Source organism: Balaenoptera ricei, chromosome 10, assembly GCF_028023285.1.
Source record: "Balaenoptera ricei isolate mBalRic1 chromosome 10, mBalRic1.hap2, whole genome shotgun sequence".
Lineage (NCBI taxonomy): Eukaryota > Metazoa > Chordata > Mammalia > Artiodactyla > Balaenopteridae > Balaenoptera > Balaenoptera ricei.
In genome coordinates, this window is record NC_082648.1 from 96972139 (window position 1) to 97086718 (window position 114580).

The 114580-nt window shown below is 48.1% G+C and overlaps 5 protein-coding genes across 14 annotated transcripts; 3 read left to right on the forward strand and 2 right to left on the reverse strand.

Moving 5' to 3' along the window:
- Positions 1 to 24158: 24158 nt before the first annotated feature.
- Positions 24159 to 39956, forward strand: CBY1 (chibby 1, beta catenin antagonist). Of its 5 annotated transcripts, none has more exons than XM_059936977.1 (7): positions 24159 to 24294; positions 27946 to 28064; positions 33817 to 33866; positions 36344 to 36459; positions 37711 to 37816; positions 37901 to 38019; positions 39291 to 39956. In XM_059936977.1, the coding sequence occupies exons 4-7, from the start codon at positions 36382 to 36384 to the stop codon at positions 39369 to 39371; spliced, it is 384 nt and encodes a 127-aa protein (XP_059792960.1). In that variant the 5' UTR covers positions 24159 to 24294; positions 27946 to 28064; positions 33817 to 33866; positions 36344 to 36381; the 3' UTR covers positions 39372 to 39956. The 5 variants fall into 5 exon arrangements, with proteins under 5 accessions (XP_059792960.1, XP_059792962.1, XP_059792961.1 ...); XM_059936979.1 differs by having other exon boundaries at positions 27949 to 28064; XM_059936978.1 differs by lacking the exon at positions 33817 to 33866.
- Positions 39957 to 45980: 6024 nt separating this feature from the next.
- On the forward strand, positions 45981 to 48040 carry TOMM22 (translocase of outer mitochondrial membrane 22). The gene is made up of 4 exons (XM_059934855.1): positions 45981 to 46117; positions 46364 to 46482; positions 46952 to 47069; positions 47308 to 48040. The coding sequence occupies exons 1-4, from the start codon at positions 45992 to 45994 to the stop codon at positions 47380 to 47382; spliced, it is 438 nt and encodes a 145-aa protein (XP_059790838.1). The 5' UTR covers positions 45981 to 45991; the 3' UTR covers positions 47383 to 48040.
- A 1350-nt stretch (positions 48041 to 49390) lies between these two features.
- JOSD1 (Josephin domain containing 1) lies at positions 49391 to 61811 on the reverse strand. Of its 2 annotated transcripts, XM_059936982.1 has the most exons (5): positions 61357 to 61683; positions 60134 to 60953; positions 52472 to 52600; positions 52149 to 52343; positions 49391 to 51502 (listed from the first exon to the last, which is right to left on the reverse strand). In XM_059936982.1, exons 2-5 carry the CDS (start codon positions 60316 to 60318, stop codon positions 51403 to 51405), a joined length of 609 nt encoding a protein of 202 aa, XP_059792965.1. In that variant the 5' UTR covers positions 60319 to 60953; positions 61357 to 61683; the 3' UTR covers positions 49391 to 51402. The 2 variants fall into 2 exon arrangements, with proteins under 2 accessions (XP_059792965.1, XP_059792964.1); XM_059936981.1 differs by lacking the exons at positions 49391 to 51502; positions 52149 to 52343; positions 52472 to 52600 and having other exon boundaries at positions 60314 to 60953; positions 61284 to 61811.
- Positions 61812 to 65143: 3332 nt separating this feature from the next.
- GTPBP1 (GTP binding protein 1) lies at positions 65144 to 94136 on the forward strand. 4 transcript variants are annotated; one of them, XM_059936985.1, is made up of 13 exons: positions 65144 to 65364; positions 68032 to 68143; positions 74048 to 74228; positions 74825 to 75173; positions 78755 to 78878; positions 79740 to 79854; positions 83606 to 83750; positions 83866 to 84048; positions 85182 to 85317; positions 85956 to 86134; positions 87425 to 87625; positions 88534 to 91056; positions 91810 to 94136. In XM_059936985.1, the coding sequence occupies exons 1-12, from the start codon at positions 65173 to 65175 to the stop codon at positions 88624 to 88626; spliced, it is 2010 nt and encodes a 669-aa protein (XP_059792968.1). In that variant the 5' UTR covers positions 65144 to 65172; the 3' UTR covers positions 88627 to 91056; positions 91810 to 94136. The 4 variants fall into 4 exon arrangements, with proteins under 4 accessions (XP_059792968.1, XP_059792969.1, XP_059792971.1 ...); XM_059936986.1 differs by having other exon boundaries at positions 88534 to 90373; XM_059936988.1 differs by lacking the exons at positions 65144 to 65364; positions 91810 to 94136 and adding an exon at positions 68227 to 68284 and having other exon boundaries at positions 68095 to 68143; positions 88534 to 90151.
- Positions 92400 to 110588, reverse strand: SUN2 (Sad1 and UNC84 domain containing 2). 2 transcript variants are annotated; one of them, XM_059936984.1, is made up of 18 exons: positions 110347 to 110588; positions 107308 to 107464; positions 106131 to 106333; positions 105614 to 105751; positions 104831 to 104926; positions 104385 to 104478; positions 103263 to 103333; positions 101092 to 101219; positions 99178 to 99432; positions 98650 to 98727; positions 98125 to 98168; positions 97377 to 97542; positions 96811 to 97032; positions 96380 to 96464; positions 95878 to 95993; positions 95579 to 95746; positions 95106 to 95198; positions 92400 to 94133 (listed from the first exon to the last, which is right to left on the reverse strand). In XM_059936984.1, the coding sequence occupies exons 2-18, from the start codon at positions 107427 to 107429 to the stop codon at positions 94020 to 94022; spliced, it is 2193 nt and encodes a 730-aa protein (XP_059792967.1). In that variant the 5' UTR covers positions 107430 to 107464; positions 110347 to 110588; the 3' UTR covers positions 92400 to 94019. The 2 variants fall into 2 exon arrangements, with proteins under 2 accessions (XP_059792967.1, XP_059792966.1); XM_059936983.1 differs by lacking the exon at positions 110347 to 110588 and adding an exon at positions 109905 to 109976.
- Positions 110589 to 114580: the final 3992 nt, after the last annotated feature.

Below are 114580 nucleotides of genomic sequence, written 5' to 3' on the forward strand. Positions count from 1 at the left end.
GGGAGTAGGCTGTGTAAAAGGCCTGGAGCAAAGATCGTGGCAGGGCCTTGCTGTCTCCCACTAGGTGGTAGGGCCTTGGTGGCCGTCTGTGTCACTGACCTCATCTCCCTGAGTGTCACCACCGATATGTCCCCCACCCCCACGCTCTCTCACCTGCCCCTCCTCCTGGCTACGCTCCTGAGGAGTACAGGATTGGGAACAGGGTTCCGATCATGGCTCCACGGGTTACAAGCTATTGTTTGACCTCTGTAAAGGGGGATAATAATACCTGCCTCCCAGTGCTCTTATAAAGATGAGATATAAAGAATTTAATATGCTTTAAAACACTAGCACAGAGGCTTTCAGATAGAAGCTGCTCAATAAAGGGTAACTATTATTATTATTAATCATCATACCCCTGACCTCTCAAGAGATTTCTCTTGATCTCTGACTCCTCTTCCCCCCAGCCCTGCCAAAAAGGGAGGAAAGGAAAATGAAGGTCAGTGACCCAGCAAGTTGTACTGATTGTCAACCAGCCCAGCGTTGAGCTTGGGTAACAAAGTTAAAGTATGATTATGTCTTCACCACTCTCAAGGAATTTACAGTCTATTCAGAGAACCAAATCAACATACGTGGAAGAATTAAGTCCTAAACTGCTATGTTTAGGATTCAAAGGAGTAAGATCGGTATGGGCTGGAGCAGTCACAGAGGACTGGCCAGAAGTGGCGGGGCACGAGTGTTGGGAATACGAGGGATGCGGCATCTCTCCTTAGCTTGATCAACCGTGAAATGCCCCTCCAGCCTTCCCCCGCCTTTCTCCTGAGCTGGCAGCCCCGGCCTGCACGATGAGCTAAAGGTACTGGAATGTGCGCAGGTGTGTGTGCGTGTCAGGGAAGGGGTCACACTGCTAAGCCTAGGCATCAACACTATCACTCCAATTAAGTACACCGAGAAGGCATGATGGATGAATGAATCGGATGGGTGTGTGTCAATACGGCCATGTCTTTGATACCTGCCAGGATGTCACTGTAGCTGATATTGTCAGGGCCCGGAAGGATGGACAAGATTTGCACGGAGAAAGAACAGAAAAGATAGTTGAAAGCTGGAGGAAAAGCAAGTTTTAGGGCAAGAATGATGAGACCTGAGTTTGCATTTGAGACAACAGAAGGACCTACAGGTGGGGCTGTTCCCTGGGAAGGCAGCTCCCAAACCTGGCTGATGACCGGCCTTGCTGCGGAAGTATTCAGATATACAGATTCATTAGAATCTGGAATAAACACCCAATCCAAGGAATAAACATCATTCCTTATCGGGTTCTGAATTGTTTATTTATTGTGGCCCCCGAGTTGTTCTCTATTTAAATTTAAAAAACCATAAATATTTTACATGGTACAAAATCAAGTACGGTAAAAAGTCTCCTCCCTACTGCTCACCCAAGACCCTTAGTTTCTTGCACAGCTTTCTAGAGGTATTCTGTACCTATTCAGATGAGAGCATACACGGCACACAGGCCTGTGCCTGGCTCTTTTCACTTTTAGTTTTTAAAAAGCTCCCAGGGGAGTCTGATGAGCAGCTAGGTTTAGGTATCACTGCTCTAGGTAGCCGGGAATATGAGACTGAAATACAGGTGAGAAGCTAGAATTTGCAAACATATCATTCATTCCACGAATCTTCTCTGAGCACCTACTAAAAGCCAGGTGCCGGGCCGGTGTCCAAGAGAAGATGCAGCCATGAGCAGTGAAGCCCGTCTCTGCCCTCCGAGGGCTCAGAGACTAGCAGGCAGAAGCCGGTGATTACGAGGTGATCGGTGCTGCTGTGGGGAGAGACAGGATGCCAGGAGGGTGCCCCGAAGGGGCACCTACACTGGTCTTGGGGTGAGGGTGCAGGGAAGGCCTTTCCAGAGGCAGTGGCCTATCGGGAGAGGAAGGAACACGCCTACTGCTGGAGTGAGTGGTGAAGCTGTGACGGTGGGTGAACAAGCTCGCAAAGGAAGGAGACTGGAAAGAAGAGCTAGGCAAGTTCACAGCCAAAGTCTGGGGGGGAACCCACATTTAGGGCATGGGAGAAGGAATAGAAATAGGACATGGCTGTGGGGGAAATCAGCAGGGGGGTGTCTGGGTCTCAGAAGGAGGCGGCTCACTCATTTGCTAGTACAGCTATTAAACACTCCTTATGCACCAGGAACGTGCTAGGCGCCATCTGGTAGGGCAGCGTGGAGCCTGGTGCCGACGTGGGAGAAGCAGCCATGAAGTCAAGGCCTGATGGATAAAGGGCAGGGCACACCGCAGCCAGCAGAGGTTGGGCAGGGTAGCCCAGGGGTGGGCTCTGGTGGCAACAGGCAGTCAGCATCTGCCAGATCTGACCAGCTGCCTGCGCAGAGGAGCAGGAGGGATGCTTCCTCCAGGTCACGTGAGGGTCCACGATTGCTCCTGCCAGCCCTGTTCTGGTTCCGAGTGGCAATGAAGAACACCGAGGAGCTGTGCCGATGCTGGACAGCCTTGAAAAGCCACCAGATCCTGCTACTGGGAGGATAATCTCATTCATTTTCCTGGTTCTAAAGTTATCATTAAAAAACCCACAGAACTGACATATAAATACATTCTTGTTGTAAAATACCCAAACGTTACAGAAGTAGTCAGAGTAAAAACAGTTTACCTCCTTCCATCCCACTCCCTTTCCAGAACTGACTCCATCTGATATACATCCTTCCAGACTTCTCCCCTACACATTTATACATATATAATGTCCTTCTTGTGGGCCAGGCACTGATCTAAGGGTTTACAGGAGTCTTAACTCGTCCAGTTCTTTCAGAGATAATACATCTATGAGGTAGATATATTATTAATGTTATCACTATTTTACAGGAAACTGAGACTCATAAAGGTTAAATAGTTTACCTAATGTCACAATGTGAGAAAACAGTAAAGCAGCAGGAATTTAAACTCTGACAGTCTTATTTTGTGCCTCTGGTGCTATACCCTCGTGCACACATACAGAGATATAAGGATTTTTACATGGAATCATTCCAAATAGTGTGTGTGTCTATTTTGCTTTTATTTACAAGTCAATTCTAGAATGTGTTTGACAGTGGGGTAGGGGAAACAGAAGCTCATGGTGTCCTTTCCACCTCAGTGAAGAATGCCTTTACTTCTGTGAAAAGTAACTTGACTGTATTTACCAAAATTTTAAATTTCACTTCTAGGGCTCTAGCTTGCAGAAATGTTTGCAAATGAGTCCCAAGATACATATACAAAAATATTCACATGTTCACTATGATGAAAATACCACTGAAATACTCATCGATAGGGAAGAGTTAAATTAATTATGCCATATCCAACTTTTCGAATATTATGCAGCTACGAAAAGAATGGGATCAGTCAACAGCACTGACTTTGAAAAATCTCCAAGAGGTATTTATGCTAAAAATAAATAAATAAATGAATGAATAAATAAGGAAAAACAAAAGCAGCTTCCAAAACAATATTTATGGTATGAGCCTGATTACATTAAAAAAGAAAACAATAACCCTAAATGTCTATACTGTATATTTCTAATGTATTTTTTAAAAGTTCTGTAAGGATACACACCACATAACTTGCAATGGTTACTTCTAGGGAGGGATCTAGGGCTGGGAGGGAAAGTGACTTTCACTGTTTACTTACATATTTGTAGATACTTGAATACTGTAGAATAAGCATGCATTACCTTGCTATTTAAATTTTTTTTAATAAAAGAAAAAAATTGTTGACTCAAGAGCTAAACTGGCCCAAAAATCAGTACTGGAAAAGCCGAGGTGAGGGTAAAGTTAAAAACTGTGGAGGCAAATCACCAGGTTCAGGACCCTGGGCCAGAGGAACTTGGTGGAGAGCAAGACGCCAGGTAGGAAGGGGTGCGGAAGTTTAGGTGGAGTGAACTGGCAGGAAGTAAAGGAGCAGGGTTAAGACAGACCGAAGAAGCAGAGAGAAGGGATGGGAGAGAAGGAGGGCCAGGGAGCATAGTGGACTGAAGATCAGGCCAAGTGAGAACCCACAGAGAAGGTCCTCCCAATCTACAGAACTGCACTGCCAACAAATGACTTGGGTCCTCATCTAGTCTGAGTCTCTCTCATTGTGTTTGGAGACATAGTCAGTAACATAAATGAGTGAAGCTGGCTGAGCGTAAGACCATGTGGCAACCAACACTTTGCCTCCATATCAGGAGTGGCAGAGAGCAGTGGGGACTGTGGCGACCTGGAGACCTCACACTCTGATAAAGAGAGCCACTGCTGTTCTGCTCCAGCTGATGACCCCACGTGGAAGTGCAGAGGAAACGTAACCATTCTTAAATATCCCATATAGCATTTTGTCTTCCCTCAGGAGACAATAATTTACCAGAGCCTAACCCACCTGGGGGAGGGGAAATACCCAATCCTAGCACCATTTAGCTATCTTGTCCCACCCAAGCGGGGGGAAAAAACTGAGAAGCAATGGTGAAGTCCACAGTCCAGAGGTACCGAAGGTTCATCAAAAGACTGAGACCCAACCATAGGACTACAGAACACTCCCCCCCCACCCTCACACCCACCACCTCATCACTGAAGGCCTATTTACTGCAGTTCCTTTTACCCAGTACATCATATCTACCTTTCAACAAAAAATTACAAGGCATACTAAAAGGCAAAAGGCACAGTTTGAAGAGCGTAAACAAGCATCAGAACCAGAGTCAGACATGGCAGAAATGTTGGACTTATCAGACCAGGAATTTTTTTACATTATGATTAATATTCTAAGGGCTTTCACAGAAAAAGCAGAAAACATACAAGAACAGAAGGATAACGTAAACAGAGAGATGAACATTCTAAGAAAGGGTCCAAAACAAATGCTAGAGGGGATTTCCCTGGTGGTCCAGTGGTTAAGACTTTGCCTTTCAATGCAGGGGGTGTGGGTTCCATCCCTGGTTGGGGAGCTAAGATCCCACATGCCTCGCGGCCAAAAAAACAAAAACATAAAACAGAAGCAATATTGTAGCACATTCAATAAAGACTTTAAAAATGGTCCACATCAAAAAAATCTTTAAAAAAAAATGCTAGAGATCAAAAACACTGTAACAAAAAGGAAGGATGCCTTTGACGGCCTCATTAGTTGACTAGACACGGCTGAGGAAAGAATCTCTGAGTTTGAAGAAATGACAATAGAAACTTCCAAAACAGAAAAGCAAAGAGAAAAAAAAAAACCCCAAAACAGAACAGAATATCCAAGAACTATGGGACAACTATTAAAATTAAAAAGTGTAACATATGCATAATAGGAATACCAGAAGGAGAAGAAAGAGAGAAAAGAACAGAAGGAATATTTGAAGCAAAAAACGACTGGAAAATTTCCCCGATTAATGTCAGACATCAAAACACAGATCCAGGAAACTCAGATAACACGAAGTAGGATATATGCAAAAAACAAAAACAAAAACAAAACCCATAAAACTACACCTAGGCATTTCATATTCAAACTTTAGAAAATCAAAGATAAAAATCTTTAGGGACCTTCCTGGTTGTCCAGTGGGTAAGACTCTGTGCTCCCAATGCAGGGGGCCCGGGTTCAATCCCTGGTCGGGGAACTAGATCCCGCATACATGCTGCAACTAAGAAGTCCGCATGCTGAAACTAAAAGATCCCGCATACCACAACTAAAGATCCCACATGCGGCAACGATGATCCCACATGCTGCAACTACGGGCTGGCGCAGCCTAAATAAATATTTAAACAGAGACAAAAAAAAAAAAGAAACAAAAATCTTGAAAGAAGCCAGAGGGGGGAAAAATACCTTACCTATAAAAGAGCAAAGATAAGAATTACATCCGACTTCTCAGAAACGGTGCAAGCAAGAGGAAAATGAAGTGAAATATTTAAAGTGTTAAGGAAAAAAACCCTGCCAACCTGGAATCCTGTACTCCACAAAATTATCCCTCAAAAGTGAAGGAGAAATGAAGGCTTTCTCAGACAAACGAAAACTGAGGGAATTTGTTGCCAGTACATCTGCCATGAAAGAAATGCTAAAAGAAGTTCTTTAGAGGGAAGGAAAATGATACAGGTCAGAAACTTGGATCTACATAAAGAAAGGAAGCACATCAAAGAATGAATCAGTGAAAGTAAAATAAAAAATTTTGTTTTTTTATTCTTAATTGATCTAACAGATAGCAGTTTGTTCAAAATAATAGTAGCAATGTGTGTGTATATACATATACACACATACACAAGTGAAATCAAATGAATGATGGCAATGATACAAAAGACAGGAGGATGGAATTAGGAATATTTTATTATTATAAAGTATTTGCATTACCCGTGAAGTGGTATAGTAATATTTGAAAGTGGACTTAGATTAGTTGTAAATGTATATTTTAAACTCCAGGGCAACCACTAAAAAAAGTACAAAAAGTACAAAAAGAAGTATGATTGATATGCTAAGAAAGGAGAGAGAATAAAACCACATAAAATGCTCAATTAAAACCACAGAAGGCAGAAAAAGTTTGGAAGACAAAAATAGGAAAAAAGGGGACTTCCCTGGTGGTCCAGTGATTAAGAATCCGCCTTCCAGTGCAGGGGACGTGGGTTCGATCCCTGGTCAGGGAACTAGGATCCCACACGTCACAGGGCAACTAAGCCCATGCACCGCAACCACTGAGCCCATGCACCACAACTAGAGAGAAGCCCACGTGCCACAACAAAGAGCCCGCGTGCTGCAACTAAGATCTGACACAGCCAAAAAATAAAAATAAATTAAAAATAAATAAATATTTAAAAAATAGGAACAAAGAACAAGCCAACAAATAGAAAACAGAACAAATATAGTAGATATTAATCCAACTATATCAATAATCACTTTAAACATGAAAGGTCTAAATATGCCAATTAAAAGACAGAGATTGTCAGAGTAAATCCAAAAACAAGATCCAAAATACTTTGTCTATAAGAAACCCATTTTAAATATAAATAAATATATAGATTAGAAGTAAAGGGATGAAGAAAGATATACCATACTAACACCAATAAAAAAAAAAAGTATATTTCACTTAGAGCAGACTTCAGATCCAGGAAAGTTATCAGGGATAAAGAGGGGCATTATATAATGATAAAGGGGTCAATACACCAAGAAGACTTAACAATCTTAATGTGTATGTGCCTAACAACAGAGCATCAAAATACATGAGGCAAAAAAAGAATTGCATGGACAATGAATCCATTGATGAATCTACTATAATAGTTAGAGACGTTAGTACTCCTCTGTTAAAAAGGGACAGATCCTGCAGACAGAAAATTAGTAAGAAAATAGCTGAACTCAACAGCATCATCAATCAACTGGATATGTGCCCTTTCCTATAACCAACAAAGAACAAGTGGAATTTGAAATTAAAAACACAATACCATTTACATTAACAAAAAAATGAAATAGGTATAAATCTAATAAACTATGTACAAGATAAAAATAAGAAAAACTACAAAACCGATGAAAGAAATTAAACAACTAAATAAATGGAGATATTCCATGTTCACAGATGGAAAGACTCAATATTGTCAAGACGTCAGTTCTTCCCAACTTGATCAATGCAATCCCAATCAAAATCCCAGCAACTTATTTGTCGATATTGACAAACTAACTCTAAACTTTATATGGAGAAGTAAAAGACCCAGAATAGCAAACCCAGTACTGAAGGAGAATTGACACTACTTGACTTCAAGACTTACTTACTATAAAACTACAGTAATCAAGACAGCATGGCATTGGCCAAAAAAACAGACAAATAGATCAATGGAACAGAACAGAGAGTCCAGAAATAGACCCACATAAACAAGGTCAATTGATCTTTGACAAAGAGGCAAAGGCAATACAATGGAGCAAAGACAGACTTTTCAACAAATGGTGCTTGAACAACTGAACATCCAAATGCAAAATAACGAACCTAGACACAGATCTTACATCTTTCACAAAAATTAAGTCAAAATGGATAACAGACCTAAATATAAAACTCCTAGAAGATAACCTAGATGAGAAAACCTAGATGACCTTGGGTTTCACAATGACTTTTTAGATACAACATCAGAGGCATGATCCATGAAAGAAATAACTGATAAGCTGGACTTCATTAAAATTTAAAACTTCTGCTCTGCAAAGGACAATGCCAAGAGAAAAAGAAGACCAGCCACAGACTGGAGAGAATATTTGCAAAAGATACATTTGATAAAGGACTGTTATCCAAAATATATAAAGAAATCTTAAAACCCAACAATAAGAAAACAAACAACTCAATTAAAAAATGGGGCATGGGCTTCCCTGGTGGCGTAGTGGTTGAGAGTCTGCCTGCCAATGCAGGGGACACGGGTTCGAGCCCTGGTCTGGGAAGATCCCACATGCCACGCAGCAACTAGGCCCGTGAGCCACAACTACTGAGCCTGCGCGTCTGGAGCCTGTGCTCTGCAACGAGAGGGGCCACGATAGTGAGAGGCCGGTGCACTGCGATGAAGAGTGGCCCCCGCTTGCCATAACTGCAGAAAGCCCTCGCACAGAAACGAAGACCCAACACAGCAATCAATCAATCAATCAATCAATCAATAAATAGATTATCACTTAAAAAAAAAAATGGGGCAAACACCTCAACAGACACCTCACCAAACAAGATATACAGATGGCAAGTAAGCATATAAAAAGATGTTTAATATCACGTTATGAGAGAACTGCAAATTAAAACAACAAGGTATCACAGTATACTGGTTAGGATGGCCAAAATCCCAAACACTCACCACACCAAATGCTGATGAGGATGTGGAGCAATAGGAACTCTCATTCATTGCTGGTGGGAATGCAAAAGGGCACAGCCACTTTGGCAGACAATTTGGCAGTTTCTTACTATACTAAACATACTCTTAGCATATGGTCCAGGATTCATGTTCCTTGGTATTTACCCAAATGAACTGAAAATATATGTCTACACAAAACCCTGCATACGAATGTTTACAGCAGCTTTATTCAAAATTGCCAAAACTCAGAAGCAACCAACATGCCCCTCAGTAGGTTGACAGATAAATAAACTGTGGACATCCAAACAACAGAATACTATTCAGTGCAAAAAAGTAATGAGCTATCAAGCCATGAAAAGACATGGAGAAACCTTAAGGACATATTACTAAGTAAAAGAAACCAATCTGAAAAGGTTACATACTTTATGATTCCAACTCTATGACATTCTGGAAAAGGTAAAACTAAGGAGATAGCAAAAGATCAGTGGTTGCCAAGGACTCGGGGGGAGAGACGGATGAACAGCAGCACAGAGGATTTTTAGGGCAGTGAAACTATTCCGTGTAATACTATAAGGGTGGATAAATATCATTATACATTTGTCCAAACTCAGAATGCACAGCACAAAGAGAGAAACCTAGTGTAAACATGGGCTTTGGGTGAAAGTGATGTGTCAATTTAGGTTCATCAATTATAATAAATGTTCCACTCTGGTGATGGGGAGGTTGTGCACGTGTGGGGACAGGGAGGGGTATGTGGGAACTCTGTACTTTCAGCTCAATTTTGCTATGAACCTAGAACTTCTCTAAGAATAAAGTTTATTAATTTAAAAAATATATCTTTGAGACTTCTACTGTGCAAATGTGCTTTCAAATAAGCAGAGGGGCCTCTAGGGCCCTTCCTTCCTGGAAGCCTTGCCTCAGCACTCATAACTTACCAGGCTGTGCACCAACGGGTTGGGACTCAGGTCCGTGTCAGCAATCCCTTGGTTCACCTGCTGTATGGAGCGAGTGCACCAGGCTGGGAGGTGAGTCTGTTAAGGAAACGTTCTGGGTGATGACTACACACAAATAGAACAGGATGGAGAGAGCCTGGAAAGAACAGCAGCTCACTGCCTTTCAGTGCTGTCTTTCCGCCCCCCCCCCACCCCCGACAGTTCACTTATTTATTTATTTATTTAATTTTTGACTTTTATTTTTTTTATACAGCAGGTTATTAGTCATCAGTTTTATACACATCAGTGTATACATGTCAATCCCAATCGCCCAATTCATCACACCACCACCCCCACCCCCACCCCCGCTGCTTTCCCCCCTTGGTGTCCATACGTTTGTTCTCTACGTGTGTCTCAATTTCTGCCCTGCAAACTGGTTCATCTGTACCATTTTTCTAGGTTCCACATATATGCGTTAATATACGATATTTGTTTTTCTCTCTCTGACTTACTTCACTCTGTATGACAGTCTCTAGATCCATCCACGTCTCAACAAATGACCCAATTTCATTCCTTTTTATGGCTGAGTAATATTCCATTGTATATATGTACCACCTCTTCTTTATCCATTCATCTGTCGATGGGCACTTAGGTTGCTTCCATGACCTAGCTATTGTAAATAGTGCTGCAATGAACATTGGGGTGCATGTTGTCTTTTTGAATTATGGTTTTCTCTGGGTATATGCCCGGTAGTGGGATTGCTGGATCATATGGTAATTTTATTTTTACTTTTTTAGGGAACCTTGATACTGTTCTCCATAGTGGCTGTAGCAATTTACATTCCCACCAACAGTGCAAGAGGGTTCCCTTTTCTCCACACCCTCTCCAGCATTTGTTGTTTGTAGATTTTCTGATGATGCCCGTTCTAACTGGTGTGAGGTGGTACCTCATTGTAGTTTTGATTTGCATTTCTCTAATAATTAGTGATGTTGAGCAGCTTTTCATGTGCTTCTTGGCCATCTGTATGACTTCTTTGGAGAAATGTCTATTTAGGTCTTCTGCCCATTTTTGGATTGGGTTGTTTGTTTTTTTTAATACTGAGCTGCATGAGCTGTTTATATATTTTGGAGATTAATCCTTTTTCCATTGATTCGTTTGCAAATATTTTCTCCCATTCTGAGGGTTGTCTTTTCGTCTTGTTTATGGTTTCCTTTGCTGTGCAAAAGCTTTGAAGTTTCATTAGTTCTCATATGTTTATTTTTGTTTTTATTTCCATTACTCTAGGAAGTGGATCAAAAAAGATCTTGCTGTGATTTATGTCAAAGAGTGTTGTTCCTATATTTTCCTCTGAGACTTTTATAGTGTCCGGTCTTACATTTAGGTCTCGAATCCATTTTGAGTTTATTTTTGTGTATGGTGTTAGGGAGTGTTCTGATTGCATTCTTTTACATGTAGCTGTCCAGTTTTCCCAGCACCGCTTACTGAAGAGACAGTCTTTTCTCCATTGTATATCCTTGCCTCCTTTGTCATAGATTAGTTGACCACAGGTGCGTGGGTTTATCTCTGGGATTTCTATCTTGTTCCATTGATCTATGTTTCTGTTTTTGTGCCAGTACAATATTGTCTTGATTACTGTAGCTTTGTAGTATAGTCTGAAGTCAGGGAGTCTGATTCCTCCAGCTCCGTTTTTTCCCCTCAAGACTGCTTTGGCTATTCGGGGTCTTTTGTGTCTCCATACAAATTTTAACATTTTTTGTTCTAGTTCTGTAAAAACGCCATTGGTAAGTTAATAGGGATTGCATTGAATCTGTAGATTGCTTTGGGTATTATAGTCATTTTCACAATATTGATTCTTCCAATCCAAGAACATGGTATTCTCTCCATCTATTGGTATCATCTTTAACTTCTTTCATCAGTGTCTTATAGTTTTCTGCATACAGGTCTTTTGTCTCCCTAGGTAGGTTTATTCCTAGGTATTTTATTCTTTTTGTTGCAATGGTAAATGGGAGTGTTTCCTTAATTTCTCTTTCAGATTTTTCATCACTATTGTATATGGGAATGCAAGAGGCTTCTGTGCATTAATTTTGTAAACTGCAACTTTACCAAATTCATTGATTAGCTCTAGTAGTTTTCTGGTGGCATTTTTAGGATTCTGTATGTATAGTATCATGTCCTCTGCAAACAGTGACAGTTTTACTTCTTTTCCAATTTGTATTCCTTTTTTTTTTTAACATCTTTATTGGAGTATAATTGCTTTACAATGGTGTGTTAGTTTCTACTCTATAACAAAGTGAATCAGTTATACATATACATACGTTTCCATATCTCTTCCCTCTTGCATCTCCCTCCCTCCCACCCTCCCTATCCCACCCCTCTAGGTGGTCACAAAGCACCAAGCTGATCTCCCTGTGCTATGCGGTTGCTTCCCACTAGCTATCTATTTTACGTTTGGTAGTGTATATATGTCCATGCCACTCTCTCACTTTGCCACAGCGTACCCTTCCCCCTCCCCATATCCTCAAGTCCATTCTCTAGTAGGTCTGTGTCTTTATTCCCGTCTTGCCACTAGGTTCTTCATGACCATTTTTTTTTTCCTTAGATTCCATATATATGTGTTAGCATACTATATTTTTCTCTTTCTGACTTACTTCACTCTGTATGACAGACTCTAACTCCATCCACCTCACTACAAATAACTCCATTTCGTTTCTTTTTATGGCTGAGTAATATTCCATTGTATATATGTGCCACATCTTCTTTATCCATTCATCCGGTGATGGACACTTAGGTTGCTTCCATGTCCTGGCTATTGTAAATAGAGTTGCAATGAACATTTTGGTACATGACTCTTTTTGAATTATGGTTTTCTCAGGGTATATGCCCAGTAGTGGGATTGCTGGGTCATATGGTAGTTCTATTTTTAGTTTTTTAAGGAACCTCCATACTGTTCTCCATAGTGGCTGTATCAATTTACATTCCCACCAGCAGTGCAAGAGTGTTCCCTTTTCTCCACACCCTCTCCAGCATTTATTGTTTCTAGATTTTTTGATGATGGCCATTCAGACTGGTGTGAGATGATATCTCAGTGTAGTTTTGATTTGCATTTCTCTAATGATTAATGATGTTGAGCATTCTTTCATGTGTTTGTTGGCAATCTGTATAACTTCTTTGGAGAAATGTCTATTTAGGTCTTCTGCCCATTTTTGGATTGGGTTGTTTGTTTTTTTGTTGTTGAGCTGCATGAGCTGCCTGTAAATTTTGGAGATTAATCCTTTGTCAGTTGCTTCATTTGCAAATATTTTCTCCCATTCTGAGGGTTGTCTTTTGGTCTTGTTTATGGTTTCCTTTGCTGTGCAAAAGCTTTTAAGTTTCATTAGGTCCCATTTGTTTATTTTTGTTTTTATTTCCATTTCTCTAGGAGCTGGGTCAAAAAGGATCTTGCTATGATTTATGTCATAGAGTGTTCTGCCTATGTTTTCCTCTAAGAGTTTTATAGTGTCTGGACTTACGTTTAGGTCTTTAATCCATTTTGAGTTTATTTTTGTGTATGGTGTTAGGGAGTGTTCCAATTCCATACTTTTACATGTACCTGTCCAGTTTTCCCAGCACCACTTATTGAAGAGACGGTCTTTTCTCCACTGTATGTGCTTGCCTCCTTTATCAAAGATAAGGCGACCATATGTGCGTGGGTTTATCTCTGGGCTTTCTATCCTGTTCCATTGATCTATATTTCTTTTTTTGTGCCAGTACCATACTGTCTTGATTACTGTAGCTTTGTAGTATAGTCTGAAGTCAGGGAGCCTGATTCCTCCAGCTCCATTTTTCGTTCTCAAGATTGTTTTGGCTATATGGGGTCTTTTGTGTTTCCATACAAATAGTGAATTTTTTTGTTCTAGTTCTGTGAAAAATCCCAGTGGTAGTTTGATATGGATTGCATTGAATCTGTAGATTGCTTTGGGTAGTAGAGTCATTTTCACAATGTTGATTCTTCCAATCCAAGAACATGGTATATCTCTCCATCTATTTGTATCATCTTTAATTTCTTTCATCAGTGTCTTATAATTTTCTGCATACAGGTCTTTTGTCTCCTTAGGTAGGTTTATTCCTAGATATTTTATTCTTTTTGTTGCAATGGTAAATGGAAGTGTTTTCTTAATTTCACTTTCAGATTTTTCATCATTAGTGTATAGGAATGCAAGAGATTTCTGTGCATTAATTTTGTATCCTGCTATTTTACCAAATTCATTGATTAGCTCTAGTAGTTTTCTGGTAGCATCTTTAGGATTCTCTATGTATAGTATCATGTCATCTGCAAACAGTGACAGTTTTACTTCTCCTTTTCCAATTTGTATTCCTTTTATTTCTTTTTCTTCTCTGATTGCTGTGGCTAGGACTTCCAAAACTATGTTGAATAATAGTGGTGAGAGTGGACATCCTTGTCTTGTTCCTGACCTTAGAGGAAATGCTTTCAGTTTTTCACCATTGAGAATGATGTTTGCTGTGGGTTTGTCGTATATGGCCTTTATTATGTTGAGGTAGGTTCCCTCTATGCCCACTTTCTGGAGAGTTTTTATCATAAATGGGTGTTGAATTTTGTCAAAAGCTTTTTCTTCATCTGTTGAGATGATCATATGGTTTTTATTCTTCAATTTGTTAATATGGTGTATCACATTGATTGATTTGCAAATATTGAAGAATCCTTGCATCCCTGGGATAAATCCCACTTGATCATGGTGTATGATCCTTTTAATATGTTGTTGGATTCTGTTTGCTAGTATTTTGTTGAGGATTTTTGCATCTATATTCATCAGTGATATTGGTCTGTAATTTTCTTTTTTTTGTAGTATCTTTGTCTGATTTTGGTATCAGGGTGATGGTGGCCTCATAGGATGAGTTTGGGAGTGTTCCTTCCTCTGCAATTTTTTGGAAGAGTTTGAGAAGGATGGGTGTTAGCTCTTCTCTAAATGTTTGATAGAATTCACCTGTGAAGCCACCTGGTCCTGGACTTCTGTTTGTTGGAAGATTTTTAATCACAGTTTCAACTTCATTACTTGTGGTTGGTCTGTTCATATTTTCTATTTCTTCCTGGTTCAGTCTTGGGAGGTTATACCTTTCTAAGAATTTGTCCATTTCTTCCAGGTGGTCCATTTTATTGGCATAGAGTTGCTTGTAGTAGTCTCTTAGGATGCTTTGTATTTCTGCGGTGTCTGTTGTAACTTCTGCTTTCTCATTTCTAAGTTTATTGATTTGAGTCCTCTCCTTTTTCTTGATGAGTCTGGCTAATGGTTTATCAATTTTGTTTACCTTCTCAAAGAACCAGCTTTTAGTTTTATTGAGCTTTGCTATTGTTTTCTTTGTTTCTATTTCATTTATTTCTGCTCTGATCTTTATGATTTCTTTCCTTCTGCTAACTTTGGGTTTTGTTTGCTCTTCTTTCTCTAGTTCCTTTAGGTGTAAGGTTAGATTGTTCATTTGAGATTTTTCTTGTTTCTTGAGGTAGGCTTGTATAGCTATAAACTTCCCTCTTAGAACTGCTTTTGCTGCATCCCATAGGTTTTGGATCATCGTGTTTTCATTGTCATTTGCGTCTAGGTATTTTTGATTTCCTCTTTGATTTCGTCAGTGATCTCTTGGTTATTTAGTAACGTATTGTTTAGCCTCCATGTGTTTGTGTTTTTTACGTTTCTTTCCCTGTAATTCATTTCTAATCTCATAGCGTTGTGGTCAGAAAAGATGCTTGATATGATTTCAATGTTCTTAAATTTACTGAGGCTTGATTTGTGACCCATGATGTGATCTATCCTGGAGAATGTTTCGTGTGCACTTGAGAAGAAAGTGTAATCTGCTGTTTTTAGATGGAATGTCCTATAAATATCAATTAAATCTATCTGGTCTATTGTGTCATTTAAAGCTTCTGTTTCCTTATTTATTTTCATTTTGGATGATCTGTCCATTGGGGTAGGTGAGGTGTTAAAGTCCCCCACTATTATTGTGTTACTGTCAATTTCCTCTTTTATAGCTGTTAGCAGTTGCCTTATGTATTGAGGTGCTCCTATGTTGGGTGCATATATATTTATAATTGCTTTATCTTCTTCTTGGATTGATCCTTTGATCACTATGTAGTGTCCTTCCTTGTCTCTTGTAACATTCTTTATATTAAAGTCTATTTTATCTGATATGAGTACTGCTACTCCAGCTGTCTTCTGATTTCCATTTGCATGGAATATCTTTTTCTATCCCCTCACTTTCAGTCTGTATGTGTCCCTAGGTCTGAAGTGGGTCTCCTGTAGACAGCATATATATGGATCTTGTTTTTGTACCCATTCAGCAAGCCTGTGTCTTTTGGTTGGAGCATTTAATCCATTCATGTTTAAGATAATTATCGATATGTATCTTCCTATGACCATTTTCTTAATTGTTTTGGGTTTGTTTTTGTAGATCCTTTTCTTCCCTTGTGTTTCCCACTTAGAGAAGTTCCTTTAGCATTTGTTGTACAGCTGGTTTGGTGGTGCTGAATTCTCTTAGCTTTTGCTTGGCTGTAAAGCTTTTGATTTCTCCATCGAATCTGAATGAGATCCTTGCCGGGTACAGTGATCTTGGTTGTAGGTTCTTCCCTTTCATCACTTTAAGTATATCATGCCACTCCTTTCTGGCTTGTAGAGTTTCTGCTGAGAAATCAGCTGTTAACCTTATGGGAGTTCCCTTGTATGTTATTTGTTGTTTTTCCCTTGCTGCTTTCAGTAAGGTTTTCTTTGTCTTTAATTTTTGCCAATTTGATTACTATGTGTCTCGGCGTGTTTCTCCTTGGGTTTATCCTGTATGGGACTCTCTGTGCTTCCTGGACTTGGGTGGCTATTTCCTTTCCCATGTTAGGGAAGTTTTCGACTATGATCTCTTCAAATATTTTCTCTGGTCCTTTCTCTCTCTCTTCTCCTTCTGGGACCCCTATAATGCGAATGTTGTTGCGTTTAATGTTGTCCCAGAGGTCTCTTAGGCTGTCTTCATTTCTTTTCATTCTTTATTCTCTTCCGCAGCAGTGAATTCCACCATCGTGTCTTCCAGGTCACTTATCCGTTCTTCTGCCTCAGTTATTCTGCTATTGATTCCTTGTAGTATAGTTTTCATTTCAGTTATTGTATTGTTCATCTCTGTTTGTTTGTTCTTTAATTCTTCTAGGTCTTTGTTAAACATTTCTTTCATCTTCTTGATCTTTGCCTCCATTCTTTTTCCAAGGTCCTGGATCATCTTCACTATCATTATTCTGAATTCTTTTTCTGGAAGGTTGCCTATCTCCACTTCATTTAGTTGTTTTTCTGGGGTTTTATCTTGTTCCTTCATCTGGTACATAGAGCCCTCTGCCTTTCCATCTTGTCTATCTATCTGTGAATATGGTTTTTGTTCCACAGGCTGCAGGATTGTAGTTCTTCTTGCTTCTGCTGTCTGCCCTTATCTGGTGGATGAGGCTAAAAGGCTTGTGCAAGTTTCCTGATGGGAGGGACTGGTGGTGGATAGAGCTGACTGTTGCTCTGGTGGGCAGAGCTCAGCAAAACTTTAATCTGCTTGACTGCTGATGGGTGGGGCTGGGTTCCCTCCCTGTTGGTTGTTTGGTCCGAGGCAACCCAACACTGGAGCCTACCTGGGCTCTTTGGTGGGGCTAATGGTGGACTCTGGGAGGGCTCATGCCAAGGAGTACTTCCCAGAACTTCTGCTGCCAGTGTCCTTGTCCCCACGGTGAGCCACAGCCACCCCCCACCTCTGCAGGAGACCCTCCAACACTAGCAGGTAGGTCTGGTTCAGTCTCCCCTGGGGTCACTGCTCCTTCCCCTGGGTCCCGATGCACACACTACTTTGTGTGTGCCCTCCAAGAGTGGAGTCTCTGTTCCCCCAGTCCTGTCAAAGTTCTGCAATCAAATTCCACTAGCCTTCAAAGTCTGATTCTCTAGGAATTCCTCCTCCCGTTGCCGGACCCCCAGGTTGGGAAGCCTGACGTGGGGCTCAGAACCTTCACTCCAGTGGGTGGACTTCTGTGGTATAAGTGTTCGCCAGTCTGTGAGTCACCCACCCAGCAGTTATGGGATTTGATTTTACTGTGATTGCGCCCCTCCTACCGTCTCACTGTGGCTTCTCCTTTGTCTTTGGATGTGGGGTATCTTTTTTGGTGAGTTCCAGTGTTTTCCTGTCGATGATTGTCCAGCAGCTAGTTGTGATTTTGGTGTTCTCACAAGAGGGAGTGAGAGTACGTCCTTCTACTCCACCATCTTGGTTCAGGGCCCTCTGTGCTGTCTTTTCACTTAGTTATTTTCTCTGCAAACATTCACACTTCTTTTATTTTGTGTTAAATGAGTTGCTTTATAAATTATAAACAAAAATTAACCATATTCTAGATACCTTGGAAAATATAAAAAGAATCACCCATTACGCTACCACCCTAACAACTTGTTAGGTTTTGGGGAGACTTCCTTCTAGCATTATTACATACACACTTTTTTTACATAATTATAATATCATTGGATGCCTACTTTACTACTCTGACTTCTCTCCTACTGATTATGACAATTATTTTCCATAAAGCTAAATAATCTTCATAATATTTTAAATGGCAAAATACAAATCCATTTAGAGAATGCATCTTAATAGACTTAACTGTCCCTTGGCTATTGAATATTTAAGTTTTTTATAATTTTTTTTACAACTACAGATAACGCTGTGATGCACACAGTCACACAGAGAGCTGTTTCCTTCAGGTGAAGGATGCCTGGGTCCAAGGGCATCTTGACCTTGTTTATCACTGTTGAAATCGCTGCTCAGTTCAATGGACCCTCTTACTACCCTCTCTACGTTTGCATTTCTTTCTGTCTTAGCCTCAATTGGTCTAGGATATATCCTTTGTAAAAGCCCCATAATCCTACCACTCCTCACTGCCTTCAGTATAGCAAGGTTCACTGTTACTTCCATTACCCTCAAGTGTTCTTACAAATCGGAGGATACTTGGCGAATGAAGATGCCAAGGAGGGACACGACAAATCATAGGAAGTGAAATGGATTACTTAGGTTGAGATAAGTGTAGGATTAAGAAGAAAGAGCGTACATTAGAAAAAGGCCCAGGAAAGTGAGACCCTGAAATAGATCCTGATGGGATCATTTGTGCTCATCTTGAGAAGGGTTTCTGAGAGGCATGGAAAGTAAGCTGATGCAGTTTGGTTGGCAGGAGCATGACTTGAAGGTAAATGAGCTCTATATAAGATGGAAAGACAGGGTTATTTATAACCTGAGAGGGTCTTTATTTGCTGGATGAGTTCTATGGTCCCCCAGAGACGGGATTCTGTGGGTCCCTGAGATACAAGGTTCAGGGTCAGAAGTGAGATCAATAAAGGCAGAGTCAGAGAAGAAAGATGCTGGTAGAGCCTGGATGATGTCAGAAGGGGCAAAGTCTGGGCCCAGGTAGAGGTGCTGGCAGTGGCAGGTGAGAAGAGGAAAGGTAAAAGGGAGTTAAAAAAAAAAAAAAAAGAAAGAAAAGAAAGAAAAAAAGGGAATTCCTTGGTGGTCCAGTGGTTAGGACTCTGCACTTTCACTGCCGAGGGCCTGGGTTCAATCCCTGATCAGGGAACTAAGATCCTGCAAGCTGCGGTGCAGCGTGGCCACAAAAAAAAAAAGAAAAAATTTTTTTTAAAAGTTGGGTACTCAGCTAACTAGTCTGAGGGCAGAGGGTTGGACTACAACTTAGTTTCTATCTATAAGTTTAATTCTTTGGAAGGCAGAAGGGAAAGAAAGAGACAATGGGGGAAAAAGACCATTTTTTTCTCTTCTTCCCCATTCTTTCAACGAATATTTCCAGTATGTCTTCCTTTAGGGCTCTTTCTGATTATCTTAGTAAAACAAACTCAGACAAACAATCCTTCACAGCCTCCTATTCTTTTAAAGGACAGGTAGGGCTTAAGTCATTGAAAAAAATTAACAAACATATAAGAAACGAGCTAGTAAGTGGTGTGTGTTATAGACTCGAGCCCAGGTTACACCTCTGCACGGGTGTGTTTGGTCTCCGTTGCGGATGGCACCACAGAAGGATACAGGGTGGACTGTCCTCCAGATTCTTCCTCATGGCATCCTTCATTGCTTTCCGTGGGGTGAATGAGACAGCCGGGTGCTCATCTACTGGCACCATTGGCAAGGCAGTGAAATTGATGACATCCATCTTCCTGAAATCAGCCATTGTCCAGTTTCTTGTAAGCTGACAAACAGTAAGTTTCCACTTTTAAGAGCCTCTCATTCCTCACTACAATCTTGTTTCCTGTTCCACCAGCCTCCTGGGAATCACAGATAGCATACAACCATCTTAGAAAGCACAACCATGCTCATCTCGTAAGCAGGGCTGATAGCGAGGCACATGCTGCATGTTAATGGGGAATAAAGGCTTTTGTCTGAGAAGCCCATTGTTTTGTTTTGTTTTTAATTTTTATTGGAGTATAGCTGATTTTTTTTTTTTTACACAATGTTGTGTTAGTTTCTGCTGTACAGCAGAAAGGCTTTTGTCTGAGAAGCCCATTGTTTTGTTTTGTTTTGTTTAATTTTTATTGGAGTATAGGTGATTTTTTTTTAACACAATGTTGTGTTAGTTTCTGCTGTACAGCAAAGTGAATCCGTTATACATATACATATACATATATCCATTCTTTTTAGATTCTTTTCCCATATAGGTCATTACAGAGTATTGAGTAGAGTTCCCTGTGCTATATAGTAGGTCCTTATTAGTTATCTATTTTACATATAGTACTGTGTATATGTCACTCCCAATCTCCCAATTTATCCCTCCCCTGCCCCTTTCCCCCTTGGTAACCATAAGTTTGTTTTCTACATCTGTGACTCTATCTCTGTTTTGTAAATAGTTCATTTGTACCATATTTTTAGATTCCACATATAAGTGATATCATATGGTATTTGTTTTTCCCTTGTCTGACTTACTTCACTCAATATGACAATCTCTAGGTCCTCCCATGTTGCTGCAGATGGCGTTATTTCGTTCTTTTTTATGGCTGGGTAATGTTCCATTGTATATATGTACCACACGAGAAGCCCACATGTGTACATTGTATATATGTACCACATTCTTAACAGAGAACTTCAAAGCATATATACTTTTGCTTTCTACCTGCTGATCCCCACCACCCCCTGATGAGAATTATTCTGGTTTTAAAAATAAGGCGAGTAGGGAATTCCTGGTGGTTCAGTGGTTAGGACTCGGCGCTCTCACTGCCAGGGGCCCGGGTTCCATCCCTGGTTGGGGAACTAAGATCCCGTAAGCCACACGGCACAGCCAAGTAAGTAAATAAGTAAAAATAAGAAGACTAGACTGCTGAAAAGACGGGGCTCCAGACCATCCAGCAAGCCAGTTTCCAAATTAGAAATGCAGTCAAATCTCTTTGGCTCTCTGAGCCTCACCTGTAAAGTCAGAGATTTGGATTAGGGCCCTAAGCCCCTTTTCAGCTCTCAGATGTTGGGCTTCTATGATACTGGGTCCACCTCCTCAGCATGAGGCTCCTAATCTAGCTGAGGCTTTCTGCTCCCTTTCAGGAAACTGGCCCCACACTACTTTTCCTCGTGGATTTGGAATATTCTGGCCACGGTGCTCTCCTGGGTCCTTGCTTATTGGCCAGGAGGAGTTCATCACTACCATCTGTGGGTCCTCCCTGTCCGGAGCCTGGTGGTATAGGCCTGGTTATAATGAAGTAAAAGACTCAGACCTGCCCTCAAGAAGCTCAGGCATAATGGAAAGAGAGAGAAAAGGTATAGTTTGATGGAAAACTTAATCAAGGTGCCCTTTCACCACAGTCTCCTTTCTTCTCCTTTGGTTCATGCCTTCTGCTCTGCTCTCTTCTCCCCAGCCATCCATCCTACATGCCTGCCCCACCGAACTTCTTCCTGGTCCCTGCCATGCTGTGCGCTTTGTGCCTCTATGCCTTTGTACATGCAGTTCCCTCCATTCAATCAGTCCAGGTGATATGTCTTTTTGGAAAACCTTCCTGAATTACTCCAGGCCATTAGTACCACCCCTTTTCTGTGAAGTCCAGGATTCTGCTTTCAACTCTCCATTACAGCACTTACAATACAGAACCAGAATTATTTGCTTCTACATCTTTCTCCATTAGGCAAATTACTCTCTAGGAATTAGGTTCACTCAATATTTGATTCCATTTTTAGCTCGCTCACCACACTTCTTTCTGGTCCAAAGAGGCTATCCATTTTGGGCTGTCCTAAGCTATCCATTTTGGGCTGTCAGTTGGATTGTAGGAAAGGTTGGCCCAGGCTCAGGTCAGTACTATTATTTCCTGCCTCCTGCCCCTAGTCTTTAGCCATACAGGCAAGGGGGTGAGGGTAAAGAGGAGGCAGGTGCATTTTAGGGCTTCTCACTTTTCTTCCACCCACCCACCCCCGCCAGCATGACTGGAAAACTCCATGTTCTCTGAAAAGCCAAGCTTAGGGGGGCCCTGTTAAGAAGCCTCTTGCTTTAGCTTAACATTATTACCCATGCCTAATGGGAGAATTGAATATTATGCTTGTTAAAAGACACATTTAAAATACTCTGTTCCCTTCTGAAATTTTCATCATATCATTTTAGGATAAGTATTCTCTGAAGCATGATAAGTTTTTACTGTCACTATTTGGGGAGAATAAATGGGTGGGGGAGCAAACTAACTTTATTGAATATCCACCCCGTGCCCAGCACTGTGCTGTATATTAGGGGCAGGTGAGTGGAAGAATAAAAAACGTTCTGCCCTCATGGAGCACATATTCTGGCAGCTGAGATTTGAAAGTCCCTTGTTTAAAGTTAACACATTTTAACTTAAACACGTTAAACAAGTTAAAACAATGCTGACTTTGGAGTCAGACAGACTTTTGTTCCGTTTAAACTTCAGTCATTAAATGACTACTTACTGACTGCCCAACACAGCCAGCGATGTGTCCCTACTTGCGGACAGGATGGTGAGCTAAACCAGACTTTATCCCTGCCTTAATGGAGCTTATGTCTACTAGGGGTGACAAGTGATAATTAATTATATACATAACCATGAATTATAACTGACCACTGCTTCAAAGGGAGGGACACAGTGCTGTGAGAGACGACATAGTAGTGGATAACGACCTAGTCAAGGGAGTCAAGACTTGAAGGAAGAGCAGGAGTTAATCAGATAAGTGGGGAGGGGAAATACCACCCAAGCAGAGGGACACACAGTAGAAAGACAGGAAAAGACTAGACCGGTGCATCACAGTAGCCACTAGCCACATGCAACAATTGAGCCCTTGGAATTTGGTTAGTGTGACCGAAACACTAAAATCTTAATTTTAGCTAATTAAAATTTAAAAACTGAAGCAGAATAAACTTTAAAATATTGATTGTATGTTGAAATGATCATATTTGGGACATATGAGTTAAAACATTATTCATATTAACATCACCTGATTTTTTTTTTAATTTTTAAAAAATATGGCTACTAGAAAATTCTAAATTATATATGTGGCCCACATTATGTTTCCTTTGGACTGTGCTGGGTTAGACCATGTGGTTTGGTTCTAGGACACGGAACTCTCCCCTTTTCAATGAAGTAACGTGTAGTTGGAAGAAAACTGCACTTGGAGCCAGAGACCTATGGGTCCTGCCCCTCACTGGATGGATGACCTGGTGCACTCACTAAGCAGCCAGTAAATATCCCTTGAATGACCCGGAGTTTCTTCATTTGTCAAATGGAACCAGTAATACACACAGTTAGGATTTTAGGAGATCTAGAGTTGATTCTCGAGCAGTTCTCTGCCCCTTGCTCACTGTGCGACCTTGAAGCGGCCCCTGACCTCAGGTTCCCCTGCCCGTCAAAGCCGATGAGAGGCCCGGCGTGGGGAGGCTGGCAGGCAGGGTCACTGTCTGTCTGTTCATCTTACCTGAAGACATAGGCGGAATCCGACGAACTCGGGGCCGATTCCGCCACGGCTCCCTCAGGGGACCCTGTAAAGTTCTGGATGGGACACCCGACACCCGTTGTGCCCACAACCACCAGGAAGGGGTGCCCTTTGTTTTGTGGTCTGGGAGGAGGAAGAGGAGGAGGGACGTCGGGGAGAGGCCCATTTTGCGTTTGTAAGTCCTGACGTTCTCCAGGCAACGCGGGCCGCAGCCACCACGCGCACCTTTCCCACGACAACGGAGGCGTGGCGAGCCTCCACCTCGTCCACGAGACGCCGTTACCACGGCGACGGCCCCGGTAGGCGGGGGAGACCAGACCCAGGGGTTTGTGGGTAGGGTGAGTGTGGTTCCTCGTCCTAGCCCATAGCACGGGGCATGGAAGTGACTGCAGAAGACACTGCCTTTGTGGAGTCTATTAAATATATCGGGGGTAGTCCTCAAGAGTTTCTGGTGCTTCGCGTAGGCTCGCGTTGGGGACCGTGCCGTGCCGGGCACCCCCACCTCCCTCGGTGGTAGAGCCCAGCGTGGCTGCGTGTGCGCGTGCGCGCGGCCGGCGGAGAGGAGGTGCCAGTGGTCGAGGTCGTGGCGGGGGACGCGGCCTCTGCTGGGTACCTAGCGGGAGGTCGGGGGGTTCTCTTGGAACTTCAGCTTCCGGGGCACGTCAGGTACGTCTCCGAGCCCGGCGTCGCCCGAGGGCCCGAGGAGGGTTGGGACACCCGGGCGTTCCCCAGGGTACCCAGGGCCTCCCCGCAGCTGGGGCAGCCGGAGGGCGCGGAGCAGGGGGCGGGGGCCGGGTTTACCGCAGGCCCGTCACCTCCTTTATCCAAGTGTGTTTCCTCGTTTGTAAATTGGGGTGGTAATTCTTCTCGTAAGTCAGCTGTGAAGGTGATTAACCAGAGCATGCGAATGAACGTGTGTTTGCTACCGTTAGTTAACAGCCCTGGGTGGGCGTGTACCTGCGTGGCTTATACTTGGTTGGCTCTGAACTCTTTGAGAGTCCGATGAAAGCGAGAGACTGCTTCCTCACCTTCTTGTTAGATTAAAATAAGATAATGTATTTTATGGCCCATTTGCAAACTGTAAAGCGTTGCACAGTGTTGAAGTGATTATTATCATCAGCGCAGAGGAGTAGACCTTATTTGAAGCCCAATTCCACCGCCTTCCCACGGCGTGATTGGGAGCAAGTTACTTAACTTCTCTAAGCCTCAGTTTTCTGATCTGTAGACGGGAACAAACTACTTGATCTACTTCTGCTAGGGTTGTTGTGAGCATCAAATGCCACCGTTTTTTAAAAACACTGAAGCACAAAACAGTCTGTGAGTGGGTACTATTGTTACCCTCGGGGCCCAGGGAAGGTAAGTTGCAGGGTCCCACTGGGGTTGAGAAGCAGAGCAATGGTTGGAACCTAGAAGCTCTCCTTTGTGCTGAGCCCTTTCTCTCCAGCGAGTTTCACTGGAAAGAAGGCTTCCTTGGGCCAAGGGTACAGCTGGGACCTCTTGGTCCACACTAATATTCTAGGATCCCAGGATCTCAGCCAGAGTTGTTTGTAGATGAGTGGATCTGACTTAAAAGCTAGTCCAGACCCTTCCTTTTCCTCATCTGTAATATATTGGTGACGGTGCTTGGCTTAAGTGTTGTGAGAATGAGTGAGGTCATGCGTGAAGTGCCCTTGTTAAAACCTGGAGAAATAAAGTTACTTGGCCAGGGTTTAGCAGGCAACTGAGGGGCAGATCCAGGCCTAGAACTTGGTCTGTTGTGTCCAGGTGATATGCTCAGGCTTAGTGCTCTTAGCACCATTGTGGGCTTTGCAAGAACAACTTGGCTTATTTTTCCTTCTTCAAATATCTCCAGATCTTGGAGGGGCAGGGACTGCTTTTCATCTGGTTTTTTGTTCATTTGTTTGGTTTGTTTTTTCATAAGTAATATATGGATATATTATCATTGTAATAATTTATTAAATCCAGAAATATGGTTCTTTAATCTAACTTTATATTGTAACATGAAATTGCCATTATTAGGCTTTTTTTTTTTTTTTTTTAACCTTTAAAATGGCAAATTCAGGGAATTCCCTGATGGTCCAGTGGTTAGGACTCGGTGCTCTCACTGCCAGGGACCCAGGTTCCATCCCTAGTTGGGGAGTTAAGATCCTGCAAGCTGCGCGACTCGGCCAAAAAAAATTAGAATTAAAATTAAAAGTTTTTAAAAATGGCAAATTCAGTCGAGTCAGCCATCCTACTTTCTTTCCCAGATTTAACCACTGTGTGCAGTTTATCCCTCCAAATCTTTTTTATTTAGCGACCTATATTCTCGCTTTTAATTTTCTTTTTGTCTTGTCATGTGAGATTATAGTCTACACATTGTTCTGTTGCTTGCTTTTTTTTTTTTTAATTAATTAATTAATTTATTTTTGGCTGCGTTTGGTCTTCGTTGCTGTGGGCGGGCTTTCTCTGGTTGCAGCGAGCGGAGGCTACTCTTCGTTGCGGTGCGCAGACTTCTCGTTGCGGTGGCTTCTCGTTGTGGAGCACGGGCTCTAGGCATGTGGGCTCAGTAGTTGTGGTTCTCGGGCTCTAGAGCGCAGCCTCAGCAGTTGTGGTGCACGGGCTTAGTTGCTCCGCGGCATGTGGGATCTTCCTGGAACAGGGCTCGAACCCATGTGCCCTGCGTTGGCAGGCAGGTTCTTAACCACTGCGCCACCAAGGAAGTCCCTCGCTTGCTTTTTTAATGTTAGAGTGGTCCATGTACAGCTGTCTCTCTGTCTTTACTTGCCGGCTAGTACTCCCTTATAAGAATGTGCCACGATGTATTTGGCTACACCAACCATTGGTAGGCATTTTGGATTGTTTCTTATTTTGCACTGTTATCAACAGTAAAGAATATTTGTGTGAACATGTCCAATTCTTTCTGGAGGAGAGTTTTTAGAAGCAGATTTGCTGCCCAAAAAGTATGCACATGAAAAACTTTGCTAGGTTTTGCCTAATTGAAAAAAATGATAGCATTTTATATGTTTCCACGAAGAGTAAATGAAAGTATCTTTTTCTCCATACCCTCACCAGCATTGGATATTATTGAGCTCTTAAATTTTGCCAGTGTGATGGATGAAAATGCTTCCTTTTATGATGTACCCCATAAGTTTTTTTTAATTTTTAATTTATCTTTTGATTTTTTAAATTTAAAAATTTTTAATTAAATTTTTTTTTTAATTTTTAAAAATTTAAAAAAATTTTTAAATTTTATTAATTAATTAATTAATTAATTAATTTATGGCTGCGTTGGGTCTTCATTGCTGCACGTGGGCTTTCTCTAGTTGCGGCAAGTGGGGGCTGCTCTTTGTTGCGGTGTGCAGGCTTCTCATTGCGGTGGCTTCTCTTGTTGCGGAGCACGGGCTCTAGGCACACGGGCTTCAGTAGTTGCAGCACGCAGGCTCAGTAGTTGTGGCTTGTGGGCTCTAGAGTGCAGGCTCAGTAGTGGTGGTGCACGGGCATAGTTGCTCCGCAGCATGTGGGATCTTCCCAGACCAGGGATCGAACCCATGTGCCCTACACTGGCAGGAGGATTCTTAACCAATGTGCCACCAGGGAAGTCCCCCCCACAAGTTATTAATACGAGGATAATTTGATACACATCTTTAGCCAGCTGACCATGGCTGTGGACCTTGGGAAAATTGGATAACTTCTCCGAGCCCTAGTTTTCTCATCTCTGATATGGACAGGAAAATTACCTTATGGGGTTACTACAAGGAATAAAAGAAAATTATGAAGTGTGCCCAGCATTGTGTCCAAACCCTAGTGGATACGTAGGAAGTGATATTAGTTAGTTTTTGTTGTGACCTTTTCTTTTTTGAGTTAAAAATCTTTCTTCCTGGGGCTTCCGTGGTGGTGCAGTGGTTAAGAATCTGCCTGCCAATGCAAAGGACACAGGTTCGAGCCCTGGCCCGGGAAGATCCCACATGCCGCGGAGCAACTAAGCCTGTGTGCCACAACTACTGAGCCTGAGGTCTAGGTCTAGAGCCCGCAAGCCACAACTACTGAGCCCACATGCCACAACTACTGAAGCCTGCGCACCTAGAGCCCGTGCTCCGCAACAAGAGAAGCCATGACAATGAGAACCCTGCACACCGCAACAAAGAGTAGCCCCCGCTCACCGCAACTAGAGAAAGCCCACGCACAGCAATGAAGACCCAACACAGCTAAAAATTAATTAATTAATTAATTTAAAAAAAATCTTTCTTCCTAGATATTCCCATTTCATTCCTGTTCCGCCCTCTGTAGACATAAGATTAATTGTCTTCCCTCTTCCACCCTTTTTCTTTTTTCCAGCAGAAACAATGCCAGGAGCTTCCACTGTGCTTAGGATGACATGGTAGCACAGCTTCAAATTCCCTCATCATCTTAGTCCTCAGTGCTGTCCCGTCCACCACCAAGCTGGAATCATTCTGGTTTGTCCAAGTCCTAAAGTGTTGTGCCCCAGCCCAAATGCCGTCTTCCAGGTCGTGGGTCTACCGCTATTTGTTTGTGGGTTTTTTTGGAATTTTATTTAATTTATTTTTTTATACAGCAGGTTCTTATTAGTCATCAGTTTTATACACATCAGTGTATACATGTCAATCCCAATCGCCCAATTCATCACACCACCACCCCCACCACCCCCGCCGCTTTCCCCCCTTGGTGTCCATACGTTTGTTCTCTACATGTGTCTCAATTTCTGCCCTGCAGACTGGTTCATCTGTACCATTTTTCTAGGTTCCACATATATGCATTAATATATGATATTTGTTTTTCTCTCTCTGACTTTCTTCACTCTGTATGACAGTCTCTAGATCCATCCATGTCTCAACAAATGACCCAATTTCGTTCCTTTTTATGGCTGAGTAATGTTCTATTGTATATATGTACCACATCTTCTTTATCCATTCGTCTGTCGATGGACATTTAGGTTGCTTCCATAGCCTGGCTACTGTAAATAGTGCTGCAATGAACATTGGGGTGCATGTTGTCTTTTTGAATTATGGTTTTCTCTGGGTATATGCCCAGTAGTGGGATTGCTGGATCATATGGTAATTTTATTTTTAGTTTTTTAAGGAACCTTGATACTGTTCTCCATAGTGGCTGTAGCAATTTACATTCCCACCAACAGTGCAAAGGGTTCCCTTTTCTCCACACCCTCTCCAGCATTTGTTGTTTGTAGATTTTCTGATGACGCCCATTCTAACTGGTGTGAGGTGGTACCTCATTGTAGTTTTGATTTGCATTTCTCTAATAATTAGTGATGTTGAGCAGCTTTTCATGTGCTTCTTGGCCATCTGTATGACTTCTTTGGAGAAATGTCTATTTAGGTCTTCTGCCCATTTTTGGATTGGGTTGTTTGTTTTTTTTAATACTGAGCTTCATGAGCTGTTTATATATTTTGGAGATTAATCCTTTGTCCATTGACTCGTTTGCAAATATTTTCTCCCATTCTGAGGGGTGTCTTTTCGTCTTGTTTATGCAAAAGCTTTGAAGTTTCATTAGGTCCCAATTGTTTATTTTTGTTTTTATTTCCATTACTCTAGGAGGTGGATCAAAAAAGACCTTGCTGTGATTTATGTCAAAGAGTGTTCTTCCTACGTTTTCCTCTAAGAGTGTTACAGTGTCTGGTCTTACATTTAGGTCTCTAATCCATTTTGAGTTTATTTTTGTGTATGGTGTTAGGGAGTGTTCTAATTTCATTCTTTTACATGTAGCTGTCCAGTTTTCCCAGCACCACTTATTGAAGAGACGGTCTTCTCTCCATTGTATATCCTTGCCTCCTTTGTGATAGATTAGTTGACCATAGGTGCGTGGGTTTATCTCTGGGATTTCTATCTTGTTCCATTGATCTATGTTTCTGTTTTTGTGCCAGTACCATATTGTCTTGATTACTGTAGCTTTGTAGTATAGTCTGAAGTCGTCCAGCTCTGTTTTTTTCCCTCAAGACTGCTTTGGCTATTCGGGGTCTTTTGTGTCTCCATACAAATTTTAAGAATTTTTGTTCTAGTTCCGTAAAAAAATGCCATTGGTAATTTGATAGGGATTGCATTGAATCTGTAGATTGCTTTGGGTGGTATAGTCATTTTCACAATATTGATTCTTCCAATCCAAGAACATGGTATATCTCTCCATCTGTTGGTATCATCTTTAATTTCTTTCATCAGTGTCTTACAGTTTTCTGCATACAGGTCTTTTGTCTCCCTAGGTAGGTTTATTCCTAGGTATTTTATTCTTTTTGTTGCAATGGTAAATGGGAGTGTTTCCTTAATTTCTCTTTTAGATTTTTCATCATTAGTGTACATAGGAATGCAAAAGATTTCTGTGCATTAATTTTGTAAACTGCAACTTTACCAAATTCAATGATTAGATCTAGTAGTTTTCTGGTGGCATTTTTGGGATTCTGTATGTATAGTATCATGTCATCTGCAAACAGTGACAGTTTTACTTCTTCTTTTGCAATTTGTATTCCTTTTGTTTCTTTTTCTTCTCTGATTGCCATGGCTAGGACTTCCAAAACTATGTTGAATAATAGTGGTGAGAGTGGACATCCTTGTCTTGTTCCTAATCTTAGAGGAAATGCTTTCAGTTTTTCACCATTGAGAATGATGTTTGCTGTGGGTTTGTTGTATATGGCCTTTATTATGTTGAGGTAGGTTCCCTCTATGCCCACTTTCTGGAGAGTTTTTAGCATAAATGGGTGTTGAATTTTGTCAAAAGCTTTTTCTGCATCTATTGAGATGATCATATGGTTTTTCTTCTTCAATTTGTTAATATGGTGTATCACATTGATTGATTTGCATGTATTGAAGAATCCTTCCATCCCTGGGATAAATCCCACTTGATTATGGTGTATGATCCTTTTAATGTGTTGTTGGATTCTGTTTGCTAGTGTTTTGTTGAGGATTTTTGCATCTATATTCATCAGTGATATTGGTCTGTAATTTTCTTTTTTTGTAGTATCTTTCTCTGATTTTGGTATCAGCGTGATAGTGGCCTCATAGGATGAGTTTGGGAGTGTTCCTTCCTCTGCAATTTTTTGGAAGAGTTTGAGAAGGATGAGTGTTAGCTTTTCTCTAAATGTTTAATAGAATTCACCCATGAAGCCATCTGGTCCTGGACTTTTGTTTGTTGGAAGATTTTTTTTTTTTTTTAAGGAATTCCTTTATTTTTATTTTTTATTTATTTATTTATTTATTTTTGTTTCTGTTGGGTCTTCATTTCTGTGCAAGGGCCTTCTCTAGTTGTGGCAAGTGGGGGCCACTCTTCATCGCAGAGCGCGGGCCTCTCACTATGGCGGCCTCTCTTGTTGCAGAGCACAAGCTCCAGACGCACAGGCTCAGTAGTTGTGGCTCACGGGCCTAGTTGCTCTGTGGCATGTGGGATCCTCCCAGACCAGGGTACGAACCTGTGTCCCCTGCATTGGCAGGCAGACTCTCAACCACTGCGCCACCAGGGAAGCCCTGTTGGAAGATTTTTAATCACAGTTTCAATTTCATTACTTGTGATTGGTCTGTTCATATTTTCTATTTCTTCCTGGTTCAGTCTTGGAAGGTTATACCTTTCTAAGAATTTGTCCATTTCTTCCAGGTGGTCCATTTTATTGACATAGAGTTGCTTGTAGTAGTCTCTTAGGATGCTTTGTATTTCTGCGGTGTCTGTTGTAACTTCTCCTTTTTCATTTCTAAGTTTATTGATTCGAGTCCTCTCCCTCTTTTTCTTGATGAGTCTGGCTAATGGTTTATCAATTTTGTTTACCTTCTCAAAGAACCAGCTTTTAGTTTTATTGATCTTGGCTATTGTTTTCTTTGTTTCTATTTCATTTATTTCTGCTCTGATCTTTATGATTTCTTTCCTTCTGCTAACTTTGGGCTTTGTTTGTTCTTCTTTCTCTAGTTCCTTTAGGTGTAAGTTTAGATTGTTTATTTGAGATTTTTCTTGTTTCTTGAGGTAGGATTGTATAGCTATAAACTTCCCTCTTAGAACTGCTTTTGCTGCATCCCATAGGTTTTGGATCGTTGTGTTTTCATTGTCATTTGTCTCTAGGTATTTTCTGATTTCCCTTTGATTTCTTCAGTGATCTCTTGGTTATTTAGTAACGTATTGTTTAGCCTCCATGTGTTTGTGTTCTTTACGTTTTTTTCCCTGTAATTCATTTCTATTCTCATAATGTTGTGGTCAGAAAAGATGCTTGATATGATTTCAATTTTCTTAAATTTACTGGGGCTTGATTTGTGACCCAAGATGTGATATATCCTAGAGAATGTTCCGTGCGCACTTGAGAAGAAAGTGTAATCTGCTGTTTTTAGATGGAATGTCTTATAAATATCAGTTAAATCTATCTGGTCTATTGTGTCATTTAAAGCTTCTGTTTCCTTATTTATTTTCATTTTGGATGATCTGTCCATTGGGGTAAGTGAGGTGTTAAAGTCCCCCACTATTATTGTGTTACTGTCAATTTCCTCTTTTATAGCTGTTAGCAGTTGCCTTATGTATTGAGGTGCTCCTATGTTGGGTGCATATATATTTATAATTGTTTTATGTTCTTCTTGGATTGATCCTTTGATCATTATGTAGTGTCCTTCCTTGTCTCTTGTAACATTCTTTATTTTAAAATCTATTTTATCGGATATGAGTATAGCTACTCCAGCTTTCTTCTGATTTCCATTTGCATGGAATATCTTTTTCCATCCCCTCACTTTCAGTCTGTATGTGTCCCCAGGTCTGAAATGGGTCTCTTGTAGACAGCATATATATGGGTCTTGTTTTTGTATCCATTCAGCAAGCCTGTGTCTTTTGGTTGGAGTATTTAATCCATTCACGTTTAAGGTAATTATCGATATGTATCTTCCTGTGACCATTTTCTTAATTGTTTTGGGTTTGTTTTTGTAGGTCCTTTTCTTCTCTGGTGTTTCCCACTTAGAGAAGTTCCTTTAGCATTTGTTGTACAGTTGGTTTGGTGGTGCTGAATTCTCTTAGCTTTTGCTTGTCTGTAAAGCTTTTGATTTCTCCATCAAATCTGAATGAGATCCTTGCCGGGTACAGTGATCTTGGTTGTAGGTTCTTCCCTTTCATCACTTTAAGTATATCATGCCACTCCCTTCTGGCTTGTAGAGTTTCTGCTGAGAAATCAGCTGTTAACCTTATGGGAGTTCCCTTGTATGTTGTCATTTTTCCCTTGCTGCTTTCAATAAGTTTTTCTTTGTCTTTAATTTTTGCCAATTTGATTACTATGTGTCTCGGTGTGTTTCTCCTTGGGTTTATCCTGTATGGGACTCTCTGTGCTTCCTGGACTTGGGTGGCTATTTCCTTTCCCATGTTAAGGAAGTTTTCGACTAATCTCTTCAAATATTTTCTCTGGTCCTTTCTCTCTCTCTTCTCCTTCTGGGACCCCTATAATGCAAATGTTGTTGCGTTTAATGTTGTCCCAGAGGTCTCTTAGGCTGTCTTCATTTCTTTTCATTCTTTTTTCTTTATTCTCTTCTGCAGCAGTGAATTCCACCATTCTGTCTTCCAGGTCACCTGTCCATTCTTCTGCCTCAGTTATTCTGCTATTGATTCCTTCTAGTATAGTTTTCATTTCGGGTATTGTATCGTTCATCTCTGTTTGTTTGTTCTTTAATTCTTCTAGGTCTTTGTTAAACATTTCTTGCATCTTCTCGATCTTTGCTTCCATTCTTTTTCCAAGGTCCTGGATCATCTTCACTATCATTATTCTGAATTCTTTTTCTGGAAGGTTGCCTATCTCCACTTCATTTAGTTGTTTTTCTGGGGTTTTATCTTGTTCCTTCATCTGGTACATAGCCCTTTGCCTTTTCATCTTGTCTATCTTTCTGTGAATGTGGTTTTTGTTCCACAGGCTGCAGGATTGTAGTTCTTCTTGCTTCTGCTGTCTGCCCTCATCTGGTGGATGAGGCTAAGAGGCTTGTGCAAGTTTCGTGATGGGAGGGACTGGTGGTGGGTAGAGCTGACTGTTGCTCTGGTGGGCAGAGCTCAGCAAAACTTTAATCTGCTTGGCTGCTGATGGGTGGGCCAGCGTTCCCTCCCTGTTGGTTGTTTGGCCCGAGGCAACCCAACACTGGAGGCTACCTGGGCTCTTTGGTGGGGCTAATGGAGGACTCTGGGAGGGCTCATGCCAAGGAGTACTCCCCAGAACTTCTGCTGCCAGTGTCCTTGTCCCCACAGTGAGCCACAGCCACCCCCCGCCTCTGCAGGAGACCCTCCAACACTAGCAGGTAGGTCTGGTTCAGTCTCCCCTGGGGTCACTGCTCCTTCCCCCGGGTCCCAATGTGCACACTACTTTGTGTGTCCCTTCCAAGAGTGGGGTCTCTGTTTCCCCCAGTCCTGTCGAAGTCCTGCAATCAAATCCCACTAGCCTTCAAAGTCTGATTCTCTAGGAATTCCTCCTCCTGTTGCCGGACCCCCAGACTGGGAAGCCTGTCATGGGGCTCAGAACCTTCACTCCAGTGGGTGGACTTCTGTGGTATAAGTGTTCTCCAATCTGTGAGTCACCCACCCAGCAGTTATGGGATTTGATTTTACTGTGATTGCGCCCCTCCTACCATCTCACTGTGGCTTCTCCTTTGTCTTTGGATGTGGGGTATCTTTTTTGGTGAGTTCCAGTGTCTTCCTGTCGATGATTGTCCAGCAGCTAGTTCTGATTCTGGTGTTCTCGCAAGAGGGAGTGAGAGCACGTCCTTCTACTCTGCCATCTTGGTTCAGGGCTCTCTACCACTGTTTGTTTGTTTGTTTCTTTCTTTATTTTTGGCTGTGTTGGGTCTTCGTTTCTGTGCCTGGGCTTTCTCTAGTTGCGGCAAGAGGGGGCCAGGCTTCATCGCGGTGCGTGGGCCTCTCACTGTTGCAGCCTCTCTTGTTGCGGAGCACAGGCTCCAGACGCGCAGGCTCAGTAGTTGTGGCTCACGGGCCTAGTTGCTCCACGGCATGTGGGATCTTCCCAGACCAGGGCTCGAACCCGTGTCCCCTGCATTGGAAGGCTAATTCTCAACCACTGCGCCACCAGGGACGCCCTCTACCACTGTTTTTAATCACAAACACAGGCCAGTAAAACTCTCATGAGCACATACCTCTAAATGTCTTATTTATTTATTTATAAGTCATATATGCATGTATTTCTGTACAGTGTATATATGTATTGTAAAGCTTCCAAAGAACCTTCTAAACTTTTATCATTAATTTTAGTGATGTTAATTTCTGCATCACTGAAAACGGCACAGAATTTCTTCTTCATTTTCTCATTTAATATGTATCTTGCTAATTGTGATTAATTCCTACCATGAGTTATCTTTTAATGATAGTTGACATAAAACCTTGTTGCAGATAGTCTTGAGAGATTCCCTCTCTTTTTGGCCAACTTCCTATCAGATATGATAAACTCATTACTATTTCTATCTCATAATGTGGTGAAGGAAGATTTTTATACCTGGGAGTAGGAAAAGGGAGAGCTCTGGTACTTTCTTTTTGCTCACCTGTGCTTTCATTATTGTTATCATCGGTCTACAATTTCTTAGAGGGAATCTTTTTAAGCTATTTTTGTATTACACATTAAAATTGTGTAATACATGGGAAGAAATGAACTGTGACCCTGCCCCACACCACATACAAAAGTTAATTGCAGATGAGTCATAGTCCTAAATGTGAAAGCCGAAAGAGAAAATTTCCAAAAGTTAATATATGAAAATATCATGACCTTACAGTAGGCAAAAATTTCTTAAATAGGACACAAAAACACTAATCATTAAAAACATTTTTTGATAAGTTAGATCCCATTAAAATTAAGAACTTCTTTAATCAAAAAGGAACCAATAGTACTTCCCTGGTGGTGCAGTGGTTAAGAATCTGCCTGCTAATGCGGGGGCACAGGTTCGAGCCCTGGTCCGGGAAGATCCTACATGCCGCAGAGCAACTAAGCCCGTGCGCCACAACTACTGAGCCTGCTTTCTAGAGCCCGTGAGCCACAGCTGCTGAGCCCTCGTGCCACAGCTACTAAAGCCCATGCGCCTAGAGCCCGTGCTCCGCAACAAGAGAAGCCACTGCAATGAGAAGCCCGTGCACCACAACGAAGAGTAGCCCCCGCTCGCTGCAACTAGAGAAAGCCCGCGCGCAGCAACGAAGACCCAATGCAGCCAAAAAAAATAAATAAAATTTTAAGAAAAACGAAGAAAACTTTAAAAGAAACCTATAAAAAAGCAAAAAGGCAAGTCCCAGAAAAGGCTTCATTTCTTGAAAATGGAGTATATGTAGAAGCTGTTACCCTAGCTGTGAGTCTTACCAGTGTTCATGAATAAGTAGGATCACATGCCTTGCCCTAGAGTGTAAATCTGGTGATGCCAATTTGTGACAAAACTTAAGACAGGCCAGTTAGGCACTTGCCTGTGGTTAACGTGAACTGTAGAGCCACACAGACCTGCGTTCTAATACTCGCTCACACTTAGGACCTTAGTCTTTCTAAACCTCATCTGTCAAATAGGTATAGGAAAAGGAACTAAACAGAGAGTGGTTGTGAGGCCTGAGATATTGCCAAGGTTTTGGCACTATGCCTAGCACATAGTGAGCACTCAGCACATGGGAGCTGAGGATTGTTACCCAGGATTGTTAATGGCCGCATGATAAGATGTGTGTTTTCATGATTCCAGGACAGGGGCGCAAGGTCACTGACCCAACTCTTTGTATCCCTGACTTTTTCTGACCCTAGGAGAAGGGAGCATTGACCTTTCCTTCATCAGGCCAAAGATGCCTCTCTTTGGGAGTACATTCAGTCCGAAGAAGACGCCCCCTCGGAAGTCTGCGTCTCTCTCCAACCTGCATAATGTGAGTGTCAGCACGGGGCTCAACCTGGTGTGCAGCGTGACTGGAGCATTGAGCCTCGTTTCTTATGGAAAGTGTGGTCCTCCAGAGGTATCCTCGTGGGAGGGCATCCTTTTAATTCATATTATTGCTATTGCTGAAAACATTTTTTAACTCCTTTTTGGGAATTATTGTCAGAGCTTGTTGAAGAACCTTAAAAGATAGTCGTCCTCATTATGATTTGGGGGACCAAATGATGTTATCCAATTTGACTTCACTTTACTCCAAAGACTTGTCCAGGAATCAGTTCTAGTCATGTCTAAGAATCAAATTTATTCTCAAAGGATGATGTTTTGCTATCATTAAGAGCGTTCAAAAGGATATATCAGGGCTTTCCTTGTGGCGCAGTGGTTGAGAATCTGCCTGCCAATGCAGGGGACACGGGTTCGAGCCCTGGTCTGGGAAGATCCCACATGCTGCAGAGCGACTAGGCCCGTGAGCCACAATTGCTGAGCCTGTGCGTCTGGAGCCTGTGCTCTGCAACAAGAGAGGCCGCGATAGTGAGAGGCCCGCGCACCGCGATGAAGAGTGACCCCCACTTGCCGCAACTAGAGGAAGCCCTCGCACAGAAACGAAGACCCAACACAGCCATAAACAAACAAACAAACAAATAAATAAATAAAAATTTTTTTAAAAAAGCATATATCACAGCTCCAAAGACAGTTTCTGAGCTCCTTGAGGGCAGAGGGGTTGCATTCATTTCTGTATATCCAGTACCAGTCCTGGTGCAGGGCGGGCGCTCAGTGAGCTGTAGAAACACTGAAAAACACATTAAAGAACAGCTACTACTACTCATTGGGCCTTAGCATTTTATGCCTTTTCCAGGACATACGTAGCTCCATAAGAAACAAATGATAGCTCGGGCATATTACATTTAAAAAGAATTTTTCACTTTATTAAAAATTTACAGTAGGATTTCTTAAACTGGTAAGTGCCCTGTAGATACGAAATAATTCAGTTTGCAAATTTCAGCATATATAGCTTTTCCAGAAAATATCTATGGTATAAAGCTGTACGTTTCTTCTCTCTTATAGTTTAAAAGTTTTGGGGATACCTTATTTAATTTTCTGACTTTAAAAAAATTACTAAATGTGCTGGGTAAGGATTATAGAGAAGAAATGAGTTGTTGGGACCATACCGTTAGCAGGAGAGGTGCTGGGCCTAGAGCCCCTGTGCTCCGGCCTCCCGAAGCCAGCATGCGCGTCTCCCCCACAGTTGGATCGGTCGACCCGGGAGGTGGAGCTGGGCCTTGACTATGGAATGCCCACCATGAACCTGGCTGGGCAGAGCCTGAAGTTTGAAAACGGCCAGTGGATAGCAGGTGGGCTGCATTTCCTACCATTTTGCCCAGCAAGATGGTGGAAGGAAACCGCCCTTGTGACTGCTGCTTGTGTCCTTCCACCAGAGACAGGGATTAGCGGAGGCGTGGACCGGAGGGAGGCCCAGCGCCTCCGGAGGCGGAACCAGCAGCTGGAGGAAGAGAACAATCTCTTGCGGCTGAAGGTGGACATCCTGCTGGACATGGTGAGGAGGGTGGGGGGGAGGGAAGCCTTGGCTCTCCTTGGGCAGGTCCACTGCGAGTCCTTTCAGCCAGCCCACACCTCTCGAGTGCCAGTTTGCTCAGGTACATTGCTGTGAATCCAAAGATGCAAAACCAAATCAGACGCAGTCCCCACCCTCCAGGGCTCCCAGTCTAGTGGGGAGATAGACAGTAAACACAGTGACAGTGCCTCATGGTAAGGGCAGTGATCAGAGTCTGTCCGGGGCCTGGCACCCACACATGGGGGAGAGAGATTCCTTCTGTCCAGTCAGGAGGATGTTGCAGGGGAAGGGATATTTGAGCTGAATGTGGAAAGATAAAGGTGGGAATGGAGGCTGGGATGAAGGCATTCAGGAAGAAGGACAGCCTGCTCCTGGCTGGACAAGGTCCTGCACCACGCAGCCATTAGTCAGTGCCCCGCGCAGACCTGCCGAGGGGCACTCTCTGCGTTGGCATCGGTTTCCTGTGGCTTTTAAAAACCCAGTAACCTGTTGAGCCTAGGGGTGTGTGTGACGGTTGGTTGAGAGGCAGGAGAGCACACACTGCAGTGGTTAAGAGCATGTGTCTAGAGCTAAACTGCCCAGGTCCCTGGCCCAGCTCCACCACTGGCTGTGTGACTTCAGGCAAGTTACTTAGCTGCTCTGTATCTGTAAGAAACGTAGTATCTTCAGCAATAAAATGGGCACGATAGTAGGATCTGCCTCATTAGTGAGTTAATAATATAAGCAAAGCTCTTGGAATAGTGTCTTGCTCAGGAAGTGCAGCTCTTCTGTTTCACAGTAAGCTGACCTCTGGAGTTTGTATCTCTCCATCCCTGCCTGGAGTGTCTTCCACCCTCTCCTCTAAAGGCCACTGAAGGATTCTGATGCGGGAAGTGGCATGCTTTTTTAAACATTTTTACGTGAGCCACGACTCAAAAGCAACTTAGACCTTAGTCCTTTAACCTTAAAATCACCAGTATTTGCCTTTTTCCTCCCCTGAAACCTGGTGTCCTTCGCGCAGTGAGTGGCACGCAATCCTAGGTGATCAAAAATGTTGATAGAATGGATGGTGAATGTTCTTCAAGTGCTTGAGGCCCTGGGTCATCAGGAGGTTACTTTCTGCCCAGTTACCAAGGGGTTCCCGTCGTGGAGGCTGCCGGCAGCGTTAAGGGAAATGCCGTGGGGCTTCTCCCAGCGCGCAGGGCTGGCCTTGCCAACCTGAAACGTAGCCCAGAAACGTCCTCCTTTATAACGGTTTGCTGCTCTACTTCCAGCTCTCTGAGACCACCGCCGAATCCCACTTAATGGAGAAGGAGCTGGATGAACTGAAGAGTGTCAGCCGGCGGAGAAAATGAAGACCCCAAAGACACCCGTTAGGAGCACAGGGGGAAACCCATTCATCAGAAGAGGAGGATGTGGCTGAGGGAATTTTTAACCAAACTAGTGGATTAGGTCCTGGGAGAGTATCATATAATGGGGCCAAAGGCACTGGCCCCCTTAGGTCGACAGTAGGAAGGTGACAGCGTAGTGGATTCCAGGCCAGTCCTGTGCTTCACAGCATAAGGAGGCCTCCTCAGGGAGGTCTGGGGTGACGGAGGCCTTTGGGTGTTCTCCAGTCACTTAACACACAAATGCCCGCAGCCCAGGCTCACCCTCATCGGACGGAGTTCGTCGTATCATCCCCTCACACTGTTGTGTGTGGTGCGGCATCAGGTGTACAGAGCCTTGTTGTTAGGGGTCTCAGATAAGGAGCCCTCCTGGTTCTCTGCCCTTCAGGCCACTCTCTCCCTCCTTTAAAGAACACGCGTTCCCCAAATCCACAGCCTCCTCTGGCTTCAGCTTCTCAGCAGCAAGCACCGACCTCCCACGGCAACACTATATTTTTGTGCTACTTTCCTGTTTACCGTACTTTTTTAAATTAAATGATGTTCTGTAATCTCTCTCTGGCCGAAGTGACTGAAAAAAGAAACATCAGTTCTTGAAGAAGTAAATAATGGAGGCTGGGTTCTAAGCTTCCGACGCTCCATCCAAAGACAGAACTTTTAGGTTGTGGGGGAAGGTCACCGCGGCAGGAGAAGCATTCCAGCTTCCTGGGCGTTGGCAGAGGCTGATCTGGAACAGAGCGGTCTCTCTGCTCAGATTCCCCTGCCTTCCTCTTTCGGGGTGTTGGAACTAGCCTGGACCGGGCAGGGACCGAGTGGTTGGGATGGGGGGCTGCTCTCCCGGAGTGGGAATCTGTGTCTTCCAGTGAGCTGGGCTTCTCTGGCTGGGGGAGGGAGCCAGACAAAGGCAGTAAGAGGGAGTCGAGCTTCCAAAGTCAAGGGGGGAGGCACTGAGGGTGGGGACACAGAGCCCCAGGCTCTAGACCAGGGATGGCTACTAAGGTCAGAACACCTGTCACCCACCTGGATGGGGCTCAGGATGGTGCTCACACTCTCATTTCCTCCTCCGCTCAGCCCTGTGGAGCAGGGCCTGTCAGGCAGCATGCCTACTGGCAGATAAGGAACCAAACCGCAGGAGGTTCAGAAACTGGTCTAGGATCGGACAGCAGAAATGTGGGAGCCTGCTGATTCCCAGCCCACAGTGAAAGAGGGGAGCTGGGTGGGGGGCTGCCTCAAATGGAGGCTGCTGTGCGTAGACCATCCTCAGGGCCAGCTCCGTGGCGGATGGATAGAGAAGAACGATCTGTAGCCCCAGCCCATAACCTTCCTTCCTGATAATAGGCGAGACTAATTCAGAAGACATTGGAAAAGGATGTTATATGAGGGTGTAAATCTTCAGATGCAGTTGATAGGCGCAATTGAGAGTTTGCCTATTCCTAGACCAGTATCATTAGCAACCATTTACCCTGCACCCTGGATACCAGACATCTGTAGACAGTCCCCCTGACTTATGATGGTTCAACTTACAATTTTTCGACTTTGGTGGTACAAAAGTGATACGCATTTAGTATAAACTGTACTTCGAATTTTGAATTTTGATAGTTTTCCGGGCTAGCGAAATGCAATACGATGCTCATGATACGAGGCAGTGGCAGTGAGCTGCAGCTCCCCATCAGCACGCAGTCACGAGGATAAACAATCAACACACTTAAAACCAGTCTGGACCCAGACAACCATTCTGTTTTTCATTTCAGTACAGTATCCGAAAAATTACATGAGATATTCAACACTTTTTGTAAAATAGGCTTTGTGTTAGATGATTTTGCCCACCTGTAGGCTAATGTAAGTGTTCTGAGCACATGTAAGTTGGCTAAGCTACGATGTCTGGTAGGTTAGGAGTATTACATGCATTTTCGACTTATGTTTTCAACTTATGATGGGTTTATTGGGACATAAACCAAAGAAGGGCTATATTTCTAATTCTCATGAGAATTTTTCAAGTTTGTTATCGTCATCCCCTGCTTTTAGATGAAGAAACAAGCCCAGCAAGGTGATACAGCTGGGAGGGAAGGAGCTAGGACTGAAACCTTTGGAGTCAGGAGGGGCACATTTGGTTGTCATAGTGACGTGGGTCCTGGTCCCCTCCGCACCACCACTGGCACCTGAGGGGGCTGCAGCCACGTGGGACACCTCCGCAGTGAAGAAGGACTTGTATTTGGGGTGATGAGGGAAGCAAGCCATTGGTGAGTTTCAGCAGAAGAATGCTATGATTGACTTTAAAACAAAAAAAAGATCCCTCTGGCTTCTGTGTGGTCAGAACAGACTGAAGAGCGCAAGGCTGGGACCAGGGAAGTGGCAGTAGAGGAGGTGAAGTGGTCAAATTCTAGGCAGGAATTGAAGGTGGAGCCCACCATCAAATTGTAAGTTTGCTGATGGATGTGGTGTGTGAGCTGAGTCAAGGATAATCCTATTAATGAAAATCTGTAAGAAATGGGAAAAAGAATCAGCTATATGTCACCACCCTAACCCTTGTTGGTTTTCTTCCCCGCACTGAAATGCTACGTACTTTCAGGAATTCCCTGGCGGTCCAGTGGTTAGGACTCTGCGCTTTCACTGCTGAGGACCCAGGTTCAATCCCTGGCCAAGGAGCTAAGATCCTGAAAGCTGGGCAGTGTGGCCCCCAAAAAAAAGAAAAAAAAAATGCTACATACTTTAAAGATTTACCTTTTTGTCCGATACATATATTAGGTTCTGGCTAAAATACTTCCTCCTCAAAGCCTTTATTGACCAAGTCTACTACTTGTGGGGGCACCCAAGTAAATAGCGCTGTCTACTTTACATTATCATTTGTAATCACTACAACGGTTTTGTAAATTTCTGAGCTGAGTGTCAGATTAGGGAAGAACTGTTACTGAAGAGCTGAGATGGAAAGTTCTGAGGGTGTGAGGGAGGGAGTGCAAAAAATCAGAGGAAATCTTACAGTTTGAGGCTTAACAAGGGGATCCATATGCACAATCGTACAGAAATGGGCTAATGTGTATGTTTTATTGGGGGGGGAGTACTTATAGCTTTTGTAAAATTCTCAAAGGGATCTACGCCCCACACGGAAGCGAACTGAATTAGGAACTACTATACTACCAGTTTCACGTTCTGACAAGACAGGAACAGGAAAGGTGGAGACCATGGACTTGAGGGATAGGGAATGAGAGGAGCTAAGGTGTGGGTTTCCAGAACACGTCGTCACCATCCAGCTGGCAGAGTCAGCTTTGTGCCCAGCATGGGACATTACCATTTACTTGATGGCACCCTCACTTGTGCCTCGATTGAGGGCCCTGGGCTGGCATCAGTCTTACCATATGTCTTCTTTGCTGCCACTGAGCATTTCCCCTTGAAACCTTCAGTGAAGGTTTTCCTCCTTCATCTCCAGCAGCTCCTCCTCGAATCTCTTGGATTGGGGGAAGAAGGTGCCCCTCCCCACCCCTGACCTTTTTTGGGGGATAGTTGTTCTGTTTTTCTTGTTGTTATTACTCTGATTTTTTTTGCTTTTAATTAAATTGTTTTATGTGGCAAAACGCATAACATAAAATTTACCATCTTAACTATTTTAAAGCATACAGTTAAGTAATATTAGTGCATTAATTCTGTTGTACAGCCATCACCACCACCCATCTCCATAACTGTTCATCTTGTAAAACTGAAGCTGTTGTATACCCATCAAAAACTAACTCCCCATCTCCTCCCTGCCAGCCCCTGGCAACCACCATTCTACTCTCTGTCTATGATTTTGACTAAGTACCCCCTGACCTGCCTGATTCCACAGGGCTCTGTCTTTCTCACTTTGCCTTTTCTAGATCATCACATCTATTCCTAAGGTTTGAATGCTCTGCATGACATGATTCCCAATATTTTTTCTAATCCTTTGACAATTTCATAAATATTGAAAGAGCTCTTTCAGCCTTAAACATAGATTTTTTTAAAAATCATGTACTGTTTGTGAATATAAACAAAATTAATTTGTCAAAGTTTTCCAAAAACTTCTTCATATTAGCATTGTGACTTTCCACTTAGAGTTGTCGATGGAAAAAAAAAAAAAAGATTAATCAGTCGATCTAAGAAAGAAATGGAGGCTTTTATTTGAGCCAAATTGAGGATTATAACCTGGAGAAAGCCTCTCAGAAAGCTCTGAGAATTTTTCCATCTGTTAGAGGTCAAAGCACAGTTATATAAGTTTTTGAGACAGAGTGCTATATGTTAAATGACGTATTATTGACAGTTTACACAATCCAGATCTATGTGTACACAGGGAGTAGTGGGTCATGGGTCATCATGGCCTTTTACAAGAAGGAAGGTTATCTCCTAAGGAGGTCTGGTTAATGCAGGTGCACAATACACACTAAAGGGGAGGGAGGAGGCCCAAACAGGCAAAGAAAGATTTTATGTTTAAATTTTTCTTGTCTTGCCATAAAATATGAATTTTATTTCATCAGAGTCAATGATGTCTGTAGTTTCCACATAAGACTGCCTTCTCTACCCTTCAAGAGTGTTGGTCTTCCAGCATTTCTTAAAGGAGCCCATAAGAGAATCAAAAGCCATTGGCATTTGATTGCCCTTGCATTTATGTAAAGCTAGCCTGTTACTGAACTTAGGTTCAGCTGCTCACTGCTCGAAAGCCAATACTCAGACAAGTGTTGGTTGGAAAAGAAAGGTTGCTTTATTCAGGAGGTCAGCAACCTGGGGAGAAGGCAGACTCATGTCCAAAAACCAACTCCAAAGATTCTGGGAGAATCATTTGGGGAGAGGGTCAGAGTCTTCCTTATCTTCCACTGCGTGCAGACTTTCTTCTGATTGCTTGGTGGTGAGGTAACAGGGCGGTGCTGCAGGAATCTTGCTCTCAGCCTGAGTTTACCATCCTCCACCTGCGTGGGGACCTTAGTTCCTGCAGCAGAACCCAAAGGTTATGTATATCTCTTGAGGAGGAACCAGGATCGCTGCACTGTTTCTTGACTGCTCCTCCTTTGTTTCTGCATTCCCTCCCTTCCCTGATTAGCAACTGTTTGAACCTGCCCTTTGGAACTCAGGGAAGGTCAGGGAAGCTGAAAGAAGCCTGTTTCCTACAAACAAGAAACAGGGACAGGGAAAGGATTTGTACCCGGGAGGGACCCACAGGGTCCTGCTTGGTTTCAAGCCTACTTTAAAAAAAAATTTAAATACATGCAAAAAGTATAATTCATAAATGTACAGCCCGATGAATTATCCAAAATGGGCATACCCATGTAAACACCACACACGTCAAGAAATAGAACTTTACTAGCACCCCAGAAACTCTCCTGCCTTCCCAAATATTACCTCCTCTTCCTCCTCAAAGGGAATCACTACCTTTCTCACCATACATTGGTTTTGCCTGTCTTTTTTTATCTAATGGAATCAGACAGTAGGCACCCTTTTGTGACATGAAGACTTTTTGTAGTTAGAGCTGCCCTATCCAAAGATAAAGAGGACTGAGGACTCTATCTGGAGAAAGTGCAAACCCCCGCCCGCCCTCCCCGGAGTATGTAAGCACAGGACAAGTCTCTCAAGTATCAGATAAGGATCGGGACTGTCCAATCCTGAGATTCTTCGGTTCCATGGTCAGTTGTCTAAAGAGGTATATCTAATTACCCTTGTATTAATAACTTGTGGGACACATTATAAAAAGAAGCATTTTCATCCATCATATGAAAATATGGATAATACCTAATGCTGGGGAGGGTGTGGAGAAAAGGACACTTCCATTTACTATTGTGAAAGTATGTGATATAATAATTCCGAGGGCAATTAGCTAATACCTACCAAATTTTTAAATGTTCATACTTTTTGGCCAGCAAACCCACGTCTTGAAATCCATCCTCCAGAAATACTTGCAGCAACCCTGTACTGTGCCTCAATCTCCTCATTTCTAAAATGGGGACAATAGGGACTTCCCTGGTAGTCCAGTGGTTAAGACTCTCGGCTTCCAATGCAGGGGGCACTGGTTCCATCCCTGGTTGGGGAACTAAGTTCTTGCATGCGGCATGGCCCGGTCAAAAAAAAAAAAAAAAAAAGGGATAGTAGCACCTCAGTGGGTTGATGTAAAGATTAAATGAGCGCCCCTCCCACCCCCGCCCTTCGCACGCACAAACAGTGCCTGGTACACACTCGCCTTTGTTTTAGAACATTGGGACTGTTTACTTGATGTTTTCCCAGAAGACCAATAAATCTCCAAATCTCTAATTTACTCCTACCAAACACAGCCCTCAGGGAAATGAAACTGGATTCGTGTTTGTCTGCGTGTGATCTCTGGGAGGCTTGTTAAAATGCAGATTTTCGGGCTCACCCTAAGCCCACAGAACAGAATTACCGCTGACGCACCCCGATTCAGGACTTTAATAAGTTTCCCACGTGTCTCACGTTATCCAACCTCCCAGATGCCCTTTGCTGAAGGCCGGTGAAGCCCGCCTACCAGAGGGCGGCGCTCTTCCCCAGCCCTCCAGCCTCCGGCTCCCGGAAGGGCGGCTCTGTCCGCCGTCGGCGCCGCACTCGCCTCTCCTCTTCCGCTTCCGGTGTCCCCCACAGCCATGGCTGCTGCTGCTGCCGCCGCCGCCGCCGCCGGCCCTGGGGTGCCGCTGTCCCCGGACGAATTGCTTCCGAAAGGCGATGCCGAGAAGCCTGAGGAGGAGCTGGAGGAGGAAGACGACGAGGAGGTACTGGGCGCCGCGGGGCGGGCTGGGAGGGTGCGGGCGGGGAGCGGGGGTGAGGGCTCTGCGTGCTGCAGGAGCGGGACGAAGGCGCGTCGCGGCGCCTGGAGAGGTCCGAGCAGAGGCGTCTCCGGGAGGCGGGGTGAGGCCCCGCTGGGGCCGGGGTGCCCCAGCTCCAGGGGACCGGCGTGTCCCGGCGTCGGGGGGTGGTTATCGCTGCTTCGGCCCATATCCGCGCCTCCTCCACCACAGTTAGATGAGACTCTGTCGGAGAGACTGTGGGGTCTGACGGAGATGTTCCCGGAGAGAGTCCGGTCCGCGGCTGGAGCCACTTTTGATCTCTCCCTCTTCGTGGCTCAAAAAATGTACAGGTAAGGGACGAGGGCAAAGACATTGGGGTGTGCCTGGGGTGACTGAGGTGCCCTGAATGAACACGGGCTTTGGGAGCAGCAGACCTGGGTTGGAGGGCAGCCCGCCAGCTAGATCACTGAGTGACCTTGGACTGATGCTACTTTAACCTTTCTTGGTCTTTATTTCCTCGTCTGTAAAGTGAGGATTCTTATTGGGCAGGGTCGTTGTGAGGATCATCTCAGATTATGTGATGTAATTGATGTGTAAGTAGCACTGTGAGAACTCAGGAGAATGTTCAGACTGCTCTCACTAGATGCACCGTTCCTGGAACTGCTCCTCCTGTTTCCGGTGGGAGTACAGAGCAGGAGTTGGGTAGAACACGCTTACCAAAAACATTGGAGCGTGCAGGGTGAGAGATTTGGTTACTGGTGAGTTCTCGGTGAAGCTGCGTGTTTTTGTCTTGGCATCATGCTCCCGCTCCCGCCGCAGGTTTTCCAGGGCAGCCTTGTGGATTGGAACCACTTCCTTCATGATCCTGGTGCTTCCGGTCGTCTTTGAGACCGAGAAGCTGCAGATGGAGCAGCAGCAGCAGCTGCAGCAGCGGCAGGTGAGCCCGGACCCTGGGCTTTTTGCCAGTAGTGGAGACGCAGGGTGTTTATTCCTCCAGCACCTATAGGTAGGGCGGGTAACGTGCCGGTAGGGATTGGGATACGACCTGCACTCTTTTCGGTGCCTGACTGCGCCCTCAGCGTTGTTTTCGTAGACCTTGTCTGCCTGGACAGGTATGATGAAGACGAGAGCCCTAGGTCTGTACAGTGCCTTACACCCCTCCTTTTCTTTTCCAGATACTTCTAGGGCCTAATACAGGGCTGTCAGGAGGAATGCCCGGGGCTCTACCTTCACTTCCCGGAAAGATCTAGATTGTTACTGCTATGTTTGGCCTGTCTTGGTGGGAGAAGTTTGAAAATTCACTAGTGTTTGAACTGCTGATTATTGGAATTTTTTTTTATTTTATTTTATTTTTTTTTAACTTTGGCACATTGATCTATCTAAACCTGGTGGGGAGAATTCTCCCCACATTGTCTCATGGAGAGACTCCTCACTTGCAGCTGTGCCCTCCATGCTCTCCTGACTTATTTCTTCTGTCCTCACTCTGATACCAGAGTGCAGCAGTACAGACGGTTACTCCAGCTCCGGCCGTCCCACCCCTTTCACTCAATTACTTCTGACGGAAGATCTCCTCACTATCCCATTGTGGGGTAGGAACTGATGCCATCGGGAAGGATGTGCCCCTGACCATTAACGACTGTTTGCTTTTTAAGAATGGGGATGTTGGAGAGGGACGTGCACACGAGATAAAATGCATTACAGCTGTGCTGTGAATTCCTGTGTATGTTGGAAAGGATGGAGGGAGGGCTGGCAACAGCTTCAACCACAAGATGGGGACTGTGGAGGACAGAGCAGGAGCTCATTTCCTCTGCATATTTTGGCTGTTAGACGTGTGTGTGTCTAAAAGAGAAAAAAAAGTCAGTGCTCACTTTTTCTATTTAAATATTAAAAAATGATTCCAACCAAAAATGTCTTCCAAGTGCTTGTCATACATACCTTGAAATTATTTAGACCATTTTAGAAGGGCAAAGAAAACTGCCCCTCACATTTTCTCTCACCTCAGCCAGCACCACCGTTTAATACTGACTGACCCCTTAGGCCCAAATTAGTTAAATTCCCAAAGGTAAAAAAAAATTCGTCTTTGACCAAGAACCTCTCTGACTTCAAGCAATCAGTTTCAGATCCACCAGCAAAGGATTGGGTCCATGTACTTGCACAGTCTACAATGACATTATACAGTTATAAAGGGGGAATTCCCTGGTGGTCCAGTAGTTAGGACTCTGTGCTTCCGCTGCAGGCAACACGGGTTCGATCCCTGTTTGGGGAACTAAGATCCCACATGCTGTGAAGCTCGGCCAAAGGGAAAAAAAAGAAAAACCACAATAATTATAAAGGACTTGTAAGGAATGACATAGTATTGCTATCTAGTCTGGGGATAGGAAGGTTGCAAATAGAACATCTTGGGTTTGTTCTTTTTGAAAATACGGTTGACCCTTGAACAACACGGGGTTAGGGGAACTAACCCTCCTTGCAGTCAAAAGCCTATGCATCTCTCTTTTCATTGGTCCTCGATGTGTCTGCTGTCCAACCAATCACAGTTCATGTGGCACTGTAGTATTTCTTGAACAAAGTTCACGTGTAAGGACCCACAGAGTTCAAACCTGTGCTGTTTGAGGATCAACTGTAATTGCTGATGAGCTATTGACAGTGAATCCAGCTGTAGCCCTATCTTTGAACTTCGTAATTTTTCCATTTCACACACATTTTTATTGGCATTGTGCTAGTAACAGTACTAAGTCTTTTATGTGGGTTGCTGGAACTATACTATACAATTTAGGAGGTGGTAGTATTCTCATTTTACAGAAGAGGAAAACAGTCCCAGAAAGGTTAAGTGATCTGTTCCAGGCTGAATAGAAAATCCCTGATCTGAATTCAAATCTAGGCAGTCTGGCTCAGAATCCTGCTATGTACTTGGTGCTGGGGCCTCCCAGGTCCTCTGTATAAATACATAATCTTCCACCTGTTAACCAGGGAAGAATAGTCACTTGTCAGTAAAGAAAACTTGTACTTAAGATTAGGGTTAGGGTTCTTCATATTGTGGAGTCTAGTTTTTACAAATTAAATCGGAAAGTGTCTCGGGCTTTTTCTGAATCAAGTCCTACTTGGTGAGTATTTTGTCTGGATTTTTGAAGTGAGAGGTCTGGCCAAAGCACAGTATGTCTCTAAAAGATGACTTATGGTGGTAGTGAATTCCTTCCAAAGCAGCATCGTACTAAACTTCACTTTTTTTAATGTACATAATTACAGAATTCAGACAGATGAAATTTATGTATGGAGTTTTCCATTTTTAATATTTGGTTAAACAAAATACATCTTTTGTAAACAAACCCAGCACAAGGCCAACAAAAAGGAATAAAAGCAAGAAAAACAAAAAGCCTAGGGTTGCCCCTTACTGGGCATCAGGGTCAGGCCTGCCCCCCTTTCTTAAAGGAAGTGGGGCTTTTTGCCCTTGGGCATCAGCATAGGTCCCTGTTCCTAAGCACCAGAATTGGATATGAACAGAGAAACCAGCCCTGAAATGTTTAAGCGTCTTTGCATATATCCCACTGGCTCATGGACTCCAAGTGCATGGGGACTCCTTTGAAGTGCCATTTGCACAGGCCCAAGCAGATTGGTGGCGAGGAGTTTCCTCCTCCTCCCAGGAAATGGCTTACGTCACTGACAGTGCCAGTGGACCCAAGGTCCTGCTTGTGACAATCAGCAAGGTTGGCTGTAACTTCTGGCTGGTGGTGGTTGGAATGTCATTGTGCAGGGGCGCAGAGCTCCCTGTGGTGCCAAGCAGGTCTGGTGTAGAAAATGGTGCAGAAGAGAATGCGGCCACTTGCTGAGAGGGTGTAATGCAGTAGCCGCTTGGTGGCCTCTGTTACTCAGCATAAAAAATGGCCTTGTTGGATTGAAGATACATGTGCAGAAAAAGTGCTGGTGTAAACATGCACTCCAGTCACAGTGGGGAGAAAGCCTCAGCTTCGTCCCGTTAAGCTTGCTCAGGCTGGACATGCAAGCCCCAGGCTGGCTCTGCTATTGGAGAGGTCTGGCCAGTGGGGCAGACCTCAGACCTGCCGAAACCACTGACCTGTGAGGGCTGGACAGGCCATCCTTGCCTGCCCGCCTGCCCTGAGACAACCACAGCCACTGTGGTGACAGGCGGTGTAGTATGACCCTTACTTCTCCTTTTGTTTTCCCAAGTTACAGGGAGAAAAGTGGCCTACAACTATTTAAAGAGGTAGGGGGCGGGTCCATTCTCAGTTGATCTGTAAAGGAAGCTACAGAGAGATGACAAAGCGTAACGCACATATCCACCCAACGTGAGGGCTCTGCTTCTTGTCACTGTAGCGACTCCAAGCCTAGGACTTCTACCCATTCTAGCTGCTCCAAGTCTCTGAAGGCTTATCTTCCCAATACTTTCCTTGCCCAACTCTGTCTCAAACTAGAATTTGATGTCAAAGGCAGTCTTATTTTTTTCCTGATTTTTGCCAGAGTGGGTCAGCTGGGAAAACTGCCCTTTTGCCTATCTTGTGCCCCAAAGCCTCCTAAACCGATGCAATGCAGTGAGGTGGGAGGGACGATGCTGGAGTGAGGTGGACAGGCTGCCCATGCCTGCCCCAGCCTGGTCCTGGCCGCATCCTCTTAGGAATCTAGCTCACCCTGTCACACTAGAACATCGCAGGATTCAACCACCCGGCATGGAATATTAGACAACTTTTCATCATAAAACTCCAAGGATGGCCATAAACCACTCTTAAAAACGGGGTAAGGGCGGCATTAAGGGTTGGAGACAGCATGCTGTACTGCTGCTGCAGTTTTGGAGATGGTTTCCTGAGAGGCCTTTTTGCTCTAAGTCCTTCAAACCTGTCACATGGGCTTTGCCTGTACTGTGTCTTCAGACCCACTGATTGCCAGGAAAGGGGAAGTGGAGGCAGCATCTCCAGGTGAGTCAGAGCAGCAGTGAACTCCAGCAGAGCCTCTGGCAAGTCCTCAGAGAAACGGGGAAATAAGCTAAGACCCACCTTTCTTTCTCCTCTCTTATATAAAACAAAAGTCTTCCATAGCTTGCCCTAAGCACACAGAGCTCCTACTTTCCTTTCCCAGAACAAGTAACGCTGGTTGGTTCTGTAACAGTCCACACGTCTGTCCTATTGCACTGTCAAATCTGAGGGGAAAAACCCGATGAGATGTTTGGGGACATGGCAAGGGCAGACCCACTATAGAGGCCACAGCACATCACAGAGGATTTCGGGGGTTGAGGTGAGGGAAGGCTGGGTAGAACTGTGTTACACATCAGCCCTCCAACTCTGATGGGCCTCCACCTCTTCTGGTACCACCAGCAGGAGTTCACAGTTCTTTCCTCGCAAATGATGTTTTAGAAATTTCCTACAGGAAAAAAGGGTAGATGAAAGAGAAAATGAAAATAGTAGTAAAACTGCAAACTCCAGTCTTGGGGCCACGTGTTCGCCAGACAGGACCCTTGTTATTTATACCCTTGGCTGCCCTAAACACTCTAGTAGTGATCTGTTCTTGGAGGAGTCCACATTTGGTTACCCCTCAGTCTGTCCAGTTAAATTTCCAATCTGAATTTTTGCTCATCCTCATGTGTTACTGCCAACAGTAGCCAGTTCTGTGAGGAACAGAGCCCAAAGTACTCTAAAGGACTTCTAATTGTAAAAAAAAAAAAAAAAAAGAAGAAGAAGAATAAAGAGTTTCCTCTTTGGTTCCAGGGAAATTTAGCCCCCTCTGGCCCAAATGTTTGCCTTCCTTTCACTGAACTGGCAGCTATACTGTCAAGTTGGAGAACGTTACAATGCCAGTCCCGCCAGACTAGAAAGCCAGCATCCCAGGTAATGGGACTTCTCTACCAACAGGATTTAATGTCTTCCTGGGCCATCAAAGATTCAGGTCTTTGAAGTCTGAAACCCTATGATTCTAAGTAACAATAAGGAGAGGATCCAAGGAGCTAGGAATTTCATTTCCTTTGTCCAAAGATAAGCTCAACTTGCCACTACGTCAGCCACACAGGTACCTGAGCTCGCCCTCGCCTCCAATCCATTCGGGCATCTTCAGTTTGGAGTCGAGGTTGTAGTAGGCACCTCCCACCTCTCGAACACAGATCCAATGCTGCCTTTTGAGTGGCAACTTCAGTGGACCCCAACACAGGCTGGAGGGCAGATTCATGATGAAGCCCATAACGTTAGTGAGAGCAATGGCGCCGACATCCCTGCAGAACAGAAACGGTGTCAGGCTCTGCAGCAGCCAACTCCCCAGGATTCCCCAGCTGTAACACCACCACTGGCCACCTCCCCAGCTGAGTGCCAGTTCTCATCAAGTCAAGCCTGGTTCAGTTACCTGCGCTTGTCCCACCAAACAGCTTCATAGCCTTTGGTTTGAAGTGCTGCCATAATGACGTTCACATCGTAGTTCCCATTTCCCAGCATGCTCTTCTTGTGGGGGGTCACCATGGTGTTTGGAGACAACCTGCAAATGTGAAAGGAGGAAAGCTGAGACTTGCTGGTCAACCTAACCCCTCCTGGCCCTGCACTGGCAGGGACAAAAGAGCACTTTACACCACTGCCCCTGGAAGCTTGTTTCCTCCCATTCAAATAAATGTAACGAGTTTTTACCAAAGTATTTTGAAGTCTGGGCTCCTGCTGCCCTAGGGATTACCTTTCCATTTATGAAAAACGATAATTCAGTAGCGGTGGGGCCTATCTGCCTGCCGTTTAGAAAGTGTGTCTCCAGTGAATTCAATGGATACAGAGAATGTTCCATGAAGGAGTCTCATCTATGAAATCCCCGGTCTTCCCATTTCTGCTGTCTTCTTCCTTGCTGATCTTCCTGCCTTGATACAGCCTTTTTTTTTAACATTAAAAATAGTATTTGATATTTTGATTGCATGGGTAGCATTTCTTACTCTTATTTCTTACACTTTAAATGCTTTCTATTTAAGGCTTGCATACTTGGTAATCATCAATCATTAAATACTCAAAGGCCTACAGGGGCTCAGACAGGTAAGATAAATGTATGAACTGGGGCCACATAAGGCAATAAAAAGTAGTAAGGCCCATATTAAACTGAAATTCATGAACTACCTAAAGGTATTCTGAATATACACGTGTGTAAAATACCTGAATTAAAAAAAAAAAAACAAACACAAATTGGAAAAAATTTTTGTACCAGATAAACAAAACTCAACTGCAGTCTGGTTTGCTCACTGGCTTTAAGCCATCTTTGCCCAGGCCTCTTTAGCCACTCCTCCATCTCATGACAAGGTCAGTTCGGAAGGCATTCCCAATCCTATTAATTTGCTTTCATAGGCTGCGCAGGCCAGGACCTGAGGAAAGGCCATCTTGAAGGAAGGGGCGGCATGCCTTTCACCTCTGTGTGAAGGCGAGGAAGGGAAATGTCGTGAGTTCCTCAGGAATAAAAGTGGAGAGCGGATGTCTAGGAGGTTGCTGAATGCCATCTCCAGAAGAGAATCAGATCTTTAGGTCAACTCTAAAAACTTAAGAAATCTTATACTCTATATACAGCAACCATACTGATATTTTTCCAACATAAAACATACTCTTGCCACTACTTAAACCCTCCAAGGCTCCCAAAGCACTTAAATATGATCTAAACTACTTCCTCTGGCCTGCAAGGCCCTTAGGATTCTGCTGACCTCATCCCTACCTCTTAGCACAAACACCTTCTCTCTGCTATCTGAACACACAAAGCTCTTTCTCACTTGAGGGCCTCTGCACTCACTGTTTCCGCTGTCTGGAATCCTCTTCCCCTAGATCTCCACTTGGTCTGCTCCTCATTTTTTGGGTCTCAAGTGTTATTGCCCTAGAGACCTTTTCTGACCCCCCAACCTTACGTTTCTCCCAGTCATTTCCTCTTACATCCACCTGCTTTAATTTAATTACAGCTCGTGTTACTACTGGACGTGTTTTCTGACTTGTGTGTTTTTCCACACTAGAATGACAGCAGGGGCCTTCTCTACCCATCACCAGACCTCAAAGAATACCTGGCACGTGATAGGTGCTCAAGGGACGTTTGTTGAAACGTTTTCCATGTTTATTTTGTTTTCCCTCTCTCTTGCCCTGTAAATATTAGCGGACCCTTAAAATAATAAGGGCTTATATGCTAGCCTCCAGAGTTAGCAAAGAAGGGGATCTGAGGACACTAAACTCCACTCTGCAACCAAACTTTGTTCTACCTGTGAAAATAAATACCGTTTAGTGAAAACTTCTCTGCCACGCCTGATGACAGATGCTTCCATATATGTATCTCATTTAATCCTCACAATAAACCTATAAGAAGCTATGAATTATTACCATTTTATGGGTTTAGAAACAGAAGTTTGGTGATTTAAAATGACTAGCCCGTGATCACTTCCCTTATAAAGGACAGAACTAGGATTCAAACTCGGGTTTGTTTGAATCCAAAGTTCTGCTTGCTGTCTTACGGCAAGGACTCATGAATCAGAGTGGCTGGTGGCACTGGGCTGATAAGAGGAAAGGCCAGCTGAATCCCTTGGCCTGGGCCTAAAATGTAGCTTAATAGGACAAAGGCTCTCAGTGGGTTCTTGGGCACTTGGATTAAATGAGAAAGCATATGAAAGTCTATCTGAAGATATATCAAGTTCCTCTCCCTTCACCAACTTTTCAGTAGCTTCTCAATACCTTCAGAGAAGTCTCCAGCCAGTAGAGGCATGAAGGTTCCAGCAAAGAAACTGCTGAGTCTTCCACCTCTTTCACCATCTAACTCCCTACCAGGCTCAAACCTTAGTGCTGCGTTTCCCCCCAGTGTGCTCCTCAGAGGATCACAGAGGCATTTAATACAATAGCTGAATGAATCAAGTAAACAGGTCTCCTACAGGTTTTCTTGAAGCCCCTAATATGCTAATATTTACCTTGAGTCTTGGGGAGAGGGTGTACAAAAGGTTTCAGTTCCCAAACTGGTTTGACCACACATTTTTTCTGCGGTGCACCTTCTAGGACTAGTGTTCCAAGTGTCTCTTCTCCTTGTCCTACATATTCAATCTCAGATTCAAATCCTTGCCTGTCTATTCCTACTATCTCTCCCCTAACTGGAGGCCCCTCACCTCACACCTGGATTTTTAAAAAATTTTTTAAATCTTTTGGCTGCACCATGTGACATGTGGGATCTTAGTTCCCTGACCAGGCATCGAACCCTCGTCCCCTGTATTGGAAGTGTGGAGTCTTAACCACTGGACCGCCGGAGAAGTCCCACACCTGGATTTTTTGAAACAGGTTCCTAAATTGACCTCCTTGCTTCCAAATGCTCCTTCCACCTATTCAGCCTTTATGTTCCTGCCACCTTCACCAAGGTATCATTTCACTCACTTACATAAGAACTGTCAGTGGAGCCAGTTGCCTGGTTGGCCAACTCCAACCCTCCCAGCCCCACTTGACCTGCTGTTTCCCTTTCATTGGGCTTAGTGTACTTCAGGCACCATGACCACGTGGCCTCTCTTCTTTTATCCTAGTTCCTGTTTCAAGCTAAATCCTAAAGCTTCTTCAAGCTCAACCTGACATCCTACCTCTTCCATGGAATCCTTCCTGGCTCCAGTGCAGTAGAAAAAGGAGGGAGATCAGGAGGACCACACACATCTGAGTTCACATCCAAGCAGCATCAATATCAATTCTGAGATTTAATCTCCATGCCTGTGAGCTTCTCTGTAAAAATGGGAATGATTCCTATCTTATAGGACCATTGAAGAATTCATTTATTTTATACATGTCCAACAAAATAGTAAATTCCCAAAGCAAAGGGGATGACTCATCTCCTCTCTATCTCTCACAGCTGGGCAATGGCAACTGCATAACCATGTGTTTGTCAAACCAATCAATATAGGAAATGCTAAGAATGGTTTCCATCTCACTCCTAGAAGAGCAGCCATTTGAATAAGTGGGATCCATCCAGTGTGCCCATTATACCAGTGCTTGTTTTTACTTTGACAATAATCAAGTGCCCACTGTGTTAGCTATTTTTATGAGATTTATCACTTAATCCTTCCAACAAACTTGAGATAGAAATTAACCCCATAGTGTAAGTAAGGAAGCTGAGGTACAAAGAGGTTATGGTGACTTGTACAGTCATATACAGCTACTGAGTGGCAGAGGTAGGATTCCACCTCTAAACCTAAAGCTACAATGAACAGTCTCCTGGATATTTCAACACACTGATCCCACTGAATTCCATGGGAATTCTACTCTGTCCCAGTGGAATGTCTTCTTGGGACTCCTCGGCAAACTCCTATTCAGGACTGTCTTAATTATTTCCACGGAAATTCTGGACTATACGCTAGCCTCTCATTTTTGTCACCATAGGCAGAGGTTAGAGCCACAAGATTTGAAGTGATTTACAACTGAGAAGATGGGTTCTCGTCCAGGTCTCTCCACTGATGTCTGTGCCCTCAGTTAAGTCTCTGGTCCTCTCTTGTAGTTACCACTGTGTCTGGCTAAGGTGATGTTTCAGGTTTGAATGAAAAGGAGATGTGGAAACATTTCATCAAGATTCCTTTTTTCCCTTAATTTTTTCCTTTTTATAAGTTCTGAGGTGTGACCTTAGAAAATATGGCTCAGAACTTCCTAATGTGTTTTTAAATTATTAAATACATAAAGCACAGATTAAATACATAAAGCACAGATCACAGCGCCAGGCACAAAAGTACTCTGTAGGTGTTGGCGATGACGACGACGAGGAAGACTCTGCCTGGCCCCTGGATGAGAAAATTTAAATCTCTAGAGGTTAACACTCAACAACACCTTTTCTCAGTTTACAACCACCATATCTTTAAATGTGGCTCCTTCCTTTAAATGTGTGCTCAGGGACTTTTTAATGGGGAGGCAGGAGGGCTTCTCTGTGGTAGAGGATGTTCACCAGTATCTACAGTCTCTTATAGTCTGACCTTTTCTCCAATTTCAGTTGTTCATCCTTTTAAAACCAATGATCTCTTTGCTATCACTGCAATCGTGACCACTATCTTCAAATCCTGGACTGAGCCTGTCACACCTGACTCCTCTCTTCCCTGTTCCTGTGTTGCTGCCGAGTCATTAGCTTAGTCCTGTCTACATTCCTATTCATTTCTATTCCAACCATGAGTCATCTCATACCCACAACTGCATTGAAACTCCACCCTGCTTGTGTATTTCTTCTGTCTGGCTAAAATTCAACTTCTAGGATGAACCTCCTCTCAACAAATGACATTAATCAAAAATTTTGTCCCATTTCTACCATTCATCAGCCACATCTTCAAAAAAGCATAGAACTTAAGATGTGGGAATTAAAAATTATCTAGTTAACATTACTGCCAACATTACTCTTCTTTTCCGTTAAAATCCAAATAGATTATCTTTTTCCCTTTAGACTGCTCTGAATTCCATGGTTCTAAATTCACTTAAGTCTTTTCTCAAGGCCAGGTCAATGGACAGTTCTAAGATGTACTTCTCAGCAGCTGAGTCTTGTTCAGCTTGTTTTCTTTACAGTGTGTAGTGGTGCCTGGCATACTGAAGGCAGCTAGTAAATGTTTGTTTAAAAAATTCTATCTCCTCTCCCTCACCTCTCCTCCCTTTGTTTTTTCCTCTCATCCCTTTCACACTTCTTTGTTTCTATTTATCCACACAGAATCTTCCCATATTAAATACTCCATACGGAATTCCACCTCTGGAGTGGTAGGGTACATATATTCTCATATGTACTGGTCTGCTGTTACTCTGAGGTGGATCTTTACATTGTGCTGATAGGTACCTGGGGGAATGTAGTACAACTTGCTGAAGCTTCAAAAGCCAAGAATAGAACTTTGGTTCCATGTGAGTGTTTAGCAAATATTTAGCATTCTTTCATTCAGGGAAAACACAGCTGAAAGAGTCCTGCTATTATCCACAAACAGCTCATAGCCCACATCTTCAAACCCAGGCCCAACTTTCCAGCAGGGTGAACAGCTACTGATGATGCAATTGCTCTAGACGCCTTCCCAATACTCAGGAAGTAGCAGAGCAGATAGGAAAGCAGGCCCTCCATTCACAAAGCTTGGGACCAAATCCTACAACTAACAGCTCTGTGAACTCTGTTCCCTCATCTGGAAAGATGAAAGATAACAGGATCTACCTTTTTTTTTTTTTTTTTTGGCCGCACAGCATGTGGGATGTTATCCCCCTGACCAGGGATCCAACCGGTGACCCCTGCAGTGGAAGTGCAGAGTCTTAACCACTGCACCGCCAAGGAAGTCCCAGGATCTACCCTTAAGATTGGTGTCAGGAGTGAATTAACACAAGGAAAGCACTCAGAACAGTGCTTTGCACAGAGCTGAGTGTTCATCTGTGTTAGTGATCATCATCATGGCAGATCCAGGCCAAATTTAGAGAAGTGGAAAACTTCTGAATGGACACACCGAATCTTGGAATTGACATTTACTAGTGAGTGAAACTGGGCAAATTGCTTAAATGGAACCCTAGTTTCCTAGGATCACTACTGATAAGGTTGTTGCAGGACTGTTACAGAGTACCAAGTACCAAGCACATTCAAGGATTCACTGTCAGTCTTTTTCTTCTCCCTAGACTTCGATTAGGAAATAATCTGCAAATATCCAATTCGGAGTAGAAGATATATTAATGGCTGGCCAAAAGGAAGCAGTCTAGTGGACTGGCCTCCTTTCTACTTTCAGTTACATGACCTAGCAATCTGAGACAAATTATCTCACCTCCTAGGGCCCTATTTCCTGAGAAGAGTTAATTCTACTTGCCAGATGATGGCCATGATGCAAAGGACACATCTGCCCTGCTAAGGCATTACTATGGTTATTACTGGCACTGGAAAATAATTACTCTCATTACAATTTTGTCAGCACACTGAGATTAACACTCTTTTAAGAGAGGGCCTATGGTTCTTTCAGGGTAAGTGGTCCATACCTATGCTTCATAAATCACCCCAAATAGGTTGTTCCCAGCTGTAATTCAGGCCCTCTGGGGCAATCATTTCATCTCTGAATGGAGTCAGAGAAGGGTCTTCTGGAACTGCCAATATACATTGCTTGAAGAATTCTTGGGCTTTCTCTGCACTGAGAATTGAGCTGGATAACTCTTTATAAGCTGGAGTAGTGAGACAGGCTCACTGTCAAAAGTTGCTATGGACAGCACACATGCTGAACCAGCCACTGCAGAACCATTTCTCATACCCTTTGAGAGAAGAATTTTAGAACATCAAAGCTGACAGAAGAAAGCTGAACTTCTATCAACCTGTCCGGTAGCATTTGGAAAGTGGATAAGAAAGGCCCTCTAGAATGAAGTAGAAAGGAGAGGGGACCTAGAGTCAGCTTCAAATCACAGCTTTGCTACTTAGAAGCTATTTGGACAAATTACCTGACCTTTCTTTCTGTTTCTTTATCAGTAAAATAGAGACAGTAAATCTACTGTTAGGAGAGCTACACAAAACACCATATGAAGAGCACCAAGGCCAGCACATGGCCTCGCAGAAAAGCTGAGCACTGTGTATATACCCTTCTTATGGAACCCACTACACTCCAACTCTGATGACAGGTGACTGTGTACATATCTTGTCCCCCTTCTAGACTCTAAACTCCTTGGGGGCAGGACTTGAGAGGCATTAACTGCACAGTGGTCAACAGCACAGCAACAACAAACCTGGATTCAAGCCTGGCTTCATCTCTTGTTATGGTACCTTGGGCAAATTACTGAACTTCTCTGAGCCCTGTCTTCATCCATAAAATGGAAATGACAACACAGGTTCCAATGGATTGTAGAGGGGATCACTTGAGATAACACCACTGAGGCTCTTAGCAGGGTGCCCAGGCCACTGTAAGTGCTCAGTAAGTGGTCCTGATTATTCTCTTTCCCATTCCTGTGTCCCTTATACCTGCTAACAGCATTTAGCTAACAATCCCTGTTGGTTTGAAGGTTTATGCAGCAGAGACGTTGCCCCACGCACAGAAATTCAAAAAGACCACAAAAGTATAGAGACACCAAGAAGGAGGCCCCCTACCTCTGGAAAATCTCTTGCAGCGTTTCCCGGGTGAAGGCATTGCTGTCCTGGAAGACGTTATTGAGGGCGTGCAGAGCACAAAGTTCCCTGCGCTGTTTCTCATGGTAGATTTGTAGGGGTGCAGCCTGGGGCAGCTCCAATGATTCGGATTTGGCCTTGTCTCCTTTCCATGGCACGCAACTCATGTTTTTCGTTTTAGGTTCCAGAGAGGGCTAAAAACACCCCACTCTTCCCTCCTGAGGAGGAATATAAGCTTCTCAGTCTTTTCAGGATTCCTGAGGTCTACCTTATTTTCTGGTGTCCATGATTTATGCTTTGTCACGGGGAGAAAAGGTTGTAATCAAAAGGAAAAATAATCCCCCTCCTCTCAAAAGAAAGATAACTTTTGGATTTAGTGTATTTTGCCACCACTGTCGAAGTGCAGAAGTTTTAAAAAATCATATAAAATCTAAGACCTTGTTTTCCTTCTCCCACCCTCCTCTTCTACCCCTTCCAAAAAAACACGATTTTCTTGCTGTATTTTCCTTTCTGCAAATGCCAACCAGGCCTCAAGGCAGGAGGACCGAACGGAGTCGGTCACATCGCTCCTTTTCTTCCATTTCTTTGGAACCACAACGCCACTGACTCAGGAGACAAGGCCTAGGTGGTGGATAAAACGCAAATTTCGAGCAGCTAGCGAGGGCCGGCCAGCGTGGGATCGCGGGCCCTGCTGGGGCGTCGGGAGAGTCTCTCCATCCTCTCGGGTACGGTGGGACCCCGCGGGGCCGAGGCCGGCGCAGCTCCCTCGGAAAGCGCGGACTCTCACCCTCTCGCCGCGGCCCTACGGGGGAGACAACTCCTGTCAGCTCCGGCGGTCGGGCGGGCCGCCGCAGAGGACCAGGCTGCCCAGGGAAGCTGCGCGGCGGGTCCGGCCCCAGCCCCAAGGAAGGTCCTGCACTGCGACGGGCAGGCCCGCGAGGGGTGGGGCCGGACAATTCGTCTCGCCCTCGGGGGCCCGGGCCCACCCAGCTCGCCGCCCCCACCCCAACCTCCCCGCCCGTCACGTGAGTGCAAGCCGAGGCGCCCTCCCGCCGCTCCCCTAACCCTGCCCCCGCCCGGTCCCCCGCGCCGCCGGGACAGCTTGCGGACGCGCCGCCGGTCGCCCCCTCACCGCTGCACGCCGCCACCTGGAGCTGCGGGCCGCCACCTGGGCCGCGCTCGGGCGGGCGAGCGAGCGCGCGCACCTGAGCCCGACGTCAGCGGCCCCAGCCCGGCGCGTGCTCCGAAAACGCCCTCCTTCGCCGTCCCAACTCCCGCCCCGCCGCGGCGTCCCCTCTGACGTCGGCCTGACGTCAGCGGCGCCGGCTTTGGGGCCGCGGCCGCCGTGCGTCTGTTTCACGGGTGCAGGCTGCGTTGGGCCCCCTGGCGGTGTGGGGTGGGTAGCCCGGCGGCGGCTGCAGCGGCGTCTCGCCGCAGGTAGAGCTAGTGCCCGGCTCCTCGGCTGGTGCCCGGATCCTCTGCTCTCTCCCTCCGGGGCTGGGCAGGCCGGGCGGCCGGCGGGAGTCCCGCCCCGATGCCTGTCCCGCCCCTCTCCTCCCCCGGGCGTCGGCTCAGTTCCGGGGCGGCGACCCATCCTGCGGCTACACTTCGCGATTCTCCGCAGCGCTCCTGTCCTTCTGATCAGGCTTTTTGGGCAGAGTGCCTTCGCGAACCCGGACTAGTTTCACCTGCGCTGGCCGTGTTATGTTTGTCTAGCATGCCGTTCGCCAGGTGATTTCAAAGCACCTTACTGACGCGGTCGGGCGCAAATTCTCTTGTTTAGTGGGCCCGACCGCCCTCACTTTCCAGGAGCTGTGAGGGTAAGTGCCTCGCCGGGAGTCACGTTTCAAGTGGAATAGTCCTATTTCAGTTCCTTGGTGTCGTATTTCGGCTTGCTGCTCATAGACCACTGCCCTTTTGCCTTCGGGTTCCCGTCTGGTCTCACAGTGGCGGCCATAGAGCTTTCCTCTGAGTTTTCTCAAGGCGTAAGTGCATTGTGTGTGTCAGGAAGATGAACTCAGTCCCACATGGATTGTTTTTCCTTTTTTTTTTTTTTTTTTACCCAAAGACATGTGGAAGGATTCAGCAAATATTCATCATCCACTTTAGTGTTGCTATCCTTTTGGATTTTTGTTCAGGAAGTTGGAAAAACAATAAAAGAAGATCACACTGCATTCAGTCATTTCTTTAATCCTGCTTCAACACAGCTCAACACTTAAACATCAACTGAGTAAATCTGAAAATCTACTTGGCTCTACTGAACAATTCATGAATCGGGCAGCATCCCACCTAGTAAATAGAAAGGCGCTCCTAGGAGTTGTGCAAAATGGAAAGTTTTTAATAGGCAGAAGAAGGAGTGGATTGTATTAGGGAAGGTCACATTCTCTTATAGGAAGCAAGGGGTCTTATCAGGCAGATTACCTCACTAGTGTTGTTCAGGAAATTCCAGAGTGATTGGTTTAAGATTCTACTCCTGATAGAGGTTGAAACTGCAGTTAGGTTAGGTGTTAAATCTTGGTGGGGCTCAACACAAGTGACTCCATTTTGGGCTTGTTTCTTTTTAACAACACCATTACACTAAACACAGAATTATCACTTAACACATTTGCTTGTGTGCCTACCATGTGGTTGGGAGTCCTCTGCCCTCGTCCAGACAACTTTTGAATTATCTTAAATTTTTATAATTTGTAAGCCACCTAAGGATTACAGTTATATTTGTGTATGATTCGTAATTGAGGCTTGCAAACATTGTTCTTCTAAGTGCTTTACTTACATTAACTCATTTACTGCTAACCTGTTAGGTAGGTACTTTTTTTTTTTGAGATGACAACTGAAGCACAGAGAGGTTAATTAACTTGCTTGAGGTCACATAGCTAGTAAATAGTGGACCTAGGATTTGAACCTAGGTTCTAACCTGTCTTCCGAAAGAGGATGTAAAGATGGTAAGGAATTCCCTCTCTAAAATGTGACTTCAGATTTCTCTATTCAAGAAGCACCTTCTCTGAGAATATTTTTTTTTTCTGGGTAAAGCCCTGTAATGAGAAGGGCATGTTTTTTAGCTTACCATCAGGTGTCAGCACATTCTGAACTTGAACTTTTTCTGGAAGAGCCAGTTGGTAAGATTCTAAATATCAATATTATTCTAGAGTATAATGCCATAATATTTGGCTCTTCTGCCAAATTGAGATTTTAATTTTTTTTTTTATCTACCTCATAGAGGCATATGTAGGATAGTGGTGAGCAATTTCGCCAGAAAAAAAAATTGAAGAACTATTATCAAGACCTTTGGAGTTGGATGACTTCTCATCCCAGATTCCCAGCTGTGTTTGTACAGATAAAATTTGATTGGGGACTTCCCTAGTGGCCCAGTGGTTAAGACTCCACGCTCCCAATGCAGGGGGCCTGGGTTCAATCCCTGGTCGGGGAACTAGATCCCGCATGCCGCAACTAAGATCCCGCGTGCCACGCAACTAAGACCTGGTGCAGCCAAATATTTAAAAAAAAAAAAAAGATTTGATCGTAGTTGCAGACAGGAACAAGAAGTTGCCTCTTAACTCTCAAGTAGATCCCTGAAACTGAAGCCTCTTTGGAACCCTGCCTCTTGCTCACAAAATCTTGTGTTCCAAACCCCTAAATCTGGGTATGTTAGCTTCTCAAATGGCTGCTCTTTCTTTTTTTTTTTTAAACTTTGGGTTTATTTATTTTTTTATTTTTGGCTGTGTTGGGTCTTCGTTCCTGTGCGAGGGCTTTCTCTAGTTGCGGCAAGTGGGGGCCACTCTTCATCGCGGTGCGCGGGCCTCTCACCATCGCGGCCTCTCTTGTTGCGGAGCACAGGCTCCAGACGCGCAGGCTCAGCAATTGTGGCTCACGGGCCTAGTTGCTCTGCGGCATGTGGGATCTTCCCAGACCAGGGCTCGAACCCGTGTCCCCTGCATCGGCAGGCAGATTCTCAACCACTGCGCCACCAGGGAAGCCCCCGGCTGCTCTTTCTTGCTTGCTGCCTGGGACGAGTGGCCATGGCCAGCATTATTAGAGTTTGACTAATCCCTAATTTCATAAAGCTCTTCAGTCTTTTGGAAGAGGAATTCAAGACAGTAAAACTTCTGTTGATAGTGTTTTGGGTTGGGTTTTACACAGCTGATGACACAGAAAGAATCATCCATAGGAAACTACCTTAACAGACTCTAGATCTCGGCCTTACAGTTCACAAATGTGTTGAGGTACTTCTGGCTTCTATTGAGCTGGTTGCCTCATTTTGGTCGTGTAATTGCACTCTCCGCAGAGGCAATGAATGGAGAATTCTCCCTAAGGTCAGCGTTCAGTTAATTGCCGCGCTCTGGCTGCCGTAGTATTCCAGGCATCGATCCTAGTGTTAAAATTGCCTGGAGGCTGCCAGCAGGTCGAAAATCAGCCTTCAGTGACTGCCCGGAGTCACTGAGTTGAGTGGGAGGCGCCTTGCGCAGTTTACTATCTCCGTGGGCGGTGGCCCGAGGCGCGGGACTTATCCGAAGACTGGATTGGGCCTTTCACCTGTCTATCATCGGAAGGCTCTCCGCCCCCAACTGCCTAGCAGCAGGATTGGGAAGCTGAGCACTGCCTCTGAAAACGAGGAGAGTGATGGGCGGTGAAGGTAAGCGTTGTGTGTATTTCTCTCATTGTATGGCTGCTGTGTCAGTCGTGCCCTGCTCTGCTCCCATTGGCGGGAAGGCTCCTGGCAGGTAGCGTGGAGATGGTGCTGTCCCTCCCAAGTTACGATCAAGGCGCGTGACGTCTCAGACATTTGTTGTTGGGCTTTGGATCTCATTAATTATTCATTAGGTGCTTGAAAGAGCTGCAGCGATTGGTGGCTGAGAGGCCTGGTCGATTGTTTCTTAGCTAGAGATACGTGTCATCCTCTACGCGGCTGGAGAAATTTCGCATAAATTATTCTGATGAGGTTTGGGGCGGGGTTGCGCATAGATTAGGCAAATGAGCTGAGGAGGGAGGGGAGGCCGGCTACGAATTAGCCTAAGTTATTAAAGATGGCGGCCGAGCGGAGTCGCTTCCCGATGGACTCGCCGGTCCCTGCCTCTATGTTCGCCCCCGAGCCCAGCTCTCCGGGGGCGGCCAGGGCCGCGGCGGCTGCCGCCCGGCTCCACGGCGGCTTCGACTCGGACTGCAGCGAGGACGGCGAGGCGCTCAACGGCGAACCGGAGCTGGACCTCACCAGCAAGGTAGGCCCGGGCGCCGGCGCCGGCGTCGAGGGGACCGGGCGCCGAGGGGGACCGGGCGGTGGGGCCGAGCAGTCTCCGGGGCGACGGCGGGGGCGGGAGGGGCCGAGCCCTCCCACCTGTAAGTGCGGGACGCGCGGCGGGCTCCCCGGCGAGGGGCGGCTCCGGTGGCCCGCCGCACCGCTGTCCTTCCGCGGCGGCGCCCACCCGGCCTCCCGCCGTCCGGCTCCCGCCGAGATCACAACCCCTCGGCTCCGCCACGTGGAACGCGGGCGCCGGATGCCGGCAGCTACTCGTGCAGTGGTCGTCCTCACGCGGTGCCGCCTCCCCCGAGATCGAGAGTGGCTCTCCCCGTGGACTGTCCACGGCAGCCTAGGGTCGGAGGTGGCTTGGGCAGGGCGCGCGGGAGGATCATGTAGTCCGAGGGGGGAGCAGGGAGGCAGCTGCGGCTCTTCCTGGTGTCGGGAGAGGAAACATTAAGTAGTCGCTCAGTCCGGGAGAAGGACGTCTGAAGAATGTCTACTTTACAAACCCACCCAAAACAGAAGTGAAAGATGGGCAGTGACCCATCATTTCGCCATTCTGGGAGTGGAACCTTATGTTGTTTGACTGGAATAATGAAGGACGATTTAAATCGTGTCTTCTGAGCTCTTGAGAAGGTGGGCAGGATTTAAGGGCTCATCTTCTGCTTGGCGTTGGGGGTGGGAGGAATAAAAAATTAGGTATAATTTGGGACTGGTGTTTCGAAGGTGCCTAACATTGCTAAAAGAAAGAATGCCAACTTGGGAGTCAGACAGGGCTGGGTTCCCTTTCCTGCCCTGCCAGTTAAAAAGGCTCTGTGACCTTGGGAAAGTTTCTTAACCTCTCAGTTCTCCAGCACCATCATCTTTTTAGTACAGATGCATTGTAAAAATGAGAACTGTATGTAAGAAACCTACTATACTGCCGGTTACATACTATTCAGTAAATGTTTGAAGTGAACTGAATAAAGTGATAATTCCCTGTGCAGATTAAATAGCAGCTGATGCAAGATAGAACACCGATACCACCTCCTACCTGTTGTTGAATACTTACAGTAGAGAAGTTTAACGACTTTTGAAAACATTTGTGACTTTCTAGTCTGTGGTGGCAAAATTGCATGAAACTTGATCCAAACAGGAGAGAACTTTACCTTGCAGCTAACTGATCTCTCCCTCTAGTCTCTGCTGAGCACTTAGAAGCTGGTACTGCACCTTGTCACAGTGGTCCTGTCTGGTGCCTCTAATGCCATAACGAGGCTGGCCAAGTTCAGAGAGAGGATGGTCAGGGGAAATGTGTGAGGTAATGGGACACGATGCACAGGACCCAGCACCCAGGTTCAAAGTATAAGCTCTGATGAGTCAACTCAGGAAATTGTAAGAGATACACTTGACTCAAGCAGATGAGCTAGATGTCAATTCATGGCCAAGGTGCTGAAGAAACCTGAAAACAGTGGGAAATTGCAGGGCAGAGTTGCAGAGAGTAGTACCTTTATTTCCTGACCAACTTATTTAATGTTCCAGGATAGGGAAGTGTTGCTTCATCACGTAGCTGGGGAAGTCCTTCTCAGTATTTTAAAGTTGAGAAGCTATATGTAGATTAATACTGGTGATATTGAAAAGAAAAACTGATGTGAAGGGAGAGAATAGATGGGTTGAACAGATTGATTCCTGAGGAAAAGATTAGAAGCTATAAGTTTATATACTTGCTACAGTTAAATGTGGGGATGGACATAAGGCTCTGAGAGCTTCCAAAAGGAGAAACAATTAGTGAACTGTGGTGGCTAGTTTCATCCAGGAAGATTTTTCTAGGATGATTGGGTGAAGAAAATTGTAATTACCACTTATTGAGCTGTGGACTGGATGCTTTACATGTTATCTTATTTGGTCTTTACAGTGGCCTTAGGATGTAGGTAGTAGTATCTCCATTTTGTAGATTAAAAAACTGAGACTCAGAGGTTAAGTTCTTTGTCCAAGGTCACACATGAGTGGTTAGAGAATGGGATCTGACATGCCTGTTGGTAAATGGCCTCCTCAGATAAGTGGTTGATATTTTAGTGTTATTGGCAGAAAGTCGCAAAATGACGGTGCTAATACCCATCTTAGGGGTAATGTGTTTTGTTGATAAAGATGAGTCTTGCAGCAGTTTTTACTGCCGATTCCTAAATAATCGAGATAGCCAAGGCAAGTTGGAACAGACTTCTTATGTTATTATGGGAACCATTGGCCTTGGATGGAGGGCATGGCAGTATATGAGATCTCTGTCCTGTGAGTTGCAAGCTGCAGGTAGAAGACTTTGGCATGTAGGCGTAAAGCACTACTCATTAATTTCTACCTACAATGCCAGATTCTCGGTCACTGTGGGTCCTGCCTCTCCCGTTAAGCAGCAGGAGGCAGGCTGCTCACACCCTCTTTTCTGTGGGTTGTGGTTCAGACATACTCATTTCAGTACTTCATATAACTCAACTCTCATAAGGCCTTGGGCTCAAAGGCTATTTAAGGAGAGGCAGAGAGGGCATGAGAGGGCTGCACAGCTATTTTAGATCAGGGTGCTGTGGGGTTCAGTCAGGGTCTTTGGTCAGGCTCTTGATCTGCTTTGGCTGTGGTGTTCTTCTAGTAAGTGTGGTCCTAAGGCTGTTGGTTTCTCTTCTAGCTGGTTCTAGTGAGCCCTACATCAGAGCAGTATGACAGCCTACTTCGGCAAATGTGGGAGAGGATGGACGAGGGATGCGGAGAGACCATATATGTCATTGGGCAGGGATCAGGTGAGCATAGTTTTCCTTTCACTTTACTATTTTAAAAATTCACTTTCCAAGCGGTTTTACAGATGCTGCTTTTCTACCGCCAGTACTCTACATTTGCATAAGAGGAGATGAAGCACAAAGCAAGGAAACTTCTTGTCCGAGGTAATAGAGTAAGTCACAGTTAGTTCTAGAATTAAGCCTTCCTTAGGCAGCTCTAGGTCTTCCCCTCCAAGCCCGATTTACAGATCCCATTGCTACTTATTGCCTGCTTAGCAGAGGACCCCTGTGATACTTCTTGATGTCAGCAAGGAAAGGACATCCAGAATTCCTCTCTTCAGCAAGGCTGCCTTGCCCTGGACCATACTGACCATTCGGTGGGGATAGCTGTGATAACAGAGGTCCTCTTTTCTCCCTGTGAGATCCCATCAGACATCTAGGCTTGTTGCCATTCTGGAAGGGACTTGTTATTGTCCTCCAAGCCCCTTATTCCATTGTAATGGGGCCCATTGTTTTAGAGGAAGGCAGCCCCCATGACAGAATCCCAGATTATATCCTGGGCTTTTTTCCCCCTGGTCATTCCTAGTTATATCCTCAATACAAAGCCCGCTTACTCTCATCTTCATTAAGACATTATCTTTGCTGAAATGGCAGCTGGACTTGTTTAATAATTATGAATTTAGCCTGTACCAGATCTCGTCTCTGTCATCTTTACAAGAAGCCTAAGTAGGCCTCGATGCATCATTAAGGGACTAGTTCTCTTTGCTGAATGTAGGTTTTGTAAAGGCAGGTAATAATTCTTTTGTACTTTGAGTCTAAGATGGAGGAAATCTCAAAATCAGTCTTAAACTATTTGACAGATATCTATGAAGTATCTTAGAAGGTGTTGATACTGTTGCAAAGCACTTTTAGATACTTAAAATCTGGTCTCTGTCCCAAGAAGGAGAGATGGCATATACATAGTTAACCTCAGTAGAAAACAATATTTGGAAATGCTGCAAGAATGACACAAGAAAGAAGGGTTTGATCTCCAAATACTGCTCTGCTTTCCTTTGAAATGTTTCTCATATCTATCCTTTCCTTTCTGTATTTACTGCCACCTCCCCAGTTTTAGGTGTTACCACCTTAAAGAAGGCATGGTCAGAGAGATAGGCAAACCAAGAGGTTCTGTCAAGAAAGAGAGGGAGTTGGCCAGCATTGTCAAGTGTTACAGAGACAGCAGGGAGAGTCAGGTTCAGAAAAAGCCATTCCATTTGGTGACTAGGGGGATCATTGGTAGCCTTTTGAAAACTTTTGTGTCAGGTGCACATCTGGCCTGCTGTAATAGGATGAACCACTCAAAGGTCACCTCAAGCTTATAGAACTGAAGAAACCACATCTAGATCAGTTCTGACAAGTGTTGGGACTGTTCTTTGAAGACCTAGATTCTTAAAGCCCCCACTCTTTGCTTATTCTTTAATGTGGACTCTTAGTGAACTTTACCGTACCTTGGTGGCTCACAGTTCATTAACCCTCCTGTGGCACAGCATAAGAAGATGTCAGACATTCATTAGCACGTATTTTACACACCCAAGCATTATCTTTGCATCTACCAATTGGATGCTATTAGATTCATAGTGACTGCTTCCTGCTGGAATTCTGTAGGGGCAGAAAGAGATTGTAATTAGTTAAACAAGTTGCAGATCAAGCAGAAGACTAAAAGAGATGCGAGGCCCCCAGGGTCAGCTTCATCCCTGACTTTCTGTGTGTGCTTGGTGCTTGCCCTCTGTTTGACGCTTCCTTCGTCTATGAAATCGGGCAGATGGTACCACCACTGCCCCCACAACCTGAGGCAAGTTTTGTAGGGATAAATTAGACTTTAAAAAAATTCGAAGCAGGGTGGAGGAATGTGCTCTTTAAGTATACATTCTTTTTTTCTTTTTTTTTTTTTTTTTCTTTTTTTGGCCACGCCGCGCAGCATGTAGAATCTTAATTCCCCGACCAGAGATTGAACCCGCACCCCTTGCGTTGGAAGCACAGAGTCTTAACCACTGGACCACCAGGGAAGTCCCTAAGCATACATTCTTAAGTTAAGGTTGATATTTTAAAAGGAGGCAGTGTGACCTAGTAGTTAGCTCAGGGTCTGGAACCTGGTGGGTCTGTTTGCCTACTGGTTCTTTTCCTTGTCTTAAAATGGGGATAATAATAGAATCTAGTCCATGGTGGCATGGTAAAGATTAACACTTGGCATATAGTAAGCATTATATAAATGTTAGCTAGTATTAATAGTTGCGGTAGTAATTTTCTAAGGGTTCCAGGTTATAGTTGATTTACCATGAGATTTCTTTCAAAAAGAACCTTGTTCATTCCTCAAATATTAAATCATGACTTTCTAAGACCCAGGTACTGCACTAAAAGTTCAGGGAGCATGGGAGGAGTGTTACATCTTCGTGGGAGGGTCAGAAAAGACTTAAAAGTCTTTCCAAAGGAGGAGGTGCCCCTTCAGTGAATTCTAAAGGATGAGTAGGAGTTTTCTAGGTGAGTGGAGGCAGTAGTGAGTGAGCAGAGAAAGCCACAGGCACAGAGGCATGGAGGCATTGGTGAGTGTGGAGTATTTGGTGGACCAGGAGTGATTCAGTAAAGTAGGAAATGTAGAATGTGAGGGTGGGAGTGTCAGGAGGGGAGACTGGACAGGTACTCAGGGCCCGGATCTGAGGGTCTTTGAATGCCATACCAGAGCGTTTAGACTTTTATCCTGAAAGTCTGGGGAGCCTTTGCAGCATGTTGAGCAGGAGAGTACATATAGGAAAGGTAAGTCAGTGGCAGGACCGAGATCTGATTAGGTTCCTGCATGGCTGAATATGTGGCCTTTAGTAATTGGACCTCTGCGGCTTTTCTCCTTGGCCTTTGTTTCCACTCCTACAGAGTGAGGAGTACAGAGCGTGCTGGAGAAGGGTAATGTGACCGGGTGCATTTCTGGAAGTCCTGGATGGATGAGGTGACACTGGTGATTGCCTGCTGGTGTGGGGTAGGATCTGAAAGCTTTGCTTCTCATTGTACCAGAAGCAGGAAAGTTTGGATAGAATTTGGGGGTCTGGCAAGAATGGCAGGGCTAGCTGGCCTTCTCTTAGGGATGCTTCCGAGTCCTTCTCTCACCCAGAATATTTCCAGAGCTCAGCTGGCCATGCACTTAGAAACTCCTTGCAGGACTTCCCTGGCGGTCCAGTGGTTAAGACTCCGTGCTTCCACTGCAGGGGGCACGGGTCCGATCCCTGGTCGGGGAACTAAGATCCCTCATGCCGCGCAGCCAAAAAAAGAAAAAGAAAAAGAAACTCCTTGGCTCAACTGCATCCTCTTTGTTCATTTGTTTTGCATTTTACAAACGTTTGAGGAGTTGGTGTAGGAAAGACACCCTTCGTGGAGCGTCCAGGAATGTTTGAGATATGGTCCTTGTCCTCGAGATGCTTGTGTATAGCAGGGGAAGACACGCATCCAGAACGCTGTTCCATGGTAAACTTCATAAGGGAGCAGGATGGGTAGGATTTGGACAAGTGGAGATGCGCTGATTGGCCTTCTAGGGCGGGAAATACGTGAGCAAAGGTACAGAGCTAGAGAAGTGCAGAGGCATGGAGGGATGGTGACGGGGCCACCTGCACTGGAACAAAGCTTAGAAGGCGAGGACGGGGGAGGGGGATGGAAGCCTCTACGGAATTGGAACTGAGCGCTGCCGGGCCTGGGGAGCCCTTCCAAGGCTTTGACTCGGAAGTGACAACGTCAGAGCTGTGCATTGTTTAGGACCCTGAGCTTGTATGTCTATGCAGGATGGGTTGGAGGAAACAGAGACTGGATTTGCTAAGACCAGCTAGGGATCTCTTGTGGCCATTCAGGTAGAATAACGGCCTGAATCAGGCTGGTGGCATTGGATTGGCAAAAAGAGGAGAGCAGGGACAAGGAAAGGGGCAGGACTGGAGTGATGAGTGTTAACGCTGGGGTGACTGGAAGGATAGTGGTGTCATCAGAAATAGGTAAGGCAAGAGGAGGAACTGGTCTGGCACTAAGAGGAGCCCTTGCCGAGGAAAAGGCTCTAGGTTTGGGATCAGAAGACCCAAGCTCACACGGCCCCTCTGCTCCCTCCCAGCTCAGAGACCTCTGGGTTCTGTTTCCCCACTGTTAAATGGGAACAGTAATGCCTAACTCATGGGGTTGCAGGGAGGACTAAAATGCTTTATTAATGGTGTTAGTTTTTGTGCTGTTGTTTAAAAAGGGTGTGGATGGAGCTCTGGGAAGAGTGACTAGATATGAATGTTTTCATAGTTTTCAAAGTGACAGTTGAACCCATAGAATGAGACGGCCAAGGGGAATGTTTCAAGGATAGAGAAGAAGGCCACTGACTGACTACTGAAAAAGACTGGCATTTGGGGACAGCAGCAGGAATAGCCAGCAGAGGAGACAGAAGGAAGACCCAGAGGGCCGGGAGGTGAATCAGTAGAGTTTGGGTTATAGACAAGCAGGGTGGGAATGAAGTGCTTCAGTAAACAAAGGGACAGTTGCCAGCAGTGTTGACTGTGAAGGGGTCAAGGAAAGGGCATTGGATGAGTGGGCAGAACGCCACTGATGACTTGAAAACCAGTTTTTTCCAGAGTCATCAGATCAGTGAGAAGGTGGTGAGGAAATAAAGTCAACAAGTGTCCATTACTCTGGAGATGCTTGGAGGAGATGGTAGCTCAGTAGTTAAGCTGGGGCAACAAGGGAAGAGGGGTTGGGTCTCCTTTAGTTTAGGAAAGCCTTGAGCTTGTTTGTATGGGGAAGAAGTGGAACGGGGTGAGAGACGGTGCTGCATGGTCTTTGGAGGCAGAAAAGAGCTTGGGCACGTGAGCCCAGGGAAGGAGAGGAGCGCTCCCAGGAGACAGCTGGAGGAGAAGCTGAGGAGCTACTGCGGGAATGAAATGTGACACCACGTGGACAGTACCTGACCGGGACTGTCATACAGTAGGCATTCAGTAAATTAGTGGTTGATTGGTCCATCCTTCCTCATCCAAAGCTCAGACTCATTTTTTCCAGCTACTTGCTGGACATTTCACCTGAGCCACCTCTGTTAAAATCTGTCCCTAAACTCATTCTTAAATTCTCTCTCCATTTTCCTTTGACTCCTGTCATTATCTCTTGCCTGGATTATTAGAATTACTTCCTAACTGGGCTCCCCGTTTCTGGTCTCTCGCTTGCCAGCGCTCACTTTACACTGCTGCTCAAGAGATCTTTCTGTCCCACAGCGATCTGATCTTGTTACTCCCCTGTGTAACCCCAAGGCTTCCCACCCTGGTACATATGTGTTTTGCTGCTGTGTGATGTTCGTCTGCCTAACTGTTTCTGCCTCTCATGTGGTCTCCCGCCACTTGACGTCCTGCTCCCCAACGCGCCGAGCTGCTTACTGGTCCCTGGACGTGCCATGATCTGCCGTGCTCCATGCTTTGCTCTGCTGCCTAGGATGTCTTTCCTCCTTTCTCCGCAGGCCCATTTTTCATGTTTGGAGACGCAGCTTGGAGTCAGCACCCTGCAAAGCTGTCCTCAGCTTCCCCAGGCAATGCTAGTTGCTCATGCTTTACATTTTCTTTGTACAGTTCTGTAGTAAAGCACTCAAGCTGTATTGCAGTTAATTAATTTCCTGTCTCTCCCGCTGGGCTGTGAGCTCGCTAAGGGCACCTGTATTCCCAGTACCCAGCATGAGACTTGGCATAAAACCTAGGAGAGTCTCAGTGATTACTGTTGAATGAATTAATGAATGCCCTGCTTAATGGGGAAGCCTGTTATTTATTAACTTTACTTGTGCCCAAGTTTTTGAAGTATCTGGTAGAGAGAGCCATGTTCTTCAGTGCCCAGGGTGGGACCTTGGCTAGGGGTGGCCGACTGGCAGACTTGATGGCAGGCTGACGTCAGGACTCTTGTCACCAGATGGGACTGAGTACGGGCTGAGTGAAGCTGACATGGAGGCCTCCTACGCCACAGTGAAGAGCATGGCAGAACAAATAGAGGCTGATGTCATCCTCCTCCGGGAACGCCAAGAAGCTGGGGGCCGTGTGCGCGATTACCTGGTCCGGAAACGAGTAGGAGACAATGACTTCCTGGAAGTCAGGTGAGGAGGCTTCAGAACCTTCAGTTCCAGGTCCCCTGAAGCATGACCTTGGGGTCTAGGGCTTCACAGAGAATGGTGATTGAGCCTTTGACACCTGGCGTGTCGGCTACACCCTTTCGCTTCCTGAGGCATGGAAAGAGTGTCCAGAGACACCATAGCTCCATTCTCTGTTTCTGCACTTCCTCATCCCTAAATATTTCCCTTTGGAAAGAGTGGGAGAGAGGCCAACCATATGTTCTGTGGCCATTTTGTGGGCTGCATTTGCTTTCCCATCAGGCCGGGAGGCTTGAAACCAGGGTAATGGAGGAGAGCATTTTGTACCTCTCTTGGCTTTAGGGCTTCTGTCTGGCAGCTTTGGGAAAGCTAGTGGAAGTTAAGGGAGAAAGTCATTGTGGTGGGAACTCAGTTCCTCTGGAATAACTTTCTACTCCCTGGATACAGCTCCAGGAGCATTCCTAATGTGCTCATCCATGAATAGAAGGAGCAGAGAGCTGGAGAGGCTCGGGCGTGAGCCTGTCCTTACGGATCCGGCTGCTGAGGTTCGCTTCACTCACTCACTAAATCTCACACAAATGTGTGCGTTTGTGTTCACACAGGGTAGCGGTAGTGGGCAATGTGGATGCCGGCAAAAGCACGCTTCTGGGGGTCCTGACCCACGGGGAGCTGGACAATGGCCGAGGCTTCGCCCGCCAGAAACTCTTCCGCCACAAACATGAGATTGAATCTGGTCGCACCAGCAGTGTGGGCAACGACATTCTGGGCTTTGACAGTGAAGGCAATGTGGTAAACAAGCCAGACAGCCATGGTGGCAGCCTGGAGTGGACAAAGATCTGTGAGAAATCCACTAAGGTGATTACTTTCATCGACTTGGCTGGCCATGAGAAGTACCTGAAGACCACTGTCTTTGGCATGACCGGCCATTTGCCTGACTTCTGCATGCTCATGGTAAGTGAGGCGCTGCTGAGGACGGGGGGCTTCAGCTGGGCTCCTGGGGTGTGGTGATATGCAAGTGTTTGAAATTGTTCTGAGACCGGGGCCTTTTGGTTTAGGGCTTTGAAATTGGATAAGAACGACAAGTTTTGCAGGGGTGCCCAGCCTTCTCAAGGAGTGTACCTTGATCTTTCTCCTAGGTTAGGCCAGGAGGAGATCCTCTAAGCAGAAACCAAGGTGCCATTTGCAGACCTCTCTTATTTTTCGGAGAGGGGTGGGGAGGGTTTCTCCTGGGGCATTTCTTATTACCTTCAGAAGTATTTCCTCCTGGAGTTGGGCTACTTTGAGATGACACCAGGCAGCACCCTCAGAGATGGGGCGGCCTGGGAAGGAAATGGAGGAGAGCGCAGACAGCCATTGAGGGGCCTGAGAGGTGGCCTCTTCTGAAGCCTGGAACCAGTGTCAACCAGTCCCACAGCTATTTGCTGAGAAGCTTCTGCATGCCTATTACTGTGCCAGGCCTGAAGACAGAGCAGTGAACAGGCTGTCCCAAGCCCCCATAGAGCTTACAGTCTAGTGGGAATAGATTTTTCAGCAGCTCATCATGTAGGTGAACTGAAAAGGGAAGGGAGCAGAGGCTTCTGGGCTGGATCATGCTTCGAAGCTCGCATTTGGGCCCCTTTGATCTGCCTGGCCAGAGAGTAGGGGTCTGTGAGGCCCACAGCCTTGGTCACAACTTCACAGCTTTCACAGAGAGTGCAAGCGAGCGAGTTTTCCTTTGGCAAAAATCCTTCTCAAAACCCTTCCCCATTTCCCAGTTCCTCCAGCTGCCTGTATTAATAAGTGTAGTAAATGCCAACATCTGTTCAGAGCAAACTTGATCAAGTTGCCCCACAAACACAGGTTTTCAGGCAAATTCTCCCCAGACCGGAGAGTAAAGAGAGGCAGAGCATATGTGTGAACACTCTTGTCAGCTCTCTGCCTGAGGTTCTTGCGATATCAGTGTGGTTTTATCTCCCATATCTTTGAACGTTGCAAGGGGCCCTTACCGACCTTGACTGGCTAAGGAAAGCCGCTCTACAAAAAGGGGTTTCGAAGGAAGCGCCATAGGGTGTATTTGGGGCTGTTGTTGGGTTGAGATTAAGAAGGGTATAGAAATCAGTTTAACATGAGCGTTTTTCTAACTGAGCTACAGTGATCAAGGTCAATTAATGGACATATCTTCACCCCAGATGAAATGTTGTGTATTATCTGACTTCTGGGCCATGAGCTAAATACTAAAAATTTCTGTGGAAAACAATGAAATATTTCATTATTGTTCCATGGCAATCAATTTCCAGAAAGACAAAAACAAAAAAACCTTGAAAATATAGAGACAACAGAGAGAGAGAGCATTCTCTTATCCCACTTGGGAAGAACAAAAGCAGGTCTGGGTTGGTTAGGAAAGGTGGTTGGAGGGAATGGGAAGAATTAGGAGGGAAATGGTGGAGGGGTCTCGGTGTAGGCAAAGGGAACATGCGTGGGACATCTGTGCTGGTGGGGTGGTAGCTCACCTGGGAATCGTAATGATCAGATGAGAGCATCGCTTGAAAACACTGGAATGTATATTTATTTTATTTATTTATTATTTTTGGCTGTGGTGGGTCTTAGTTGCAGCACGCGGGATCTTTTGTTGCGGCGCGCTGGCGCTTCGTTGCAGCATGCAGACTTCTCTCTAGTTGTAGTGTGCACGTTTTCTCTCTCTAGTTGTGGCACGCGGGCTCCAGAGTGCATGGGCTCTGTAGTTTGCAGCACGTGGGCTGTCTGGTTGAGGCGCACGGGCTCAGTAGTTGTGGCACGCGAGCTTAGTTACCCCGCGGCATGTGGGATCTTAGTTTCCCAACCAGGGATCGAACCTGCGTCCCCTGCCTTCGAAGGGGACTTTACCACCGGACCACCAGGGAAGTCCCTGTGGAATGTATAAAGCCCTGTATAAATATGTCATGGAGATTTTAATTTTAATTTTATTTTGTTTTAGTAAGTAATACATTCATATGGTACAAAAATTAAAAGGTACCAAAGGACTTAAAGCCTCTCTTCCGCCTGTGTTGTTTCCTCCACAGGCAACCAGTACTTCCAGTTTCTTATGTATCCTCTAGAGATATTTTGTAATCACACCAGCATATATGTGTATATTCTCTCCCTCCAATTTCAGACATTCAGAAAAGTTGAAAGAATAGTACAACGAATACCATAAACCCACCACTCAGAGTCAACAATCATTAACATTTTGCCATATTTATCTGTACATGTGATAGATGCGTATGTGGAGTTTTTCTATGTGTGTGTGTATGGTTTTTGTTTTCTTTTTGTTTGTTTTTGTTTTTTTGGTTGGTTGGTTTTTTGGCTGTATCATTTGAAGGTAGATTGTATTGTAGACATTGTGACTCTTCACCCCCAAATACTTCAGCACACAGCTCCTAAAATACTTTAGCACACAGTCTCCTACTGTTACTGCAACCAAGAAGACGAACAAGAGTTCCCTAATATCATACAATATCTAGTCTAAAAGTATTTATGTTATCTCAGATGTTCCCCCAAATGTCTTCCAGCTGCTTTTTTCAAACGGTGATCCAATCACCACTCCCTGTGGTAGCATGCTGTATACCACCTTGCTTTTTCCCATTAAAACATATCTTAGAGATTACCCCACATCAGTTAAGAGTTTTCTCTTTCTTTTGTATCGCACACTTGTGCATGTGCTCTAATTTATTTAACCAGCCTTTATGATAATATTTTAAAACATTTATTGTTACAGGAAGGAATGGTAACAGTCGTAACAGCTGCCATTGCTTTTTTTTTTTAAATAAATTTATTTATATTTATTTATTTGGCTGCACTGGGTCTTTACTGCTGCACATGGGCAGTACTCTTTGTCACGGTGCATGGGCTTCTCATTGCGGTGGCCTCTCTTGTTGCGGAGCACGAGCTCTAGGTGCGCAGGCCTCAGTAGTTGTGGCTCGCGGGCTCCAGAGCGCAGGCTCAGTAGTTGTGGCACCGGGGTCTAGCCGCTCCGCGGCATGTGGGATCTTTCTGGACCAGGGCTCGAACCCGTGTCCCCTGCATTGTCAGGCAGATTCCCAACCACTGCGCCACCAGGGAAGTCCCTGCCATTGCTTGAATACCTAATTCGTGCTAGTTGTGTGCTGGACCTTTGACATATGTTTGGTCATTTAAACCTAAGTGACCCTCTAAAGTGAATATTATTATCCCCCATTTTATAGATTGGGTAACTGGGGGCCAGGGATGTTAAACTGAATCCACTTCGATGACTTTGTTTTCCCAGACTGAGTTTGTCTTTTTTATTGTTTCGAAGTCTCCTCAGATTTTGATAGCCCACACTGTTAAATTGGAGGTTAAAGCAATCTGTGCCCAGCCCAGCTTTCATCTACAGCCATTTTGTTTCTGGCCTAAGACTTGTGCCGCCTGTGTCCTGTCCTGATGGTGGCCTCAGAGATGGGAGTTCTCTCTTACCTCAGCCTTCTTTGAGCCCCTGTGCCCACCCAGCTGCAATCTCTGTCTCCCGTGTCCTGACAGTTCTTTCTGTGTCGGGGCAGGTGGGCAGCAATGCTGGCATCGTGGGGATGACAAAGGAGCACCTGGGCTTGGCATTGGCACTCAATGTGCCTGTCTTTGTGGTGGTCACCAAGATTGACATGTGTCCTGCCAACATCCTGCAAGGTAAGTGAAGCCAACAGCCAGTAGCAGTCTCTCTGTTTGGGGCAGTCACGCACTGTGGCTCCTTGGGGATCTGCTACCCGGAATTTTCTGTTTCCTTGTATTGTGCTTAGACCTTGGCCTGAATGTCCATCAACCCAGAATCTTTTGCTTTCTCCCTGTTTGCCTCTTGGTCTGAGCACAGCTTAGAGTTATCTCCTGCTCATTGTTCCTTCTGGTTACAAATTCAGGGTCCTTGAAATCCCTAATCTGGCATCTCTTTTCAGATGGTTCCAGGCAGAAGGGGTTGGGTTTTACCATCTAAGCTGGACATACATGGAGACATTTGGGCAGAGAGTCTGATTACCTTTTACCACCAAAGGTTTCAAAACAGTGTTGCAAGACTAAGCTTTCATGCATTTCTCCCCCGTTGCTAAAGATGGTGGAAGAGAAGTGAAGACGTATCCTTTTGGAGGGCCTCCTAAGGGCTTCTACAGGTGTCTAAATGTCCTAGAGATCCTTTTGTCAGATGAACTTTTTTTCCAGGAAGCAGGGCATTCTAGGAACAACATTGTCCTTCTGGTGGACCCCCAAATCACTTGCTTATAGGATGCGGGTCTTCTAGAGACTCTGGAGAAACCTGACAGGTTTCAGACTTATAACCTTAGCGGACAGTCCCCATCTGTACTCTCCTTCTGCTCTAGCAAGCACTTACCCACCCAAAGTTTTGATGCTCCTTTTGCTTCTCCAGGCATTCTGGCATTTAACAATGTCCATCTGTTTGTCTCCTGCTTGCATCAGTAATGAGTGGACCTGTCTTGCCCTAGAAGCCTGGCCAAAGAGAAGGCTATGTTCCCCTAATTTTGTTCCATTTTACCCTTTAAGAAACCCTGAAGCTGTTACAGCGCCTGCTGAAGTCGCCCGGCTGCCGCAAGATCCCCGTGTTGGTGCAGAGCAAGGATGATGTGATCGTTACAGCCTCCAACTTCAGCTCTGAGAGGTAATGGGTACGGAGCATTCACTTCCTCCTTTTATTTATTTATGTATTTTAAAATATTTATTTATTTATTTGGCTGCGCCGGGTCTTAGTTGTGGCACGTGGCATCTTCATTGTGGCATGCGGGATCTTTTAGTGGTGGCATGCGAACTCTTCAGTTGCAGCATGTGGGATCTAGTTCCCTGACCAGGGATCGAACCTGGCCCTCCTGCATTGGGTGCATGAAGTCTTAGCCACTGGACCACCAGGGAAGTCCTGGGAGCATTCACGTCTGCACAGGCACAGAGATTGGTTGAAATAGAAGATTGTGCCCTCAGCAGTGTTGCTCGGGGGCTGTATCAGGTGACCCAGATTCTGAGGTGCTGGTCTCACTGAGGTTGGAATCCCAGCTGAGATTTGTGTCCTTATCTGTGAAATGGGAATAATATTACCTTCTTCATAGGGCTCTTGTAAGTGCTGGAAATGATGTACGTAAAGCACTTAGCACTGTGCCTGGCTGCTGTGTGATAGATACACAGCCATTTTTAGAATGGTTATTATTAATTTTTTTTTTTTTTTTTTAAATTTTTGGCTGCGTTGGGTCTTCGTTGCTGCGCGCGGGCTTTCTCTAGTTGTGGCGAGCGGGGGCTACTCTTCGTTGTGGTGCGCAGGCTTCTCATTGCGGTGGCTTCTCTCGTGGAGCAGAGGCTCTAGGCGCACGAGCTTCAGTAGTTGTGGCACATGGGCTGTAGAGCGCAGGCTCAGTAGTTGTGGCGCACGGGCTTAGTTGCTCCGCGGCATGTGGGATCTTCCCGGACCAGGGCTCAAAACCGTGTCTCCTGCGTTGGCAGGCGGATTCTTAACCGCTGCACCACCAGGGAAGTCCTATTATTAATTTTTTTACACAGTTGTTTCTCAAAAGCTCTCTAATCACAGATCAGTTTTGGCATTTACTCATTAGCGTGTCCTTTGATTCCATAATTTTTTTTTTTTTTGGCTGTGCCGCGCAGCCTGTAGGATGCTAGTTCCCTGACCAGGGATCGAACCTGGGCCCTCAGCAGTGAAAGCTCTGAGTCCTAACCACTGGACCGCCAGGGAATTCCCTGATTCCATAAATATTTATTGGATGTTTGTTCCGTGCTGGGCTTTTCACCTAGGCATTGAGGAGTCAGAGTTGACTTGGGCATAGTCCTTGTTCTCAAGGTGGTCGACTCCTTGGTCAGAGATAATCTCTTGATAATAGTAAATTTTGTTAACACTACTCCTTCTCCCAGAGTCTTGGGGCTGCTTAAGTACAGGACCCGGAGCAGCCTGACATTGTGGCCTGTGTCTCTGCCCTGACGCTGTCTTCAGTACCAACAGTTGGCCAGCAGAGGGGTACGTTTCAGTCGACCCCATTTCAATTCATTCATTTTGTTGAGTGCCTATTCTGTGCAGTCCCTATTCTAGGAGCTGTGGGAAATATATAATTCCTAATCTTGAGGAGTTTGATTAATCGTGAATAGGAGATATAGAGGCCATTCAGATGACAGACAGAAAATCAGATGTAGTCACGTGTAACAGAGACAAAAGGTTCTCCCAAGACATACAGATAGCCAATAGGCACATGCAGTGTTGCTCAACATCGTTAGTTATTAGAGAAATGCAAATCCAAAGTACATGAGGTACCACCTCACACCAGTCAGAATGGCCATCATTAAAAAGTCTACGAATAAATGCTGGAGAGGGTGTGGAGAAACAGGAGCCCTCTTACACTGTTTGTGGGAATGTAAATTGGTGCAGCCACTATGGAAAACAGTTCCTCAAAAAACTAAAAATAGGGACTTCTCTGGTGGCGCAGTGGTTAAGAATCTGCCTGCCAGTGCAGGGGACACGGGTTCGAGCCCTGGTCCTGGAAGATCCCACATGCTGCGGAGCAGCTAAGCCCGTGCACCACAACTACTGAGCCCGCGTGCCACAACTACGGAAGGCTGCACACCTAGAGCCCATGCTCCACAACAAAGAGAAGCCACCTCAATGAGAAGCCCGCGCACCGCAACAAAGAGTAGCCCCTGCTCACCGCAACTAGAGAAAGCCTGTGCACAGCAACGAAGACCCAGTGCAGCCAAAAAATTAATTTAAAAGAACAAACTAAAAATAGAGTTGCCATATGATCCAGTAATCCCACTCCCGGGCATATACCCAGACAAAACTATAATTCTAAAAGATACATGCACTCCTATATTCATAGCACTATTTACAGTAGCCAAGACATGGAAACAACCTAAATGTCCATCAACAGATGAATGGATAAATAAGATATGGTATATATATACAATGGAATATTACTCAGCCATAAAAAAGAACGAAATAATGCCATTTGCAGGAACATGGATGGACCTAGAGATTATCATACTAAGTGAAGTAAGTCAGAAAGAAAGACAAATACCATATGATATCACTTATATGTGAAATTTAAAATACAGTACAAATCAGCATATCTATGAAGCATAAACAGACTCACGGACATAGAGAACAGACTGTGGTTGCTGAGGGGGAGTAGGGGAGGGAAGGAGTGGGAGTTTGGGATTAGCAGAGGCAAATTACTATATATAGGACGGATAAACAACAAGGTCCTATTGTATAGCATAGGGCACTATATTCAATATCTTGTGACAGGGCTTCCCTGGTGGCACAGTGGTTAAGAATCCACCTGCCAATGCAGGGGACACGGGTTCGAGCCCTGCTCCGGGAAGATCCCACATGCTGCGGAGCAACTAAGCCCGTGTGCCACAACTACTGAGCCTGCGCTGTAGAGCTCGTGAGCCACAACTACTGAGCCCATGTGCCACAACTACTGAGCCCATGTGCCACAACTACTGAGCCTGCACTCTAGAGCATGCTCTGCAACGAGAAGCCACCGCAATGAGAAGCCCACGCACCGCAACGAAGAGTAGCCCCCGCTCTCCGCAACTAGAGAAAGGCCACGCGCAGCAACGAAGACCCGATGCAGCCAAAAATAAATAAACTAAAAAAAAAAAAAATCCTGTGACAAACCATAATGGAAAAGAATATGAAAAAGAATATATATATGTGTATAACTGAGTCACTTTGCTGTATAGCAGAAATTAACATTGTAAATCAACTATACTTCAATAAAATTTACCAAAAAAAAAATAAGGTTCTTTGAAAACTCAGAGGGAATGAAGAGTGCCCATCTGGGAAGGATTCCCTGGAAGAGGCGGTGCTGGAAATGGGCTCTGAAGGATGAGAGGACTTGGTAGTTGGATAAGAGGGAAGGAATTCAGGCAGGAGGATCAGAGTGAACAAGTACATGGGAACAAAAAGGTACTGAGGTCTTAGGAGAAGGGAGGGAGTGTTCTGTGGTCTGGCTGGAATATAGGAATTTGAGAGAAATAAACTGGCAGAGATGTTGGGAGGAGGGATTCCGGCTGTCTTTTCTGCAGTGGAAAGTTGGTTAAGGTTTTAAGGATGTGTGTGCTTTAGGAAGAAGAGGCAGTCGTGATCGCTCGAAATAGGGTAGTGGTACCGAGACAGAGAGGAGGGGACAGGTTTCAGAGACAAAACTAAATAGGAGGAGGAGGCCTCAGAGCAGGTCTGGACAGAAGTAGGTGGGCTGGGCAGAGGGCCTGGGAGGCCAGTTGAAGGGGTGGCGCGACCCTTAGCAGCAGCAGCCGTTCCAGGAGCCCTCCTGCTGCTCATCCCCTATCAGGCGGGAGTTCGCCACCTGAGCACCTGTCTTCCTCTCTCTCCACACCCCCGCCCCCCACCTTAGGATGTGCCCGATATTCCAGATCTCCAACGTTACAGGCGAGAACCTAGATCTGCTGAAGATGTTCCTCAACCTGCTGTCGCCTCGCACCAGTTACCGGGAGGAGGAGCCGGCTGAGTTTCAGATTGACGACACCTACTCTGTCCCGGTGAGTGGGTTCTGGTGGGCTGAGCAAGGTGGGGGGCCGAGTGGCGCTTCCCGCAGGGCTGCCGGGGCGAGTCTGTAGTGCCAGTGGACTTACTGGGCCGGGGTCTTGTCTGCAGGGTGTGGGAACAGTGGTGTCGGGGACAACGCTGAGGGGCCTGATCAAGCTGAATGACACGCTGCTGCTGGGCCCAGATCCTTTGGGTAACTTCCTGTCTATTGCTGTCAAATCGATCCATCGCAAGCGCATGCCTGTCAAGGAGGTGCGGGGGGGCCAGACGGCCTCCTTCGCACTGAAGAAGGTGAGTGTTGATAAAACCAAGAACTCCCCTCGGGCTCCGTGTTATGCTAGGCTCTGGGTCACCTCCAGTCCTCACAGCCGCTCTGCAAGGCAGGGATTACTGACCTCACTTTTACAGATGAGGAAACTGAGGCTCAGGAGAGCCTGAGTGACTTGCCCACCATTCGGGGAGAACACCGGGACTTGAACCTAGGCCTGCCGGCCTCCTGAGCTCTGTTCCTCCACCTGGTACCCTGAGCTCGGTGAGGTCAGCTGGGAGCCTTCCTGCTCTTCCTTCTTGCTGGGGTCCTTCTACACGGGGCTGTTGAGTCCATGCCAGATCCTCTTGCCATTCAGCTTTCAGTCCCCTGGGGATCGGGGTCAGCGCTAGCTCCTGGGTCATTTGCACCAGCCAAATTAACCAGCAAAGCCGGGTTTTCTATATACTTCCCAACAGCCAGATCATGCTCGCCCTATTTCTCCTACTTGAGTGCTTGCCTGCCTTTGCCCTCTCGCCACCCACTTAATTCTGACCCGTCTTGCAAGTCCTGGCTAAAATGCCACTTTCTTTTTTTTTTTTTTTTTTTTTTTAAACCACAGCAGTTATTTTATAGCTACTTTATTTATTTATTTATTTTTATTTATTTATTTTTTTTGGCTGTGTTGGGTCTTCGGTTCGTGCGAGGGCTTTCTCCAGTTGCGGCAAGCGGGGGCCACCCTTCATCGCGGTGCGGGGACCGCTCTTCATCGCGGTGCGCGGGCCTCTCACTATCACGGCCCCTCCCGTTGCGGGGCACAGGCTCCAGACGCGCAGGCTCAGTAGTTGTGGCTCACGGGCCCAGCCACTCCGTGGCATGTGGGATCTTCCCAGACCAGGGCTCGAACCCGTGTCCCCTGCATTAGCAGGCAGATTCTCAACCACTGCGCCACCAGGGAAGCCCTGCCACTTTCTGTATGAAGTCTTTCCTGACCCCCCAATAGCAATGTTGAGGCTTCCCATGTAGCACTAAAGAAGGCCTGTGGTCCAGTGCAGTGAGAGGTCAAGGCCAAGTTGGGGTGGTAGCAGTTCCCAGAAGGAGTCCTGGTCCTCTGTGACCAGGGGGTGAGGCCAGAAGGCGTTGTTGTCCCTGAGGTCTGGGATTCTCTCTCATTCAGATCAAGCGCTCGTCCATCCGGAAGGGCATGGTGATGGTTTCTCCACGCTTGAATCCCCAAGCATCCTGGGAGTTCGAGGCCGAGATCCTCGTCCTTCACCACCCCACCACAATCAGCCCGCGGTACCAGGCCATGGGTAGGTGTCTAAAGGCACTGCCAGCCTGAAGCCCCCTGCTCTAGCTCCCCCTACAGTGTGCTCCAGCAACCCAAACCCCAAAGTTTCGGCTGCAGCCAAGAGTCAGGTCGCTGCCCTGTTCAGTGATGCCGTCCCCTCCGTTCCACCCACGAGCTGCGGCTTGTGGTTTATTCATTCTTGCAAACACTAACCAAGCACCGGCTCGGTGCTGGGCTCTGGAGACCCAGACCTGCCCTCAAGGACCTCACACTCAGCCCTTCAGCAGACATCTACCAGGTGCTGCAGTGTGCCAGGCGGTGTTGCCAAGGTGCTGGGGACAGAGACAAGATGGGCAAGGGCCCTGCCATCAAGAAGCCCACAGTCCAGAGAAGGCACGCCTGCAAACAGAGTGCCCTGTGTTCAGGAACTAGGCACAAGTGGGTCCGGGGACAAGCGGGGTCTAACTGGAGGGAAAAGTGGGAGAACGTGAGGCAGGATCAGTCCAAGAACGGGCCTCCAGTCGCTTAGCCTCACTCTGCCCTTTGAGGTCTTCAGCCTGCCGCAGCTCGAGCTTGTGTCATGCTCTCACCCGCTGCCCCCCCTGCCCTGAGGCCCCTGCGTGGCTCAGGCCTCTCCTGACTTGCTGGCCCCCTTGGCAGTGCACTGTGGGAGCATCAGGCAGACGGCGACCATCCTGAGCATGGACAAGGACTGCCTGCGCACCGGGGACAAGGCCACCGTGCACTTCCGCTTCATCAAGACCCCCGAGTACCTGCACATAGACCAGCGGCTGGTGTTCCGGGAGGGCCGCACCAAGGCTGTAGGCACCATCACTAAGGTACGGCCGGGCAGACCACCTTGCCTGCCTGCAAGAAGTACCAGGGGCTGCTCCAGTCTAGACTGTGAGCACAGCACGCTCTCCTCAAGGAGCCCTGTGAAATCTTACTGACTGCCAGGGGCAGAGGCACCAGGCCCTACCTTGGGAGAACTGGAACAGCGCCGAGGTATAGCCTTAGTGCCATCTTCTCTGCTCTCCTGAGAGGTTTCCCTAGACCTCCTGTCTTTCTGAGCTTTGGTAGTGACCATGGAGGAGAGAAGGTGGAGTTGAGGCATGGCAGTCCGTGGTGGGAGAGTGTCTGGGCCTAGCCAGTGTTGGCCTCTGAGATGCTGGGCAACAGGCTCCGATGGTCTGGCTGGGGCCGTGCCCTTAGAGCAGTGGGTCCAGTTGGAGTGAGTGCTGGCTAGCAGTGGGGCATGGGCTTGAGCTCTTTGTGTCCTGGAGCCCACCTTATGCCCTCTGCAGACTTCATCCATGGCCTTGAGTAGCGGCACTTGACGGAGTGGTTTGACCCCTGCTCCATACATCCTGTCTGAGATCTTGGAATCAGCCTCAGGCTTGCTTTTCCTCCAGGATGGCCTTCCTTAGGCCCATCCACGTCACCCTAAGACTGCAGAGTGTGTTGGGGAGTGGGGAGGATCATCCTCGAAGGCCCCCTTGCTTAGGACTGGCTGAGGGTTTGGCAGAAGCTGCCCGCACATGCTGTAATGCCCTTGGGGATGCAGCTGGGCCTATTCGCTGCTTTGTTTGAGATTGAACTTGGGCCATAAGGGAAGGCTCTGAGTCAGTCCTTCCTGGGTGGTAGCTCTTAAGATTTTTGATGGCCACACTCCAAATGTTGCCAGCTCCTGAGACACTCACTTGATCTCTCTGGGAGGCCCAAGATTAAAACTTACCCCAGGCTCTTGTTGCAGGGGCAGCAGGAGATAGAGTTGATGCTCTGGGCAGGCTGGACCCCAGCCTGGGAGCTGGGCTGAGTAGGAGATGGCTGAGGTTCACAGATTGTCTGTGGGAAGAGCAGCTGGGGCAGGGAACAGGCTGGAACCCTTCTGGGCTGGTCTGAGGCAGGTGAGACATCAGCCCTGGCTGGGGCAGCCCTGGTACGCTGAGTGGAGAGGACATCTCTCCACCCCACTGCCCTGTCATCGCCCTCCTGCCACCCACCTCGCCCAGGCCCAGCCAGGCCACGGAGTGAGAGTTCCCTGAGACCTCAGGGGTGGGGCGGGGGCGGCTGAGCCCAGGTCTCTGCCTGCAGCTCTGTCTCATCCCCCACCCCCTTGGCTCCTGCAGCTCCTCCAGACCACCAACAATTCCCCAATGAACTCCAAGCCCCAGCAGATTAAAATGCAATCGACGAAAAAGGGTCCCCTGCCCAAACGAGAAGAGGGGGGTCCCTCTGGAGGGCCGGCAGTAGGGGCACCCCCAACTGGAGATGAAGCTTGCTCTCTAGCGGCTGCGCAGCCAGCTGCATCCGGCGGTCTCCAGCCACAGGTGAGTGCGCTTCCCAGGCTGGTCCTGGGCCCCTGGCGGCCGCGGGCGGGGTGGGGGCGGCGGCGTGGCCGTGGAGGTGACTCATAGGAGAGCGCCGGCAGCCTTCACCAGTCTGCCACGTCTTTTGAGTTCCTACATGGGTGTTTCCTACAACTCCAGGTCCTTAAGTGCTATCTAAGTGTGAGCTTTTTGTCTCTCAAGGCAGTGTTTTTCAAACTGAGATGTGGCGTACATGAAATGAACTTAATGGGTCCTGACCAGCATTTAGTTTTAATGAAAGAGAATAGAAAAATGTCAGCGTTTCCCTGTCATAGTAAGAGTGAGCATTGTGTGTGTGAGACTGCAAGTGATGTAAGTGCGTACTGCAGCCCAAACGTCTGAAAGACGCTGCCTTAGAGGGTCCTCCTGGCCCCTTCCCCGACGTGACACTTCCTGCGGGGTAGGTGGTCTTGGGCCCTGTCAGTGTGGCTCTCACTCGGCACCTCCTGCCAGCACTGTCCCCTGGAGTCCTCTCCTGGTGGCCCTCACGTCGCCCCTTTCCGGCGTCTCTTCGTCCGACTCCTCTTTGGAGGAGGAAGCTTCTGCCTGGGCCTGTCCTTTCTGCTCTCCCTCCCCATCGAGTCTTTCCTCTGACTCCTTCATTTCTTTTTTCCTCCCACCTGTCAGCAGTGGCACATGCTAGTTCCTGCTCTCTCTGTGCTTCTCTGAACGGCTCCTCTCACACCGTGATCACCTGTGACCCACCACCTGCGAGGAAGGCAGGGTGGGCGCCGGCTCCATCGGCGGAGGACGTAGCAGACGGCTGCTCGCTCCTCTCCTGCCCCCGCTTCCCGCTGCCCCTCTGCTGTCCTGTCCTGCCCTGCTCCCGCTGGGCCACTGCTTCTCAAGCTCCTTCTTCTCTCTTTCAGCCCAAGCCCAGCAGCGGGGGCCGGCGACGGGGGGGCCAGCGTCACAAGGTGAAGTCCCAGGGGGCCTGCATGCCTCCCGCCAGCGGCTGCTGAATCTCCCCCAGCCCACCTCCACCACCCAAGGGATCCTCGTTCTCTGGCCACCGCTCCACCAGATGGGCCAGAGCAACTCTGACCACCGCTCGCCCTCCCCCAGGCCGCACCCGGAGCCTCGTCATTCCCCCCGCCCCCGTTTTCCAGGGGGGGTTGTAATTTATAAGCTGAGGAAGGTGGCCAGACTTCTGGAGGACTGACCATCTCCGACCCTCTTCCCCGCCTTCTTCCTCACTCACACCTTTTTTGTACATCTGGGCCCTTAGTTTTTATTCTTTTTATTACCTGTCTATCTATCTATCTAGTGTGCGTGTGGGTGTGTGTGGGCGTGTGAGGTGCAGGAGTACGGCCGCTCAGGGCCTGGCAGTCTTCCTCCTTTCTCCTCCGTGGCTGGCCACCAGCCTCCAGGAGCTGGCTGGCTGCCTGTCTGTCCGTCCGTTCGTGTGTCTCGGTGAGAACCTTTCAGGGCTGTCAGGAGCTGAAGCGCGCCCTCCTTCCCTGTGCTCGCTCTCCAGTGCGCCTGGAGCCCCGCCACGGAGCCGCCTCCGGGCTGAGGGGCGTCCAGGGCAAGTATCTGCTGCTGCCAGAGCAGGGGGCCGTCCTTCTGCGACCTGGGGATCTTAGCAGAGTGGAGAGCGGTGGTTCCCCTTTTCTCTTTCTCCCTCTTGTTTCCCTCAAACCCCAAACAGGTAATGCCAAAAGCTCTTAGGCTGTAACTGTAGACGTGTGGAGGGTGTTGGTGACTGAGTCGTAGGACCCTCCTTTCCTCTCTGACCCTTGCCACTGACCTGAAGACAGCTGTGGCTCTTCTTTCCCCTTGGAGACAATCCTTTGTTTGCCTGGCTGGCTGGGGTGACTCTTCTTCTGCGGAGTCTGCCGAGCTGGGGCTCTCACCTCGCCCTGGGGCCGCCTCCTGCTTGGACTTGGACTCTTGATTCTTGTTGGGCCTCAGGGCCCTGATGATCGGGCCTGGGGTCCGCCTGCTCAGGGTCACGGTCAACAGCACCTCCTGTTGGCGGGGGTGCCAGGTGTTCCTCTGAGCCAGGCCGGGACTGAAACCCCTCCTTCCCCACCACGTCGCCCCGGCATGGCTGCTACAGGAGCCCAGCAGTGAAGGGCCTGAGCCCCAGATTTGGAAGCTCCAACTGGGGTACGGGGAGAGCAGGTAGGAGGTAGTAAAAAAGATTCTTCCAGACCCAGCTCAGAGCATTAAGCCCTTTGGAAGAATCATTGCCAGGGGTGGGGGTGCTGTTGCCCAGGCCAGAGATGGCAGCACGGGCCCTGAACCAGCCTGCTCAGAGCTGTGGACTGAAGCCCTCGCTTTAGGGTGGACTGATGGGCAGAGATATGTTCTTTCTCTAGCCTGGGACGCCCAACTGGCTGGGTCCCTCCTCAGCCTCGCCTCCCTTCCATCCCCGACCCTTCGCCGCTGCTCCCCGCTCCTCCCCTCCTGTTTCTAGTTACCACTGACCTGTGGCCATGGACCGACCAGACCAGCACACAAAATAAAAGTTTGTTCCAAGTTGACGGTGTCCTGTTCCCTGCCCAGCCCCTCCAGGTGGAGGTGCGGCCCCGGGGAGCTCCGTTGCTCTGCCTGCCCTAGAGCCCCCGGCCGCGGGCCGGGCCCGGAGGGGCCCAGCTTCTCCTGTCAGGCAGGCATGGCTGCAAAACCCAGACTCCTCCGCCAGCTGCGACGCAGGACAAGTTGCCATCCTCTGAACCTCAGTTTCCTCATCTACAGCAAGAGGTAAATGCCTACGTCGGGTTGTCGCGAGGATTCAGCGAGAGAATGTGTGTGAGGCCCTGGTGTGCCCAGCACGTGGGCGGCACCCGGTGAATAATGGTCATCACACTGCTTACCACCCACGCCGGCTCCCACGTCCATAGCAGAGGCCGCAAGCTGGGCACCGGGCTCAAAAGGAGAAAGGTGGCGTGGACACGTCTCTGCTCTGTAGCTGGGACTGTGCCAGGCATTTCCCTCGCTTCATGTTCTTTGATGTTCGCAGCTACCACCTATGAGGGAGGTGGTGGTAGTTACGTTTTTCTGGTTAAGGACACTGGAGCTCAGGGGAGCAGTGCCCCCAGCCCCCAGTCACTCCGGTCACCCACTGCAGCGTGTCCTTCAGCCTGGCCCAGTTCCATTGTCTGCTGGCTCTTTCCCTCTTGCGTTTTGACTCTGGTTCTGCTTACAGGGGCCGTTGCCCAGTGGTGCCTTTGTAATAGGAGTTCCAGCGTTGAGCAGCACCCTGTGCTCTCCGTCCCCATGGTGGGTGCTGTGGAATTGGTGTTTCCACAGGACTTGGCCATGGGGGACCTTGGAACAGGCAGAACCACATTTTGTTGGAACTCTCCTGCCGCCGTGAGCATAACCACTTCCTTTACATTTTGAAGCTGTGGCCTCCACCCTGGCCTCTGCCTTCAAACACTCAGGTCAGTCTGATCTCTGTGGTCACCAGGCCCACACCTGCTAGCCAGGGGGCTGACTACAGCATTTTATTGTCGTTAGCTGGGACTACAAAGGTCCCATATGGGCCTCAGCCCTACCAACTATCTATTTGGAACAAAACACCAGCCCTTTTGTTGTTGATGAAAGAATAAAGTTGTTAATCCAGTCACCTCAAATGGCAAATCCTGACCCTTTTGTAACGCAGCTAACGTGTGTGGCATCTTTAATTCAGCCAGGCCCACTGTTCTGGCTTATTGGCCTCCCCAGCACAGAATAAGGTCACAGGAATGTGCCATGGTGCAGGGGAAGCGCAGGTTTGATTGGGGTCACGGGACGGACCATAGAAAAGACGGTGTGAGGGTTGTGCCATGAGGGCCTCTTAAGATTTGGACGTCTGCAGACAGGCCCCAGAGGGCACGAACAGAGGCCCTGAGCCCTGACGGTATGTGGTAGGTTCCGGGGATGCGTTTACTAATGCCGCTCAGGGATGTCACCTTTGTTGAAAAATGGTGCCAAATGCAGTGCAAGTGTGAATGAAATAGGAGGTGATGAAGCGAGCAGTTGCTGAGGGGCGAGCCATAGGACTAGCTGTTTCCTCGTGCAGAGAGCGAGCTGAGGGCTTGAGTAACTGGCCCAAAGCCTTGGGCCTGGCTTTGCATTCCACCCAGCACCGTCTCCTGTAGCGGCTTATCCCCCAACTCCTGCCTACTGACCTGTTCCTGCCTTTATTTTCTCAGCTGTGATGGGGCGCATCCCTGGGCCAGGTGCCATGGTCAGGAGGAGAGGCGTGTGTTGAGTCCAGCTGGGCAACCACCCCTGGCCCTTGGAGCTGCTCGTTGGAGGCACTGAATCTGGGGAGATATTTGCAGGGAAGGGCCAGGACCTGCTCCCTGGAACTGGCAAGATTCTGGCTCTTCAGGGGACCCACCTCGTGCCATCCCAACAAGGTACAAGGGACAAGGGTTTAATTCCCACGGAGGGGGACTGCGGCACTGACTGCGGACAAGCTCAGTAGTAAAGTGGGTAACTTCTACCCTCTGCTCCAGTGGCACTGAGAGACGCAGGACAAGCCTCCTGCTTCACGGTGGGACGTCAGTGATGGCTAATAAAGCCACTCACTTTCTCCCGCCAGCCCTTGAGCCCAGAGTCACAGGCACAGGGCCTGCCTCAGGTCCCATCTCCCATCACAGCTGAGTTTTAGCCAAGAAGCCTGAGTTTCTAAAGCTTAGGAGGAAGCCTTTGGGGCATTGTTTTGGCTAAGAATTCATTTTCTTTTTCCCAAGAACAGGGTCCCGTGCAATGGCCAGATAAAAACCACACACTCCACTAATCCTGGGCATAATTTATTTTTTGCATAGGCATAAATTAGAATCTGGAGATACAAAATTAAGAACCAATGGTGCAGCATTTGTGACAGGGGAGCGCAAAACAAAACCTGGTTGTCTGGAGGCAGGGCCAGTGCCAGAGGACCGATCACAGGATGGCCGGGGCCTCGCCTTCGTCCCAGCTCCGTCCTCCCTTCAGGGCGCCCACCTGCACAGCAGCCCTTCCTGCCACCTCCCCACGGGCCGGAACGAACCACAGAGTTGGAACCAGTGCCCCAAGCGCTTCTTGGCAGCCAGGTTACAAGGACCTGAACTCACCCGAGGCCCCACAGAACGGGGCTAGGAATCAAGCCCTTAGCTTTTCAGTTAAAAAACAGACCTTGAAAAATACATACATAATAGAGCAGGGCCTGCTGGGTCCAAAAGCTCCCACCTCGGGCCCCCCCCCCCTCCTAACCAACCCAGCCCCCCACCCCTGACTGTCCCCCATAGAAAATGAGTCAGAATAGAAACAGAATTGAGCAAGAGCTGAGAGAGCCCCCGGGAGTGGCTTAGGGTTAGGGGGCCTCTTACATCAGCGGCCTGATAGGGGTGGGGTAGGGCCAACAGTGCAGACAGACCTCCTCCCACCGTGGCACCCTGAGTGTCACTGTCATTGTATCGCTGGGCCACCACAAGAGCCCAGGGAGTCCCCTGAACACTTCTAGTTGACCCCAGATGTTTATGGCCTCGAAGGACAGGTCTGGGCACCCTGGGGGAATGCAGCAAGCTTGTGCTGGGGCACAGGTAGGCCCTAGCAGGAGTGGGGAGCAGAGTGGGCCCCAGTCCCAGCATCAGGGGAGAGAAAGCAACTACTGTCCCCAGCAGAGGGGACTCCTACAGGGCCACAGAAGCAGTAACCCTCAGGCTCCCAGGAGCCAGACCCTCCAGGGTACAAGAAGCCTCATGGCCCACCCTGACCCAGGACAAATACAGTGTATAGAAGCCCTTCAGGAATGCTGTGGGCCTAGGCTGACGGCACTAGCTTTCTGGAGGAGCCCAGCTGCCTTCTCCCAGGAGCTTCCTGCCTGGGGACCAGTCCCAGCCTGCACCCTCCTCCCAGAGGACCTCACTTCTCTTGCCTAGGGAGGGGGCACAGCTCAGCTGCCCCAGGCCCTAGCCTGTTTCACCCACGGCTTTGGCACCTGCTTCATTTACGCAGCGCCCTGGGTGCCAGCCCCCGCACATGGGCAAGGGGCAGGCAGGTCTCGTCCACCTTTGCCGGAACATGAGCACTCATCCCGTCTCTCCCTGCCTTGATTTCCCACAACATGCTACATATATATACACCCTCGCAGGAGGGAGAAAAAGACGCCCGGTGCCCGGCACGCAGAGAACAACAAAGAAGGAAAAGAGACGCCGGAGCCTGCTGACCGCTCGAGCCACCCGCCGCCCAGGAAGAGCCTGCGTGTTCCTTCTCATCTCCACTGGGCCAGGGGCTCTTCTTTCTTGCTCCTGGAAGTCAGTGCGCTTCAAGCGTGCGGGGGAAGAGGCGGGGTGCTGCGCAGCTACCCCCAGAGCAGGGGGCACGTGCTGAGAGGAGCTGGCCTCCCCACTGGCGGCGGCGGCAGCACAGAGAAGGCCTAGGGGGCGGGTTCCCCATGCACCCTGAAGCGGTAGATGCAGGTGTACTCGGGGTGGCCCCAGTTAGTCAAGATCCGCAGCTCCACCACCTGGTACGTGGCCATTTTAGGGCCCTGGGGAGAGAAGGCAGGGGTGAGAGTCCTCAGACCGGAGGGGAGACGGCCACACCTAGGGCCAGACGCCCCCTCCCCGGGGCCTCTGTAGAGAACCAGACTTCAAAGCTCCTGTCTTCAGACCCTGGAACACAGAGTGGCCAGCTGGTGGGCCAAGGAGCCCCACAGGCTTCAGAGGTCCCACAGGGGCTGCCAACGCACGTAAGGCTGCGCCAGGCCCGGCCCACGGCCACGTAAAAATAGCCTTGTAACCGAGCCCCAGCATGATGCATCTCAAACTGGGAAAAACTCACAGGAGCTCTTTTTGACCATGAACAGAACTACCTTTATGGAGAGTTTGATGTATGTCGCTGTTGAAAAAGAATTCCTTCACTGTGAATTAAGCAAAATTTCTTTCTCAAGTTCCCATCAGTCCTCTGTGTTGTATGCTCATTTTCAGCTGAGGGCTGAAATTCTCTGGCCTGGTAGCCACGCCTGCCTCTCTTCCCCTCCTCTGTCCCTTCTCCACCTCACCCACTTCCTCACACTAGGACTCCCCTGGTGTGGCTCTCAGGCCACCTACCAGAGACTCACCTGGGCTGGAGACTGGGGATCTATTTCTACCAAGGGCCTAGGAGACCGATGCCCACTCAGGTTGAGGCAGGAGGCCCCCAGCAGTGGCCCAGCCACGCTGCGCTGTGTGAGGCCCAGCTGGGCCACATTCACTCAGGTACCTGCCCTCTGCAGGCAGCTTCCCCAGCACTCCCCATCCAGGAGGGCCCCTCCCCTGCGCTGATGTGCACTTGGCGCCTCTCCCACGCCACGTGGACAGTGGTCTCTGTTCCGTACCTAGAGCTGTGGGTGGGCTGGGCTGTGACTTCTCACTTGGAACCCCCAGTGCCTGGCACAGGACAAGTACTCAGAAAACATCTGCTGAATGGATGGGTAAGTACATATATATGCCTCCTCTGCCAGCAGAACAGAATCCCATACCTGAAAATAAAACGTCTGAATGGGGTCCCCATCCTGGTCGTAGGTGAACTGGCCAAGGAGCGTCCCCTCCTGCTGCAGGTCTTCATCGAAACCCTGAAAAGAGAGCAAAGGATGGAAGGAAGATCCTGCTCTTACACACGGGCCCCCAGGGAGGAAGGCCTTCCCTCCCGTTTCCCCACTGGTCCCCTCCCACCCGGTGGGGCAGGCACCAGCCTCCTCAGGGACTGCAGGGGGCCTGAGCTCTGGACACAGGGCAGCTGTGTGATCTGTGACAAGTCACGTAACTCCTTAGGTCGCCGTTTCTTCCTCCGCAGCCTGAGGTAACTGAGACCAAAGTGCCGTTTCCTACCTTGGCGCCGTCTCTTCCATATCTATTCCCTTCCCCTCAACCAAAGAACGATCCCAACTCTATCCTCAATAGAGACCCACAGGGCCCTCTTACAGCCCCTCTAGCCCCCAGGTGGGATACTCACAAAGATGGCAAAGTCCTTGGGGGCACTGGAGATGGTGCTGTTGGGTGACAAGGATTTGGGCACATGCTCTAAGGTAACAGCAGTGGGGCGGATGCGGGCAGAAAGGCGAACCACAGCAAAGCCCTGGGGCCCCTGGAAGGCCCAGCAGTTGCCTGGGTGCACGTCTGGCTGGAGGGGAAGAACGTCGGGTCAGCGCATGGCAGGTGACGAAGACAGCCCGCCCTGAGCGCAGCTCTCAGTGACCCGGGAGGGGACAGTCACCCAGCTACGCAGGCGACTCGGTGTGCTAGGGCCCCCACCTGGAGAATGACGCGGGGAGACTGGGATTGGTACCACAGGGGGATGCCGAAGAGGCTGAGGAGGGCCGTCTTGGTCTCGTAGGTCTCGGAACATCGGGTACTGATAACGCTGGCCCCTGAGACAGGAAAGAAAGGCAGGGTGGGCGCCTGGGGCCGGACTCCAGCAGGGGAGGGAGACCCACACAACCAGCTTAGCTCGCCAGCCAAGGGAACCCCAGCAGGGGCTATTATTGCCCATCCCCTCTCTGAGGACCAGTCTTCACACCTAACCCAGACCCCAGAGCAGCTGTAAGCATCGCCCGCCTCTTCCCGGCCAAGGACGGTGCTCAGCACATCCCGGCTTCTCCCACACAGTCACTCGCCTTTGTTGTGAGTTCTGGGTTGGGTGAGTTCTGCTGACCTCAAGCCCTGCTTGCCTAACACCACAGCTACCCTAGCAGATGCCAGGGGGCCCGCCAGGGTAGGGAAAGGGGCCCAGCAAAGGGAGGAGAGGTGTACGCACCGCCCGACTCCAGAGCATAGTCCACCATCCCGATGCGGTCCTCGCTGTAGCGCTTCAGAGCCTGCTTTACAATACGGTGCACCTGCTAAAACACAGGCGCCCCGAGCAGCTGTGATGGGAAGCAGACTCGTCCACCTCCGTAGCCCCACTGTTAGGGGCCAGGAACCCCTGGACTCAGCCCTCCCGTGCCTGCACCATGCTGCTGTCCAGACACGTGCCGCTTGCTCAGGCATACACCTCCCCCCTTCCACACCGGCCCCAAAGCAAACATCGGAGCCTCCTGGATGTCACTTAGGTCATAGAACAGGCCAGGGCGCTGGCAGTGTGGGACTTTGCAGCTCTGTGGCTCCCAGGGAGGAAAGCAGTGCGTGTGTGTTGGGTGGATTAGCCATTGCAGGGGGTGGGGGTGTCCAGGGGCATCCAGTCCTCACCTCCTCTGTCACCCCAATCACGCCCTCCTCCTGCAGCGTCAGCCCCAGGCTGGCCACGGCCTCCCTCGCTGACTTGCCCTGCATCTCGGCCACATGCGCAAGGATCTTGCTCTCCAGCTCCTGCAGCTGAGCTTGCATCTCCTCTCGCTGGAGGAGCCCAGTGCGGGTTCCCCCACCTCGAAGAAGGAACTGACTGACCCAGGCAGGGAACTGAGACTCCACCTAGGGACCAAAAAAAGGTCTCACTCTGGGAGGCTCACAGCGGAAGCTGCCACAGCAGAGCCCTGGCCAGGGTGGGGTGGCACCTGGCTTGGGTAGAGGGGACAGGGAGCGAGGACAGGCCTGCGAGGGGAGGGCCAGCACGTGCCTGCTCCGGCCACAAGGAGGAAAGAGTTATGAACAACCCTTCATGTTATCAATGAGAAAACAGGAAGAACTTCTGTCAAAGAAAGCCAGCATCTGTGCCGAGTCCAGAGCAGGGGGCAAGAGGCTCTTTGCCTTGCAGACTGCTAGGACCGTCTCAGAGGAGGGGTATTCAGCAAGGGACGTGGACGGTTCCAACTCACGTCGTCCCGCACAGCCTGGAGCTGCTGGGGCAGCAGGCCCACTTGGTCCTCCACCGAGCTCTGCTTCAGGGTCAGGGCTGCCAGTTCCTGCCGCAGGCCTTCCAGCTGGACCCCCAGCCGCCCCAGCTCCTTCATGGAACTCTCCCGAAAGGACTCCTGGGTCATCCTACTCCCAGAGAGAGAAGAGTAAGCCTTGGATCTCTGGTGAGGGGTAAGGCTATGCTGAGGAGAACAAGAGGATCCCCTAGCTGGCACCTGATATAAGTGTGTGCCCACCACTCACTGGTGAGTGCAAGGCTCACTCTTGGAGCTTCTGGGTGTAGAACATAGCTCCGGTGCCTATGACTTGGCTTGCATATCCCAAGGAGCTAATATTACAGTATCCCGTTTCCCTTCTAAGCCCAGATCCATAATTCACTCTGCCTCAGCTCTCACATCCTCCACAAGTACAGATATCTGGGGCATGGGAAGGCAGCCGGCATGAGGTTGTACACAAAAGATGGTAAGTCTATAAATGAACCCATGAATCCCAATTCTCTTGCAAGGCCTGCAACCCCTGCCGGACCTCCACTGCACCTCAAGGACAGGCTCTGAGCAGGTGATCCTGAGCTAGGTTTCAGCCATCTCCCTCTCTGCTTGGGACACAATCAGAATTCTGCTCCGGGGCTCTGCTCCCCAGTCCTAGCTGGGGGAGGGAATGGGGAGGTTGAGGCTGAGCGGGCCTAGGACAGATGGCAGTGCGCGTTACCTTTGCCACTCAGACTTCAGCTCCTGGAGTCGAGCCTCGGACTCCTATAAGCAGAAAGAAGGGACCAATACAAGAAATGTCAGGCTCACAGCAGTCAGTCTCCCAGAGCAGGATCTGTTCCCTTTGGGGTCTTTGCTTAACCACATCCCCACCCCAGGGCCTCCTGACTGATCTAGCAAATGTCAAACTGGCCTCCTGGTTGAGGTCCTTACGGGAGTCTCGCCCCATATCTATCGTGCTTAGGCGTTCACCCGTTCACTCGTTCACTCAGCATGTATACCCAGCACAACAGGCCACTTGAAAGTAGCCCTTCCTGTCCTCAGGCCTGATCCCAGGGCGTCTCTGCAGAGTGTTCCAGCCCAGGTGGATTCAGTTCAAGCAGAAGTCAGGAGACTACACGCCCTTCTCCCCATTCTGCATCTAAGCAGACCCTTAGGGGCCAAGGTGTCTCTCTGAGCCCAAGAACAGATGATGAATTCGATCAGCGCCCCACCGTAGGCTCCAAGTGCCCCCAAGCCCATCAACCTGCGAGGCCTGGACAATCTTCTTGAAGAGGTCTTCTGAGTCCTGCTGATGCTCTGCTCTCAGGGTGACCAGTTCTTCCTATCAGGCATAGGAGAGAGGCTAATGATTTTACTGAGTCGTGCTCAGAGGCCGCTTACAACCAGTAAGTGGTGTAACCGGAATTCGAGCCAGGCCTGTTTGATTGCAAACTTCAGCTCCTGGCCTTTCTGCTACAGTGCTTCTTGGAAACACGGAAGACTCCTCTTGGTCTTTACTGCACACCTGCGTGGTGTGCCACACCTACATGGGCACCGTGCCAGGCGCACTACAATCTCATGTTCTCACAACCAGGGGCGGGGCAGACAGGAGAGTCTCCGTTTTAAAGAGGAGGACACTAAGTCTTAGAGAAGGTAATTGCCAAGTGGTAGAGCCGTCTGACCCTGAATGACTCACTGCTGTCTCCCTCATGTCAGGGTGCAGGGCCTCGCCCCCTCCACCCCACACACCCCGGGGGTCACCCACACGGGCCCCTCAGCTCCCCTCCCCGACCTGGATCTGAGCAGTGGTGTCCCTGCGGAAGTCCTCCTTCAGGGCAGCCTCGCGGCGGCTCACCAGCCCCTCCAGGAGCGCCAGGGTGTCCTCGTGGCTCAGGCTGCCGCTGCCCCCCGGCCCTCCAGCCCCCTGCCGCAGCTCCAAGCGTTCCAGCCGCATGGCCTCCTTCTGCCAGCTGGAGGAAAATTCGGCAGCAAGAGCTTCCAGGCGCCGCTCCAGAGAGTGTACCCGGGACAGAATGCGCTGCTCAGCCTGGCAGGATGGGGAGGGAAAAGCCACAGAGGTTAGGGACTTATGACAACAGTGCTTCCTAAAGAGGAACGGAAGAGAATCCCAGAAACACCCAAATGAAATTATAAAACACAGTCTGTCGACTGTCAATTAAAAGGCACGAGCCTACTGAGTACAGAGGTTAGGCTTCTGACTTTCAAAAATTCCATTTTTAAACTAGGCAGTATTTGCATGACTCAAAAAGCAAGCAAACAAACAGCAAAAACTCATGCTCCTAACCTCTGCCCCATCCACCCAGAGCCCTCACCACCAACCCTTCCCAAACCAGGCAACTATTTTTATTAGTGTCTTTATGCAGATGAAAGTAAATACAAAGATATGTCATTCTTTACTTCCCCCGTTTTACAGAAAAGGTGGTCCTGAAATCGATACTAGCGATTAAAAAAAAAGTTAGAAGTTAAAGATGCCAGAACACATCATTATTTTGTGAAATAATAAAATCAGGGTCAGGAAAGTAATATCTACCAAAATAAATGGTTAAAAATGTGATAGCAAATTAAATTCAGCAGGATGCAAGCAAAGTTCAAGTAACTATAATTAGAGGACAAAGAGTTTTACATTTTCATCGTAGACCCCAGGACCTGCACATACACACTGCGGTTGTTTGTGCGCTCATCACCCCCCACTGGACTGCAGGCCTCTTGAGGGCAGGGCCTGGGCCAGATCCATCTTTAGCCTCTGGCAGGTTGCAAAAATGGCCACTGTCCTGCCCTCCTCCCAGCATCTGCGCCCTCTGCAATGTGGCTTCACAGGTGCTTCCATGGAGAGGTGGGGTCTATCTCCCCCTCCTTGAATCTGGCCTGGCTCTGAGATTTGCTTCAGCCAACAGAATGTGGCAGAAGTGACAGTATGCTAGTTCTGAATCTAGGCCTCAAGGTCTGGCATGATTCCACTCTCCTGGAACCCTGCCCGGCTGCTATGAGAACAAGCCGAGGCTACCTGCTGGACAGCAAAGGTACAACCTGCCCAGCCCAGGCCTAGACCAGCCCACCCCTGCTGACCCACCAGTCAACTGCAGACATGCGAGGGGGCCCAGCCAAGATCAGCTGTCCTTGCTCAGACCAGAAAAGCCACCCAGAGGACCTGCAGGCTCATGAGCTAATCCAATGCTGTACTTCTTTTTTTTTTTTTTTGGCTACACCGCACAGCTTGCGGGACCTTAGTTCCCCGACCAGGGGTTGACCCTGGCCATGGCAGTGAGAGTGCCGAGTCCTAACCACTGGACCACCAGGGAATTCCCCAGTGCTGGTACTTTTAAGGCACTGATTTTGGGGGTGGTTTATCTATGGTAATAGGTAACAGAACAGGATATTACCTGACTCACAGAAGGTACTCACTAAAGATTCGTGAAACTGTACTGAAAAGGAACAAAGTAGGCAAGACAATTTGTCTTATTCCTTTTCCTTCTGTGTTCCGTGCTTCTTAGGATGGCAACTAACTTTTGGGCAGTTTTGAGTCATATTTAAGCACAGGCAAAACATCCCCCCAACACCTGCACCACTAACAGTAGAGAAAGGTATCCTGGCACCACCTCTTCAGCTGTGTGTGTGATGAAGAAAGGCAGGGACTTCAATGGCAAATGCAGGCCGAGGCGGGTGCCTGCGACCCTAAGATGCTCACCTGGAAATGTGGGGACGAGTCTCTGGAACCCCACACCGCACGCTGCCCGCCGCTGCCCTTCGAGGCCCACCAGGAAGCCACGGCGGGGTGCAACGTCTGCAGCCCGAAGGGGTAGCAATACCACGCGCCTGCACACAGAGGAGAGGGCAGTTACCTGGGCCGGGGCCACAGCGCCGCCGGCAGCCTCGTGAGCAGCGCTCACCCGCAGCCCGTCTCACTCGCGGGAGCCTTGCCCCGGCCAAAGGCAGTACGAGGGGTGGCGGTTCCCGCCACTCTCTGAGGCAGCCCCCCCCCCCCCCCGCCGACAATCCCAGCGTGTACGCATCCTCACGTCCCCCTCAGGAATCCTCATCTTTCCATAGGTGGCAAAGCTTGGAGAAAACGGCTATCAGAAGTTGGGGATGATCCAATGGTAGAAGCCAGAGGCCCTGACGGTGGTCCTCAGTCCAGACCGTACATCAGAATCACCCACGGAGCTTTTGAAACAGTCAGTGTCTGGCCCCGCCCTCCAGAGTGAGTTCGTGGGCCTGGGGGATCCCTCCATAAGGAGTTTTAAAAGCTCCCCAGGTGGGAATTCCCTGGCGGTCCAGTGGTTAGGACTCTGAGCTCTCAATGCCGAGGGTGTGGGTTCAGTCCCTGGTTGGGGAAGTAAAATCCCACAAACCGTGCGGCATGGCCCAAATAAATAAATAAATAAATAAATAAATAAATAAATAAATAAAAGCTCCCCGGGTGACTCTAATGGGCTGCCATGGTTGAGAATCACTGAAAGAGAATCCACCTGCTAAGAGAGGCTGCCTGCTGCCCCAGAACAGAGCACAAGGCTGCCGCCACACAGAGACATGTGCATCTTGCTTTAGGAGCTACCTGTTTGTGATGTGTTTACTCCTGAGCTATGCACGTGCCATGTGCGTGCGCGTACATGTATGCATGGGGTGACAGCGCCTGAAAAAGCCATATTGGCTGTGGGGTCTCCACCCTGGTAAGATGCCACACTTGCCACTCAATTGTTGGCCTCGAGCAGGTGCAACGGGAAGCACGTGACCACCAGACTTTAAGTCAGACCCTCCGACAGGCCTTCACTTACTGCCCTCCTGGAGCTGGTCACTCCACCCCTCCGCCTTTCAGGCTTTCTGTATGCATCTCATGACGCCATGAGAACCTCAGCTCCACCAACCCCACATGGGGATGGTGAAACAAACTGAGATAACACGAGGGAATGTGCTTCCTGAACAAAATACTGTAAGATTATAAAAGGTCATTATTATTTTAAGGGCAATGCCCAGTTGCCACTGGATAGGAACAAGCTGTTCTTGTAACAGGAAACAAGGGAATCAACACTTGGAAAGATGTTCTACCTTCGTAGAAATTAAAGAAATACAACTTGAGTAGATGCTAAACCTATAAAACCACCTCTAAAAATATAATAATGATAAAGCATCGTCTTTAATTATAAATTGGTAAAACTGAGCCTGCGGGCCACAGGGGCAACTCATAGGAAGTTGTGAAACTCATGTGAAACTGTCCAATCAAAAGTTGAACACAAAATATATAAACATAATGATTACAACTATGTAAAAAATGTGAAAGTTCAACGATGGAGACGGGAACAACGTGGAGCATCTTACAGATGACACGTATTTCAGTATCTTGGTGCAAAAAGGTGCTCTTACTTCTCTTTACTACTTCACTGTTTTGATCCTAAAGACAGCTGAAGACTGAACTTGATGTAACGATAATTCACTCACCCAGACAACCTCCTGATTTGGAATGGAGGGAAAATGACTGCTAGTAACAGCGTCAGAGTCCCCGCTTTTCACCCCAGTACTCCTGTGCTGAGGCACGTTCCAGCCCCTGGGGCTGCGAGGATGCTCTAGACACGCTAGGCAGCCCCGCGGAGCAACCCAAACCAAGGACAAGATCAGTGGATCGGAGCATTTCCCCTTTCAGCCACGGGTCACCTGAGGACCCAGGAGAGCCAGACAGGGTGCTGCGCGGGCTCCACCCGCCCCCTCGTCCTGCCTCCTTCCCTGTTTTCTAGTTGATCACCGTCCCTTCTCGTTTCTGCTCAGCACCAGCCTCGGCCCACACTCTGCCCGCCCCTCTGGCTCGCCTGCCCCATCTCCACAAGCTCTCGTTCCACCCCTCCCTGTGACGGTGGGTGAGCTCACCATACGTCAGGCCAGTCAGAAGCAGCAGCAGCAAGAGGAACCACAGGAACGTCTTCAGTGATGAGAAGCGCCTGGACCACAGGAGGGGAGAGAGGGCAGGCGGAGGTGTCAGGAGGGCTCCAGGGCCTCTATATGCCCCCAGGGAGTCCCTAGAGATTTTTCCTGAGTGCTGAGCTAGAGTTAGAGAGGACACCCTCAAGCCTCTCATCTTGCCAGGGCCAGACTGGATGCTTTACCTGCAAAGCTTGGAGTGACGGGGACAATTCTGACTCTGAATTGTATTGATGTTATTAAAAATAAATACTGGGGTGGGGGGCTTCCCTGGTGGCGCAGTGGTTAAGAATCCGCCTGCCGATGCAGGGGACATGGGTTCGAGCTCTGGGCCGGGAAGATCCCACATGCCGCGGAGCAACTAAGCCTGTGCGCCACAACTACTGAGCCTGCGCTCTAGAGCCCGTGCTCCGCAACAAAAGCAGCCACGGCAATGAGAAACCCGCACACCGCAACGAAGAGTAGCCCCCGCTCGCCTCAACTAGAAAAAACCCACGCGCAGCAACGAAGACCCAACACAGCCAAAAATAATAAATAAAAATAAATTTATAAAATAAATAAATAAATAAGTAAATACTGGGGTCTCTGAATAACCTACAACTTTCACAGACAGATGTCCTCTAGGCAAGCAAATACAGAAGAAAAAAAAAGTAACTCCTTAGTCAGACAGTATCTTCTTTTGGAAAACACTGGGGGTCCAGATCACAAGGGGGCCAAGAGGGATGCTGAATGTTCTGGGAAACACCACTTGCTGGCTAGAGCCTAAGGCGTGGCCAGCAGGAGTAAGGCTGGGCTTGTCTGAGACTCAGAAGTGGCTAGGCTGGTGTTTGGAAGGAAATGCCCAAGAAGAAACAAGAACCTGCGTTCTAGAACACTCCCTGCACGTGACTCCAAGTCCTGTCCACTGTCAGGCAGAAAAAGGGGCTCTGGGTGTCCACTCCACACTCACTAATAAAAGCTGCAAGTAAACTGGGAAACAAAAACCTTCAGAGAAACCAACACCTACAGGTTTAGATGCTTTACTGACCCCTTCTGCCTGGGGCCTTCTGATTTCTTGTCAGTCTTGCTCACCTGGTTAAAACGAAGACGTCGAGGAGGGAGGCAGCTGTCGTCAGGCGGTACCAGGTGGTGCCAATCCACCAGTAGAGGAGTCCGAAGAGCCGGCCTGGAAGAGGGCCCGTCGAGCCTAAGTGCCACCCTGAACCACTGGCCTGTGTGTCTCCACCAGCGGTCCTCCCCGCCCCGACCCCAACCCTGATTGCCAGTGCACCTCCGTCCTGTCCCACGCTACCCAGGTCCTGTGATCCCACCCGCCTGTGCTGCCAACCGCCTCCGTCCAGCTTTCAAGCAAGGGTGCTCCCGTGGCTCCTGGCGCCCAGTAACTATTCCGGAACGAGCTATCCCCGGCGGCCCTACAGTCTCTTTCTAACGGGCTGGATACCCAACCGCAGAGAGATGGGTGAAAGTGACTGCCAGAGAGAATGGAAACAATCATGTACAGAGCAGCCGGCACCCACCTGGAGAAGTGACCACCATCCAGAAAAGAGAGCCCGCCCGAGAGACGGCGTTCCGTAGCCGCGCCCCTGAACCCTGCTGGTCTGTCTCCGAGTAGCCTGCAGGGGAGGAGAGGAGACACCTAGTTGTCCTCACTCTTTTTTTCTCGTGTGGAGGTGCCGTGCACCGCAGGGCCTGCGGGACCTTAGTTCCTCGACCAGGGATCGAACCCGTGCCCCCGGAGTCCTAACCACTGGACCGCCGCTGTCCTCACTCTTAAGAGCCTTGGGACATGGAGACTGTCAGTTGTCTGCTCCTCTAGACTGTGAGCTGAGACCGTGTGTCATTCTCCTTCACATCCCCAAGTGACAGAGGCTGGCAGCTAGCAGGCCAGTAAACGCTGACGAAGCGAAGTGCTAGATTTCTGACATTTTATTTCCCTTGGACTCCTTGCCTGCTTCCTTCTCCTCACCAGCAATCCCTCAAATCCCTCAGAACTAGACTAAGGGATCAAGCACCTCCTGCGTGTGAATCTCCATGTTAAACACTTGCTGGAAATGAGTCAAATAAGGGAACTGGCCACAGGCTGCTCAGGGCCTCGTGGGGCCGGGCGATCGCATCCCAGCGTTAACGAGGGCCACCCAGGCCTGGGCTCAGGGTACCATGGTGGCACAGCAGCCACACTCAGCTGGACACCGCGCTCTCTCGAGCCGTCAGGGCGCCTTCCCCTACTTCCCGTCACCTCCCCAGCAGCCCGGGGACGGTGGAGCAGCTCCCCGAGGCTGGGGAGGGAGGACGCCGCCTACCTACGTAGTCATCCTCGGAAGAGTAGCCCGAGGACGACCCGAGGAAGTCCTCGGAGAGCTTGTTCTCCGGGAGCCCGTTGACTTTGCTGCTCTCAGTGCCACCTGTGCCTCTCCTCCTCCTCACCCGCAGGTCCTCACCTGAGGAGGGAAGAACGCGGGGTTCTCCTGGGGTAGAGATGCTCCGAGAGGGCGTTCCAGAGGGACTCGCGGGGACACCCTGAGGAGCAGCTCTGATGGGCAGATCGAATCTACTCTCAGCCCCTCCCGAGCTCCCCTGGGTCAAGGGAGGGTGGACTAGGACCGGCCCCTCCGCCTCCTAGGCCTGGAGCAGCTACGTGGCTACTCCATCGTCTAAAAGGGCCTGGAAGTTCAGACACTCGGCTGCTCTCCCAAGGGTTTCCGAAGGTGGGGAGCCCCTCTTCTGGCCCAGCAGCGGTTAGGAAACCCCCGGGGGGGATTTTGGACCATAAATCTCCAGAGGCAGCACAGGCCCAGGAGAAAGGCTGTGGACACTCACTCCAGAAGGGGTCACCATGCGGCTGGTCGTCGAGGATGGAGTTCCTGGTGAGAGAGGCAGCGATGGAGGCGGCCCGGGGGCTGCCAAAGTAGGACTCCCTGACCACAGACTCGCTGTAGTAGGAGGTGTGACTGTCGGAGGAGGGGCCCAGCTGCGGCGCTGGGGAGAGGCGCTTCACGTTGCTGGATTTCCTCTTCAGGGTCCTGTGGGAGGTCAGCAGGAGGAGAGAGGCGGGAGCTGGCAGGTGAGCCCAGCCAGGAAAGCGAAAGCGGTGCCCTAAGCAGCGCTCTGCCCTCCTAAGGTGGGGGGGGGGGGGGGGGGCCGTGCGCACGCACACACACACACACACACACACACACACACACACACACACACACACACACACACACACACACACGGCCTTGTTGCTAGGCAACTAACAACTCCCAACTGCTGACTGTCTACCGCGCGAAGCAGGTACTTTCTGTGCTCCCATTATCTCTAAATCTCACAAGCAGTTAGGCGAGATCATCAGTAAGTGATGGAGTCCGGATTCAAATCCAGGTCTCTAACTTCAAAGCCAAAGTGTTTTTTCATGCTTCCTCATGGATTAGTAATTTCTACAACCCACTGAAAACCCAGACAAACCCAACCTGGCCTTCTAGAGCTAGTCAAAGCCTCAGGGGCTGTCATCTGGGCCTCACATCTGCAAGGGGGCAGGATGAGGCAGGCGCCTGCCTTAGCTCACGTCCTGGTGCCCCTCGGACTTGTTCGTCTCCTCAGCTGCTTCGCTGGCCCTGAGGAGGCCCTACAGACAGTGGCACGTGTGGATGCGGGTGTGGGTCTGGGGAGGATGGCCAGACTGGCAGAGCCATCCACAGCACAATGGGTTCCTGTGAGCCCAGCTCTCGGTTTTGGGGTTTCCGGCCTGGCTTATTCTTGAAGCTGCCTCTCCCCACTTCCTGTTCTCTGAACACGAGGGCGGCAGCCCGGCTTACGGTATGGAGAGAAGAAACAGCACGGGGCCCTGGCACCCCCAGAGGTGCGAATTTCCCCTTTGACCAGACATGGGTATCTGACCTCTGCCCACAGAAGTCACAAGACGAAGAGGCTGCGCAGTGAACCGGCCAAGACATCTGCGCTGCAGGTCAGTGCGATCCCACGGAGCGGGGTGGGGCTGGGAGTGGCGATCCCCTACCTGAGAGGGCTGTCTTTAAACAGGGCGCTCTGACTCCCCATCACCGAGCTCCCTCCGCTGCTGCTGCTGCCGTCATCGTCACCCTGGGAGTAGCGTGTTAGGCGCTGGCTTCTTCGAGACATGATGAGGTGGGCGGGGGACCCTTCCCCTGAAGAGTCTTGGGAGAGAAAGGACGCCATGTGAAGCGTGGGGCTGTTCTCAGCCCCTCTCCAGGGGAGGAGAAACAAGTCACTGCCTCCCAGCCAATCCCCCCCTGCCCCCCCGCCGGGATTCAACTGAAACAGCCTGAGATGTGGCTGACATGGGGCATTTATTAATTATCCTGGCCCCGCCCACCCTGCTGCCCTCTGCCCTCTGCCTTGGGCAGCCTCTTTCATGGCACCTTCCACAGGATTTCCTAATTCTCAGTTTACTGGATGCTGAGGTCCGTGAGAGCTAGAATTGGGCCTTCTGCAAGCTTTGACATGAGACAGAGCCTGTGGCACCTGATAGGTAGGCCACAGGTGCCAAATGAACGCCTTTCATCACTGCTGCCCTGCACCTGCTCTCCAGCCCAGCCATCTTACCGTGCTGCCCTGTCCCTAGAGCTGGGCCTATTCTTGTTCTAGCTTGTTTCCCTTAGATGGGACGTGCTTTCCTTTCTTCATAGCTGTATTCACTGATTCAGAGCCGCAATCAAACTGTGACTCCAGAAAACTTTTCCACGGTAACCCCTGCCTACATCCTGATGGTGCCCGGATGCCGTATCCCATTAGCGAGTATTGGGCTGCAACATCAGTGCATCTTGATACGATAAAATACTTTGTTAAATGCCTCCTAGGTACCCGGCTCCTTACACACCCATTATAATCCAGGAAGGCATCGTTACCCCCATTGTACAGGGAGGAACCTGGGACACTGAAATGATGAGTAACCTGCCCACAGCCACCCAGCCTGTAAGTGACAGTGGCAGAGTTTGAGCTCAGCTCTGACAGGCTGCAAGGCCTGGGTCCTTCCACTCTACCAGGAAGTTTTCAAGTTGTTTCAGGAATATGTTGTTGTGTCCCCAACTAGAGTCTTTTACAGTCTCCAGGATGTTCAGAACAGGCTGCAGACAGAGCTATTACATTTGTTAACAAACTAGCAAAACAGGCAGGTGGAGCGGCAGTGTGGGATTACCCTCAGTCCCTACCAGCCAGACCAGTCACTACGTGCGGCGGAAAACCAAGGCTCTGGAATTGATAGGGAGGACTCAGAGGAGGCCAAGGAGAAAAGACGTGGCAAAAGGCGGCATTCTACAACACAAGGAGGATTCATAAACCTTTCAGTTCTAGAAACCCAAATTCAAAACCTCAGATGACCAGTGTGAGCACTCTGAACGTGGTGCCTTTGCCGGCCTGTATTACAAAGTCACTGTTATACTTCGGTCCTAGTACTTGTGACTTATCACTTCCAATATTCCTGGTTGATACTTAAATTACTAGTTCTCTGGGCTGTGTGGTGGACATAGGCTCTAACACATCCCAGCTCAGACTACAGAAAACAGGAGGTCTGGTTAGTACAGTTGAAGAATTCGACAAAGTCCTCTTCTGAAAAACAAGCAGCCTCATGTCTTGGGTCTTATTGGTGTCTTCACAGGTAGGGTGTCCCCCTGGCATCTTTCCCTGGTTTTAGCCCATGGTGGTAAAAGGACCGATTGGTAGTAGCCACAGCAGGAAGTTGGCCTGGATCCTTTTCTATATTCCATGCCTTATAAGGTAATTCCACCCCCACTACTGCCCTCCCCACCTGAAAGCTACAGATGTTCATACAGGCTCCTCCTCTTAACCCTGCCCTGCAGGAGCTGATGAAGCTTTCGCCCCGGGGCAGGAACAAAGCAATGTGTTTATACAGAACTCAAGCTACTGCTGGCAAGAATATAAATAAATATTTAGACGGAGGTGTGTGTGTGTGTGTGTGTTTGGTGGGGGGGCGGGGGGGTTGCTGAAAATCATCAGCAGTCAGCACCCTCCCAGGGGTGCCTTTTAGTCTTTCTCATAGAGTTCTGCTATCACAAAACAGTTTATCATTGAATCTGGGTTTCACAAGATGAAAAAGGTCAAGGCCCCGTCCTCCAAAACAAAACAAGAGGTGAGCCTCTCAGAGCTCCAATCTTTTGCATATCAGAATAAACACCCCCCGCCTCCCCCCCCTCCTCCGGTTAAGACACCCTCAAATAAAACATCCCTTCCCATTTCTGAGCTGAACCACATCCTTTCTCAGCTCCACCCTTCCCCACCCCCATCACAAACTTATATGGCAGTATCCATCCAGTCGTCAGACTTAACCTAGATCTTGGGCATCCTCCGCGGTACGTTTTCATACTACATTCTCTCGTGGGACCTGCAAAACGCTCCAGGTGCTAACTCTTTGCTCCCTTCATTCCCTACTGGCTAAACCTGCGGGAGTTTGTGTTTTTGTTTTTACCAACCATGCGCCTTCCCTGCCTCTCTGCTCTAAGTCACACTCCCGCCTCCTATCTGGTTTCTTTTTTTTTTTTTTTTTTTAAGAACTGAACAAAATGGGCCTCCCTCCTATTCCCAAAGTTATGACAGGCGGCGGCAGAAGCAGAGAACTACCTGTCCCTGGAAACTGCCTGACTGGCACGAAAACGCGGGCACTGGCCTGGGCCGCTTTGGGACAGCCGGGTCTCCGCTCTCCGCCTACCGGGGAGGTTCGGCCCGGGGAAGTCCCGCCCGGAGACATCCGCCCTCCGGACTGACCAGTGGAGCGGCCAGTCCCGGGGGCGGGGGCCGGGCGGCGGAGATGAGTCACGGCGGCCTTGGCACAGCGCTGGCCCTTCTCGACCGGTCCAGGGGCGTGCGCCGGGCGGGGCTGGAGCCTAGCCCAGCTTGGCCCGGAGTGGAAGGGCCAGGCCTGGGCAGCTCGGCTCTGGCCGGTGCAGCCCGACGATGACCCCGGGGTCAGGCCGGCCCCGGGACCCGCGGGGAGGGGAGCGAGGCCGGCCCACCACCCTCGCCCCGCGCGTCCGCCCGCCAGAGGCCCAAGGCCGGCTGTTACCTGCTGCCGCCGCTGCTCCGTGCGGGGCCGGGGACGTTCGAGGCCAGCTGCGCAGCCCGGGCGCACCCCCTTACCGCGTCGGAATCCGGGGAGGTGCGGTCGGCGCGGGGACCCGGGACGCGCGGGGAACTACCGACGGCGGACTGGCAGACAATGCGGCCCGCGCAGAACCGCGCTGCGCAAGTGGGGCCGGACGGCGCGCGCGTGGCCGAGTGTGTATGTGTGCGCCTGTCAGTCAACGCTGACAGACCGCAGCCCATTGGTCAGACCCCGCCCGCGTCACCGCCCACTGCCACTGCCCATTGGGCGGTTTGAACACAAAGGCCCCGGCTCGCCCCGCCCGCCGCGTGGGCCAAGCGGGCGGGGCAAGTCCAGACAAGAATCCGCGCGTGGGAGGCGCGGGTGAGTGTGCAACCCCTGGGCGCTGGAGGACTCGGATGGAGCCGGCAAGCGGGGGCTCGACCTGGCCTGACTTGGCACTTGACTCCCGGTCTGGTTGCTCAAAACACCTGAGCCCTGTCCTGGTACTGCCTCGTGCGCCTCACCCCACCCGCGGCCTTCTGGGTCCCAGCTCTCGGCAAGCTGACTCGACAGGGCCGGGGTGCCAGGACCTTAAAGGTATTGAAGATGGCACGAGGAAGTGGGGAGCAGGGGAGATTGACGACCCCTGACCTAAGACCCACCTGGAGGGGTAGCGTGTAGTTAGCCCTTAGAGGACCTCCCCCAAACGATTGTTGGAATCTCTTGCGTAATTGTTCTCTTAGGCATTTCTATACTTTTTTTTTTTTTTTTTTTTTTACAGATCAGGAAACAGGTTCATAGAGTTTTTAAGTGATTTGCTTAGTCACACAGCTTGAAAGAGGCAAAACTGAGATTAGAAGCTTCTCTCCATATCCAAGCCCCCTCCCTTTTTTTTTTCCATTTTGGGATTGATTTTGGGATTCCAGACTTGGCAGGAAGCTCTGCCACGTCTCAATCTGCCCTCAGAGGCCCCCAAATTTCATGGCAGAAGCTTTTCTTCATTTTAAGGAGGACGCTTGCCCCAGTTGGGGCTGAGAAGGCAGGGCTGGTTACCTATTCCCCTGCCTTACTCAAATCTGAGTGTGGAAAGAGTACTTGGTAGATACTGAATGAATAACATGCTGCCTGACTTCAAGGGTCCTGTGCCCTGGCTCCCCACTGGCCAACTCTACAGATGCAGAAAGTGCCCAGCTTGGGAGGAGTCACTTCCTGGCAAGCTCTTCTAAGGGAAGATGAAACTGTTGTTATTTCACTTTTAAAGTGCCAAGAGGAAGAGACTAGAAATGGCGAAATCAGGACAGGAAGACGCTGGGGGTAGGGGATTGAGGAAATGTGAAGCCCTTGTGCTAAGTCAACTCCATACAAAGATGATCCCCCGATCCCTGGGTCTCCACTGCCCCACCCGGAAAAGAGGGGCCTCACCTGCAGTTACAGTCTATTGCAGACAACAGTGCTTGCTTCTGGGGTTAGGCTTCGAGCTCCCTGAAGACAAGGGCTGGCTCATGTCTGAGTATCTGCTGAACGTGGGATGAGTGAAGTGAGAATTGAAATCAGATTTAGAGTCAGCCTCCAGGTAGGGGAGGGGCCTTCTCTTGACAACTTCTCCACCCCAAGGTGCTTAATGCCTCAGTTCTGTCCTAGCCAATTCCAGTGGAGTCTCCATATCCCGCCACCTCTGTTGCAGAGCCTGCTTCACTCCTTTCCAAGGATCCTGGCAGAAGGACCCCCTTCCCAGGATGTGCTGGTTTGTAAAGCAAGAGGCCATGTGCCTTCCACTGGTCTCAGGCAAGGGCCATGGCCACAGGCTGGCTAGAGGCAGCCCTCTACTAAACTGTGTTGCCTCTGTGGGCCTGTAGTAGGTAAATAATGGGCCCCAAAGATATTAGGTCCTAATTCTTGGAACCTGTGAATGTTACCGTACATGGAAAGTCTTTGCAGATGCGATTAAAGGAAGGATTTTGAGATGGGGAGATTATCCTGGATTATCAGAGTGGGCTCTAAATGTAATCACCAGTGTCCTTTTAAGAGAGAGGCAGAGGAGAAGAGGAGGGGGCAATGTGGCCACAGAGGCAGAAATTGGAGTGTGCGGCCACGAGACAAGGAATGCTGGCGGCCACCAGAAGCTGGGAGAAGCCAGGGACGGAGTGTCTCCTAGAGTCTCCAGAGGGAGCAAGGCCCTGCCGACACCTTGACTTTCGTCCAGTGATTTTGGTTTTGGACTTCTGGTCTTCTCAACTATGAGAGAATAAATCTCTGTTGTTTTAAGTCACCAAATTTGTGGTAATTTGTTACGGCAGCCACGGGAACGTAATTAGGGCCTCTGGGAAATTCCTGGTCTTGTTGTTCAAGGCTCCCAGGACTGTGTGAGGCCCCTCCCTCTGTCCTGACCGTCCTCACTGACGGGACCCGTCAGACTTGTGTGATCACACACAGCTCTGTCTCCCCATCTCCGCTGTCCCCGGCCTTTCTGCCATCTTCTCCCTCAGCCACGCTCTGCCCTTTCAGACTCCTCTCTCTGTCCGGCCACCATTCATTTGGTAGTCTTCTCCCAGTGCCCCGCCTCTCTTTTCACTGCTCTGTTCCTGCTCCTCCTTTCTTCCATCATCGTTTCATAAACAGTGGCAGGGCAGAGGTGACCAGCTTTGCCCCAGCTGGAACAGGCTCTGGGTGGCTGACGGTGCAGCCACTGCCGTGGGGCCACATGATGGCTTTCTCCGTTGCCAGGCACTTTTGTCTCGGTGGCCCCTTCCTTCATAAAAAAAATTTTTTTTTAATTATATCTTATGACCACGTGGGTAGAAAGATGACTAATCTAGGCTTGATTCGTGAGTAAGTATTCATTATTATTATGCTTAATTTTTCTTCCGGTTTTAAAAGAAATGAAATGAAAACATTTCCGTGGGCCCCCGAAGCATCCTGCGTCCTGGGCGCTGAACCTGCTCTGCTTTTTTTTTTTTTTTTTTTTCCTGCTCTGCTTAATGGAGAGGTTGGCTCTGTGCTGGAGATGCCGAGGAACAGCTCAGTGAGAGGAGTCCAGACTGGCTCCCGCCCCGGCTCCTGCCTGCCAGAGGCCAACCTCAGGGCTCTGGGGCCCTGGAACCCTCTTCCGCTCCAGCCCAGAGGAGCAGCAAGTCCCGCATCAGCCGAAAAGCAAGGGGGACCCGCGATCTGCAGCCCTGGGTCTAGGCTGGGTGCACCGCTTGCTTGCTCTGTGTCCTGCTCTGTGAGCCACTTCACCTCTTGTTCGTAAAATGCAAATAATAACTGTGCTGTCTGTTACACAACTGGCTGTGTGACCTGGGACAAGCCAGCGAGGCTCCCTGGCCTCTGTTTCCTCGGCTGTGAGGTCATGTGAGGAGCAGCGCTGCCTCAGCACGAAGGGCTTTTGCCGCCGCGGTCTTTGAGAGACGAAGGCAGACGGCTTTGTCCCAGACTCAGAGTCAAGTCAGGTAGCTTCTCCGTGCTTCCAGAGACTGGGCTTCCCCGTTCCCCCCCACCCCCACGGAGTGGCGGAATGAGCCGTGTCCCTGTCTGCCCCCCCCAGGACTCCCGACACTTGCACCAGGACTGATCCTAGTAGGTGCTCAATACGCTTGTGTCAGATGCGCACACGGGTGAGGGTAACGCCTCCAGGCACCTCCCTGCAGCAAAGGCCCCTCCATCTCTTCCTCCCTGCCGTCCTCACCCGCCAGCCTGTTGGCGTCTGTCATTTAACCATCACAGGCAGAGTAGCCTTGGTGGGGGCAGGGGTGGGGGGGACTTTAATGTCAGACTTCCTGGCTGCAGGAACACGTTTGACAGCCACCGAGAGGCGGTAACCTCAGAGGATCTTGGTGCCCCCTCGGCCCCCCAGGGGCTGTTTCTCTGCGTCCTGGGAATCTGATGCGGGCTCCCTACTGCACCCCGCCCAGTCTGGCGACAGGGCTCTGTATTTACAGAATCTTTTATCCAGGGAGCTCAAAGAGCTCCGTCACCGGGTGGCAAGTGCAGTTAAGCCTGTTTTATGGAAGAAGAAGTCCAGTCGAGGAGGGAAAGACGCCTGGGCCAGCCGAGGCGCCAGGGACAGGTGTGGATCCCAGCCGAGATGGACTCTCCCAGGCAGGTTCTCGTGGGTGACTGTGCCTTAGTCACCTCTGTTCCCCCATGCCTATTACAATGCCTGGCTCCTCATAAATGCTCGATAAACGTGCACCAAGTGCCCGCCTGACTGCAA

Coding starts and splice junctions, on each gene's coding strand:
- CBY1 (XM_059936976.1), top strand. CDS start 33,764: ATGCCAAGGAGTACTCCCCAGAACTTCTGCTGCCAGTGTCCTTGTCCC. Junction 36,460..37,710: donor CTCTCTCCAACCTGCATAAT/GTGAGTGTCAGC, acceptor TCTCCCCCACAG/TTGGATCGGTCGACCCGGGA. Junction 38,020..39,290: donor TGGACATCCTGCTGGACATG/GTGAGGAGGGTG, acceptor CTCTACTTCCAG/CTCTCTGAGACCACCGCCGA.
- TOMM22 (XM_059934855.1), top strand. CDS start 45,992: ATGGCTGCTGCTGCTGCCGCCGCCGCCGCCGCCGGCCCTGGGGTGCCG. Junction 46,118..46,363: donor AGGAGGAAGACGACGAGGAG/GTACTGGGCGCC, acceptor CCTCCACCACAG/TTAGATGAGACTCTGTCGGA. Junction 47,070..47,307: donor AGCAGCTGCAGCAGCGGCAG/GTGAGCCCGGAC, acceptor TTTCTTTTCCAG/ATACTTCTAGGGCCTAATAC.
- JOSD1 (XM_059936981.1), bottom strand. CDS start 61,745: ATGGGTCGCCGCCCCGGAACTGAGCCGACGCCCGGGGGAGGAGAGGGG. Junction 60,954..61,283: donor CCAGGTGGCGGCGTGCAGCG/GTGAGGGGGCGA, acceptor TCTCCCCCGTAG/GGCCGCGGCGAGAGGGTGAG.
- GTPBP1 (XM_059936985.1), top strand. CDS start 65,173: ATGGCGGCCGAGCGGAGTCGCTTCCCGATGGACTCGCCGGTCCCTGCC. Junction 83,751..83,865: donor ACGACACCTACTCTGTCCCG/GTGAGTGGGTTC, acceptor TCTTGTCTGCAG/GGTGTGGGAACAGTGGTGTC. Junction 87,626..88,533: donor CCGGCGGTCTCCAGCCACAG/GTGAGTGCGCTT, acceptor TCTCTCTTTCAG/CCCAAGCCCAGCAGCGGGGG.
- SUN2 (XM_059936984.1), bottom strand. CDS start 107,429: ATGTCTCGAAGAAGCCAGCGCCTAACACGCTACTCCCAGGGTGACGAT. Junction 97,543..98,124: donor CTGAAGTCTGAGTGGCAAAG/GTAACGCGCACT, acceptor CTCTGGGAGTAG/GATGACCCAGGAGTCCTTTC. Junction 95,199..95,578: donor CCAAGGACTTTGCCATCTTT/GTGAGTATCCCA, acceptor CTCTCTTTTCAG/GGTTTCGATGAAGACCTGCA.